The following is a 117,137-nucleotide window of genomic DNA, read 5'->3' as shown; positions in this document are numbered from 1 at the left end:
TTGGTAATTGTTGGCGGTTTCTGAAAACTTTTTATGAAATTAAAAATTTAGATTAAATATTACAGATGGAATTACTGACGGAATAATTAAAAAATATTAATATTTAATTATTCATCGGCAAATCCATTGCTAACGCGCCCCAATAAAAGCCTGAATCCTCTTCTTTCACAAGAGACAGACTCATTTCTTATTATTATTATTCTTCTTCTTCTTCACTATATCTAAAAAACATCAATATCTATTTCTTTCTCTTCTTTTCTCTCCTCATCTCCTTCTCTTTTCTTCCATGCTCGAGTATGTCTTCTTCTTCTTTCTTCTTTTATCCTCTTAGTTTTTTTTTAATTAATATACTTTACAAAAACAATTTCTCTCCTTAGCTTCACTTGTAACTACATTAAGGTAAGATTTTTCTTTTTTCTTCTTTTTTCATGATTTTATTTTATTTTTAATTGTTTTTGTTCTTAATAATTGTATACATGTTGTTATGAGATTTTTTTTTCATATGAGATCAATTTTTAGTTGATTTATTTATAGGATTTTTAAATTTTTAGCATTGCAACTTTATTTTTTTCATATGAATTTTTTTAGTTGAATTTATTTTTTTATTTTATTTATTTTTTACAAATTTATTTGAGTTGATTTTCTTATTCTTTTTTCCAAGCATTTTGAGTATATATTATAGAGTGTTGATTTATGTTAATTTAATTATTTTATAATTTTATAAAATGATTTTTTAAAAAATATTTTTAAAAAATTACCGACAGAATTACCGACGGAAATTCTGTCGGTAAATCCATTGGTAATAAAAAATATTATTACCGACGCGTCTGTTCCATCAGTAAATCCGTCGGTAATAAAAAAATTTTATTACCAACGGATTTACCAATGGACAAAAAATTACCGACGAAAGATACACTGATGCAGCATTTCCATCGATGATTTCGTTGGTAAATTAATTACCGATGGAATACGTCTTATGCCGACGAAAAAATCCCGTCGGTAAAACTGTTAAATCTTGTAGTGTTTATATTGTGTTCAGAATCTATCTGATGAAGGACTCTTGTATAGTTCCTTTAACAATGATGGGTATCTATGAAGCTGACACCATGTTTCAATGAGATGTCTCATATCCCCATAATGAAAGCACTATGGTCTACTTTGAAACGAACCTGCACGACGCTTGTCTTGATCATGGCATCGATTTTCATGTAGGCTGTTATAAGGATGGTCTGATCTCTCCATCCTTTTCGCTGTTGTAAATTGATTTGGTTTGTTATTGCTTCTTACAGTCATGGTCACACTCTCACTAAAATCGATGGTTATATGTGTAGCGAGAAGTCTCTTTTTTTCTTATTGGGAAATAGAGGAGTATGCTTGGCGTACAGAGGGAAAAGGATTCATTAAAAGAATTTGTTCACGAATAACACTGTAGGATTCATTTAAACCCATCAAGAACTGCATTAGTTTTAGTTGATCTTGTTGGGCTCCATAAGATGCATCACTATATGATGTTAGTTCATCCCATAAACCTTTTAATTTTGTGTAATAAGTAGAGACCGAGAGTTGTTTTTGTTGATGATAAGTAATTTTTCATTGAATTTTAAAGATACATGATGCATTACTTTAAGAGAACCATTCACGAAGATCTTCCAAAACTTCATAAGTTGTAGCATAATAAATCACACTATCTGAGATTTCTAGACTGAGGGTGTTGGTGATCCATGAGTGGACTATGTCATTGGTACGTGACCAAGTTGCATAACCATTAGGATCTGTTTCTTCTGATGGGGGTTTGATTGTGCCATTGACAAAACCTAACTTGTTTTTGGAATTCAAAACCATGGTCATGTGTGTGTGTGAGAGAGAGAATCAAGATTAAGTTTTATTATCAAACAATCTTAAGGATTATTAGACAAAAATACTTCTCTTAATAATCTGCAAAAAAATGCCTCTGTAATGTGTTACCTATAATAAGCTCAATAAGGGTCAACATGATCGTTTTAATATTTATGTCCTTTCTAGGTTCTTATCTCAGACAAAGCTTATAATTAGAAGTTATCAAGTCTACCTCAATATCTAAAACTTTTAGATCTATGTTGTGCCCAGAATCTATCTGATGAAGGACTCTTGTATAGCTCCTTTAACAATGATACATTAATTTCTTGTGTCTTTCTAACATGTGAAAAGGTTGTTTGTTTACGCGGTAATATTGTTTTAAAATGTACATTATTTATATATTTTTTTAAGCCAAACACGAGTTTAATCTTGTAAAAAAACATGGTGTTAAAGGAGTTTTACTTTTTTTAAATGCTGATTTCAAGATTCAAATTTAAGAAATCAAGAAAGAATGAAAACACTAAAACCACACAACTTTGAATATGGTTTTATCAAGGTACATGCATACAACGAACAAAACATATAAAATAAGAAAATATGAAGAAAACTTTTATTAGATATGAGACAAGAAAATTCACAAGTGTAAAAGAAATTAATGTGCTTATTATACATAAAGCTAAAGGGTGTGGGGACATCATTGTTCACCCACACCCATTTCACTGTGGATTATAATAGTAAATTAAATTATTTTTTTGCACTTTTCTTTAGCTCTTTTGTTTTTTTTCATTCACAGTGTATTACTTTTGTTTTTTTTTGTTTTTCCTACAATACTTTCCTCTTTTCCCTTTTTTTTTTTATTTTTTCCAAAAATTATCTTTGTCAATTGTATTTTTTTAATATTGAGCTGGTTAAAAATTTTGCTTTGTAATTTTTTTCTTTTAACATACTGTAGATTGCTACGGTGTTTTCCCATATGGTTTTTCTATTTGATTTTTTTATTTTTCAAAATTATATTTGTCAATTTTATTTTTTAATATTGAGCTGATTGAAAATTTAGTTTTGTATTTTTTTTCTTGAAAATATTGTTAATTGCTACAGTGTTTCTCCACATGGTTTTTTTTTTATAATTTTATCCAAAATTATCTTTTTCGATTTTATTTTTTAATATTGAGTTGGTTAAGAATTACAGTTACAATATGTGAGGAAAGTACTGTAGCTTTCCTCGCAAATTACTGTTGATTGCTACAATGTTTCTTCCCACATTGTTTTTTTGTCTTTTATGTTTTTTTTCTAAAATTATCTTTATCAATTTTATTTTTTAAATATTAAACTGGTTAAGAATTACAATTACAAGTAAATACAAGTAAGGCTAAATCATGTGGGGAAAACACTGTAACTTTCCTCACAAAACACTATGGATTGATACAGTTTTTCCTCACGTATTTTTTTTCCAGTTTCTTTTGTGTTTTTTTTTGTAATATTTTTTTCAAAATTATTTTGGTTGATTTTTTTTTAATATTGAGCTGGTTATAATTTAGCTTTATAATAAAGCTTAAACATGTGGGGAAAGCACTATAGCTTTCCTCACAAAACACTGTGGATTGCTACAATGTTTCTCTACATAGTTTTTTTTCTTATGATTTTTTTAAAATTTTCTTTGTCAATTTTCTTTTTTTTTAATATTAAGCTAGTTGAGAATTACAATTATAAGTCATTACAAATAAGGCTAAATCATGTGAGGAAGCATTGTAGCTTTTATCACAAAACACTATGAATTGCTACAGTGTTTTCAACATAGTTTTTTTCCCCTGTTTTTTTGTGTTATATTTTTTTTTCTAAAGTTATCTTTGTTGATTTTATTTTTTTAATATTGAACTGATTGAGAATTTAGCTTTGTAATTTTTTTCTTTAAAACACTGTGAATTGCTGCAGTGTTTTCCCACATGATTTTTTTTCAAAATTATCTTTATTAATTTTTTTTTAATATTGAGTTGGTTAAAAATTATAATTATAATAAAACTAAATCATATGGAAAAAGCATTGTTGTTTTCCTCATAAAACACTGTGGATTGCTACAGTATTTCTCTAAATTGTTTTTTTTTATAATTTTTTCTAAAATTGTCTTTGTCGATTTTATTGGGGAAAGCACTGTAGTTTTTCTCACAAAACATTGTCAATTGCTACAACGTTTTTTCTCATGGGTTTTTTTTCTTCTAAAATTATCGTTGTTAATTTTTTTTAATATTAAGTTGGTAGAGAATTTAGCTTTGTAATTTTTTTTCTTTTGATTAACGAAAAAGCTAAATCATGTGACGAAAGCATTGTATCTTTCCTCACAAAATACTGTGGATTGCTACAAATCATTTTGTTCAATCTTTAAGTTTTTTATCACCAACACAACTTTTTTTTCTGTCGTAAAATATTAGTTTCATCATACCTTTAATTTGTATTTATTATCTAACGTTAGTTCACAATTATAACATTATCAAGTACATTTGTTTTATAAGCTCATGACAGCACGTGGACATGCTATCTCGTTGATTATAAAGCATGGCAAAACCTTACATTACATGTTGGAATATGCTCATCAAGGATCAACATGATTGTTTTAATATTTATACCCTTACCAGACTCTTATCTCAAACAAAGCTATAGTTCCTTTAACAATGACACATTTCTTTTATTTTTTCTAGCATGTAAAGAGGTTGTTTGTTTATGTGGTAATATCATGTTTTAAATTGTATATTATTTTTATTTTATGTTTTTTTAAGCCAAACATAGGTTTAATCTTGTAAACAAACATGGTGTTGAAGGAGTTTTACTTCTTTTAAATGCTGATTTCAATATTAAAATTTAAAAAATCAAGAAGAAATGAAAACGCTAAAGCCACACAACTTTGAATATGGTTTCATCGAGGTACATGCATTACCAGGAACAAAACATATAAAATAAGAAAATGCCAAGAAAACTTTTAAATACGAGACATGAGAAAATTCACAAGAGAAAGAGAAATTAGCTACTTGTTGATTATAAAGCAGGGCAAAACCTTACATTAAATGTTGGAATATGAATGCAACCTTGAATATCAAACCAATAATTAATCCATACTGTAATAAAAAAAAATCTGCAGAATTCTCCCGTTCATACTAATTTAACTCTAGGAGTCAAGGAAAACAGATTTCGCAGAGATTTCCAAAGTCGAAAAAGTAAAGCACTCATGCATAATCATTGAAGGTGATGTACAATGAACTCATTACCCTGATTAAGCAGATTCGTTTGATGTGATCATAGAAACAGTAATTGTATCAAATCAAGATGTAAGCTGTAAAGTTTTTTCGGAAATTTAAAATATTTTTTATATAAAATTAATTTTAAAAAAAAATTAAAAAGAAATAATTTCTTTTGAAACGTTTTCACACAGAAAAAACAATCGGTGGTTTAACCCCACCACTCATTTATGTCCCTTTTTGTGGCTACTGGCTCGTGTTTCATGGCAAACCTACCCTCTCCGTGCATGGGCCGCCTGAATGTTGTGTTTCAAGCAACATTCGATATATATTTTATTTAGAGTATATTATGATTTGATAATTGATCGTACGTAGTAAAATAATTAGTCGAACTCTTTTTATTAAAAAAATAATATTGAGTCATACTGTACTTCTAATAACTTGATTAGTCTTCCGTTGATTCTTTATGACAATTTAATTATTTTTTTAAGATATCCTTTGTTGTAATCAGAATTCTCAATCTCGTAAAAAATTAATAATCAATTTATAAATTTTATTTTAGAGATTAATAACAGAACATCCATCATTTTCTTAAGTATATATACTTGTCTGGAATTAATTAAATATGTTTCGAAATTAAAATTAAATAGGAGCACCGACCATCCCTCATTAAATAAATAAATAGCCAGCACTTGATTTATTTATTGTAATTGAAATCCTCATGATAACATCAATTGAATTCGCAGCACATTCATGAACTGTTCGTGTAACATTAGCACCCACATGATTTGAATATTTTGTGTGAATGTTGGATTTCAATCCGACATAATCATGGTCAACGCATGCGTGTGCTCTTGGAGTTCTACATCTTCTTATACTAAATCTAAATCGAAGTGTGGGGGTATGTTCTTAAAATTTAATTTTAATTGATATGTAAACTTTTTAAAAACACTTTCTTGGTACATGAACTTTTTAAAAATATTTTCTCGATATATGATCTGGCACAAAACTCGAGTCATGAGCTAGATATGTTAATATAGATTGATATAGATTTATTAAAAGATTTTATTTATATATTTTTTTTAGAGCAAAAATAATATTGTTGTTTTTTAAAAAATAAAAATAAAAATAAAAATCAAATGCTTATTCTAAATCGAGGGGTGAGACAGGTAGGTTCAAGATCAACCCATCGCATCAAGCAGGGTTTAATAATTGTGATTCTTGTTCTAGAAAAATAGAGATTATTTGAGATTACAATATCTTTTCATTTGTAATTTATTGAAGACGATATCATTTGCCTTGATTATCCATGTCGGGAATAGATTTATTTTGATAGTAAATAATAACAAACCAGGGAATTTTTCTCTCACGCAATGATCATTGATTCTGTGAATGTGTACTTAAATCCATGAGCTTGATTCTTCAATATATATTAGAAAGCGACGAGTTATATTGGATTCTTTAAATCTTAAAACGATCATCGAATCTTCTCAGAATTGATGGATCGAGTCAAGGTCAACTAATTTCGTTGATTCACAATTTGAAAAATCACTCTAGAACGCATCATTTATAGTTTGATCCTTGAAAAAAGAAAAACTTAAAGTTTAAGAAAGAAAAAAGGCCTAGATTTTTTATTAAATATAACATGGGTATGACATTATTTAAAATTTAAACGATGAATTGAGCATATTAACTCGAGTCAATTAAAATAATATTATTTTATTTTAAAAAAATCAAATTGAATTTTAATCAAGTTTATAGAGTCATGGATTAACCTGTTAAGTCTTTTAATTTTAATTAAATCGGGCTAAGTTTAGCCAACAGAAGAAACCATTGTAATTTTATACATCAAATTGTGTTGAGTACGTTGATTACATTCAATGAACCTTGTCAAGCTTATTGTCTTTCTATTGATACAAACATGCAATACAACAAGCAAGAAACTATATAGTTTTTTTGGGCTTTGTTTCATGTATCATATTTTTTTACATGAATGTGCGGGCATTGCAAGTGCTTTCTATAAAAAAAAAAAAAAAAAGTGAAATTATGTAATGAAACATAAATGTGTTTCTCTACTAAAAGAAACAAAGAAGCATATGCGTAAAAAAATATATAGCTTTTTTAAAGTAATGTTATTTATCAAATCGATACTAAAGCCGATTTGATTTAATTTCACGGTGACATTTTTTTTTTTGTGATATTGAAAATAAGCTAACCCGGTTAATCAAATGTCTCTTTCTTTTTCATTTTCCTTCTTCGCTCCCATGATGGGCCTAAATTGGAGAGCTAAATTGAAGATTTATTAAAAAAAATAAGGACTGAATTAAATGTAGAGGACTTGGGCTTAGATAGAATGAAAATAGGAATCCAAATTGAAAAGCTATTATAGATTCAAGGACTAAATTACACAAATGGAGAAGAGAGAGGGCCGGCGCACGCACTACATATGCCAACATATGGGAGAAGCCACGACGTGAGGACGATGCTTGAGAGCTCCTCCAACGTCAAAATGTTGTCGCCCTTGATGCCATTGTAATCGTGGCGGAATAGTCTTTCCCTCAAGGCAGTGCATGTAACCTAGGAACCATGGCATGTCTTCGGCAACTATTTCCCCCCCTCTTTTCTTCTCTCCTTTCTTGACTTATGTGCCTATTTCTTCTTCGTTGTAGAAAAGGTTTTGGATTGATCTATCAAGCCATGAATTAGAGTTTAAATAGGGCCATGACCCGTACCGTGTTTTATAACTATGGTTAAAAATATTTGGAGAAAGTCCTTTTTTCATGATAAAAAATAACATAAGATGGGAATAGAGTTAGGGCTTTACGGCCCACATGAGATTTGTATGATTGTATCAACTTCAGGGCTTGGCGCCTTCCCGCGTGGCACAGTGAGAGAGAGAGCCCACACATGCACTCCTAGTTTGTACTTGCTTCCTTTGTCTCTCAAGGAGTGATTTTTGGTAATTAACTACCATTAATTTCTTACTCATTAATCTCTTGCATGTTTTGTTTTAATCACCAAAAAGAATAAAAAACATAATTTTCTGATTTTGTCTTTAGTACATTACTTGTTCCGGGTTTTAGGTGAGGTTTTAATTTTGTCATTTTTTCCCTGGATTTTTAGCTTTTTAGTTTTTTTTTTTGGGAATTTCATATGGTTTGGTAAGAGAAGTGTTTGATCTTTCAAGGATTTGGGTTAAGAATTTGGTATTTTGTGGTATTTTATGTGAATTTTAATTTGCTAATGCAAAGTGAATGCTCTTTTCTTGTGCTTGAATTTCAGGGTTTTTTTTTTTAGTATTTTTGTGCTTTGTTGGTGCATTCTTTATGGTATGTAAAGATAAAGTTTTGATTTTTGTTAATTTCTGTAATGAAAGTTGCTTGCTTTCAAGGTAGAGGTTGTTGAATTTAGAAAATCACTAAAAATCGCCATCTGGGCTTCTGATTTTATTACTTTTCTGTCTTAGTAATTTGATCTTTTAATGCATGTTGGTGCATTGCACGTTTGATTTCGTTCTTGTTTCACAGAAAGAAGAATGGGAAAAGAAAAGGAGCACAATAATGTTTAATCGTTGTTGAATTTGTCTGAATTGAGTGTTATTTCTGTTCTTGTACCACATGATCGAAAATCTGAGCTATTGTTATGGTTTTATTTGGTATTTCTTTTAAGGAGAACGAAGTTAAGGTTCATGGTTTGGTCTTTAAAAGCAGGTAGCTTTTTAGTGCCATGCAATTAAGGGGTTGATACTATGATGTTATGAAGTTTCTGGTATTTAGTATCTTTACAACATGTTGATGCTAAATGATCAAGAAAGATGTAGATGTTGGGATAGCTTTGTAGCTTCCATCTCTATTATATGTAGGCTTTTTCCTTGTTGTGATGAATCTTTGGAAGCTGAAGTTTTTGTTACATTGTTTTCTTTGTGCCTTTTGTGAGGATTTGAAGGGCGAGTTGTGCTCCAATGGCTTCAAAAGCCTTGGATGTAGCAGATGCATGTCCAACTGAGGATTTTATTGCTGCATTATTAGAATACCTGGTTGATCCAAAACTACAAGGAAAATCTTCTGCTAAGGGAGATATATCACAAATTGCCCAGGAATCAATCGCAAAACAGGTGCCGTTTCTTCTTTCTGGTGACTCTTCATTTATAGTTCACAAATCTTGTCTCTGAACCATGTGACTATCAGGTGAACATATTTTTTGTAGTAAATGAATTGTCAAATAAACATCTTTTCTTGGAGAGCAATATTTTTAGCATGAGAAATGCTACCATCACCTGTGAATGACGCTACCTCACCCATCCAACAGGCACAAGAAGTGCACCCAATCACATGAGTGGTGGGCCCTACTCGTGCCTCCATAAGGCATGGTTTCATCATTCATGAATGATGCCTACATTTCCCGTCCTGGTATCATATTGACTGTAACAATCTTGACATCTATTAAATAAACATAGTTATTGCAACTTCATCATTTTGTTTTCCTATGACTTGTGGTTCCTTCTGCATCTCTTGATTCATCTAAGCCAAAGTATTTCTAGGCTTTTTCTCAAAACAGTTATTGAAGATCTATACTTGTTTCTATGGTCCTTCCTTGAACTAATAAAATTCTGTATACTGTACTGAAAGGCAGAAAAATAAGGGCAAACAAACATAAGTTTACAAAAATATTTATCCTCCATGAGAAGCTAATTCTATCAAAGTAGACATGTCTCTTGCTCACCAGGCCTCTTAAAGCACCATGAAGGCTTTAATCTGAAGCAACCTGGGTGAATGGAGGAGCATTGAGGGTTGGTTTCACTTACACTAACCCTGCTCCATGTGCTATAATGCTATAAAGAAACCTACAAACCCTGCATCAAACTCTACAGAAACTTAAATTCTTGTTACTATTCGATGTACCATAACGATCAACATTTGGGGTAGTGTCAATCATCTTGAACTAAGGAAAAGTACAACCATCCTCCTTTTCCTTGCACTTTCTCTCATATGTTAGGATGCTTCATATCTTAGACTATATATTGATATTTGTCAAAGAACCATCTCAACCCAAAAGCTTAAGCTGTTAGGTGAGGTCCTAGGATATGATTTATATCTAACACACCCCCTCAAGTGAAAGCGCTTTGGACTTGAAACTTGCACAGGCTCACATTACCTTTGTGCTTAATTTTTATCAAATAAATGGGGATGGTGAGATTCGAACTCGAGACCATTTGGTCATTAAGGCTCTTATACCATGTCAAAGAACCATTTCAACCCAAAAGTTTAAGCTGTTAGGTGAGGTCCTAGGATATGATTTATATTATTCTCTAACAATATTATCATAGGGAAAGTTTATATAAAATGTTTCCACACAAACTTTGACTGTTGAATTTATGAGGGATATTTGAACTGCTAAATTATTGTAAGTTACGAGGAAAGAATGTTCAAGAAAGAAGAAGAAAAACATAAAAGGGAAACGAGGGAGGGAAAGTCTATATAAAATGTTACCACATGTACTTTGACTGTTGAATTTATGAGGGATATTGAAATTATTGTAAGTTACGAGGAAAGAATGTTCAAGGAATAAGAAGAAAGACATAAGAAGGAAACGAGGAGGGGGGGGGGGGGGCATATAAATATGCATTTATTTATTAATGTATGCCTTCATGCTGTTCTCCATTTTTCCAGAATCCTTCTTCTGGAATTATTTGTATCCTAATACATTCACTTATCCATCTCATATTGGCTCATTTGTGCTGGAAATCATACCCATATACTCTTGTTTAAATACGTATATGCAGACATCATTGCTCTCTCTCATCCCTTTGCCAACATCTTTTTAACTCCCCATTTGTTTTTTCCTCTAGGTTCATGCAGTTGTTTTACTATACAACTATTACCACAGGAAACAATATCCACAGCTTGAGTTTTTATGTTTTGAGAACTTCTGCAAGCTAGCTGTGGTTATCAAACCTGCTTTAATGGCACATATAAGACTCTTGCAAAGATCAAATGACACTGAGTCTCAACCATTTCCATTGATGGAGGAAAGTATTATGGAGGCATGTAGCATATCTATGAGCCTAGATGCATCAGAAGACGATCTAAACATTGATGGATGGCCAATTTCTAAGGTTGCAGTTTTTTTAGTAGACTCCAGGAAGGAGAATTGCTTTTTGCAGTTTGGCTCCATCACTGAGGGGGTCTGGTCAGTGATTGAGAAAGATGTGGATGTCTCTAATAACAGCTTGGAGGGTACCATGGATTCTGATCATGTAAACAAAAAGAAACGAATTATTAAAAAACCCTTGAAAGGTAAATCGAGCAGCAATGAAGGTCGCTTTCAGCAATTTGCATTTTCAGCTGTCAAGGAAGCAACAGGTATATTATGTTAGTATGTTAAAAGATTTTGTGCATGGATATTAGTTAAGTAGTTTTTGTTATTTGTGCATTTCCATTCAGCCAAGTTAAATTTTTAATCAAGCTCTGTGCATGATGAGTTTAGTGAACATATGCTGTTGTTAGCTTGTAATTTAAGCACCTAATCCTTTATTCTCTGACCTTTCCTGCAGCTGCTAGAGTGCTCTAGTTACTTATTCGTAAATGTACCGGATTGAATATGATTATTGCATGTGGAGAAAATTAGTAGTTTTTCTAGATGCACTATTTTATTTTTATCATGAATATTAATTTTTAATGGGATGTGTTGTATGGGAAACAGGTATTGATCAAAGCGACCTTGTGGTTTTGGAAAGCCATGTCACGTATTCTACAAGTAAAGAAAAGACGGCTGCTTATTTTTATATAATGCAACTCACCAAAGCAGACAACAGCATTGCTCTTCAAATCCCAATCAAGAATACTATCAATAGGTCTTTCTCCTTCTTTTCATTTTACCCTATAACCACCCAGCAATATATTTGGTATTTGTTTTTTTTTTTTGTTTAGTGTAAAGGCTGCATGTTAACTACCAGTTGAATGGGCCCTTCAATTTTCTTTGGATCCGCTGAAATGGTTTAATTGATTATCATATAGGCAATAATGGATTCCTAAAACACCCATTAATGCCCTCACATGATGTAATTACAGTTAGCACAAAAACGTGTTTGTTTGAAACCACTGAGAATTAGATTACTGTTTGGCCATTGTCGTAGTTCCCTTCCCTTCCCTCTTTTTTTTGTTTTTTTTTCTTGATTGGTGAGATGTATAAACATCAACCAAAGTATATCTTAAGATAAACCATTTAACATGATGAAGCGCCATAGTCTATCTTAAGATAATCATTTAATATGATAAAGTGTTGTAGTATGTATTCTGTTATGAATGTGGATCGTGACACTTTAACATTGGCTAACTGGCGGGAACATTATTTTATTGGTTTGTACTAATTTATCTTCAAATGTTGGCTGGTACAGAGTGTTGATGGATAACTATAATCACTTTTTTCTTCTCGATTAAAAAGGTGAGAATATTATATGGTGATATCTTTGGATGCATGATGCTTCCACCACAAAATAGAACCCACCAGCTGTTCAGATTATGTCAAATCAGGCATGCTAGAATAGGACTTTGTTTGATTAGAAATGTGCTAGATAATTGTAGAAGAAAAAAAAATCTCTGAAATCTCTAATGCAGCATCTTTTATTTGCCGTGTAGCTTGCAGGGCCCTCTGGCCATAAAGAGTTCAAGTTGGTGGACGCATACCTCAGTTGTTGAATACTTTCTTTTGCTTCCTTATGCTGAGGTTCTGTCAGACTGGTTTTTGAGGTGTGGAAAATTCTGGAATGCACTATTGTCTGTGAGCTCTGCTACGTGGAAATAACTTTGCATGCACCTGGACATCCCATCCATAGATTTAGTTAATAGGATATGTTTTGGATATTTCAATTTGTTTTCTTAATTTTTTACTATGTGGTATTGTGGTTTCCATGTCTTTGGATGAAAAAATTAATTGGCTGAACTAAATCTAATCTTATTGTTATTCTGTTACCTTACTGCAAGTGTCCTGGATATAAGACTTTACTTTAGTCACTAGTTTGTATATTTTCAAGGACCATTATTTGGTGCAATGATAAAAGACTTGCATTTAAAGCACAAGGTGTGTTTGAATTCACTTTCATGCAAAAATGTTGACCAGTATGACTATCTTCAAATTCTCTTCCAAGACATCGTTTTTGGGGAACCATGACTGGCTGTTGTCTTTTACTATATTGCATGCTTTCCTTATCAGTGCCTATGGATTTCCATTTCCCCCCTCATATGAGTATTGATTTCAAATCTAGTCCGGGCACCCATGACGAGCTAGTTTTCTTGGCTGATTAGGTTTCACCTTCAGTTATTTATCCATTTATCTTTTTGACGGGGAGGTTTCACCTCTGGTATGTCTTTCATGGAAATACCCATTTTAAAGCTAATATCCTGGCACAAGAGTGCCTTAACTTGGAATGCACGTGGCTGAATGTGAACTATTAGTTAATAATCTCAAATCATCTAGAACTCAAAATCATAAAGAAGTCCTTCAGCTATAACCCATGTGTTTTTGTTGCTTTCATTTTTATCTTAAAATCTCTGAACATTGTCATGTAGATTGCTGCAGAAATTGGTGGCTGCTCAAATAATGTCAGTTGGGGGGATTAACTTTATAGGCTTTTCCTCTTACCATTTTGAGTTTTACAACTATCTTCACTTATCATTTGGAGATGAATTTGTCTTCTAAACAGAGAAGGGCTTTCTGATGGTGTGCAAGTTCCAAGAGTGGGATTGGAAACCATAAATGTAAGCATTTCTGATAGGACTGAAGGACCTTGTGAAGCAGAAGTCCCAGAAAGATTTCATAATCATGTAAATGATAGTGCCGCAGAGCTTCTCGGCAGCGAGACCATTACCCAATCTTTGAAGCACAATGACAATAATGAATGTCTTGGCAGTGAGATGAATTCATCAAAGCAGAATGTCAATGACAGATGTTGTGTGGTTGATTTGTCTGGTGATTGTGATAGGCCTCAGAAGATGGATGTGGATGAATCTTATGTGGCTAATACCCAAAATAAATACAAAAGAAGAAATTTTTCTGGCAAAGACCAACCTCAAAATTGCCAGAAGAAGACAATTACTGCTGACAAGTGTTCAGAGGGCCTGGCAAGTAAGAAGATGGAAACTGTGGAGATGTGTTCAAAGGGCTCTGCAAGTGGTGATAAGGTTAAGGTTAGATTTGTAATACTTGCGACTATATGCACATGCCTTTTAGTTGGATCACGAGATGAATATTTTTAATGTTAATCTTGTAAAGCTTGTCTTCTATTGTTTATTTATTTGTATATAATCCAAATCTACCTCTGGGTATGCAGGTTGACATGGTTGACTGGACAATAAGTCAGAAAATTACTGGATGCATGGGTGCAGTTGTTGCCGATGGAAACAAAAACTGCAACAATATTGTTTCTGATCAAGATAGGATGCCTGCAACTGATAATGCTGTGGTTACTTGTCAATCCAACTCCAAAAATCTTGACAAATTACGCACCATCTTAGCTTCAAAGGAACTTTCAGATGCTGCATTGACAGTTGTTTTAAGCAAAAGGGATAGATTGGTACAACTTTTTTCCTTTAAGATTCTATATCCTTTTCTACATCAATCATGCCAGAAGAATAATCACATTCACAATCATCAAATTAGTGGTTAGTAACTTTATTTGACTGCCTTTAAGTTCACAGTCTGATGTGTTTGCTGAGGCAGTTATCTGGAACCTACTTATTGGCATTGTGACCATGATCCATGACATCTGCCCATTCTAGACCAGGACCAGTCAACACATACCCTTCTATGTATATAAATAATGTAGTCAATGTATTATTATTCTTGCCTCCACATGTCATGCATGCTACCTTGAAAGGTCAGGTCCTAATTTTGAAGCATCTTCCAACTTTGCCCCATTGGAAACTTCCATGACAGATCTTCATTTGTGTCTGCAGTCTCTTCAGCAACGAGACATTGAAGATCAGATTGCTCAGTGTGATAAAGACATTGAGACAATTTTAAAGGGTATTTTTTCCTTCGTGTCTTTTAGTTGATCCGGGTTTCTTTTCCTTTCTTAAACTAGTTTCATAGTTTTCCTTAGATTATAAATTCATGTATTTAAGATGAGATGTGAGTAAGAATCTAACTACGAACTTTATCATCTCTATGATCATTTCCAATTCTGGTCTTGTAGAATTGTTTGCTCTAAATGAGGAGTCGTGCTCATTTCTAGAAAAAGTTGTTAGCAAGCGTGATTGAGTTTTAAGGAAAGTAGAATGAAAGTGAACTTAAAGAAAAAGAAACATACTTGAAAAATACTTAATTGCACGGATGTTTATTTCCTACATTATCATCAACCTTGCTCTAATTGCACGGTTTGCATGAATTCACTGTCAGGTCTTTACATTACCATCAAACTGATTTGTGCTTTTGTGATGATAAGCATTTCTAGATGCCTTGTCTACGTGTTTACTTCTTGACTTTTGTTTCCAACATGTTTTATGTGATTGCTGATGGATCACGCTCACAATAGGAATTTCCCCCCTTGTTTCTAATAGTATAGAAGTGTACTTTCATTTAATGAGAATTCCAACCGTCCAGTTTCAATCAGGGTCCAACAGCTTGTCTAAATTTGTTGTTATTATTCTTATTATAATTTATTTTTTACTTCTTTTAATTCTGGTCCATTATAGGTGGTGAAGATAATTTGTCCCTGAAGATAGAATCCCTTATAGAAGGTTGTAATCTCGTATCCCTGAGAAGTGTTTCTCGGGAAAGGACTTACGAGGACCAATGCTCATCTCCATCTGTCAAGAGGAAGGGATTGCCAGACACTGTGCCCAATATGAAAAATTCATGCCAGGCAAGTTTGTACTAGAGAACTTTAATTTGTCTCATAACTCAATATGAAAATCCATGCTTAGCATAAACCGTACTAGAATATCCAAAAAGGTTAGTGGGTCTACTTATGGCATGATTTTGTCGGATGAGCCTCAATTTATCTTAAAAACGTAAAAATGCCTTGCAGTAATGAAAACTAATGTAGCTAGGACACAAGATAATGCCCATTTTATTGGAGCGGAGCACAATTGTGACAAGTATTGTACTCCTTGCCTTGCAATCCTGATATGGTGGCCATGCGTCATCTTTGTGTTATCATACTGTGCATCCTGTATAGTTTTCGACAGTGTCCTGGGAATTTGGTGCCCAAAGTATGCTGCAAGTGATAAAAACACTAACATGCATCACCGGAGTGATGGTATAATAGCATGTTAATTAGATTTCACGTAAAAAGGTACTTGTACAGTAGTGCCGGCTAGGGTTTTTTTTTTCCTCCTTTTTACATAGTAATTACCTTATTATTCATTTGACAGGACTTGGATGATGTATGTTACGAGAACAAATGGATTTTACCAACTTATCATGTGTCGTTACTAGATGGTAAGATCAAATTCAATGCAAATGGGGAGCAATATATTTTCCAGTTCTTCATCAATGTGCTGAACTATGGCTAATACAGGTTTGTTTTCCATTTTAAGGTGGATTCCAAGCTGATGTGACCGTGAAAGGAAAAGGTTTTGAGTGTTCGAGCGTAGGTGACTTGAGTCCTTGCCCTCGTGAAGCGAGGAAATCAGCTGCAAAACAGATGTTGGCCAAACTGCAAGACATGCCAAACATCTCTTGGTAGCTCTCAATAATTTTACCATCTAGTAGGCAAGCAAATGCATTTAGGCTTTTGAGAAAAGCTCTCCTGAGCTACTTCTGTCCCTGGGTAATTAGATGGCCGATAGCTTTTGCTAATTTTGTGCTCCTCGTAGCCTGAACTTCTGGGGCCACTTAGGAAACTCCCAGAACTGAACTGGCGTAACCGTAGTTAATGAAAACTAAAGCATCATATTTTGAGGGTTCTCTTGATCCACATGATAAGTTGCATTCAATTTGTTTCAAGTCCCGCTGCTGGGGGTGCCACTGGCCATCACAATTCCGGCTCAAGTCTCTGCAAATGCTTTTTTACAACTAATGGAAAAATGTGCCCGTCGTCTTGCAACGGTAAAAAAGTCAAGAGAGTGGGAGAGGGGGAGAGGAGAGATTGCTTTCACTCAATAATTTTTGAAAAGAAAATCCCGACTTTACAACAGCTACCTGCAAGATATTTTTTTCTTTTTGGTTCTTGTTTTTTTATCCTCTGTTTAAGTGAAAAAGGTATGGAGTTCAGAAATTTGCAGCGTCCTCTGCAAATTTCACCAAAAACCTCAAAATTGAGTATCTGGGGCCATCTTCGAAGCCTTTGTCCCTGGTTTCGAAGATGCCTTTCATAATACGAGTGTAGAGCCTTTCAAGCTGTGGGATGTCATAATTTTCAGTGCGCTCGACGAGAAGCCGCTTGATGTACTCTCCATGGCTTGATGCTTCGGCATCGGACATTGTAGCATCTTGGGATCCACTCCCTTCGATATGACCAGAAGCTTCTCCTCCTGAAGTTTCATGTTGAATGTCATCAGCCAAAGAGGACTCAGGTCTGTCAGGATTCATATCGTCCGCGTCATGTTCCTCTGGCAGCTTTGCCTGTACAGAATCCTGATGTCGTGATTTATCTTCTGCTGTTGAAGCTGATTTTCAAGAAAGTATACATGGTCAGAAAGCCATATCTGGAGGGATATCGAAAGAAAGATTAAAATTTAGATTTAACAAATCCAGGAAAATTAAGAGTTGAAAACTTCAAAAAAGGGCATCAGCTGAAGAGGATGTTGATTTGGATTGTGGGCAATAGCAAAATTTGGCTTTCTGGCTTCGAGCACATCCATTAACATAACTGAAATAGCTCCTCTCGTGGAGGTATACAGGAAATCAATGGCTGAGCTGGTAAACTTGCTATTGATCTATAATATCAGTATACTGCACCAGTAGTTCATGATGTAAAATAAGTGCCTTGCAATTTAACACTATTTCAAGATATCATTTACATCATTGGGAAAAACAAATGGCACCAGCAGAAAGAAAAAATAAAATTACCGATGTACATACCAGCATGAGTAGCATCAGCATTTTTCTTCTGCCTTTTCAAGGCCTCGTAGCTTTGATCCAGATTAACATCAGGCTGGACATTACGTAACCGGGCACTTGTTCTAGTTGTTCCCAGCTGCACAACTGGCGTTGATGGAAAAATAGATCCCCCTAAATCATCTGGTACTTGCACTGGACCCCCTTGGGCAGCAATCTTGTCACAGTATGTGACGAGCGCAGGGTCCATCTGTGACAACATTCCATGCACCTGTAAAAATATTACGAGAAAAGCTTCATCCATGATGCTTTAGGTGAACAGTAACAAAGGAGAGATGAAAATCATTTAGTACGTGAACTTACTGCATCCCGAAGCTCATAACTTCTACTGACAATCCTAGCACCATTATAATCATCTCCATTGTAAACCTACATTAAAAACATAAACCAAAGTTTTTTTGGTTACAAAATCATACACCGAAGTTAAGTATGAAAAATGCACTGGACAAAGGAATAGACGTGTTTAGAAACCAAACACACCTTTGCATTGGTCACGATGAGATCAATGTCTTGCAGGAATGCTGAGCAGGTGATATATTGACCAGAGTCAACACGCTGCAGCATAGTAGCCATGTCCATAGGGTTCTGTATTATAGTGCGGTAGTTTGGAGCATCCTCATCGGTGACAGGATAATGGAAGGCACTAAATCGTTTGTCATACAGTACCCTGCAGCAAAGTAGCCAGAAGGTTAAGAGTGTGAACGATGCAGGGAAGTACAAATACTGGACAAAGATAACTGGTTTGTATTTAACAAGTAGGGTGCACTGTAACCAGTTGAGTGGGTTCATCATTAAAGCAATCTAGCCCAGCGCCACCCCCCCCCCCCCCCCCCCCCCAAACACACACATGCATGTTCACACAGACATACAGTCTACCTGCCCTTTCTTGACTTCATTCCTCACTCATACCACTTTTCATTGCTCTCACTCACCTCAGGATCTTAATTGTTCGCTAAATCTCTCATTTAGCTACTTCCAACTCCTTTTGGTTTGTCACCACATACTTGATTCTCCTATCCTCATCATTTATTTTGACTTTTGATTCTCCAGTAAAATTTAGAGGTAATTTTTTCAAAAGATTAGAGATTGAGAAAAAAATCTGGATCATTGGCTAAAAGGATTATGGCTATGGCCTATGGGAATGGCCCATTTTTTTTGGAAATCTACATTTGGCTTAAATTAACTAGACGAATTGAATCTTGCTCCATGATATCTGCATTTTCTTTAGAACCAACATGCTGAATTACATTGAGACCATTTCAATATTCATGCATAGTGAAACTGCAACTCAAATCTAAAATTTCTTATTTAAGGAAGGTGTAAGTTCCATGTTGCATTGCTTTGATATAATATGCTCTATGATATCTGCATTTTGTTTAAATTATTAAATTTGAGATCATTTCAACGTGAAATAAACTACAACTGTAATCCTAACCTCAGATTTTTTATTGCATTAAGGCAGTAAATCACATTGTTTTGAGGTTACATGTGATTTGTGCAAAACCACAACTGTGATGTAAGAAATACCAATCTTCTAAGGACAAGACTAGAACTATGGCCAGCTTACCTGTTGCAAATATCTCTGAGGCACATACGCATTCGGCGTAGAGCATGCTGCTCAGCTTCTATCTTGGCTTTCAACTCTGATGCCTTTGGGCCACTTGCCACCTTTTGTGCCTTAGGAAGTTCAGGAAGAGGGGAAGATCCTTGGGAATTCTTGGCCACGTCCTCCAGGACAACTGATAAGGCAGCTTCAATTAAACGGTCAAAGAACAAAGATCTGTCTCCGATTGATGGTTTGCCCACTTGATAGCTGACAACATAAATAAAATACTGGCTTCAGCAAGAAAATACTGTGGTCATCATTATATTAAAATGGCGCATTAAGTAAGGTTACCCAGATATAACAGCAACAAGGAAACGACATCCTTGCAAGTACCAAGTACATGCCATGCATCTATTTAAAGGCGGAACAAAACAATTTCAAGGGTATACAAGCTTGCACTGAAAGCCTTTTGATGCCTAAAGATGACCTTCTTATCAGCTATGATGGTTTACAATAATTCCAGTATGTACTAAAATAAGTATAACAAGGATAAATAGTCCTTTTACGCTGGCAAACTTGATTGAAGAAAAAAAAAATCAACAGAATCTTATGTTAGCCTGACAAGAATAGACATAAAAAGTAGGATATTAAAATGATGTTTAAAGTAATATAGAAGGACTATAAATTTAAAGTAACAGTACCAGCAATTAAAATTAATCATCATGATTATTACAGCAGTACTGGAATTGCAACAGTTGCTTTCAAATAAGTAGAACGTACACTGAATGATCAGGAAATACCGATGATGCACCATCAATCTCGGCGGGTGGAGATGAAGAGCTTCCAAGTAATAGAATCGGTAAGTCAGATGGCAATTCTTCTAATAAAGTCAGAAGAACAGCCCTGAGCTGTTCATGTGCCTGCAACATCAAGCATGTAAAGCTCAGATAAAGGATGACGCGAGGGGATCATTGACTTTAAGGCACTTAACAAAAAAAATATCACTAAAAAATCATAAAATTTTATGCAAGCATGGTCAATTGTTTCAGATTAGATACAAGAATATGAATTCCTCAGGTTTGTAGAAAACATTAAGTGCGTATACTACCACAAAAAATGCTTATTGCATTTTCCTAAGGTTTGTAGAGGAAGGCATGTGCTTACATTATCCCACCAAAGATCAAAGTGAGACATGTAAAGGATGGACGGTGTGGCTCTCCGTGCTTCACCAAATATGTGCACCAAAGCTTCCTCTGGGGTCTTTGCACTGGGATCCGAAAGCAGAGACGGAAGTCCTAGAGAATGAACAGGAAATTTCTCCAGTTCATGTAACACGGCAGGCCCAAGATGATCCTGTTAAACTAAATCAGTAAGTACTCTTAGTTTGGCGTTTCCATAATGATCAATATTCCAAAGATCAAGAGGTTAAAAGATAATTACCAGACCAGAACCTTCACAACCACAAAGCAAAAGCCGTGGCCTATACACAAGAGGAATTGCAGATCCATAGGAAAGCATAGAAAGCTTAATAAACTCTGATGACACTGCAAGGGGTGAAAATATATCGGATAGGCAATTCATGGCTTTCTGGAGATGACTTTGCAGACATGGTGCAACTACTAAAGACAATGGCCTGGAGTGCACAACAGCACCTCTATGAGCTGCAGGGGTAATTGTGGACATGGCTTCGACAAAATGATACTTCTCAACCTTTACAGAATCAACATCTATCACAAACTTATCATCACTTGTGTAAACTTGAGGGTATTTTTCACGGAAAGCACGGATGGCAGCTTCAGTGCATAGTGCCTTTAAATCTGCACCACAATAGCCAACACAATTAGCTGCAAGTTCTGACTTCAGCTCCTTTGAAGGAGGATGCTTCCACTTGCGGGTGTGAATGTCTAATATTTCAGCACGGGCCTCACAACCAGGCAAAGGGAAGTTAAATTCTCGATCAAACCGACCAGGGCGACGCAAGGCTCCATCGATGGCATCAACTCTGTTGGTTGCTCCAATCAAAACAACTTGTCCGCGAGAATCCAGGCCATCCATCAAGGCGAGCAAAGTGGACACAATAGAATTGTGAATCTGCTCTTGTTTGCTAGATCTAACAGGAGCAAGTCCATCTATTTCATCAAAGAAGATAATGGAAGGCTGGTTCCTTTGTGCCTCCTCAAAGAGAAGTTTCAATTGCCTTTCAGCCTCACCAACCCATTTGCTGAGCACATCAGCACCCTTGCGCATGTAAAAACTAACCTTCTGGCCAGCTTTTGAAGCAGCACATGCTAATGCCCTGGCAATTAATGTTTTCCCAGTACCAGGAGGACCACATAACAAAACCCCTCTTGGCGGGGTAATATGATAGCTGGCAAAGAAATCTGGATATAACAAGGGAAAGAAAACCATCTCCTTCAGAGCATCAATATATCCTGAAAGCCCGCCTATGTCATCAAAACTTACAGTCTCGTCAACCTGTAAAGGTTGAATATCTGCCCCTCCTTTTGAGCTAGGGCCAGCAGTTTGCACACCAGATGTCAAGCTCGCTAAAGCATCACCTTGATGGCCCCAACCAGATGCAGCAACATTCAATCCCCAAGTTGTTGTCCCGTGCATCTCTAGTCCTCCAAGGAGCCAAGGTGGTCCGGATCTGCTCCCACCTCGAGCCCAAGGAATAGCAGGACCTTGGTCCAACTCATCCACAAGAAGGGAATCATCAGAATCCTCTGCTCTTGATAGACGATGACGCTTGTGAACCCTTGATCCCCCTTTCCTTACATCCCTATTGACCTTTGTCCCCATTCCTTGATGCAATACCCTTCGAGGAGATCGTGGTCTTTGCTTACCTTCCTCCATAGAAAGCCTACGGACTTCTGCACGGTTTCGGAGATCATATCTCCTCCTTCCATCCTGCTCTTCTTCCTCCTCTTCACCTTCATCGTCGTCGTCCTCGTCGTCGTCATCTTCTCCTTCATCCTCACCCTCACCCGCACCCTCCCCATCTCCCTCATCCTCGTCATCATTCTGACCATCATCTGCATCATTATCATCAATATCGTTCCCATTTTCAGTCTCATCTTGGACAGCCTTCTCCTCAGAAGTATCTTGCTCATCCCCAGACTCTAGAGCCAGTGGCTTTTTTATGATTGTTCTAGAACGACGGGGTCGCAGTCCTTCGCGTCGAGGCGTTGATTTTGTCTCCACATTTTTTTTACGCTTGGAAGATGATAACTCATCTTGACTCGCACTATTATGAATCCGGTTCCTCAATGGTCGAAATGCAGGTCTCTGAAAATAATGTTACCCAAAGCTTTACATGAAGTGAAAAGTGGAGAACAAATCATTTTTACCATCCCAAGCTTAAACCCATACAAGTTGAGAAAACATTGCTGTAACATGAATACACAAACTTAGGGCTTGCAAGAGTATAGATTCTAACCATCAAGTCTTCATCCTCTGATCCAGAACTATCTGTGTAATCTTCAAGATGTGCAGAAAGCCTCCTCTTTCTTGTCGAGCGTCGAAGATTGGTTGGAACTGACTGTGACAAAATCACAAACAGCATAAATCAGATTTTAGAATCCTTAATAAGAACAAGCATAGGAAATCATGGACTAATCTAATTAGCATTAACAGAAAGGAGAAACATTCTATAAACTCACCATACTTGCATGTTCAATGTCCATGAAAAAGTCCCAAAGACAGAATAAATAAAATGAGAAATGAAGTTACAGGAAATATGAGCACTTACATTAGCATTTGCAGCCCGCACTGCCCGGTTACCCAACATCTTGGCAATCCGAGAAGCTGCAGTCCTCGTCTTGGTTTTGCCTTTCCTGGGCCGAATAATGCCTGGAGTATAATACAAGTATGTCCGGCTAAACACTTTCGGCCTTCTCCTAAGCCTATCACTAGTCCGTACAGGCCTTGGACCTGGGCCATCTCCTTGACCAGAACGTTTTGAATACATATGCAAAGAAACAAGAATCTAACTCTGTCGACTACACTCTCCCATAAATCAAAAATACGAACCTAAAAAAAACACAAACAACAACAAAAAACTCAAGTTTCAGCCTCCAATCCCTACAATAAATAAGCATATACAAAATAAAATCCCAAATATTACACTCTCACACATAGAGCACTATTATTTTTAGTTCCAAATTCTGATAATCAATCCAACAAACTATATATGCATACATTCCCACACACTGTTCTCATTCTCACTTTCGTCCTCACGCCACCACCCAGCGGAAAATACACTCTATGCGTGAAAAATCAGTAACTAAAACACTCTAAGCAGCTCTCCTAAACATAAATTACTAAAAACCTAGCAACCGCAACATCTCTTTCATAAACGCCCTGAAATTGAAATATTACTCTCAAAATATACCATAGAAGCTAAAAACTGAAAGTCTTCGCTAGTTTATCTTCATTTAAAATGCCCTAAATCACTCTAACGGTCAAGAATCATCAAAAAAAGTTATAATAAACACCAACTAACACTAATCCGATCATTTTCAGTAATTTGCACACGAAAAAAAAAACAGAATGTACAAATTTTTATTTATTTCAGGAACTAAAAATTCCACAAAAAACAAATGCATGAAAGGAAAAGGAGAGCGAAAATAAACGGACGGTTGAGACTTACCTGATCAGAGAGATCTGTCTAGAGAGAGAAAGAACGATGGAGAGAGAAAGCTAAAACCTCAGGGACATGGTGTTTTTGTGAGTTTTGAGAGAGAGAGAGAGGGTGGGAGCGCGAGTTTTGTGTTATGATGACTCAGTGAGTGAGTTTAAAAACGGAGAGAGCGAGTTTGTAATACACGAACACGAGCTCTAATTTCTATGTATACGTGTGTGTGTGGGCCCTGCTTGTTTTTAGGTCCGGTCATCGAGTGCCACGTCTTTTAAGGTTTTGTTTGAAGGATCTTGTTATTAACGGGAAGAGTCCAGTAGGAGGCTGCCACGTGGTTACAAGAACCAGTTCGGATCCAACGGATCAATCCGGAGTTTGATATGGGCAAAGTCAGTAAAAAATCCTTTTATTAAAACAATCAAAAAGTTTGGTTAATCCAAGTTAATTTCCAATCCGTGATCTGTATCTTCAATTAATCGAGCCTTATTGCTACGACAAAAAAATAATTTGCCAAAGTTAATAAATATAAATTTATTAGAATAAATTATATCATTTTTCAAAATAAATGTTTTTTGATTTTGCAGATAAATTTAACCATGTTTGTTTTTACATGTTTTTTAAAAAAATTAAAAATAATTTATTTTTTTACTTCAAATTAATATTTTTTAATGTATTTAGATCAATTTGATACGTTAATATCAAAAATAATTTTGAAAAAATAAAAAATATTATTTTGATATATTTCCGAGTAAAAACCACTTTCAAAAGCAATCACAACCGCACTCACGAATATATGTCAATGACATAAAACCTTTCATTCATTTAAAAATACAATGACATAAAACCTGGTTCGAGTTGGGTTTGTAATTAAAACAAAACCACCATTTCTATTATTAAAACTAAACCAGCTGAAAAGCAAAAGAGAATTATTTTTATTTTATTTTTTACCCATGGATCAACCGAATAACATATTCAATGGCTCTCAAAAATAAATATAAATAGTGCAAGATTTTTTTTTCCTCAAATATAAATGGATGCTAGCAGATACCCACTGAATCAGCTTCTTCCATGTCAGTTTGCACAAGAGAATGTTCATTACATTAAAGATGCTTTCGTCCAATATTTTCATGAGTTTATTTAAACCGTGTAGGGCAAGGCACTAATCTCATCTCTTCTAGCATCTGGTGTGAAGATTATGAGACCCCTTTGAGGTGCCATTCCCTCAGCTTGTGACTCCATATTCCGTCTAATCTTCTTCTGAATCCTGCCATTTTTCAGTCAATGTCCACGTCCACAAGAAGTGTTCATAGGAGGAGGTTAGCCAAGTCAAAGCAATTTTCATTGCTCGTACGTAATCAAGCTTCTCAACCAATGCAGATGATCCTTGCCTTCTGGCACTTGAAGGTTTAATCAAAAGTTCATCACATTAAAGCAGGAATATCATAAATCGACCAGAAAAGAGAGAAGATTTTCCAGGAACGAAGTAATGTTTGCACACAAAAGGATAAAATAGTACAAATCAGAAAATGTCAAGAGAAACTTAGCAAGGTAGATGTCTATTATACAAATATATGTAGTATATGCACATAACAATCAACAAATTTAGTATGAACACTTGCTCCTGTCAAGATATTAACAAATCTTGCTATGGATATTGAAAACAATGTAGGAGTAGATGAAAACCACCCATTTTCCCCATACTAACTTCTCTCTTCTCCACATTAGTAATCAGACCGGCTAACATTTACATGTAAAGCTAAAAATGGCAAGCTTCCATGATAAAGAATTGCGGAAGAGGAAAAGGATAACTGCCTGATGAAAAGATAAATTAGACAAACATTGTAGTCATACGCAAGTATTGAACACTCTTCAACATCCAGCCGCCTTCAAAAATTTGTCATAAGGGCTTGAAGGTGGTAATCTGAAAGAATTTTGTCCGTACTCGAGTGAGCAGAGGGCGAGTTGATCAGGTGCTCTAATTTGATCCTTCGTAGCTAATGTTAGATCACATTGCGACAACTCCACTTTCTGAACAACAAATAATTTGCAAGTAACTTCATCAGTACATGAATTATGTTTTAATGAGATAGCCTATCTGCCGAGTAATAAAGGCTAAAGGTTCTGGGAACCTTCACCTCCAAAAGAAAAACATGAAGAAGGCGTTTGCATCACATGTATATCATACAGTGGTGCAGGAACATCCAAAAACCATCCAAGGCCTTGGAACAGGGAGATCCAAAACCAAAATGAAAGACAAAAGAGATCCAAACACAAACTTTCAGGAAACTCCTGAAGCTCAAACTTCAGGTATGATAATGACAGCAGTGATGGTGATGATCAAAACATCAAATTTTGACATCACTAATGTTTTTGTTCCTGGTGGTGTTATTGATAACAGTTTCAGTTATAATGTCACCACCAACAAACCCAAGGAATGATGCTCGAGTTATGTATTCGCGCAAAGGGACAAGACAGGACAAAATGTAATATATTTGAAAAGGCAATATATTCAATAAGCGTGGCCTGTGTCTGCAAAAGAAAACAAACTCACCACATCATGTACTGAGGTGTCCTTCTTTTCATCTGTGCTGGGGAAAACCTTGGCTTCCGGTTGATGCTTAAAACTTAGAATAGACATTTTCTGCTGTTTACCAGTAACGAGAGCTTCACACTGACTCTTCATTTGGTCATAAGGTACAGGTGTAGAGGACACCTGGGAGCTTGCAACTTGTCGAGCAGTTTCCAGGACCTGGATAGAGCACTGACAGATTTAATTTGCAAGGAAGTGTGAAGCTAAGACAGGTAGTCATCAAGAAAAAGTAAATCGTAAAGTATCATAAAAGGCTGATTTTATCCTCGACTAGAAATGGAAAAAACAAGACATTCCTGTTACAATTACCGTACTTTTCTCTCATACAACAATTGTACCAGATGTCTGGGAAAGAGACTATTTCTTGAGCAACCCCACCCCCCAAAAAAAATATAAATAAATAAATCCTATCCAGTACTTTTTTTCTTTTCTTTTTTTAAGTTTCCCAAACTTATAATTTTCAATACATTCCACAACAATTCAGCCCTTGTTCCTTACCAGGGATCACAGGTGTAAACAACCTAAAATAGGAAAGAAATGCAGCCAAGTAATGGCATTTCCATCTAATCAGTAAAAAAATAGATGAAACAAGACGTGCTCTTACTGATTCCAGAAGTTCATTGACACTTAGAATGTCAAGTGTATGGACAGATATTGATGTTTTGCGACCTGACTGGCTTCCATTAAGTTCCGTGAAGGTTTCATCATCCGTCAAGGCAGCTGCAGGCATAATCTGAGACAAACCCAATAAAATAAGTGAACTGGCATACAATTGCTAAATGTAAGACGGAAAACATTATCTTAATGATGTTACCTCTTCAAATGCCTGAAACTCCATTCGGGCAAGAGGGGAACATGGCCTAGGTGTATCCATAAACAGGGGAGCTCCTAAAGGATATACATCATCAGGTGAAAAATCCTGTAGAAGTTGCTGTTTTATGCCTGATAACTCATCCTGGAAAACAAAGAAAATGACAATTTTGAAATAAAGTACACCTCAAATGATGTACAACCCTTTTGAGACAGAATACACTGTCCTCGTTGGAACCTTGTCAAAGGAAACAACACAATTAACAGTGAAACATCTACCTACTACCTAGGGTCCTGGGAATAATATTCAAGATCTTCCAAAAACTCCTGAAGAGCATAATTATTCTAAAGCATGAGCAACTTATTATAGTAGATGAGAAAAATTTATGTGGTCTGTGTTTCTTAATACTTGTCTAATTGCAAAATGGTATTGACTTGGATTAAATTGATACAGATCCTCTTCCTATATTTTTTAAAAATACATTCCTTTCTTTTTCTTCGTATTTCTATGCAAGTGTGTTCATTTGGCACAATATTCACTCTATTTTTTAATGACATAAATGTGGCTAGTGCTATTCACCATGCAACTGTTGCTCACAGATATTCAGAGCTTGGACCTTCGGCCATTTGAAAAGTTTTATATCAGATCTAGAAAAGACAAATTCAGTAGTGATATTGTTAAGAAAATGCAAATCAGAACATCACCTCTGATAATTTGACAAATTTTGTCATAAATCGGGATATCAGGGTTTCCTTCAAATGACTATCATCTACTTCTACGCATGAGAGAGATTTTAAAGCAGCAACATCATCATCCTCTGAACCATATGCTATTTTCCCTTCATCAGATTCTACATAAATAGCTTGCAGCTTGATATCTTCAACCAATTCAAGATAAGGGTCAGCCTGCCAAAATAATGATAAATGGATGCAAATGTGTTAAAGGAAGCTCCAAGGGAAACATGTCTTAGCCATAGGAAAACATAAACAAAACATTATCTTCTAAATGGTAATGGAAAAGGAAACTAACTGTTTTTTCCGTTAGAGAGACTTTAACAAAAGGAATTAGCTCTGGGAGATTTCCTGCCCTTGCTGCAAAAATAAGCATGAACGATGCCAAGGTGAAGAGGGACCTTCTGCGAGATGGCTGCAGACCTGCTTAAAATTGGATGCAAGAGATACATATCAGAAGTAAATTTCACCAACATAACCAGTCTATCAATTTCAGAAAATAAACTTCACAAGCAATTCAGAAATCATAAATCAGGGATCTTTTAGTAAGAGAAAAGAAGGAATTAAAGATAAAATCTGGGTAGTCTGTCTCTCACATTATCACCATTCACTATATAACATACACCTGTGTGATTCAGCAAAAATCTTAGGCAAAACCATAGTTTTACATTAATGTTTCATTTTTATTGCATGATTAAAAGAAAATCAAGGCAAGATTGTGAGGAAAAGATGACCAGGAAAAGCAAGTTTGGGAACGCAGATAAAAGGTCCGTAAATGTGTATAACAGTGAGACTGGGAAGTGTTAGTGAAATTCTGATCTCACGAATGGCAACATCTTGCTACATTCACACATATACAGTGCCACATCGGAAACAACCATTCACCTCCAAATAAATGCTGTTAATCCTATGACCAAAATATTATCATTCACTAATAGATTCAACTTGCCTTCTTGATCCAGAGAGATGCTCCTAAGTGAGAATGCCAGCTGAAAACACCGAACTAGAGCCACGTGACTTGAGGTCTGTAATAACCAAAGTTCATCAACACACAGGCCAAGTATGGCCATCAATTTGAAAGCATTAGATTCTTCAGTTATCTAAAACTGGAAAATTTGAAAGAAATGGCAAAACATTGAACTTCTTTTCTGGCTATGCAGAAACCCCTCTCAGTAATTTTCTTCTCCAGATTCAATGTCAGTATCATTGCGAGGAGAAAAGAATCAACGGTGAACTGAGAAAAAAACTTGCTGGCTTGAAGCACCATTCTAAGTTTAAAAAATTCAGAAGGACCCCAGATATACTAAGCTAAGAAATTAGAGAGCTTGAAAGGAGATTGAAGTAAATGCACCATATGCTAGCACATTGTAAGCATGACTAACCTTAGATCGTGTGAAAAGCAAAGCAATGTTATAAGTATGGCCCATGGCCTCAAAATTTGCGGGCATATTCTCTGCAGATGTTGCCTGAACCCATATTGATGAAAGCAGAAGACTGACTTGATGGCTACTCAATCGAAGGGAAGTTAGCTGCAAGCAAGCATTCAACTGCATGAGACCATTTTTCCATCTTGGATGTGAAAAAAAAAAATCAAGTTGAAAACTAAATAAGCTCAAGTTCAGAATTTTGGAGCTCCATACTGTTTTTCCATCTAAGACCGCATGCTTGAAGCTGTTTGAACGATCATGAGAATCATGTTTTCCACTGTTATCTGATATTGGATTGCCTTCTTCCCATGATTTTCCATCCATGGAATCAACATTATCTTGGCTTTCATCCTGAAAGGAGAAACTTTTACTCCTCTTTTGTGATGCGGATGGACCAAAAAACCCAGAAACAGCTTCAGAGGTTTTCTTATTCTGGTCTGACCAAGGAGAAAGCAAGGATGGCATAAGCAAGATAGAGAAGACACTATGTGCTCCAACTCTAGTCTCATGGTCTGGGTGGGCCATTGCTACAAGCAATTGATGGAATAAAGCATCAGGAAAAGCCTGAAACAGATTACAAAGCATAACCTCATTACTTGAATGGTTTTAGAGATTAGAACGCAAAAAAAGTAAATGTACATTTATTTACCTTTTTGTGATATGATATGTTAGGGATGGAAGAGATAATCCGTGCAGTTTGGTGAACAGCCGAGATAGTTGTTCTAGCTACAACAGTAGTGGCTGAAATATTCTCTAAGAACACAGCTATCGTATCAAGTATGGGTCCCACATCCCCCACCTGTTGATTAAAAACAGCTTTTGTACATAAACTACATGGAGGAAATTTTTAAAAAAAAAAACAACAACAATTTATACATTATGATTCACTCCCAAACTTCTTTGCAGAAAGAATTTTACATGCATATTAAGATAAACCATGGTTTTAACGTTTCAGAAGCCACAGTTTCTGTGGCACTGCTAGTTCATTCCATAAATTAAATGAAGTGAAAACTAAAGGAACAACTGCAAACCTTATTTGAGAGCTGTGCAATACAGTTTTCCAAGGCAACCTGAAGATCAGCATTCGTTTCATCGCTACCATCCCTAGGGCTGGATGATTCAGAAGAATTTTGCAGGCACTTTCGTAAATGTTTCATCAAGTCAGATATTGCACCAATGATAGCAACTGTGGCTTGCTGCTTTGCACTTTGTCCAAGTCGTGCTGTGACATTAACAATGTCTACCAGTAAAAGTGGTTGTTTGGCGACACTCTTATGATCCAAGTGCTTGACCAGGATAGATAATAGCAAATGCGAGTTTTCTCCTGAAGTTAATATAAGCAATATCAGTTATGTATAAAAAAAGGTTATTTGAATTACAGTAGAGTATCTGAGACCACACACACGGCCTAAAAACACAGTGCATCAAGTTCCAAACATAACCTGATTCAACCAGAAGTGACTGCAAAAATGTCAGAACAGGATAGGCAACTCCTTTTTCTAGGGACCAGTGATTGTTAGCATCAAAGTTCTGGAATAGAGGTTCAAGAACACGTCGTATTGTTGTAGCTTCCTTCGCAAGTCTAGCCATGTTACATAAACATACCCTAGACCAGTAAGATGGACTCTTGGAAGTATCCCTGTTTTAGATGAAACGGAAGCAAACAATGTTACTTGAACAAAAGTTATTGCCTCTAAACACATAGCATCAAACCAATAAAATAGGCTTACATTGCAAGGTCCAATTCAGGCTTGGTTGTAAGGTCTGATAAGGAAACCTTCTTGCTTATGTCTGGGAAAGATGAGCCATTATCTTCTGTTTTAAGCACACCTTGAACCCATTGATCTTCCATTGTATCTGGATTCATTTGGAAATCAATGTAGTTCTCCAAAGTGACTGATATAATCTATCTCAGACCAAAAAAAAAAGTGTTCCAGTTAATACCAAAAGCCAACAATTGTCACATGTGTTTGCTAATGTCAAAGGCTTTGATAATAAGGGTACATAAGAAGGTCTACTCACACTGTCAAAATCCATCGAGATGTGAGCTTGCTCACCCATGAAACACACCTAGAACAAAATAAAATTAAGAATGCATCAATGGAGTGACAATCAATGCATCAAAGGAGTGACAATCAAGTGTGCTCACGAATAGAAAATATGAGAATCTTGGGCTACATACAATAACAAGAGAACGATAAAAGGCCATGTAAAGATGAAAAATTATGAGAAGTGAAATGTTAGATATAAGAACATAAAAATGCACAGAGAAAGTCACTGGAAAAAAGAGTCAGGTAAATTAATTTTCCTTCCCCTGGAACAAAACAGAACTCAGAAATTAATTTAACTGTCCCCAGGTTCTTGGGTTATCAACAAGTCAAATCAGTATCCTAGATAGATCCAAATCTGATCCCTTTAAAGTTCTACTATCAAATAGCAACTGGGTCATACATTTATCTAAACTACATGTGCTTCATCTTTAGAGGAAAAGCCAATCATCAGAAACAACAGCAATTCATATGATTGCTGAAACATAAAAAAATCACAAAAACACCCTTGGGTGGCAATTCCTTAACAAGAGACATTTGAACCGGCAAAAGAAACTGTACCATGGAGCCCAGCACTTGCAGCCCTGCTGAACGCAAACGTAGAGTTCTTTCGTTATTTCCAGCTTCTTGTGCTAATTGACAGAGCTTAGGAATGAGGCCTTCTAAGTTGAACATATATGTGCCATCCATCTATTTTTTTATTGAATAAGTTAGTATCATATGCATATGTGCCATTTTATATAGCTTTATGTCAACATTACTCTCACAACTCTAGCTTTATCCATTACAAACCTGGCAACTTATAAAATCAACAAGAACATCGCAAGCCAGAAGCCGTAAATCATCCTTCCCAGTTTGCTCCAAAAGAGTCCGAACAATGCTCAACAAACTACTGGCAAATAGAGGCCTGCATGTATTGAATAGCACCAGCAAATGTCATCAAACAAAAACAGCTACTGTTTGAAAAAAACAACAGGATCTTAATATCATTCCAAAGAATAATTTGTGACTGTCTATATTACTTTGTAGATGTTATTCTGACTGTATATACTAATCAATTGGCATCAATAACGTCCCAATTTACTTCTCTAACCATGTAGGTTTAATCACATGTACATTATCTTTTCATTTTACTCTCAATTATCAGTACAGTTTCTTTTTCTTTTTACAAATTCTAGTAAAATGCTTACAATTCTTTATTCATAAAAATTATTAGCAGCTTAAGGGGAAAAAATCCTAAATGTGGCATTAATTTGTGGAAGCAATTCAAAACTTAACAAGTACACATTAAAAAGGTAAGATTTCAAGGTTATATTCAACAACTTTCTAATTGAGTGGTTTTGGCAAATAGAGTCCAAGTCATTTCAAGTCTAAAATGCATAGACTTACATCTGCTCCTTACATGACGATAGCAATTTCCTATAAATGCACACCACAACCTTTACAGATCCAAAGTTCTCATGCCGCAACTCCTTGTAAAATCTTTGCTCCAGGGTATCAGTAATCTGAGGAGCAGAGAGTAAATGTAAAACTAATAGCCAATGAAAACCAAGTTATATAATTTGGCGGGTAGATGGAAACTACAAAGCTTGTTGAAGATAACTTTTTATTTGAAAATTGAACCCCATGAACACATCATCCTTGCAGAACACTGGCCAGTTTTTTGTTTTTTTTCCTATAAATTCTACAATATTTAGATAGGATATTGCAGTTCATTAAAAAATTCAATTATGACCAGAATCAGCTGTGAGACAAGATAAAAAGCTTGTGTTCACATCAAGACCAAATAATTACAGCAGGGAAAAATAACTAACTATTAGCACTTAAAATAAATATTAAATGAAGAGCATGCTAACAAGAAAGGGTAAAAAGGACAATCACGTGTAAATATAAACTTGCATTTTCCTTATCCTTTAAACTTGTTAAAGAAAATAACTGAACCGATGAAATGTTAAATCTTGATGAAATTTTTAAATGCATGAATCTGCCAGGTAATGGACTCTCAATGAATCAATAAACAGACCTTGGAAATTCCTAAAGGGGAATCAGTACACAGACCTTGGGAATTCGTAATGGGTTCTTTGAAGCATACTCGCAAAGCTTCCCGATTTTCCTATCATTTGGTTCAGCCTCCTGCAAAATGCCAGTTGCATTAACACAAAAGGAAAAGAACAAAAACAAAGTTCCACACCACTGTTTTTATCAAAATAACGTTCTCTTTTCCCTGTTGGATGGGTGGAGAGGGTGAGATGAGTCATAAGCCTTTGAGAGGCTTTAAGAAGGAACTGCCAAAGCTATAGATTCTTCTACTGGCAAGATGGTGAAATTCCTTAATTAGAAAATCACTGGCATTTGGACCAAGTTCACTAATAATACATTCATGATTCTTGACAATGATACCAATGATGGCCATGGCTATAAATGTAGCAATACAAATGGAGTTCACTTTGATTAGATGTGCATGATGAATCAAAGTACAAATAAAACCACATATACATCATCACATAAACTGCATTTCAACCACAAATGGTCCATTTAATCCACACTAGATTAACAGTACTGCCACGTTCAAAGCACAAGAAGAGAGTGCCAACTCAATTCAGTATCCTTCCAAATCATAGAAAACCCATAAAAATACTTGCAAAGACAAAGCAAGCTACCATGAAACACATAACAAATCACCTGATTACGCGGCAAGATATCAGCAAGCAACTTCTTGTATCGCTTAACGGGCTGTCTTGACCTTGCCCTCAGTGAAGGACAGAAGAAACACAGGCTACCACAGGCGGGCACAACCCGTCTTGACATAACCCCCATTTTGTCACCAAATGAAATTCAAACCCCCTCCTCTTCTACAAAATCAAACACCAGGAAAAAAAAAAAACCAAAATTCAGTTCACAGTAATTCAAATAAAATTCACTGTCAGCAATCTGCCAAAAACTCACTGACCCACGTAGCCAAAACAAATCAAATTCACGTTCTTGCGACACAATCAACAAAATTTTAAAAATCCAGATGAGGTTTTGGCCCGTAAAGGAAATAGAAATCAATAAAATGCCAAAAACCCAGGAAAAATAATCAAAATTCAAAGTCTATAAGCTACATAAATTAAATAGAAAAAACAACCCACCAATCGAAATATAAAAAATCACAGTTCTTCACATAACCAAAGCTAGTTTCATCACGATCTGAAATAGCCCGTAAGAAGCCAAAATGAAATGCAAAAATTACTAATAGCCAGAAAAAAAAGTAGATTAATTAATTATCAGTAAACAAATGTTAACAATAAAAATTGAATAAAAAACAATTTTGAAAAATAAATTGTCACCTTAGAAAACAAACAAAGAAAAAAGCCAATGATGGGGAAGAGGGAGGTTTGATATTTCTTCCCCAAGGCCTTTCTTTCTATCTCTCTCTCTTCTTCTTCTTCTCTGCCTTTTTTCTTTTGCAATTATTATTTTGGACAGCAATAATAAATAATAGTTATTATTTTAGAAATGGATTGTTATGCTAATGTGACAGGCTGGTATTTATAAAAAAAAAATCACTCTTTATTTAAGTATATGAATGGATTAATTTTGAGGTTATATTTGTAAAATCTGTTAATTCTTATTGGAATTTCCTTTTTATATATATAGTTATAAAATTGAGTCCGAAGGGTTAAAATAAAAATTATTAACATTAAAAAATTGAGTCCGATGAGTGTAGTTGACATTTTTTAGGTTTGATTTTGAATTTTGTGCACTAATGACTGTGGTAGTATAATAATAATTGTTTTTTAAATAATTTTTCATATTAAAATGAATGTTAATAATTTTTTTATTTTTTAAAAATTATTTTTAACATCAACTCATCAAAACGATCCAAAACATATAAATTATATTAAATTTTAATCAAAAATAAATTTATCTTTTTAGAAAAATGATTTGCATCATGATCGCAGGCAATTTCTAAATTATATTGCCATGTTTAAATTGAATACTTGAGATTATTTAAAATAGTATTTAAGCTTGGCTTTGTTGCCTTTCATCTAAACTCGAGCTTCTTTACAGACCAAACAAAATCAAATAAATATAAATATTAATATACTTATTTAAAAGAAACATGTTATTTACTTTAATTTAAATATTAAAAATCATTTAAAACTTTATCTTACGTGCATTTTTATAGTTAATTTCCACGCATTTTATAGTAAAATAGCTTATTTTAAGAATTTATTTTAATAACTATTTTCAAATATATTTCCAATCAAGTGGTAAATTGCCTGAGTTTGTTCATGAAAATAGCTTTAAAATTACGAATGAAGTTGGTTTGTATCCGTTTGGAAACGTGGTTTTTTTTAATTTTAATTTATTCTTGCTAAAACTTATTTTTTATGTTTTCAAATCGTTTTGATACGTTAATTTTAAAAATAAAAAATATTATTTTAATATATTTTAAAACAAAAAAATATTTTAAATTGCAATTATTACTATAATTTTAAATATACCATAAATAACAACTGAATGCTTTCGAAACTCGTTCAAATAGTGTGGTTTGTTTTGCAACCTACACATTATCTATAAAACTCAAACAGTTAGATCCTTTAAACAATCTAGAACAATTTCTTTTTGTTACTGTAAAAAAAATCAAAATCGAGATATATTTTAGAAAAAAATAGACATGAACATTGGTTGATTCACAAAACAATCAATGTTTCCCGATGAATATTCAATAATGTTCTATTATTTATTTTTCGAGACTTGCTTAAAAAAAGATAAAGAAAAAATAAAAATAATATCAATATTTTTATATGTAATTTCTCTTTTTGTTTTTATTTTTCAAAAAAATACATCTAGAAAAATAGCTAATAAAACATCATAAACAACCCTCCTTGCAACTTCTTTAGAGTCAAAGGAAAATATCCAAGACGAGGCTGAGTTGAACAAGTCATGGAGCAAACAAAGATAAAAAAATCGAAACACATGGTTCTTTGCTTCATAAATTAGATTCTTTGTTTAGGAAATAAAAATTATATAAATCACTCTATTATTTCTTATAATTTTCTTAATTTAGACCCATCATTGCAATCACCGACACAATAATATTATTTTGTTTCCCTAAACTGGATTATTTATAACAAATTTTAGGTATAATTATTAAACTAATGGGTTAATTCGAGAAATTCCTTGTAGATACAAAATCTAATTCAAGCTGGTTTATAGTTAAACTTTTTTAAGAAATTAACTCTGTGAAATTTAATTATTGTAATTGTATTTTTAATAACATAGCTTATCTAATCAAAATCATTCTAAATTGATCAAATTTAATAAAAAAATATTTGCTCAGTTGATATAGTTTATTTTTTTTATTTTAAAAGTATTTGTTTTAAAAAATAAATTTTATTACTTTTCTTTGCTTTAAATTAATAATTTTTTGATATTTTTAAATTATTTTAATAAATTGATATTAAAATTAATTTTTTAAAAATAAAAAATATATTATTTTAATATATTTTTAAATAAAAAATATTTTAAAAAACATTCACATGACAACGGCTAACAAGTGCGAGAGAAACACTTCAAGTTTTGTTTTTGAGTGGGGCTGTCAAGTGTCAACTATAATTTCGGCGACGTTAAACTTTTGTTTTTCAAAGAGATTGATGTTGATGTGACTGAAGCTGTGCTTTACATTGAATACCAATTGTTTTTTCGTTTTTTTAATTTATAAATTGTTTTATATATTTATAAATTGTTTTTATAGGTTGGTATTAAAAATAATTTTATAAAAATAAATAAAATATTTTAATACAAATTACAAATAAAAAATACTTTAAAATCATGTTTTAAAAAATTGCAGTAAATGGACGAGGGCAGCAAGTCCTGAATCCACTATGCGAGAAACGTGGAAAAGAATCCCAAGACCCAAGTAATGACAAAAACACTAGCGGTCCCGCGATTCATGAGAGTGTTTTTTATTGCAGGACAAAAGTGTCCCTACACTATTTCACTTTTGACAATTTGGTCACTTTTGAGGTTTCAACGCTATTGTTTTCTAAACGTTTGGTTGTTTACACAGTGTACCACGTGAATCAACCATATTTCACATTTGAAAATTATTGTAAATTGTGTTCTTTTTAAATTTAATTTTTTTTTATGTGTTTTGAATCGTTTTGATATGTTGATCTTAAAATAATTTTTTTAAAATAAAAAAATTATTTTGATATATTTTGGCACAAAAAAACACATTGAAAAACAACCGCAACCACACTCCCAAACATCATATATCACGGGATGTCTATCATAGTAGAGATTGTGGTTTAATGTGTTTTTTTCTAAAAAATATATTAAAATAATATAATTTTTTAAAAATTTATCTTTGATATTAGCATATTAAAACAATATAAAAACATAAAAAAATAATTTTAATTTTTTTTAATTTTTTAAAAAACATGGTTTCAACAACTTTTGCAAATTTATTATCCTTGCATTAATGAATCTTTTCTCTCAACAAAAGCAAGAGTGGCATGAATGCTATTATAGATCCTTAAAGACCATCTGTTTAGGGTTGAAATCATGTGTTTATCAATTTACATGCAACTAGATACAATTAAAGAAAAATGATGAACAAATCATTTAAATGTTAATTGTTCATGAAAACATAAAGAGTAGACTAAGATCATTTAAAAAGAAAACCCTAAGCAACAATGTTACAATTAAACCGGGCCAACAAGGCCGGGTTAGGTTAGGATAGAGCTAATAAAAAAATCATATTTTATTTTTATCAAAACGATATTATTTAATTTAAAAAATTAAACTTGAGTTGATTCATTAAAAAAAAAAAAAACACAATCCGAGTCTCGAGCCAAGTCAATGTCCTGTAGAGCCTTGTAGCCATGCTAGAAGAGGCAAGGAGAATAAAGTTATATGGGTTGTTAACCTCAAACAACTGCCTAAATTGACCGATCGATATTTTGGCAGCATAGAGACATGCTGGTGGTTGCTGTGGGAGGGGCCGGGCCATGAACACAGCTGGTCCCTTTCTCTTTTATGGATGTCAATTGATGGCCACGCACTTTTTGATGCCTTAGGAAACACGGCATTGGATTCTCCATCACACCACTACAAAGCAAAATCTGGCAATAACCAGGAGTTTTGTCCACCAAAAAGCAAACTAGGGCTCTCTAGCCATGGCGTTCATGGCAAGAATCTCTGGGTTCTTTTGTTATTTTCCCAGAGACTAGAGCACTCTAGTCCACAGCCTGTCGACGACGACTTGACAAGTTCAAGGAAAGTGGTGAAAGAAAAGGTCTCAATTTCTTCACGATGCGAAACTTCCATTTAAGTCTCAACACGTTCTCTATCTATCTAGCTAGCTTCCTCTTCATTCATTCATTCTAGATGTACAGATAGCTAAACATCATATTCCTTCATATATTTCCACTCCATGAAGCTGCAATGACATCTAAAGCTGTCTTTTAATGACGGCAGAAGAAATTGTTTGAAATTACGATGGTAATTATTATTTAAAATAGTTTTTATTCAGAAATATATTAAGATAATATTTTTTATTTTTAAAAAAATATTTTTAATATCAGTGTATTAAAACAATTCAAAAACACTAAAATAATATTAGTATTTTTTTAAGAAAAATTCATAATTTTTAAACATACAGATTAAACCGTATTCCTAATCATGCTCAAAAAGTCTTGTGTGAGGTCTCTGTGATGTTGAATCTGTGGCCTTCGAAGAAGATGAGAAGTTTGACTGGGGAGGGGAGAGATGATTGAAGGGAAAGGGCAAAGTGTGGGATATTGGACCATGAACACAGTATGTTTATAAAACTTGGCCGCTCGGTGATTTATAGCGTGTTTGACAGTGTGGTTGGGGGTGTTTTTTAAATAACTTTTCGTATTAAAATACATGTTAATTATATTTTTTTATTTTTTAAAAATTATTTTTGATATCAGCACATCAAAACGATCCAAAACGTACAAACCATATTAAATTTTAGCAAAAAAAAAAATTAAAAATTTTTTGGGAATGCAGCCGCAGCCGCGTTCCAAACGCTGCCTTAACGCTGATAAATACAATTCTATTTTTTTGTTTCATCTTATCCTTTTTCATCGAGAATAATAGAAGTTATTTTTTTGTTCGAAAATATATTTGTATTTTTGTTTTTTTAATTTTTTTTTTAATATTATTATATCAAAACAATTCAAAAACTTGAAAAAAATATTTAAAATTAAAAAGATATTCAAGAATTTTTAAAAACATAATGAGACCACATTCCCAAACATAATTTATTTTAATACAGTAACTAAGCCTTTCTAAATTATTTTGCTAATAATTAAAAAAAGCAGACAACAACCTCAATACATGCAAGTCCACCATTTGGTAATTGCTAGGAAAAGAAAACAGAAGGAGAAAAATTGTTTCAGTTTCTTCTTAGTGCGCGTTTAAAAGGATAATTATGATTATTTTTTATTAAAAAATATATTAAAATAATATATTTTTTATTTTTTTAAAATTATTTTTATCAACACATTAAAATTATCTAAAATTATAAAAAAATATTTTTCATTAAAAAATATATTAAAATAATATTTTTTTATTTTTTAAAAATTATTTTTATCAACACATTAAAATCATCTAAAATTATAAAAAAATATTAATTTAAAATAAAAAAATAAAAAAAATTATTTTTTTTTAAAATATTTTTAAAACACAAATATAAACCGTACTGAAATCATTTACCTATAAGGAGGCTATATCTACCATTTAAAAAGTAAAATGCGATGATCGCAGGGATGAAAAAAATAAAATAAAAATCCAGCTTCCTTTTCATCTCCACTTGCTAGTATTTATACACCTGTAAAGCATATAAAGGAGAAAAACCCTAGTGATCACTTTTGACTCTTCAGCTCACCTTACCTTTCTTTTTCTATCCTTTCCACATAGATGCTCTATGAGCAAGAACATGCAGTGATTAAGGATCACGAGTATTAATTATTTATTTATGCCCAGATACAGATACAGTGAATAACAGCTGGGCAAACCTGTATATTTGACATTTCGTGTTGATCTAGACTGTAGCATGCATGCTTGAGAGTTACATTGTTGAGAATTAATAGCTTGAAATGCAAACGCCTAACTGTTGTTTATTTTCTAAAACGAGCTTGACAAGGAATTTAACCCGAGTCGAGTTTCAATTTAAATTTAAAAAGATGATTACCTGACTAAACTCTTGTCACGAGATCAAGAGAAGAACCGCATCACCTTCAGGATCATAACGATCAGGATCTAGCTCTGATTCTCTTGATCATAGCGATAAGAGCAGTAATTGGCATGGGATTCAAATTGATCTGGGTCGGAGAGATTTGAGTGGCAATGCTAAATAACAACAATGCGACATTTGATCTTTCTTTTTTAGAATATGTTGATGGTCTAAAGAAGAAGAAGGAAGAGAGTTTTGAAGTGCTTGATGATATCACCTTCGCTGATAAGAAGCATTTCAGAAACCATCTGGCCAGTTCTTGGGCTATGCTGTTCTTCTCAAGAGTTGAATGGCCCTTCATTGCGATGTTCATCTGCTTTGCTACAGCACTCTCCGACTCCATTTTCCTCCTTGTGTGTCTTTCTTGATCTCTCCCTCTCTATCTCTCTTTCACATTTCTTAATTTCTCAGTCTCTTATGATTAACTTGAACTAAAGCAGTCTCCCCATCTCAATTTCTTGAAGTTTTTTTTTTAAAAAAAATTCTCTTTCTTTCTTCCTTTTCTTTTTTATTTTATGAAACAGGGTTTAAATGTAGCAAGATCATTAACGTTAATTTAATAAATTTCTATAATTTTTCCTCTTCTTTTCTATTATGGGCATAGATCATAATTAGTCCCCAAAATCAAGCTTAATGTCTAGCCTAAGAACTGAAATTCTAACTTGGGTCCCAAATCCAAACATCTTCTGCAATTCTAGTTATGATAAAAAAAAAAATCTAAACGTTTTTTTGTAGCTCAAGCTGTGCCCTAGCAAGTGTTACCAAAGGAAAAGAAAAGGGCACAATGGACCATACATGACTAAGTTCGGCAAATTTGACCCAAGTCTTGATCAAGCTTGGTTTTGTATGAACTCATTTTAGGGCTTCCCAACTAAGATTGAGCCCAATTTGCTCATCCCCGGATCTAAAAACTAATCCAGTACACATTCTATTTCTTTTGATTTTCTATAATGCATGCAAGAGCGTGAGTTGTCAAATTATTTTTTTTTAGTTTTTTTTATCGATTTGATATGTTAATATCAAAATTAATTTTTAAAAAATAATAAAAATATATGGTAATTTTTTTTCCGTGTGATATTTTGAAAAAAATTAAAAAAATAAAAAACCCCTCGGTCTCGAGGTGCATCAGTTGTCCTGATTGTGGGTGTTACTGGCATGGTAGGATTTAGCTTGGCAGAAGCACTTAAAAAGCCAAAAACTCCAAGCAGCCCGTGGAAAGGGTGTGGCGCAGCAAGGCATCGCTCTCCAAGTTGAGTTCCCTCTTCCTTGATCGACCGTTATGCCTTAGACCATACCGATACAACAAAAAAACTATTCCCAGTGGCCCATGAAATCACCCACGTCTTGTGGGTTTCCTTACAAATTCATGGAAATTGAAGCAGTAAACATTTCCATGAACTCCAGCATGCTAGTCAATGTGCTTAATGCACTAAAATCAGCGACTCCTTCACGACTCAAAACATGGGTCCAATATTTGATCTTTCACTTACAGGCAAGCTTGTCCATTACAAGCCACCTTTCAAAGAAGACCTAGACAGACTCCCTTACCCTAATTTCTATTATGCCTTACAAGACCTGGTTGCATCGTATTCTCATTCTATTACATACTCAATTCATCTCCGTCGATTATAATAGGAGCTTCTTAAAGAGGTCTGTACAGCATGTTGCTCACTTTATCTATCCATGCCACTATTAAGCTGATGCCAAGGTTTATCGTTTCGATATTCTGGGAACAAATAAACATCGGAGCACTTTAGTGACATGTCAGATGCAAGAGTACTAGCTGAGCAACATGTATAGGCAGCGGTGACTGATGGAGCAAAGAATCAAACCTTCTTCAATTGCACCAATGGTGATGTGTTTACATGAAAGAGTTTATGGAAGGTCTTGTGTGAGGTTTTTGATGTTGAATTTGTGGCCTTTGCGAAGATGAGTAATTTAATTGGATTGAGATGATAAAGGGCAAGGGCAAAGCGTGGGATGGGACTGTTGTAAAAAACGGGCTATTTGGGACTAAGATGGAGGATATTGCTTGTTTTGAAGCACTTAATGTGTGTGATTTTGCATATCAGGATCACTTAATGCGATTTTAATTTGACTCTAGTATGATTAAGAGTGGACAATTTGGGTTTCTAGGTTATGCTGATACACTCGAGCATTCAAATGTGGGTGGGAAGATTGAGATACATGAAAATCATACCTTGAAGACGACGTCGACTCCAGTCTAGACTTAGTTTGTTAATAAAAGGAGATGATATTCTCTCAATGTAAGAAAAATGATGCAAGACTGTAACTAATGATGCAATGGTATTCTTACTTCATCTCCACATCTTTCTTTACTTTTACAGTAACTTCTCTTATTCTTGCTCTCTTTTTTTCCCCATCTATTTCAACATCCTATGCATTTTTTCACCTGTTTAAGGATCACAAAGCTAACTTGTAAAGGATCCAATCGGATCAAGAATCTTAGTAATTCACCTAGCAGACACAAAACAACCAGCAAAGGATCATGGAGGAAAGCTACTAAGATATTTGAACTCTCAAAAGGCACGAGTAGCAAGCAAAACAGCACCATTTAGGTTTACTTTCAAACTCAATAGAGGAGTTTCCCAATGCTGAAGATCAAAAGATAAAATTTGACAACCACAGAATCATGATCTTGGCAAGAAAGGAAAGGGTCAACAAACAATACTTGAAATCCACTTGCAAAAGATAACATTTCTACACCCAGTATTACCTGATTCACATGCCCTCATGAAAGAAAAAAAAGCTCAGGGTTCGTGGCGCATTTGCAATCAGAATTGGATCATTAAAAAATGTTGATTAAGCATTTAAGGAGGGAATAACTTGAAAACTAGCAAACAATTTGAGCATTACGAAACCAACTTGCATTCAAACTAGATTCCAGAACTAGACTTACATTGTTCAAACAATCCAAAGCTTACTATTTTCTTTCGCATATAGATCAAAACAAACCGAGCAAATACACTCAATTTCACATGACCCCGCAAACCAGTAACACTAAGCCTACCCTTATCTTACCATGTATTCTCCGAAACATCACACCCTCTACCCATACCAATACTGCAAACCACAATGTACCTCAATTACCCAATACCCTTTATCCTCAATCAGCTACGGATCCATAGCATAACTCCTAAGAAGCCCTTCTCGAACTGAGCCAGCTATACAGTATCTCAAGATTCTAACTTTGGCAAATAATTTGATAAACATTAAACAAAATGATCACAAAATTGAAACAAAAACACTCAAAATCATCATTTTCATGTGATATTTATTTCATCATAATCTACAATTACCGAGATCAAATCAAATACAAGAAAATCAATTAAAAACAAAAAAAGAAGACAAGAAAAGTACCTCTCTTTATAAAAAATGTGTACTAAACAATCAAATCCTGACAATCCATCAAACAGGACCGATCTCTCCTAGCTTCTCAGCTCCATCAACTTCAATGCCGACGCGTTTCACCGAATCAAACAACGGCAACACACGCTTTCTATAATGAATCGGCCTTGACAACTCTTCGTTTAAATCAATATATATATTATTAACCCCGATTTCCTTTAATCTAAACCCTAATTTCTCCCCAACACGCGACGCCGTTTTTGAGTCCCAGGATTGGCGAGAGAAGATAGAGAGGGAAGTGTTGCGGTAGATAGAGAGGAATGATTCTTGTTCGGAGGAAGAAGCCATCGCGATTATTGTGGAAGTCTTCGGGTTTGATACCTGAGCTGTTATTTTTCGGCAAGACAGGACTAGCCGGAGAAGGTGCTGCTGATTTCTTGACATTTTTTTTCTTCGAGCCAAGGATGAAGTGATGGTGTCGTCGGGCTTGGGAAGTTTATATAAAATTTATTAAACTTCGCCTGCCTGTAATAAATTTGACGGCTTAACTTAATTTAATTGGATTAGTCAAATTACAAGTTAATCTGCTAAATAGTTTTCATCCCCAGTCCAAACTAAATTTTAGATTAGATTGGAACGGGTTTAATAACATTAATTTATATATAACTTTTCATTTAAACTTTGTATATGATAATATAAAAAATATAATTAAGTAGAATCGTATTAAAAAAATGAAGAACATTGAGAAAACACTGTAAATATAAACACATATCACTATTTATTGAAATAATATAATTATTGTTTTTCCCTTTTATTTTAAAAAAATTAACTTATTGTTAGGATAATTTGGTATTTTTAACAAGACTTCTTAGTCATTATGCTATTTGTCTTTTTACATTTTAAAATCACAATGTAAAGACCTTGATATCCTTAAAAAAAACTTTCAACCAGGAGCATTTGTGTATTTTCAATATAGTACTTTTGCAATTAACATGTTGGATCATGGCAATTTGGTCTTCTCAATAATTAAGATATTAATTAAAAAAATTTGGTCCTGGTATGCATGCGCCAATGAATAAGCAATGTCCATATTCTTTAAACAGCGCGTGTAGTGTCACCTTATATCCAAGTATTGCTTTTTAAGACAGCGTTTGAAGTGACTTGACGTGATATTTCCACCAATATCGCTTAAGTAGACCATATAGGAATGGTTAGACTCTAGTGATCAGTTTTCTTCCTCTTCTCTCTCTTTTTCATCTTTTCTTTGTGCAAAAATTTAAGGATGTCCTTTTATTTATTTCTTATGTCGCTTAAGTAGACCATATAGGAACGACTAGGCTCTAGTGATCAGTTTTTTTTTAATCTTTTTTTAATGATCCTTTTCTTCAAATTTTTCCATTATTATTTGATTTCATTTAAATTTTATATCAAATACAGTCCTTATTCTTTTGATTAATGTTTGTTTTTTTTCTAATTAAATTTTGCTTTTAATTTGTCTATTAGCATTTGATTTTAAATTAATTTTACATCAATTTTAGTATCATTTTTGTATTGCTATTTTAAATCTTTTATTGTATTTTTTTAAATTTTACTCACATTTTATTGATTTATAACCTTGCTTCTTTATTTTCCAGGGTTTGCTTTTTACAGAACTGGATCCCGGGCTCATAATTAGGATCACGAGTTTTGAAAGTTGGCATGGGTTCACCTTGGTTTTTTCTTCAAGTTTTTTTTTAATTTTATTATTCAACATTTAATTTATTACGAATTGGTCCTTTATTAAAAATTAATTTTTGTATTTTTTTTTTCTATGTGATTATATTGATTGTATACCATGTTTGTAGACATGTACAAAGACAAATATTTTTCTTTTATTATTGTTATTTTTTTAAAATAATTTTGATGAAGCAAAACCCCATTTCTACTTGAGCTTTTAAAATTTCACAAGGAGTAATCCAGTAGCCCAAACAAGATGTCCAAATAAGAACATCCATGCCCAGACCGATAAACTATTCATCCCAAAGGGGTTATACCCATTGATAAGTTGTGAAGAGTTTAACCATAAATAATCTCTTAACCATCCCAATCAAATAGTAGAGAGGCAGACGAAGGTACTGGAAGGCAGGCCTCCTCGTTGCACTAAAAGTAAACAACAATAGTTTTCTCCATTCTTTCGATTTGGGCATATTTATATTTAATATTTGTTCACTGAAAAGGCCAAAATAAACAGAAGCATGAAAATAAAGAAAAATAAATAAAAAAGAAAGCAGTCGATCAACAACTTTCATTACATGTATGTAAAAAAAAAAACAACCCAAATCCCATCTTTTGTTGTGTTCAAATTTCGTACTCAGAAGCTGTAATCTGTTTTAAATACTCTGTTGCTTAATGGAGGCTTTGAGCTATCCCTCAATCCCTTAAGCCCTCCATTTTCATTGCTTTCAACCTTATCTTCCTCCACTTCTCCATCTACCTCAAAAGCAGGATGGCTAAGAATGTTGTTGAGCAACTGTATGCCTCTAAGTGCGTTTGTCAGAGGCAAGTGACCTTCAGGAGTATCATCATTGAGCTCCCAAATGAACTCATTAGGAAAAGACCTATAGTTGTATTGCTCAACCTCGGTATCAAGCTTCTTCATCCACCCAACTTTGATGAAAAATTTGGTGAAGTCCTTGTTACCCTTTTGTCGCCATATTCTCTTTTGAACACTGTATCCAAATTTGTTGTTGCTGTACTTTTTCCACAGTTCATCAATGTCTTTAAGGTCTTGTTCTGGTATGAACTGGACTTCAGAGAAGAAGACATAGCCACGTTTCTGTGCTGCCTCACCAGCTAGAACTATGAGCAGCCTGCGGGTTTCCTCATCGGCTTCGCGGAAGTTTTGGTCGGAGAGGTGTTGCTGGAGGAGGTTGAGGGAGAAGGTCTTGGAAGTGGAGGGAGCAGTGGAGGTGGCGGGGGAGATGGAGTAGGCAGTGGTGGTTGTTGAAATAGAGAGGGAGCGAGAAATGTTAGTGGCAGTGGAGATGGAGGTGGTGGGCTTGAGGAAGAGGGAGGAGGGCGGGGAGGTGTCCGAGGGGAGGAACTTGAGGAGGGAGTGATGGTGATGGAGGGACTGTAGAGAGTTGGTGGCCGCCATTTGGGAGAGAAGGAAGAGCAAGGGATCAAGGGTATGCGAGAGCTATGGGATCATTAATGGTAGCAAAGAGGAATGTGAAGGCTTTGTTGGAGATGAAGGAAGGGTTGGATTCTTGGTGGGAGATAAGGAATCTGTGAAGAAAGAAGAGTAGATGTCATCAAGAGCAATACAAGGATGGATTTTGATTGGATAGATGTGGGTGAGGCTATATCCTCTCCCTCTCCCTCTCTTTCTCTTTCTCTTTCCTATTCACAAATAAAGATAGGAAACTATATCTCTATCACCATTAAAAACAAAGGACAAGAAAACAAAAGAATCATGGTGCCATCATGGCCTTTGCCTTTCCACAAGCAAGTTTGTGGAGGTAACACACGGTGGACTGGAGGCATTAGGAAAAGTTCGCCAAGGTTTTACCTCTCCGCTACCACTTACAAAAACAAGGTAAATTCTAGTCTGGTTTCAGTTCATCTGCTCATTTGAGAGCACATTAAAGAGGAGGAGGCCATGGAAACACATCAATGCTAGACCAATTTGCTACGTACACTTCCATTAAACCCGACCTGATCTTGCTAGCTGATTTGAAAAATTCATAACTCGGTAGGATTTAAGCCAAGTTTCAAGTTGAAAAAAAAATATTAACAAGATAAAACTATTGATTTAATCAAGTTTTTAGTGATTTGATTGATCTCACAAGATTTAATTCAAATATAGTTGAATCATCTTCCAAAGAATTTTAAAAATAAAATAGCATCGTTTAAATAAAAATATAGGCTTTAATTATACTAATGACTCGATGGTTGATCTTGGGAGTTAATCCAGGGTTACGTGGACTCTTTTTTAGATCATTTTCCTACGCACACTTATGCTCGATGCTTTCTGCGGGCAGGATTGATCCATCTCCCGAAAGCTTTTTCAAGGCCTTTGAAGTCTCACCCGTGTCCACAAAGCCCCAATAAGGGCTCTCAATCAACTGGTAACAGCAAAGCAACTTCAGTTATGAGCAACAAACACCACTAAAGAGCACTCTCCAAAGAAAAAAACAGTAGCCATGGAGCAGTAATTCTTTGAGAAGGTACTCAAAGAGCTTGAACCCATCACTCAGACCAATCAGTTTAGAAAGGAAGATGATCTTACTATATAAAGCACAGTCAAAAGATGAAGTTCATAAAGCTACATCTGTTTCAATTACCTTTTTCTCAAATACTTGATTACATTAATCCAAAACTAGCAGACTGCTTGGATTTCTACACTCATGGTGTCTAGAAGAAAGGCCTAAGCAGCTCGATCATCAAGCACGCATGCAATGCACACTGAGAAACAGAAATCTTATCACAGTGAGGCCCTCATCGAAGCAATTCGACCATACATCTCTTATGTTCTGTACGTAGCATCTCTACTGATTGCTAGTAGACATGACATTATCTATTATGCAGAGCTTATAATTTGCTCTGAGGGCTTCTTCTTGCAGCTTGGCAAGCTTCTCTTCTTCGCCCACGTCTGGTGCTGCAAGTGAGAATGGCAATTCAGAAGAACATAACCACTTCAAAATCATGGTCTTTTGGGTCCATTAACCAACAGCACTGTATCCTTCTACCAGGCTTGATTGGACGATCATCAAACACCTCTCTTTTGCAGGAAAGGCTCTAACAGGCCTAGGCATCCCAGACGTCATGAAGGGGAACTGAGAGTGATCTCTAAAACAATGGCTTGGGCTTGCTTACTACTCTCCATCTCCACCAGGGCACAACATGGGATGCATTTTGCTATATTGAATCAGCTCAATGCCATGCAAAATCCCTTCTTCAAAACTTCACATTGCCCATACGAGCATGCGATGCATTCTAGGCGAGGAGCAATTCAGTTGCTAGACAAATTTGAAGTACCCTTGGGCCTTGCCTGTACCGTAGGCCCATTTAGGTTCAATGATGAGCCCAGTTTTCACTTTGGGCCTTTGAAGACTTAATTATTTTGTTGAAATATTATATATAAAAGTTTATTGAACTCCATGGCTTAGACGAGGTACATTGAGAAAAGGCTGTTTAGATACTCGTTTAGTTTCTGTTTTTTTCCCTAGTTTTACATTTTCATATCTTAATTTTATATAAATTAAAACAATTATTTAACTAAATATTTTATACCTCGAGAATAATTTAATTTTCATAAAAACCACTCTAGAAAAAAAAAACTTTTAAACAAACAGGGTTTTAGTTATGGTGGAGCCTATAATAACATGAAAATATCTCCTTGATGTAAAACATTAACTTATAGTGAAGTTGATATAAAAAATACTTATTTAATATTAATTTTTAATATATAAGGTAGTTTTATGTGGTGTTGTTAAATTCACATATTCTATGTTAACTTTTATGTCAAGCAGAGTGAAGATTAACTAGTTAAGTTAGTTAGATCTAATAATTAACTTATAACCTAGTTGAAATTCGGATAAAATATAATTTGATTTTTTTAAATAATAAAATTTAAAATTTTTTTAAACAATAAAATAAAAATATATAATTACAAATTAACTGGTTAAACTTAAAATATAAGATAGTTTTTTTTTAACTACGGTTTTTAAAATAAATTTTTAAGAGAAAGAATGGAAAATAACCTCGTATTTTAGCATACAACAAGTTTGGTAATTTAGTACCATTTCATACGAATATGATTATTTTTCAAAGTGTTTTTAGTTTATAAATATATTAAAGTAATATTTTAAATTTTTTTAAAATTATTTTTGATATCAGCACATTCAAATAATTTAAAAATACTAAAAAAAATTAATTTAAAATAAAAAATTAAAAAATTATTTTTTTTTAAAAGTACTTTTAAAATATAAAAATAAACAATCTCCATCAAAATAAAAAAAATATTAATGAGGTGATGGGCAATAAAGATAAGGTTGAGTAGTCAAAACTCAAAAAATACTAAAATAAGTCTTGTTGAACAAGAACATAGACCAAAGTCGTCATGCAAGGAACGCATTTTTTTCCACACTTGATCTTATCTATAATGCTTGCTCTCCCACACTTGAAGCTTCAACAATGTCTATGTCTATGATTCAAATCACCATCACGACACATATAGCTGTAGAATTACTCATAATGTTAACGTTGATTTCGTGATTATAGACCATAAAATAACGTCTTGTTATTGTCTTGAAATAGAAAATACAAAAACAATAAGAACATGACTTCTTGTATTTTATGTTTCTAAAATATAAAAAATTATTATATAAACATATCTATTTAATAATTTCATCTTTATTTATTCAATTAAATATATTTATTTTTTTTAATTTTTTTATGCTCTAAAACACTAACCAATGAAAATCGTAGCCACAAATTTAGTGTAAAGATGCCATGATACTAGTGTTAACATAACAAGGACCTTTCAACATGGAAGAAATACTCTTGGAGATCAATTCTTGGTTGTAAGAAAATTTATTCCCCATTTCATTATTTAAAGTTGGAATCAATCTTGGGTGTAAAAATTGATTTGAGAATATTTTCACCATTAAGAAAAAGCCACCATGGATTTCTTGTCATGTTTTGAAAGGATAGCAGTGTTATCATAGCTCAAAATCCACACCCATAATGTTTTTATCTTATCCAAAAAAATAAATAGAATTCATGCTATCCAAGATAAAAGCTCATCCAATCTAATATCAAAATGTTACAAAAATAATTAAAATTATTAAACAGAGATTAATCAATAAATAAATAAATAAATAAAATATGGGAATATAACAAACATGCATACTGCTGTCTAAAAATGAATAAGCAAATAAATAAATAAAATATGAGAATCCAACAAATCAAATTCTAGTGCCTAGAAAAACCAGCCTCCAAGCTCCCACCAATACAGCTGTAACGTATATAAATCAAACTTCAATTCTTTATATCACCCCAAAATACCACTTTTCTCATAGCACAAATTAATTTAAGCAATCTCTTTTGATTTCAAACAAATTATATATATATTTTTACTTTAAAAAGGAGGAAACTTTGGTGGCTTCATGGGTTTTTGATGACAGAAAAAAACAGGTCTATTTTTAGAGATTTTAAGGCATTTTGGTTTCTGGGTTTATGAAAATTCATTGATTTCTTTACATTTTTGGTTGGAAGATTGAATCTTTCTGAGTACAAGGTGAAAAGGGTTTGTGGGATTTTGAAGAATGGGTCATAGTTCAAAGAAGAAGAAGAAAGGAGGAGGAGGGAGTGGAAGGAGAAGCAAAGGAAGGTCTCAATCAAAAGATCATTCCTTTAATGCATTAGATGATAATGAGCTTCTTGCTGAAGAGATTACTGCCTTGTAAGTGGTTTTTGTCTGGATTTTTGAATGGAATTGTTTAGTGATATATTCGTTTCTACTAGATCACTGTTTTTTCTAATTCATATTTTGATTTTGGAAGCCAAAGGAAGATGCTTTGGTGTACTTGGTGGTTTGGTTCAAAAGTTTGAATTTCAGCATGTTGTTTTTGGAATAGAAGGGTGTAAGGCTTCAAGTTGGTGATCTTCACTGCCTTAAAAATATTTGAAATTTAGACTTGGTTTCTAATGGGATTTACCATATATATGGGCTCAGACGACAAATAATAATATATTTTGCTGACGAATTTGAATAGGTTTTGGAATCGGATATTCACTTGAGGATCATTACAATTGTAATTGAGATGGTTTTGGACCTTTGGTGCATTGAAATTGTTAGTGTTTGGATTTAAAGAGTATCCGAGGACAGATTCTACTTATTCATTCATATTTTTCGGGATGCTTTTAATTCAAATAATACCTTTTGATGATGGCCTATGGCATTCTTTGCAAATGGAAGAAAAGCTTTAACCTTTAAACTTTTCCTATATTTAAAGTATTACTTTGAAGGCCATAATACGATCAGAATTTTGTCCAGCTTGTGCCCACTTTTGCTTTCATTTTATATAAGGATTTACTTTTCACACTTGTGTCTTTGTGTTTTATTCTAATCTTGTATGCATTTAGGAATGCAATATTTCAAGAAGATTGCCAGATCATTTCAGACTCGCCTCCACAAATCACCATAAAGCTCAGGTTCATTTTATCTCATTACTTTTTCTAACTTTTACATGAAATATGATTTGTCTTGATTGTGTTTTGCTATGTTTGAATTTGAGCAGGCCTTACTCAAAAGATATGGGCTATGAGGATCTAGATGTTTCAGCTCTGCTTTCAGTCAGGTTGGTGATCCACTGGTTACTGTTATTTTTGTTTAATGTTAACACATGTCTTCTCATACCTTTTTACTTTAACTTATTAATCAGGTGCTTGCCTGGATACCCAGACAAGTGTCCAAGGTTGCAGATTACTCCTGAAAAAGGTTTGACAAAATGTGATGCAGATAATCTTCTCTCTCTCCTAAATGACCAGGTAAAGGATGACTAATTTGAGCTTGATTGGCAATATACTATCATGCACATAATCTGCAATCCTGAATGCATCTTTTTTGTTGCCGTCACGTTTATTTTCTAAAGATAGTAAAGCCAATCCTTCACTTCACCGAATAGCTTGTGGATCAAGGGGTTCTTTCACAGGGTATGATAGCCTCTTTGACCTAGTGGTTAGGATTTCAAATCCTCAAACCCTCTTCATTTATTTACTTATTATTCAACACAATGGGGTGGTAGGCCTTTGCCTAGTCAACATTTTATGGTTAATGTGCTTCAGCATGAGGCATGCTAAAGATATTAAAGCCTACCTCTGATCTTCACCTTACAACATAAGTTTTTGGGTTGTGTGATTCTTTGATATTTCAGCAAAGGGTTATCTAATGACTTTGTTAACTTAAACTTGAAATTCAAATTTATGTTTTTGCTTCCAACACTTCAATTTTTTACTTAAATAAATTCAAATTTATTTAAGTAACTATTCTAAATTTCGCATACATATACATGCATTATCATGTACTTAATTTTATTGCTATAAATACACATTTATGTTTTTGCTTCCAACATTTCACTTTATTGGGTTGAATTGAATTGCCTTTCTCTTACTGCAAATCTCTTTCGATTAAGGCAAATTCTAATGCCCGAGAAGGACGAGTAATGATTTTCAATCTGGTGGAGGCTGCTCAAGAGTTCCTCACAGAAATAGCCCCATCGGTTCCAGCACCTGAACCTGTAAGCTATGACATGGAATTGCCTCTTGTCTTCCCAATTTTTTTAATCAATATGCCATATATTTATTATCAATTCATTAGTTTGCTTCCATGCTTTCACTTTCAAAGCCATACATTTCAGTTTTTGATTTGTTTTAGTTTTGGCTCTTCTTGTGTCATGATTATTCCATGAATCAATGTCTGTTTATCAGCATTTTCTGGTTGGTGTTTTCTTAATCTGTCATGATCGGAGACTTGGGGAATTGATATTATTTACCATATGGCTGTCCTATATTTCTTATGTTTTCAGATTAGAAAATTTTGTTTTTAATTTCTAGGTCTTCATTTTATGTAAAGAGTTGAGGAGTGTTCCTTTTGGGTGGAACTATAGCATAGAGTGAAGATTAGAAAGCAACACTTAATAACAAAGTGTTAATAACAAAGTCAAACACAATGGTGATTTAAGGGGAAGGGGTGGGATGAAGGTTCAAAAGAAAAAAAGTGTCATAGCAGTGTCATATATCCTGTAATTTTTTATGTTATTGTTCATTCTTTATGTTCTCTATTTGTTTACATGTGCTCTAATTTATTCATTTCTTCTGTAGGTTTTGTGCTCATCCATCAATAGCAGCATTCAGTTGTTTCAGAAGGACATTGCAGTTTCTAGTAACAAGAGTGGCTCATCCAGGGGACCTTTTGTTTATGGTTTCATAGACCTCTTCAGTGGCTGTGGAGAGTCATGGCATTGGGGTCTTGCTGTGGATGAATTAAAATCCCACGTGTTAGACGATTCAGAAGTTGGATATGAGGTACAGGATAAGAAACTTGATAATATTACAAAGCCATTGACAGTCCAAGAGGCAAAGCAAGGTCTGTTGGTTTCCCCTATTGCCAAGTTGGATACCCTTGAAGAAGAAAGTGAATATGAAAATAAGGGCCTATCTACTTCTAATTCAAGTAGATCTCTAGTGGAGGAATTGGCAGGAATTGACATGAAAGGGGAGAAGCAGGTGAATAATATTGAACATGTTTTTTTTTCCCCTTCCTTTTGAGTGTTAACTTCTTGATTTTTTAAGTTTGTGTTGCCTGTGATTCCATTGTTCTTCATATAAACTCGATATTTCCATCCTTTTAATGCTCTTCTTTGGATATATCATTTCTAAATGTGTATAATAACCAACACCAAATTGTTAAAACAATGAGGTGGTTAAGGAAGTGCTGTCAATTTTCTTAGCTTTCAGATATTCACTGGGCTCGTCATTATAGTTATTATTGATTGTGCATGGGTCAAAATCAGAGAGTATATGCGCTGCTCTCCTTTTATTTTTTGTGCAGCTTTAATGCTTTGTGAATGGGTGGGTGGCACCTCCTTTGTTGCCATTCCAATAGATTGCTTATGAAAAGACTTTAATTATAAAGGAGTTAAACCATCCTTGATGGACAGGTTTTGTAAAATAAGCACTGAAAATATAAAAATCCTAGGTTACCAAGACACAACTTCTGAAATTCTGGGCAAAAAGTACAATTTAGCTTTTGATTGCTTCTTGAAAATGGAGATGAGCTTGATGAAAATAGAAAAGTTAATTGTTTGTGCATTTCATAAATATGCCTGAATAAACCATGGATTTGCTCAAAGTAGTTCAATTGTTGTGCTGTAATAAAGAATGTATGACAAACAGACCACCAATTTTGAAGAAATAGTAACTACCATTATTTGTCATCATTCTTCAAATTCAAGGTCAAATTTGTATTGTAATATTCACTGACAAAGATACTGCATACTTTTATAGGGTATTTTTCTCGAGGAGCATGGCTATGGGTTAGAAGACGATGATGACCAGGACGATGGTAACAATAGCAATGATGATGAAGATTTTGAAAGTGAGCCTTGGGAATCACTGTCATCGATTTCCTTAGGGTTTAATCAAGCATCTCAAACTGTTGAAAAGGATCTTATAATGGTACTTCATTTATTATTGGGATAAGAATCATACTCTTCATATTTTCTCCTTACCTTTTCTGTTTGAAGAGTCTGGACTGGTTATTCCTTTCCACTTCAATTATGGACTGATATTGCTTCTTCGTTAGGTTCATCTTCTTCGTCTTGCTTGTGCCTCAAAAGGAGAATTGGTTGATTCTCTGCCTCAAATAACCACTGAACTCTGCAACTTAGGTGTATGTAATCTTGATATGTCTTCCTGTCTTGCACAAAGAAACGAAGTCTTTTTTGTTGTCTGGGAAAAGTCAAAGTTTTCTTAAATATGTTCTCTGATGATGGATAACCTGGTGCAGATAATTCCTGAGTCAGTACGGGAATTAGCTTCTAAACCATCCTCAACGTTTAACAAGACATTTGATCATGTGTTCCATCAACATACGGTTCGCCACTCTCTCTGTCTTTGTTTTTTTGACAACTGGAAACTGATTTCAAATTGTTCTTCACATTGTTGTCTGTTCTATTAATTTTATCTAGGTCTCATCTAGAGTATCTCAATTTTGGAAACCTACTTCTGATTTAGGAGGGGCTAGTGCATCTCTCCCAAGCTCTCGATATCTGAATGACTTTGAAGAGCTGCAACCCCTTGGTATTATAATCCTCCATATCTGCGTGTGTGCAAGTGTTTCTATGAGTTTATTTAGATACTGATTGAATTCTTTGTGGATATATATACATATGTCTATGTGAGATCATAGAAAGGTGGAATGTTAGGTGCTGACATATAGGTACTTTATGAAGATGCTTGCTTATAAATGTGTTTTTACTATTTGACCAAGACTTTTATGTACTTGAAAATTTAATTACTGATTTACTAGATGCTTCTTTATGAAACTTCATGTTTTAGTCTTCATGGCATTGTTGTGACTGAATACTTTGACATTACATTTGTGACACAGGAGGTTATTAAGTAAAATTATTTTTATTATTTCCTTTTTAGTTTAGGAAATTAAATAATATGCTTAATAACTTTATTTTTCTTAGTTTGTTTAAGACTTTTATGACTTTTCCTTTATTTTTAGGTTTACTGGTTTGTTTAGGTTGGTTTTTGGGTTTATTTAAGGAGTTGAATAAAGTTTTGAATTAGGGTTTTTGTGTGATCCCTTTTCGGCAAAATTCTGTCTTTCTTTGTGCTTGCTGTCCTTGTGTTACTCATGTCTGCATCAATTCGTCTACAAACTTTTTTGACATTACAAAACTGCAATATGCCTTTTTTGTGGCCATAAGTTCAGTGTTCAGTTGATACCATATTTATGCTTTACTTAGAGTTTCCTTTATGAACGGTAACAGGTCATGGTGGTTTTGGCCATGTTGTATTGTGCAAAAATAAGCTTGATGGAAGGCAGTATGCAGTGAAGAAAATTCGCCTCAAGGACAAAACCCTGCCTGTTAATGACCGAATCTTGAGGTAAATTTATTTTAGATTATGCAGTGGAAGTCAGTGCTCAAGGTTTATTGAATGCCAACATGTCTTCTTTTCTTTTGACTCCCTAGAAACATCATTCTCTTTTGGTGCAATAGAACTCCCTCTGTTTTTTTTTCCAAATTAAAAATGGAGTGGAAACTTGATTTTGTGTTCTGATCATGTAAAATTTGCTTGAAGTTTGCAGTACAATTTTTTTTTTTTATGTTTGATTTTATTTTAAGATTTGTGCCAACCATCGCGAGGTACTTAGGGAAGTAGCCACCCTTTCACGTTTGCAGCATCAGCATGTTGTCCGATATTATCAGGTATAACTTTCTTTTCTGCTTGTTCTGTGGATTATTGAGTAGGAAAGAATCACAATCATGTCTTTGTTGGTTAAGTGTAGCATGTCAAGATATTCATACATGTAAAATGTATAAGACAGTCACTGGTCACTTGTAGAATGATACGAGATTGTTATGAGTTTTTCTGAAATTTATAGGATGTGTTAATTCAGCATGCTGCTTATATTTTCTATGGCAAAGAGGTTATACAGCTTCTGAAAGCGACATACTTCTAGTTTTGGCTATAGAAATATAAGGTTCAGGAAAAAATGCTGTTATATTTTTCAGGCCTGTATGATGATTGTGATATTTGTGAAACTTCCCAGGCATGGTTTGAAACAGGAGTTGTTGGTATTTTTGGTGACTCCACTTGGGGTTCTGCTACTGCAGCAAGCTCCACATTCAGCCACAAGGGTGCAAGCTATGCTGGTGTTGGGCAAGAGAATAAGCTTGAATCAACGTATCTGTACATTCAAATGGAATTTTGCCCCAGGTATCGTGTTTTCTTCACTTCAATTTTTTCATGCCTTGTTTTGTATCCTTTATAGTATTCTTTAGATGATTTTTCATCATTCATTTTTGCAGTTTAGTTTCTCCTTTGTTTTAAATGAGAAGAACAAAATAAACTTTCATGAATTTGCAGTGAAAAAATTGCATGAAATGCAAAAATGTCTTTGAGCATATGATTATTTTATCCCTTTTATCCATTTAATGAATATAAAAGGAAGTCTATAATTCATACAGACTTTCCATAAATTTACTTATTTTTCATCTTGAAGTGCTTATAGTTGTTAATCTTTTGTTGTAACTTCTTCTTCTTGTTTTTGTTTATGCAGTTTGAATAGCAAATCACTTTCTTCAAGTTATCAACTGCTTTTGAGTTCTGATTTTTCTTTTTGCCATAATTGTCAGGAATACTATTGCTTTATTCTTCTTATCCTATAAATTTATGAAACTAAAGAGCTTTTGCATGTTTTATTCCTGTTCACTTATTTTATTGACCTTGCTGCTTTTTTTTCTTTTTTTTCATTGCTTTCGATTTTGGAAGGACTCTCCGCCAGGTTTTTGAATCATATAATCATTTTGACAAAGACTTAGCATGGCATCTATGTCGGCAAATTGTGGAAGGCTTGGCACACATACATGCACAAGGAATCATTCATCGAGACTTGACCCCTAATAACATATTTTTTGATGCTCGGAATGATATTAAAATTGGAGATTTTGGTCTCGGTAAGATCCAGGAGCAATTCTCTTTCTCTGCAAGTACTATTGTCTATTTAATTAATTATGTTGGTTGCAATTTTGAGTATTTCTCTTCAATATATGATGTGCCAAAAAGATGAAATGAATTGCAAAGAAGCTAATTGGATTGCACCAATCGACAATTTTGGATTATGTTATAAAATGGCTACAAAGTTACCAAGAACTACTTAGTGCTAGAAAGTTGAAGAGAATTCTAATTACATTTTTTTTTAATAAAGTAAAAATTTCTTCAGACTCATATTTAGTTTAAATACTCAAAATTGGTCAATCAAGACCCGGATTTTTATCGCAAGTGTTTATAATGTACAATTAACACCAGAAAATTCTAATATTTCATGTTATAACTTTGATTCTAGGAGGGAAATGTTTTTGTCTTTTACATTGGTAATGGCTTTTCAGTTTGGCAATAAATCCTCCAGTGAAAAAACAGTAAAACAAATAAAAAAAGATGTCCAAGGAGACGATGTTAACACTCCAAAAAGTTTTACCACACTCCCACTATCCCATATTTTCATACAAAATAAGAAACAAAGTTGACATATTGGGATTCTGGTTAAACATTTTTAGAGTGTTATTATCATCCCCCAAAGTCTCGTTGGACATGATAAGAAAGGAGGTGCTTTTTGAAGCTCTTAACCTGACCATGATGTGCGCATGTGCAAGCACTCATAATTGAAGCTTTTACCACAGGTGCCTTTTGAAGTTCTTAACCTGAACATGATGTGCACATGTGTAAGCACTCATAATTGGAGCTTTCACCACATCCAACTAAGAATTTGGTTCCCTTATACCGATGAGGGCATGCATTTATTCATGATCAAGCAATATCTCAATTCCATTATAAAATAAAAAGGAATATCTCTGTTCATTTTCTAACAGACTTTTGATCTGTGGTTTCAGCCAAGTTCTTGGAATTGGAGCAGCTGGATCATGATGCAGCTTTGCCTACAGATACAGCTGGAGTTTCAATGGACGGCACTGGTCAAGTTGGAACCTACTTTTATACTGCTCCTGAAATTGAGCAAGGATGGCCAAAGATTGATGAAAAGGTAAACTTTTGGTGGCAGCTTCTTCAACTTAATCTTCAGCATTAGTCATCATGCTAGTTAAGCTCCAATTTTGCAGTCATGTAATACATTTTGTTCAGATATTATTTGCAAGATTGCTAACCCATCTACATTTCAGGCTGACATGTACAGCTTAGGAATTGTGTTTTTTGAGGTTTGGCACCCTTTTGGGACAGCCATGGAGAGACATGTTATTCTATCTGATCTGAAACAAAAGGGAGAGCTTCCTCCCTCATGGGTTGCTCAATTTCCAGAGCAAGCATCCTTGTTGCGGCGCTTAATGTCTCCAAGTCCATCAGATCGTCCATCTGCCACAGATCTTCTAAAGCACGCATTTCCTCCAAGAATGGAATCCGAGTTGTTAGATAGTGAGTATTTTTTTTTTCGTATTCTTGTGTGTATGTATTCATTTGCTCGTTTGTGTCTTTGAAAATTACATACAATATTATTGTGATGGACAAGTAGGATTTATTGTCTTAACAGATGAAGAAAGGGAAACTTGGAGATCATGGTAAAGGATGATAAAATTTGGACTTGCATTTCTCAGCTTATTTCTAATTTTTTTTTGTACCTTTTGACTTTCATAAGAATTGAATGTTAGAATTTGTAAAAATAACAGAAACTGAGGAATTTCAAGAATGTATTTAGATATATGGAATTGTATTATCAGAAAAAGAAGAATGTACTGCGATAGAGGATACTCAATTCTCAGGAATTTAAAATCTGTGGTCACAATTCCATCAAATGAATGGGGCACAAAAGACTTGTATAACTCTTAAAAGTGGTGCGCTAACACCAGAATTTTTTTCTTACAAGTTCAAATAACTAGTATGATTACTGCTAGGGAGCGATCTCTGTGAAATTACAAGCACTTTAGAATCTATAATGAATTTTTATGGACCACTTTTTTTAACATATTTTTTTATTTTTGGACAAATATGGAATTTTATGTCTTCTGAAGTGATCATGTAGCTTTTTATTAATCAGTTCAACTTATTGCCCTTTTGCCTTATGTTTTCAGATATGCTAAGAACAATGCAAACTTCTGAGGACAGAAGTGTGTATGATAAAGTTGTGAATGCTATCTTTGATGAAGAGATGTTACGCATGAAAAACCAACATCAACGTGCTGGTAGATTGAGGATTGCCAGAGATGATACTTCCTGTATCCAGCTTGAAGATTTAGACACTGAGCTCCGTGATTGTGTTATTGAAATCGTTAGAGAAGTGTTCAAACTACATTGTGCAAAGCATCTGGAAATAATACCCGTGCGCTTATTGGATGATTCCCCACAATTTAACAGGTTAGTTCTACCCAAATAAACAGGTTAGTTCTACCCAAATATTTCTGTCATCGTTTTTGTCTAGTGTTAGAGCTGGTTCTAACTTATGGTTTTGCATGAGAAGGAACACTGTAAAACTTTTGACCCATGGGGGAGAGTTGCTCGAACTTTGTCATGAGCTGCGTCTGCCTTTTGTTAGATGGCTTATTGCAAACCAGGTACCAAACTCCATACTGTTTGACATTGATTTCTTGCCATATATATGATAATTGTAAATTGGCATACGAGTTTAAGGAGGGAGTTGCTTATCTTCTCATGGTTTGATTAGACTATCCCCCTTTTCTTTTTCAATTGTAGTTTTTTTTCTGTTTTCTTCGTTCTCTCAACTTTCCTCGTTAGCTGCACACTGTTCTGAACCATGACTTACCTAGAGGGAGTTGGCATCACCAGGGTTTAGCAATCTAGGTCAAAATCAGGGAGTACTTTTTTATTTAATTTAAAATATGCAAAGTGGAAATGATATTGGTTTTGAAAAATTCCAATTCATTTATGGTTCCTAATAAACATATTGCAAAGGGCTTCTTTCTTTATTGAATGAAAGTTTTCCTTAATTTGGGAAATTTGACTTGCAAAGCATCTGAAATGAACAGACTTGAAAAGTTTGCTGCACAAAATAAACATGGCACTTAGATCTGGAGACTCATCTGATGGATGATAGTCAAAAAACCTTAGGGGTTTTGTTTGACATGTTAACTCTTCTCACTCATTATTACAAGTTTCTACCAATCAGTGGGAGGAAATCTGAATTGAATAATTGAATAGTAGAGGGGCACGCAAATTTTTTTATAATTGTTTGGGAAGAAAGATTACGAAATAATTACCAGCAAGGATTTATTTTGTTTTTACATGTATGCATTGTTAAAGGAGTAGTAGTACTGAAAACTAAACGTTTACATGGATTTTATACTGAATGAAAGAAGTTATCTTAATATGGTCAGGAAAAGGTTACTTTCAAATTATTTTAGCATCATCCCTTACCTTTTTGTCATTTTTGAGTGAGATCAGGATGGGGCCTATTAGGGATAAACTTGGATAAAAATATGCACGCTGTCGACTTGTTATCATGAGCTTAAAATAAATGTAAAATTGCCAACTGTTATTTCTACAAACAAAATCTGGGATGTAGATGTAGATGTAGAATGAAGTTCTGTTCAAGAACATGTTGACATTGTGTGCAGACAAGTTCTCAAAAGTTAGGATGTATCACTGAAGATGAACTGTGCAAGATCCAATCCCAGCAAAGCATCACCATACACATGCTTCTCTTTGTTACCTCAGCATAATTGTTCAATTAATATATTGTTAATCATCTAAAAGAACTCAATGTGGAATGAGTGAACCATTCTTGTACTTTATCTCTTACAGAAATCATCTTTCAAACGTTATGAAATATCATCTGTTTTTAGACGAGCAATTGGTCATTCACCACCAAATCGCTATCTCCAGGTATGGATTTTAATATTTGTCCAGCGAGTCATCTGCAATATCTATGATCAAATGTTTTTGCATCCACTTGCTTGTCAGAACTCTGAATATTATGCATTTTTTTATGTAATAGGGAGATTTTGACATTATTGGAGGTGCATCAGCTCTGACAGAGGCCGAGGCTATTAAGGTACTGTTCTCTTTATCTTTTGGTTTTTTCCAGGATAATCTTTAGATATTTGTGAAACTACTCAACTTGTCTTTATGGAGGTAATGATGAGATTTTACTAAAGCATCTGCCAAGGTCCCTGATATGGGACTCCAGAAAAATTTCCGTAGCCTATTTGAACTTATGGAAATAGGGTTTCCAATCGAAGAAATTGATAGAGAGATTTTGAGTATAAAAGGGAGATTGATGAGGCAAGGTTAAGTATACATTAAATAAAATGACACCTTCGAAGAATTTTTGCTTTCTATTTCATTCTCTCTGAATAAATAAATGTTTGATGAAGTTCATATAGGATGGAGATGGATTAAAGACAATTAAAAAATTTAGCTTGCTAGTTAAAAAGATTAGCTGAAGAGGCTGGATGTGTGTCGGGTGGTGGGTTGACAGTTAAATTTTGTATCTTTTCAAGACCCATTTTTTTATTTTGCAAGTTCTCATCTCTTGTTAGTCCACAGTAGAACTGAATGAAGCTATAGCTGAGTTGAGTTATATGTCGTTTTAATTCTTCTCTATTCTGTTCACTTGTCTTCTGAGAATTGGGGGGGGGGGGGGTATCTGTTTTCAAAAACATGTTGAAAGGAGCTGATGTAAAAATGTGAAAATTTTTAATATCAATTATTGATGACAACTATTCATCCTTTACAACTGTGACTAGGATAATAGGATTCATCCAAATGTAAAGTTATTCTGTGTATGATAAAAAGTTGACTTGTTTTGATCTTATAGTAACAGCACTACCGCCTTTGGGGAAAGGTTTACGTCATATTTTGAAACCTATGGAGAGTGAAACTGAGATGCTCTGAAACTATCTAATAAAAGCTATGTAATTTAGATCGAGAGAATACTTTATGCAATCATGCAAGGTTTCAAATTCTGCTATTCTGCATTTTTGTATTTTTAATACTTGTAAATTTCCCACTTAATGAAGATAAGTGTAATCTAGTTTCCTCTCTAAATAATATTTTTCTGAGGTTACTATCTTTTTGAGTTAAACAAAACACAAAGTTTCTGTATAGTTTCATAAGACTTGGCAATGTCTTTTCAATAATACCCCTCCATGGACCATTTCTAACACAGGATAAAATGATTGTTGAAAACTGGTTGCGTCAAGGTATACTGTTATAAAGAACTAGTAGTTTTTTAGGATTTTTACAATCCTGGTATACTGTTGCAAGAAGTTGCATCAAATAAAGGTTTATATAAAAAGAATAAGTCACAACTATCAATGTCATGGAGTGACTGATAAAAGTTACATGCAATAGATCTTTCATTAACTAGTCTCTTCACCGTATTTACAATTTTTAGAATGCTTAATTATTGAATTCGTTGAATTCTTTGTTTATTTCTCAGGTGACAATGGACATTGTAACTCGCTTCTTTTTCCCAGATTCTTGTGATATTCATCTAAATCATGGGGACCTACTGGATGCTATCTGGTCTTGGGTAGGAATCAAGCCAGAGCATAGACAGAAAGTAGCAGAGGTATTCTGTTGATTTATATATGAGATGCATTATTGGGTTTGTCAAATATGACCTCACAGATGCTTCTTTTCAAATGAAGCTTCTTTCTCTGATGGGTTCTTTGCGCCCCCAATCCTCTGAACGGAAGTTGAAATGGGCAGTTATTAGGCGTCAGCTTTTGCAGGTTTGATAAATGTCACAAATCAACTTAAAACATTTATTACCCTCCATCATTTATCAATGCCAGTATCACTTTTATCCTCCTTTGGTCTGTGTGATTGTCCTGTGGGAATTTTGGTTTTGTTCTTTTTATCTTTGATTTGTACATTGTTAAGAACGCTTTTAGGGAAAATAGCATCTGCTTGCTTATTGGTAGAAGAATACCAAAGTTTGGGCTCCCTCCAGAAGTTGTATCTTGAGTTTATTAATGTTCATTTTGTATCAAGTTATTTAGGTAAATAGAGAATGGAAGGATGGAAATCTTTGTTTTTGAACCCAAGAGATTTTGGAAAGTCTAAGTTAAACTCGGGGATACTGCTAGCTCATGGAGAACTAATGCTGAAAGGAAAAACTAAAAGTTTGCTACGGAGAAACTGGAGCAGTTCTCTAGTACTCCAGGGTACTCTGTCATGGACAATACAGCAGCGCTATTCAAGCAACTGTAGCATTCTTTTCTAGAAGCTCTTATGCCTATTTGTATCTTTTTGCTAGGCCATTTGAAATTAGTTATTTAAGGCACATGACTTTGTTTAAGTTCTATTCAAGCAACTGTAGCATTCTTTTCTAGAAGCTCTTATGCCTATTTGTATCTTTTTGCTAGGCCATTTGAAATTAGTTATTTAAGGCACATGACTTTGTTTAAGTTCTAGTTTTTCATTCCTCTTAAATAGTCGCTGCAGCCATTTTGCGCTCCTGACTTTTTATTATTAATATAATTCAGCTGTTTGATTTTTATGCTTACTGAAAATGTCGGGTTTACATGATGTAGCACCATGAAAAGTGTTTCTTCCTTTTTCTCTAAGAAACTTAGATCTGAATGGAAAATAATTATTGGTCCTTCCTTGTCACACTGCTGACCGAGTAAACATATAATTTCAAAGTTTCCTTGTATGCTTAATCATCTTCTGATGCTTTCAGTGTCTTCGTATTATTTTGTACTGTGTTATAAGCTAGGTCCATCTGTCCTCGTTTGGGCGTCATATCTTCTTGCTGACTTCTGTTCATTCTCATTCTATCCTGCTGTGGTATTGCAATTTGCATCCCTTTCCTTTTTGTTTGCTCACTTGAATGTCATATCTTCTTGCTGACTTCTGTTCATTCTCATTCTATCCTGCTGTGGTATTGCAATTTGCATCCCTTTCCTTTTTGTTTGCTCACTTGAATGTGCTTGGTACATTGATAGGCTCATGACACGCAGAATATTCATCTTCAGTGGCAAAGCCATGTTTTTTAATATTGCAGTTCATATTCTACAATATTACAATTCAAAACGATTTAACTGCCCTCCCCGGCCCCCCCGCCGCCAACCCCAATCTTTCAGGAATTAAATTTAGCAGAAGCTGTTGTGAATAGGTTGCAGACTGTTGGTTTGAGGTTTTGTGGAGCAGCAGACCAGGCCCTTCCTCGGTTAAGGGGAGCTCTGCCAGCTGGTACAAAGCGTGTTTCTGCTTTGCTCATCTGATATCTAATATAACTTTTACTTAGCTCTGATATATCTGCAGATAATCGTATCCGGAAGGCACTTGATGAGCTATCAGACCTCTTTATCCATTTGAGGGTTTGGAAGATAGAGAACCATGTGTACATAAATGCTCTGATGCCACCAACTGAAAATTATCATAGAGATTTGTTTTTTCAGGTAAATTAGCTGCAGTCATACGTGTATACTAGTATAATATTTTATATGCTCATACAGAATACTTATTTACTACTGCTTTCTAATGCTTGTTGGTCATAGTTATCTTGTGTTTCTGTCTCTGAGATAGTGACTATTAGCCTAGTGATTGTGTGGAATCTTTCATCATTCCAGATGATATATAGCTCAACCTAGATACATGCAGATTCCTTTTGGCCCAAGTATGATCGCACCATATTTTTTAGTTCAATTATGCTCCACATAATCTATGGTATCTCTTAATTCCAATTGGCTAGTTGAACGATCTATTCTGCAAGCTAATTCCAATGGCCTAATTGTGAAAAGGCATATAATCATTTTGGTGGAGAGTTGTTAAAGGATACGCGGAGCTGCTCTAGGCCTGGGCATAGCTCCTGACTCACTCTCTTTGTTTGATTTCTCTATATCTACTTGATAACTATATGCACATATTTTTTTTTGGCTGATAGTTTTGATAACCAGTTGTTATTTCCTTGCCCAGATATATTTAACTAAGGAGAACAATCCTGGATCAGTTAATGAAGGCGCATTGCTTGCTGTTGGTGGTCGGTATGACTATTTGCTGCATCAAATGTGGGATAATGAATATGTATGTCATTCTCCTTATTTCTTCCCCTCTTTCTCATCTTTCCATTCAGTTCTGTGCATTTACTGATATCTATCATGTGTGGGTAGTTCAGCCATCTGTTTTTGATAAGACAACTTGATATTGTCCAGTGTGGCATAGATTATAGTTTTGAAGCATAATTCTTATGTGAAGTGTGCATTTTTGTTAATGTTTCTGTCTTCTTTTATTCAGAGAGCAAGTCCTCCTGGTGCTGTTGGCACCAGCCTTGCATTAGAGACAATTATTCAGTATTCTCCTGGAGAGTTCAAGCCTGTTAGGTGCAGTTTCCTTCATTTGCTCCTCTTTTTCTTTCCAATCCACTGTTTTAATAGTTAACTATATTCGCAAGAGTGGATATTGTCTTGCCATTTGTTACTGCAGAAATGAAGCTGCCACTGCTGTTCTTGTTTGTTCAAGAGGAGGAGGAGGTTTATTGGTTGAGCGCATGGAATTAGTTTCTGAATTATGGGAAGAGAATATTAAGGTTGACAATTAAATACTTTGCCTTCAAATGTCTTAGTTGCACTGTACTAATTGGTTTGTTTGTCTATGATCACCAGGCTGAGTTTGTCCCACAACCTGATCCAAGCCTTACAGAGCAGTATGAATATGCAAGTGAGCATGATATAAGATGCCTTGTCATCATAACAGATGCAGGGGTATCACGAACAGATGTTGTCAAGGTAATAATGATCAAAACCTGTTCTGAACTTTGCTGCATTTTGTATGGGGGAATGCTCTAATACTGCAACGTTCCATATAAATTACTTGAACACTGTAAGTTACGCATACCTCACCTACCTTGGCTAGCATAAGCTGTCAACTTTGACCAAAGTCTTTGGGGGAACCCTCAAGCGTTTTTTCTCCTTTCCTTTTCCAGTTTTGAGCTGTTTAAGTAATCTTGATGCAGTGAAGATGAACTGTTAATTCATGGACTGATATTTCCAGGTTCGTCATATCGAACTTAAGAAGGAGAAGGAGGTTGCAAGAGAAAAGCTTGTCAGGTTTCTGTTGGATGCAATGGCAACACTGTTTAGAAACCCCTCAGTTTGGAATTAGGCGCTCATCAAAGGCAATTTTTATCTAGTTTTTGTTAGCTGTTTTCTGATCCATCACAACTTTCTAAGAATCGAGAAAGATTCAAGATGCTGGAGATGAACTTCCATATATCCCAAGAGAAAGATCATGAAGTTTATCTTACACAACACAACAGAATTTACAGTTAGTACATTACAGACAAATTTTTCTTCTTCAACAATCTGCTCAGGAGAAAGTTTTGCAGATGTAGATTTTTCTCACTGGAGGACTTCAATAGTACAATTTTGAAGTTTCATAATCAAAAGATCGATGTACATTATAAATATGTAAATATATATGGTATTCCAACATAGTAATTCCTCTTGGAGTAGGAACTAGGAAGGCATCAACAAGCATTGTGAATGCACAAGAAAACTTGATATGTGAAGTAAAAGATAATTTATTTATGAAAATATGAGAAAAGGCACATGTTTATGTTTTGTTATTAAATCTAGCCTAGCGGGTTGATATAATAACCTTCAGACCCAGGACGAGTTTCATTTTGAAATATTTTAGACATTGATTCGGCCCAGCAGACTTATTCTTCCTGTTTTTCTAGAGTAGCAGAGAGAGCTTAAGATCAATGGTCAAAGATGTCTAGTTTTCAACTGCGCAGTGCTTGGAAATCAAATCTCTCAGTGGCTGCATGTTGAAAATATCAAAGCATATGATCTGACTTTTGATCCATGCATTAAAGCAGTACTGTACTGAAGTGTCATAGAAAAACTACAGGAAATACAGGTAAATGAGTTATGAAGATCATACTGATAGAAAAGATTCATCCAGTTTTTTCTTTACCTAAATTGCTGAAGAATCACTTGGCATTATTTGGTAGAGGGATTAAATAGGAACTAAATTGTTTACTATGTAACACCACCTTAACTTTTGGGTTGCCATAGCAACCGCTTCCCTAGCGGCCACTGCCATCATAGTCGTAGTTTTCCTTGTTGTCACCACCAGGTCCACCACCGCCGGCATGGTTGTTGTGATCTCAACTGGGTCAATAACATACTCTACTAGTACAGAACTTCCATGGCCAGAGTTTATAGCATTAAATGCATTACTATAAATAAACATCTGCATTTTTTACACCTTTAATAAGAAGCCACCCGGTTAACGCTCCTTTTTAATCTGATGATTAGTAAATATAGTTTTACAACCTGTACCCGAAAAGCCCCTATAGCTCAGTGGTAGAGCGTCAGTCTTGTAAACTGAAGGTCCGTAGTTCGATCCTGCGTGGGGGCATTTTTGGTTTTTAGTTTTTTCATATATATATATATTTTTTATTATTTTTTTTCTTCTTCTTAGCTTCTTTTCATTTCACTATCCGATGTCAACAACAAGAATTAAAAAAAAAAAACTAATTTTTTTAATAAAAATAATTAATTTGAGTTGACATAATAACTCAAACTCCTTTTCAAGTCAATTTTCAAACCCAATGTAACAATTATATTTTTATAATTTCTGATTGGTCAACATCAAATTAGAAAAATAATACAGACTAATGGAAATCATGGGTCCAAATTTATGAAGGGAACTACCTCATTGCTAGAATTGAATGCATAGATTGCCAGCTGAAAGTTACACAACAAAGTGATCGCCCCATGCTAGTATCAATTGCTGTGTTGAGCATTGCATAACTTTTATGATTATGATTTAAAAAATAAATTAAAAAAAAAACTATAAATTTATGATTTTTTCTTAAATAAATTTATAATTGATTATCAAACACTTTTAAATATCTTTTAAATCTATTGTTGTGATAGAATATAGTAATGCTAATGGTGGCACTACTATTACAGATGTTAGAACTCTTTTCTTTTTTTTATTTTTTTTTGTTAACACATTTTCATTCAACAAGAAGCCAGATGCAAACCCAACAAATCACAACCAAGAATTCAAAATGTTTCAGAAGTTATGCTGCAAGAACAATCTTTCTTGAGGTGAGGCAGGTCCAATCTCTTCCTCCAAACTCCTCAGCGCATCCCCTCCACTTGCAACATAGCCTAAATTTCTTGCTGAGGATTTACCATCGACATCTGCATCCGAGGCTGATGACTTTCTCCCTTGCGAGGAAGTAACGCTTGGAAAAGTTATCCATGAAGGTGCACGAAACTCGATCCTTTGGTCTTCGCCTTCGACGACATCAGTTTCTGAGACTGCTGATTGGTTTGAAGACCTCTGAGAGGATTTCTTGTGCATTCTACTGCTTCCAAGAACAACTTCGGTCGGCAATATTGGTTGGTCATTGCATGGGCTGCCCATCAACTGTGCAAGGGCACGTTCTAAAGCTGTTGTTACTTTATCCATGGATGGCCTTTCCTTCCCCCTCATTCTAACACACTTGCAAGCTACATTTGCAATCCTTTTCAAAGCTTCGGGATCGGATGGAGGCTTCAAAGCTGGGTCCAATATGGCTGATATATCTCCTGCTTTGATCAGAGGAACTGCCCATTCAACTATATTTCCTTCTTCGTATTGCATATCTATGGCCTTTCTGCTACTGAGGATTTCTAAGAGCAACACGCCAAAGCTATAAACATCGGATTTGGTTGTGAGGTAGTGAAGCCTGTAGTACTCAGGATCAAGATAGCCAAGAGTTCCTGCAGGAAGCTCAGCCAACGGCGAACTACTATCAGCTGGTCCCAACAAAGAAAGGCCAAAATCAGACACCCTGGCATTGTGTTCTTCATCAATGAGAATGTTTGAAGATTTGATGTCTCGATGGATTACAGGTGGACAGGCATAACCATGCAAGTATTCGATTCCCCTAGCTGCTTGGACTGCAATGGTAACCCTTCGAACCCAATCCAATTGCTCTATTAAGGCAGGGTTCTTCCCATGAAGATGCTGGTACAAGGATCCATGAGCCATGAATTCGTAAACCAGAAGCCTTTCTCCACCCTCTTCACAATAGCCAAGCAGGTTGAGTAAATGAGCATGGTTTAACCTTGATAGCAGATCAAGCTCAGTGTGGAATTCTTTGGAGTTTTTCTGCTTATCAGAACGCACAATAGCCTTTTTAACCGCAACAACTGTCCCATTCTTTAATACCCCCTTATAAACACATGAGAAACTTCCCTTTCCCACTATGGATTCTTCCTTGAATCCGCTGGTGGCCCCCTCAAGTTCCTCATAAGTGAACATCCTTGCCCTCCTTAACTTAATCTCATCCATGTCAGTACGGATCTTCCCGTTATCTTTAGAAACTGAAGTACCGCCGCCGTTGCTTTTCTTGGGCTTCAATTGTTTTGCCGAGCATTGACAGTTCCTCAGCCTATAGTGAACATACAAAATAGCAGTTGTTGTTACAACAATCACCAAGAACACAGCAAGGCCAATCTCTGCAATAACAACCGGCAATTCCAATGACCATAACCTGTTCTTTCCTTTAGCATTATTGGAATATAAGGAAGAACAGTTTGAGAAGCATTCTGCTGAATAGCAACTTGAACAATTATAATCACACTGACGATCTAATTTCAAAGTACATTCCATTTTCTGGTACATTTCAGCAGGGCAACCATTACTGCAAGGCAAACAAGCATGAGAGTCTGGAGACTTGCAAGGTGGATTAGCATCGAAAAATTCATAGGAACCAGGAGGACAAGGAGTAGCTTCACAGAGTCCAGGCGAAACAGCTAGGGGAAGAGAGCTAGGGAACTCAAGACCCCAACAAACAGGTAAGAGGGATTTCTCGGCGAGAATTCCACAAGTGAAGTAATTTCCAGCAGCGATTTCATAGACCTTAATGGCAGTCGGGGTTGGAGTGCTTCGCTTTACAATATAGCCCCAACAAATCACCTCGCGGTCATAGCTCTTGATTCCACAGGCATGGAACTTTCCTCCCACGACAGACAACATAGGATCACTAGGAGGAAAATCAACATTTCCTTGGTTCAAATATGCTGCTGATATGACAGAAATCTCTTCTTCTAGGCCCAGGCTCCTTCCCCAACAGAAGGCTCTTGAATTCACCCCCTCTAAAATCCCACAAACATGATATCCACCAGCGGCAATCTTTTGAAACCTCATTTCTTGAGGAATCAAGCTGATTACACGACTATTAGCCTCATCACCCCAACAGAAAACAGTCCTATTCTCCGAAAACAATCCACAGTTGAACTCAGAACCAGCTGAGATTGATTGAATCTGCCCATCAAACACATGGTTCCTTGTCATGTTGTAACCCCAACAATCAATAAGGGAAAGGTTTCTACTCCTGCCTGTTGAAGGCTTTCTCAAACCACATAAATGGTAATCGCCAGCACTGATTTCTACATACTCGGCCTCTTCCATCATAGGCCGAGGCACACCTGGTCGAAGATAGCCACTACTTCCCCAACAATACGGTTGGTTAGATTCCAACAGAAGCCCACAAACAAAGCCATCTCCAGCAGTTAGACCAATAAAAGGGAAATGAGCTGGAGTTCCATAGATTATAGCTGAATTTGAACCATAACAATTCACAAGATGAGACCCATCTGATTTTAGACCACAAAAGACAGGACCATTCTCACCATAAGAAATGGCAATGGAAGACATGGAGCCTAAACCTGAGACTAGCCACCATAAATCTGATAGAACCACAAATTGAACCAAATATCCACCATTCCATTTGCCGATCATCAAGACCCTGATAAAAAAATCTCTAACAGAATAGCTCGAATTCCTCATCAAACAAGCCACACCCCAAGATACAAAGATATGAAATGGCACCTACTTTATGTTTTGATGGTTAACCACCTGCACTATAGGTAAACGAGGACTTCACCTTGATTATGACTTGCATGTTAGCCTCTTAAAACATGATGTGAAATTCTGATATCTGTCAGTGTTCAACAGTAACCAGCATGAAGTGAAAAAACCTGTCAAGAACGACACCTAAACACCATATTTTGCATCCAAAGACCACAACACACAACCCTCATCCATAAGCAACAAAGGAGAAGAAAATGTGACGAACATTGCAAACATACTCGAAGCTACTGATGTTCAACCAAAACCCAGATTAAAAAACCTGCTATCATGAAACAACTACAATCTCATAAACACAACACCTTATACTGAAAATCCAAGAACTTGAGCAGCTTTTGATCTTTACACCTTCCTGCTTCAAAAAATAACTTACCCTTTAACTGGAAGACAGACTTTTGCATGTTTCAGATCAACAAACTTGCATTAGATCACATTTAGAGCCAACACTCAGCTTCTTTCAAGTATAACTTCAACCCCACCTCATTTTGGTTAAAAAAAAAAAGTCTCTCTTTTGCATGTGGCCTACTGAAAAAAGTTAGTAATGCTTGAAGAGAAAACTTTAAGTGGGGTGAGTCTGTTGATGGTGGTAGCAGGAGTGTTGTTTCAGGTAAGAGAAGAGAGGGAGGGAGGGGGAGGGAGTCATAAATGTCCATAAAACTGTAGCTTCTCAGTATGGGCAGGTGTAGGTGAAGACAATAAATGAAGCATTTAATGCTAATTGATCCTTTTCATGCCTTGTTCACTACACTCTTACAGTTCTTTCAAGCTTTCCTTTTCTTCTTCTTTTTTAGCCCTTTTTTACTCTTTCTAGCTTATCGAGTGAAACTGTCTTTTGTTTGTTCTCATGCATGTCTTTGGTCTGCCATAAATATACTGAGTTGCAAAATTTATTTGTAAGAGAATTCACTATAATTAGCATCCTCCAAAAGATTTTCCATAAATGCTATTAATGGCTGCTTAAACTCTTTTTTGTTTTAATGACTAGTTTAATTAGGGGTGAAGTTGATAATTCTCACCTGAAGTTTCAAGTTCATATATATTCCATATGCTTACCATGATAGAGTGTCGACGTACTAATTAATTTCTTATTGTATAGCAATAAAGTTGATTAAAACTAAGTTTAGAAAAAGTTGGTCGAGAAAGTCCCATTAATGACTATCATCGTTAAACCCGGCCCCTGCAGTGACCTAGAGTCTTGTTCAACCCGTATTTGTAGTTGAGTTGGTTTAGATATTAGTTCGATAAAATTTAATTTAGTTTTTAATGATTTAATTGGCTCAACTTAGTCAATATAAATAAATAAAAAAACAGCATTGGTTTAGTAAAAATAGTTGGCTTAATGACCTGGAAATTGACTCGGCAACTAAACCATTTTCTAGATCAATTTTTAGATTCGATCTAACATCTTTGTTGTATTTGAAATTATAGTAAATGATATTTTTTACTTGAAAATATATTAAAATAATATTTTTTTTAATATCAATATATCAAGACGATAGAAAAATACTAAAAAATATTTATTTAAAATTTTAAAAAATAAAAATAAAAATAGAAAAATAAGGTACAACCACAGCACCAAAAGTGCCATGATATAAATGTGTAGTTGTTACATACTAGTTTAGATCATCACATAAAGTTTAGAGATTATTACACCACCTCAAAATATAGAAAAATATAGTTTCATATAATTTTCACCATACATTAAACTTTTCTTGTTCTACCACCCCATGATTAGACCATAAAAAAGTATCTCTTCCATTTAAAAAATTTTATTCTTAATTATGTTGAAGCTGTGGTCTCTTTCGAAATTTGAATTTGTGCACATATATATTAATTGACACAATTTAATCAATGTTGATTATTATTATTTTTTATTGGAATGATTGGCGGGTATCCACGAACTGGTTTGTTTGTCTCATGGAGATTAAAGACCCGAGAAGAAATTAATTTCTAAGTTTTTTTTTTTTCCATGGTGTAGAATATTTCTCTTAATTCTAAGTACTGAATTTGATTATTTTTTCTTCTTTCAAACCCCGTAGTCAAAACACTTTGAAGTCTTAGGGATTTAGGGTTCATGATGACTTTCCTTTGTTGCCTAAATTAGGAAGGTTAGGTGAACCCAAGGGAAGGTGAACCTTGGTTTATTATTTTTTTAAAAAAATACAATATTATTTTAAATATTAAAAAAACAAAATAAGTTTGTATTTATTAAAAATAAAAAAAAAAACATGTTGACCGAGTCTCATTCAAGTACTAAATTACATGTTAACCCATTAAATTACTTAGATTTGACTACGTCAACTTCCAAACAATTCAATATAAAACCCTAAAAAGAGTAAAGTCTCAGCTAGATAGGCATCAGGTAAAGGTAAACTTGCTGAGCCGAGATAACTATATGTTTGAAAGTGCTCACTCGGTGATGTTCAAATTAAATTAGCATATAAGACAAATCCATAATAACCAACGTAAAAATAAGTCCCGATTTCAAGGGATATGCAAGGAGCGTAACATGGGGATTTGGCATGATACCATCAAATCAAGGTAGGAGGGGCCTGCCAATTTTTGCAATTCCATGAAAATAAAAATGAACACCTAATAACTCGTATCTTTGCTCTAATTCTTGTCTTATTTTGGTGGTTTAAGCTTTTCTGCTTTGATTTTGAGTTTGATGTCCAGGAAGATTCAAGGTTTCCACATGACAATTAAGGATTAAAATAAAAACCCATTTTCTATTAAAATACAAATCTTTTTTTTTTAGATTCATTAAAAGACAAACTTAACCACATTCAATTAAGTATAAAATAAATAAATAAATATCCAAAAAAATAAAAGTTTAGCTCCAATTTTACCATGGTTACCTGATAGCTTAATACAAAACCTTGTTGATTCAAGATCTAAGCCAAGTTGGTTTCACAATAAATAAGGGAAAGTCTCGATTTACTTGCAATCCAGTTAAAAATATGTTGATTTTTTCTTAATTTTCTTTTTTAAATTTATATTATTTTGACTTTTTAACTTATTTTTTTTTTATTAATCCATTGAATCTGTAACTTGAACCTTGAATTTGTAACTCAAATCTTACCTTGGTCAAACTTCGCCGGGTTTAGTAATTTTAATAAATGCTTCTCTTTTGTCTCCATGCTTCCTCTATTTTTGTGTATCTCAATATATTTCTCAAGCAGTTATGATTATTTCATATTAGAATATTTAATCTTGTTGGGTGGATCAAATAACATAAGCCAGAATCCAGCAAACTTTAAGTAAATCCTAGCTGGCTAGGATATCAGGAATCCAAGTGCAAGAATGAGTTATCTAGATAAACAAAATCACCATGAAAAAAAATTAAAGAAGTAGGCAGTCCAAGAAGAAAGAAAGAAAACAACACATGTTTACGATTTTCAAACAGATATACAGATCTATACGTCTTTTCTTTTTCATTGTTTGTTAGAATCTTTATAATTTTCTGTCATGAATCATTAATATGATAAAAAAAAACGTAGTCGGTAGTCACACTAGCTAAGAAACTTCAGGTCATCATCTATATCTAGTCTTCAAAAGTTCCCATTTTTTGCCTTTTCTATTTTGATTCCTGTATATCAATATTTAAATGCAAGGAAGAAGAAATGTACAACTCCATGCATAAATAAAGTAGGTGCTGAAAAAAATTATGTACGTTTGTTTTGCAAAATATTTTACATTAAAAATTTTAGTAAGTAACCACTTAAAAAATATAAAATGATGATGAATTATGGTGGTAGAAAGGTGAAAGTGGTGATGGCGTTGATATATAATAATAATAATCATATCCTTATGATAGTTGAAATATTTGTATGATATTATAAGTGAATTATTATATATATGAAATATTTTATGTATAATTTAAATTTATAAACTGACCATAAAATATTTTATGTTGATTAGTTATATAAAATATTTTACAAAAAATAAAAATAGATAAATTAGATTTAAAAAAATATTTTCTTGCAAAATAAACACATATATTAGCTAGTCTATAAAGTACCAGCCATTCTCAATTAGATCTTTAAAATAATTTTTATTTAATTTGTCCTCTCACCAGCCACCCATTAGAAAATTAATTGTCTCCCCTCCTTTTTGTCTAAAACTTGTGTTTATGTAATTTTTATTCGAAAATATTTCAGGTTATCTAAGACTAAATCTCTCTCTAGATGATCTTAAATGTGTGACCTAACATTGACTTGGTATATTCATATAAATTTAATAAATTTCCATGAATACTAGCTCTAAGGTTTGGATCTAGAAAGTTAAAGAAAGAAGTGAACCTTCTTAACCTGACTTGAAGTTGTATTTAGGCAATTAACAACATTATTTTGAAGAGAACTTGACATGTTAAAAATTTGTGATGCTTTTAGATAGGAGAATCGAATTGAATAGCTTTGAAAGATGGGATACCTAATTGTCGATAGTTAGGGCACAAAGCTACTAGCTTGTCGCAGAACACGATGACAATAAACACGGGACAACTGTCTCAATTAGTTTTTGGGGTTTGGAAGCTTAATTCCCCTATGTTTTGTACTCCATAGACAATCTTTTTTTCCCCTTGACAATCCATTATTAAAATATTTAGACAACATTTAATGAGAATCTAAGGATCTGGTGGAACTGATTCTAATAGACAATAATTTTAGATAAGAGAAAGTCAAGTACTCAGAGGAGCTAACTTTCAACTTGAGAAATCTCAAAAACTTTACCTTTGTTGAGCGTCATGTTCTTTCTATAGCAAAGCCCATTGGATCTTCAGGGTAGCCCCAACCTGGAAAATCCAAGTTGAAAGTTCTACCTTCAAACCCGTGCTTCAACTGGCAGCTTGAACAACCTGCCTTAACCAACTACGTTTGCAAATGGTCATCATGCAGAAGAAGTAATATTTAAGCAGAATGATTTTTTCTCTCCAATAATAAGTATCTTCGAGCCAATTTGCACGTTAACGAAAACGACCTTAAAAATTCAACTCCAATATTAGCTAGGTGCATCCTAAGAAATAAATTCGATTCGAATTCTGAAAGTTAAAGAGGAAAAAACCTTTTTAACAAACAAAAAATATCCCTTGAGATTGCAGAATAGTAATTGCAGCATGGCAGAGTGTCTGGATGAAAATGGGGAGGGTTTTCAGCGGCTGACGCTACATAAGTAGGAAGAGAAGGGAGTTGAGTCTGAGGGAGTGAGAGGGCCATCGTGGTTTTGTCTATCTGCAGCGAGTATTGTAACACTGCAACTAGTTTCAGTTCAAACAAGATAGCATTACTCGAACATGATGCGTGAATTATTGGCTGTTAACTGGATATTTTGTGACTTTCTATTAGATGCTCCGCTTGCATCGGATCAATTCTTTGGTAAGACGCAATACACATGGATTTACAACACTTAAAAATCAAGGCAAAGATGAATAATATTCCAAGAATATTTTGTTTAAGAAATTCATAAAAGAATCAGAAGTTAGAAAATTCCAAAAATATACAAATCCATTCAGTAAAAAAAAAATATGGTACAGATAATTTATGATAAAAAAACAACAATTTGATATCTACCGAATTACCATGAAATTCCGTAATCAGATTGCTTTTGTGACTGCTGTGTGGCAGAAGAAAAATTATAAGGCTTTAACTACCTTGAAGAATGCGTTGTAGTTTTCTTTCGTGTATGAACTGATCTCCAAAAAATGTAGAATCTGCAACTTAATGAAAGTAAGATGGGCATTAAGACAGTTATAAAGTCAATTATCGCCATACATATCTGCATGTATGGATGGCAGGTGCGTATGTATTGAATGAATAAAGCCAACCATCATAGCCAGTTATATAGCGTATATTATGACTCCCTTTTATAACTCTAAACGTGATTCTATCTAAAGACTGCTTAACAATAGTCAATAGAGACATGCATCATTTTAACATCACACAGAAAGTAAAGGGGGAGTCGGTATGTTTCACGCCCAAGGAAAGTAGTAGTTAAACGGGTGTTGTACTTACCATAAACTGTACCCTAAATTTGGAAACAGCCAGACAATAATATCAATCCAATTGTTCTGATGCAGGCAGCATGTAGAACGTGAAATCACTGAAACCAAAAGAAAGAAAACAAGAAAAGCAAGGATTCACAGATATGTCAAGGGAAATGAAAAGGCAAAAGGTTAGAACATAAGATGTGAAAACTAGCCGCTCTGATGCCAATACAGGTCATGGTCGACCAGGTAGTTGTATGGCCTAAGTCAAGATTAGTTATCCACTTCAACGAGGTGTCCATCTGTGATAATTAGTAGTATGGCCAAAGTAATGCATTGAGAGAGAACCTTAGAGACTAGCCTCATGGATCTTCTAGGAAGGACTTTTCCAGCAGAACGCCTTGTGCTTCTCAAAATTACCGTGTCGCTTTTGCGACGGCCATTCTGACCCACTCTGTATATATGTGGCCTCTTTCTAAGGAGTTCTTCACTTGATTTGATAACACCAGACTTTAAAGAAGTCTTATCAAATGAGTCATCAACCTGCGAGCATCTGAAAGAGGCAGATTTGCATAAAATCAGATAACAGCATAAATAAAAAGTAGAAAATTAGACTTTACAAAAATAATAAATTACACTGAACTCTCCCTGCCATTGATAGCATTGCTCCATTCCTGCAAAAGGTTGAATGTGGTTCTAACACATTAGGTTCACTAGGTATACTTGGCAGAAACCAAAAATAGATGTGGATATCTTACCACAAAAGTTTTAGAATCAGATAAGAATAATTAGAATTTTGCATTTTAACAAACAAAAATGTTTCAATAAGCTTCCATATAGCAGTCAACTTGTGGAATCCTTCTTTTGCATGCTGTTGCAGCACATAAGATGAATGCATGATAGGGACAGGAAGATTTTTGCCCAAGTAATCAACTTATACAAAGAGACCAGCCATGAGAGAGTTAGAGTAGTCGATATACAAACTGTCTTCTGTTTAAAATTTGTGAATCTCACGATATAAATCAAAGGATAATTGCTAATTGACAGTTCAAAACTTGCAGTTCTGTCAACAAAACAGGGGGCAATTTGCATCGCAGAACACATAAAACTACCTCTAATTCAGTTCTCCAAGCAACAAACACCAACAAAATTAAAGCAAAAACATGTCAGATAGAAGCAACAAATCATCTGAACCATGATCTCAGGGGAAAATGCTAATATTTAGCTGATATAGAGCACCCCACAATTAGGATTACAATGAATGAACTGTCCATCAAAATAGTAGATGTGGACAACTCGTATAGCAGAAGTCAGAACTAAAGCCATTCTACAGAATAGCTTTGGAACATTCACTGACATATTTGAATTAGTTAGAACTTAACCCAAGGATCATCTAAGATCATCAAAATCACAGGATGAGATATTGCAAAACTTTTTTATTTTGGTAGATAGAGGGGCTGCAAAACCATTTTGGTAGATAGAGTGACAGCATTATTTTAGTTTAGATAACGGGGCAAGATGAAACTCTCACCCGTAAATTTTTGATAATTTGGAATAACTTCAGCCTAGTACATTGCCTCGTGATTTACCTTGGATCTCCATGGTCTAATATGAGGAAAGTGGGAAGACATTCAGGACACAGGACACAGCCAGATGCCACACTTTAAAATCTACATGTAGAAGAATAGAAAAACCATGCAAATGCAACAAAGTATGTTCGAGTAAAGTAGAGGAGAAAAGGTGTGACCTGCTCTTCGGAGCATGTGGGCACCTGGTTCTTGCAATGATCATTCTCACTTGAGTTGGCTAATCCATCTTGCTCAGATCCTCTATTATGCTTTGAATCATATGGATCCAAGAATTCGCCATTTTTATGAGGTAAACATGATGCATCTTTGTGATAATTCCCAGTTTCTGATAACTGCATCTCCATAAAGCACCCAGGAAATGCAACACTAGCATTCTCAAGATTACAACTGTTCTGCTGGGTTGAATTCTCACAGACTTCATCATCCCACTTTGAACTCTGATGCATCAATGCAATATGATCTACGGAACCATTGGATATGGAGTTGACAGCAAAATTGCAGGCTGTCTTTTCTAATGGAGTATCAGTAATATCTGAGTCAAGGGCAGCTATGCACTCCTTTTCGCTACAGGATTCAGTGTTCAAATTTTTGTGATTCTGCCCGTCAGAACTGGGTTTGGCTGAGGCAAGTCCTGGATCCTCCTTTAAGTACAAGGAAACATCGACAGCTACACTGCATGGTATTACAGGTGATGAGATTAGGGAATTATTACCTCCATCTGGATGACCATTCCTCACATGACTATTTTTTTCTCCAACTGAACTCGGAGAAGGTTCAGCTTGCACAGAGTCATCCCTATTTTTGTCAGAATCAATATTTTGAAGTACAGAACTTTTCAGTTTTTTATTACTCTCTCCAATACACCCAAGCTCTTCATAAAGACTTCGAGACTTTGTATTAACCACATTGTCGCAGAACGAAACCTGATTTTTATATTTCTTAATCCACTCTAATGGGCTTGAATTCAAATCAACACAAAGTTTGATCCCCTCTTCTGAACTGACATGAAATTCAAAAGATGCCGGAACATTTGCAGTAGTTATAATAGAAGGAAGGGCAATCTCTTTAGAACAGGCTACAGTATTTATGTCTCTACCATGAAATTGGGGTGAATCTTCTACCCTGCCACCAAGGCTTAATGGCTTCTTAAAGTTGATATGACTCCCAGCGTATTGAGAAAAAAACTGAGATGGAGATACCTCTTGGAAATTACTAATTAAGCCACCAAAGCTTTCCTGTAGATACATAGTGAAAATAAAATTAACATGTAGGAGTTCGGATGTTGCAGCACCTATAATGCGGATAAAAGGTATAAAAATCAACAGATTCCTTTAATATCACCCTCTAACAACTCTCGTGTTGACTAACACAAGCAGCTTTTAAGACATTCTGAATCAATAAAAAAGGAGGTATATGCATCATGCAAGGTCTATTTGGAAGCATTTCAATCATTCAAATCTTCATAAACACATTCACCCAAAAACAATACATCGATAAAAAGAAACAAACCTTATTATAAGCTCCAGGGCCAATAAAACTTTCCAAATTATTGCATTTGAAATTTCTATTTCCTTTGTAAATCTCCTCTCCAGGACGAGATGTGAGTTCAAAGCTATCTGCAACAGACATAATGATCAATTTTCATCAGAATCTATACCAATTCGGTACAAAGTCAATTCACAGCCAAGAATATAATCCTAAATTCACAGAAATTAGAATCAGATTTTGGTGGTTTGCAAAGGCACAAACCTTTTATAGAATTTAATGCAGGCTTAGGCTGCATTGGTGGCATCAAAGATGTGTGAAGTAAAGCATCTTGAACCCCATCTATGCTTGTGCCTGAAGATACCAAATTCAAACCCTTCCTCTGCAAATATGTCAAACATCAGTTTTCAATGTACTTATTACAGGCAAATGCATTTTAACTAATCTCAAAAGAAAAGTGGAACTCAAAACTTGTCTGGGAAAAGAGAAAAAAATAATCAAACCTCATAGCCACTAGCATAACAAGCAAAACAATTCTAAAACTTGTCTAACTTTCACAACAACCTCCTCAAGTACATTTAAAACACACAGATAAGGTTGAAAGTAACACAACATTTTTTAGCATATTCAAAAAAAATGATAGCTTCTTCGAGAATGAACCACAATCAATCAAATCAATTCCAAAATTCATTATTTAACAAAAACTAGTGATTACTTCAAAGTTTCTCCTTGAAGAGCTCATAGCAATCAGCATACCAAGAATCCATAAAACACACTGATAATTTTGAATAATAACAACACTACAAATTTGGCATATAAAACACATGGATAAGTTCAAAAATATTGGAAAGCATTTTCTAAGCATACTAACAAAAAATTTGACAATTTCTTCAAGAATGAAACAGATTCTACCAAAATGAACTTCCCTCACACAAACAAAACTAGTAATTATTTCAAACTTTCTTCCTAAAGAACTCATATCAATTAGCACACCAAATATTCATAAAACACACAAATAATCTCAACAACAACACTACAAAATTGACGCAGGACGTGTATCAAATGTCCAATCCAAGAAGAAGTGAGGACGAGTCAAACAAGATCTCTGACAAAAACAGACATAACTTTTAATACAGCAATTGAATCTAGCTGAAATATTGTGAGCGCGTTCTACAAGCCTGTTCCCTATAGGATTGGCCAGCTAGGGCAATCCGAGATCAAGATCACGATGAAATTAGGCCCAAAAGATGTTTCAGAATTCTCATTATTTTCCTAATTATTTTTGTATTCTTTTCTTAGGTTTCAGAATTTTATTTGGTTTATGTTACATTAACTAGGTCGGTTTTAGCTCCTATTTAATCAGTTTTGTATGTTATTTAGAGTTAGGAATTATTTACAGTTTATAAAACCAGAGTTATCTCTACAGTTTAGAGCTATAATTTGAGGGCTTGTTTCTTTCTTTTGTTATACGCTGCGTCAAAATTTGGCATGTAATTAACAGAAATTAAGTTAAGAAAAAATTAGGCATGTAATTAACAGAAATTAAGTTAAGAAAAAGCACGCTGATAATTTAACCCCAAAAAAAATAATTGCCTAATTTCCTAATTACATCCTCAACAACTACAGCAAATAATTAACAGACATTGAAATTTCTCATAAAATTATTACCATAAAGTAAAAAGCAAGTGATTCGACCATTTCAGAGCTTGATTTTCTAGCAGGCAAGCTACATTGCTTACACAAACTTTGAAGTTCTTTTCTCGAAAGTTTGCGAAAATACTCCTTTCCTCCATCACCTTCCTTATTTAACATCTACAACTAGAAGAAAAAAAAGGTGTCAATTACAAAATAACAAAATATTTTAACAAAATTACGAAGCTAAAGTGCTGAAACTAAGAAGAAATCACTCAAATATAAATTTTAATTCCGAATAAAGAAGGAAAACAGCGCGAGCTGAAGTCTCTAAGCAGAGTGTTTTGGTGACAAATTTACCTGATCGGAGATTTTCCGGGAAAGATGGCGAGAAAGTGAAGAAAAAATCGAGAGAAACTTCTTCTGTGTTAGCTTAGCTATTTGAGAAGTGGGAAGACTGAAGAATCGGCTGATGCCGTGTTTCATGGGTTTTCTAAATCTTGGTTTTTTTTTATTAATAATAAACCAATAAATCAAGGAAATATTATTTTTTTAGTGATTTTGAGTATTTTAGAAAATCCGAGAAACAATACTGCGTGTGCTGGAATACATTAAATAATATGGACGGGGATTGTGATTGCGTGTGGCCTTTCTCGGGATTGAGGAATGTAGTTCGGCCAATAGAATTTGTGGTTTTGAGAGACCACATGGTTGTTTCATGGGAGAGAGGAGTATCTGATTGTAATCTAGTTAAAGTTCAAAAAGAAATTGAGGCGCTGAGGTATATTGCTTGTCAGATTCAAATAAAAAAGCTTAAAATTTTGTAGGATTTGAAAGGAAAAGGAATATATTAAACCACTTTTTTTTCTTTCTTCTTCTTTAATTTCTCTTTTCTATAAAATATTTTATTTACTTGTAAATTACCAACCACAGAATCTTTTATCCAACGACTAGAGCTAATATAAATATTTTTTGAAAAATGGCTAACTCTTCTTCTTTCTAACAAGACCTTGATTTGAAAGAGAAATCAGAAATCATTTCATTTGTAAAGTATTTTGTTTTATAAATTTTATCTTTATTCTAAATTTACTAATTTAATATTATATAAATATTAAAAATAAATTAAATTTTTATTAATAATAAATATATATTTACATAAATATAATAATACCACTAACTTGTTTGACATTATTAGATATTATTTGATTGATATAATATCTAACTATTAATAATTAATATGTGTATTCATCAAAAACATTTCTAAAAGTTCATGATAAAATAAAAACTCAATCACTTTATTTGTATATGTTTTAAAAAACCTAAAATGACCTGATAATTAATTTGAGATTTAATTAATTTTGATCTAAATTAATTGAGAATGAATAAAAGAATAATAGATCTAATTAAAAATTTGAGTTTATTTGGTGATCTAGTCAAAACTTCATTATCAACTCTTTAACTTTTAATTTTTTAGTTAAAATAACATTATTTTTGTTTTTTAAAATAAAATTATTATTTTTTGGAGTTAACCCTAATTAAATTTTAAAATTATGCGTGTATGTAGCCTTCTCTTCTTGTCGTTGGACAATTATTTTAGAAAGAAAAGGACCAATTTTTAAAGTTTTTCATCAAACAATGTTAATATGCAAAATAAAATTATTATTTTAAAAAATAATCTAATTAAAAATTTAAATGGCTGTGTTTAATAAAAGGCTATTATATACTGTAATTAATAACAATGTGAAGAGACATTATAAATTCAGATTCATAGTAAAAGGGGAAAAGGATATACACAAGATGGGGATTAGGAAAAAAAACCCATAAACTCCGAATGGAGTAAAAAAAAACCCTGATATAGAATCAGTAACTTTGAAGCTTTTACAAGGTACTGTTTGACAGTACATTATTTTTGTTATTATAGTATCAAACATTATTTTTTACAATACAATATTACAATATACCGCAGTAAAAACATTATTTTTTATGTTTTTATTGGCGAAACATGAAGGCAATCATTATTGGAGCATGTAATATCAAGCGGGCACTAAAGATTCTGTGGGCTACTACAAGCGAGCGGGTTATTTGTTTGTTTTATATATATATATATAAAAAAGGAAATGTTTGTTTTTTTTATTTTTAAAATAATTTAATTTTTTTATATTTTAAATTTATATTTTTTATATTTTCATATCATTTTTATATGTTGACGTCAAAAATAATTTTTTTTAAAAAAAATATTATTTTGATGCATTTTCAAACGAATAATATTTTGAAAAGCAACCGCTAACACACTTTTAAACACTCCCTTAAAATAATAATAATAATATTATTATTATTATTATTGGCTACCGTAACTAATTAATGACAAGATAAACATGTAATAAATCTAAAAAATATGTAGTATCTATTAATTAATATCTATGTCGATTTTTAAGGATAGCAATTCGAGTTCGGTGGATATGAAAGACTTAACCCTAGTGCGATGTGTTAGAGAATAATATAAATCATATCTTGAAACATCACCTAATAGCTTAAGCTATTGGATTGAAATGATTAATTGACATGATATCATAGCCTTAATGACCAAACGATCATGAATTTGAATATTGTCAACCCCATTTATTTGATAAAAATTAAGCACGGTGTAATATGAGTTTGCATAAATTTTAAGTCTAAAAAATTTTCACTTGAGAGAATGTGTTAAAAAATAATATAAATTATATCTTAGAATCCCATCTAATAACTCGAACTACTGAGTTGAGATAATTCTTTAACATGATGAAGATATTTATATCACCAATTTAGTATCAAATTAGTAGGATGAGGATTCCATGCCCTTGTCATTTGACTTGAGTTGTACAATGATGGATGGTGCTTGATGATTTCTTGTTACTATTAGTTATTGTGTTTGTAGCATAATCTTACAATGCTTGGTGGTTTGTTACCACTACCGTAGTTATTCGATTTGATTTCGTTTTGATGGGTTAATATAGTGACTTGGTGGTATAACATTTAATTTAAGTAAAGTTTCATTCTATTTTATTTTTGACATAATTAAACTTAGATTATTTTATGAGTTGACTTATGATCTAATTAATTTAACAAACTTAATTCAAACTTTGTTGAGTTAGTACTAAAAATTTTTAAAAAATAACTTAAATAACTATCATCTTAAATAAAAACAGTAGACTTGGTTGACCGATAACTTGTAGGTTGACCAACAATCCAATAACTTGGGTCCTAAATTGAGTGACACCTCAAACCAGGTCTGACATTTATAATTGCCACCATTTATTGTGTTAATGTCCGCTATGTTATTGATGTTGTTTATTTTTTTTTCGCTTTGCTTAAGTGAATTTGTGTCATTTCTCTATGATCGAACTCCTGGGAGGTGAATAGAGAAAAATATGGAGTTGTTGATAGATTTCTTGGTGATATATGAGATTTTTTTCAGAAAGTGAGAAAACCTTTTAGAACATATGAATTCAGGTTGATTCTTATAATTCAAATCATTAGATGCATGTTGAAAAATGGATCACTAAAGGATAATAGGAGTAGAGGCTCTTTTCAAGGATGAAAGAGACTATAGTAGTAATTGTTTTTCAAAGTATTTTTTACTTAAAAATATATTAAATTAAATTTTTTTTATTTTTAAAAATTATTTTTAATATTAACACATCAAAATAATCTAAAAATAAAAAAAACATTAATTTGAAAAAAAAATAAAATAAAAAATTAATTTTTTAAAAATATATTTTTAAAACACAAAAATAAAAAAATCCAAAACTAGAAAGATTGGCGAGGAGTGTGTTGGTTCTCCTCTTGAAATGCGTGGAAAGAATGAGAGGATTGGATGATGTATTGAGTGGATAATTGCATTGCGAGAACCACAAAGATCCTAATAATTATATTTAAAAGTTTTAAGGTTTTGTATGGATGGGCTTATCCAGAATAATGGAGCCCATCATTACCAGTTTGAAAAGTTTGCTGGTGACAGGCTACATAAAGTCTTGGTCATCAGAGCAATGCGACCCAGCAAATTTTTTCATTGATGGAAGAAATTTTGTAGTGTTTAAGTTATAATTACTAATATTTATAATATGATATATATATATATATATATATATATATATATATATATTATATATATATATATATATATATAAAGAGGGAACCATGAGAAAGGAAATTTTAAAAATTAATTTTGAGAAGAGAAAATGCTTTTATGAGTCCAAACATGATTTTTTTTTTCTCTTGCTTATATTTTTCCTATACGTGTGTTTGTTTATATGATATATCACACGGACTATTTTATAAATAAACATAAACTTAAAATGACTTTGAACCCGTGCGCTGCATCTTGTAAGATGCTGTTTGGAATTATGTTCCTCACAATGTTTTACTAAAATTTAAATTATTTTTTATTTAAAATTTATTTTTTATATTTTTTTTGATCGTTTTGATATGTTAATATTAAAAATTATTTTTAAAAAATAAAAAATATATTATTTTGATATATTTTCAAGAATAAAACACTTTAAAAAATAACCGTTATTAGGCTCTCAAATGCTATCTACATAAATGCAGCCAATCGTAGTTGTTTGGGGTTTTGGCCACCCCGTGTTTCATGATTTTAATTTTTTTTGTTTAAAAATAGTTTTTTTTATATTTTCGAGTTGTTTTGATATGATGATATTATAAAAAATTTATTTTGATGTATTTTAAAGAAAAAACACTTGAAAAATAATTGTTATCACACTTTAAGATACTCCTTTTGAACGGCTCCCCCGCATCCTTGTCAGTGTCAAAATTCAAAGACTATTTGGGAATACAATTAAAACCGCATTTTCTTAAATTTTAAAATTTGTTTTTTTACTAATTTGTTTTATATATATATATATATAAATATTATTTTAATGTGCTAATTTAAAAAATAAACTTTGATGGCTCCCAACCTGGAATTTGGATGAATCTTTTCCTCACAATCTTGTCACTCTGCAGCTTCCGATGCCCTATTTTATCACTTGCTAGGCTCCCTACGGCATGTCTTCTGCTGTCTTGACATGACCTCTTACATCGGTTGCATGTGCGGTTTCGACTTTCGAGTGTATTTACGAGTGGATACAGTTAATTTTTTAAATATTTTTATTTAAAAATATATTAAAAAATATATTTTTATTTTTAAAAAATTATTTTTAATATTAACATATAAAAATAATTAAAAAAATAAAAAATTATTAATTTGAAATAAAAACAAATAAAAAAATTATATTTTTTTAAAAACACTTTTAAAATATAAAAAAAAAAGTCGTTAATCTTGCTGCATATTTTTTTTTTTGCTAGCTCGGCACTGCTTTTATCTGTCACTTCTGAGTTATCGGTCAAAAGAGAGCATGGAAGCTAGCTGGAGGTTGACATATTTCTCGCCTCTTTGATGCGTGGGAAAGTGAAGCCGGCCAGCTCATTAAGAGATGGAGACAGGTATGTCTCCAATGTCTCTGGCTACTTGCAATTAAAATTCTTACAATGACTACAGTTGTCCCTTCTCTCTGGAGCATCTTAGTAGCTTAGTCAACTACTCTATGTTAATGATTAGATTCTAAATTGATCAGGAAACGACAGGATCTATTCACAAGTTGCACACATGACGACACCACTCTTCAGTCTTAATTAACATTATATTTTGTTAATCCATAAATAAAAAAAATTAATTTTTTTTAAAATACTTTTAAAATATAAAATGAAGCTAGGCGTCTAAACAAGCAAACCCTTTTCTTGGACTTAATTCAAGGGCAAGTTTCAGATCTTGACATCGAAAATCATGGGAAATGACACGTGAAGTTATTGATTATATCCATGTTTCCAGTTCATTTTGCTTGCTTAATGTCAAACAAGTTATGCTTTTCCTAACTACACGACAGATAATAATGCCCAGAATTCATTTTTAGTCACCATCTCAAAGGTTACTGGCTACCGATATAATGAAAAAATAAAAAAAATTCAGTTGGGGGGGATTAAAAAAAATCTTTCTAGAGGGACTAAGATATAAATTTTACTACTTTTAAGGTTAAAATTATAAATTATTAAAAAAAAAGGCCGGAAAAAAGAATTCTGCATAGGCCGGGGTCCCTGCCAGCCCCTGTCTCTGTCTCCACCCACTGAGTTGAAGGGCACAACTCGTGAAAAAAACTCGGTCCCGAATAATAAAATAGTTGGTGTCCTTGGACATGAGAGTGCTACTACTCTTGAAAGCGAGAAAAAAGAAATCCCTGCCGTCTAAGATATTCAAATATTAATTAATAAAACAATTAATTAAATATTTCTTATCAAGCAAATGACCATCATTATGTTTTGTTTTCAATTAATTATTTTATGATCTTATTAATTAAAATTTCAATAATGGTGATGCTAAGCTGCCTTGTCAGCTGTCGAGCCGCGGTGGCTCATGTCCCACAAGGAGGATTTGGCATGGAATTAGACCTAAAATGATGATGGTCTTGTGACGTGTGTTGCCATCACATATAATGGCATACCTAATCTTGTATTAGGTGATGGGTTATTCTAAACCAAACTTTGGTAGATTGGGTTGACATGTTAAGAGTTAGTTTTTTTTTTTTATAATTTTACGAGATCCAAAACCGATAATTCACAAACAAGCAATGGTTTTTTTTTATATATATATAAAAAAATAATCTAATACTTGATTAACAAGTTATGCCTTAATTAAGAGCACGTTCTAGATTTTCCCCACAAATTATTATTCTTGAAATGTTTCTAACCAAATACTCTCCTAAATCATTTAAATCCAGAAATACTTAGATAATAGAACATATTGTTGAAACTTGAAAGTGGGACTAGTTTGAATTTTGATGGTTAAGATTCTCAAGCCACATGATCCATGGGCATGAAACATGATCAAAGTAAATAATTTTAGAGCAAAAATCAAATATAAAATAGACAAAAATATATTTAATTGTAGAAATCAAAATGCAAACATAAAATAAATTAGTTTTTCAGACAATTTTAGAGCAAGGTTTTGTCATTAAAAAAATATATTTTTTGTATATGCCATTTTTATCTCTTTGTTACGAGAAAGAAATAGTAGTTCAATATTATACAATTTGCAAGTTGAGATAGTTTAGCATCCTTGTCCCACATAAAGGAATCACTATATACATATATATTCCAAGAAGAAAATGTTTAATGGTCTGTTCCATGACATGTTTGTTCTTGTATTGAAAACGTTGTTTTTATTAAAAAAATTGAGACTGTTTTTTATTTATTTTAAAATTATTTTGATATATTGATATCGAAAATAAAATTAAAAATTATTTTAATATATTTTTAAAAATATATTTTACCACATACGACACTAATATTATAAGAGGTTACTTCCACCAAGAACGTCAAGTTGCAGGCTCCACTCAAATCTACAAATCATTTCTCAATGACTAGGACATTATACTCAACTTCAATTCTTATTTTTTTTACTTCATTTTATATAAGAGATGGCTAAATTAACCTTCTTTCATAATTTGTGATTAAGATTGGTTTTTCATTTCTTCTTGTATTAATTTTTTTTATAATTTAACAATCTAATAAGTATCAAATGGTAAAAACTTGAGATCAAAGGGTTTACTCTTCTTATGGTTTCAGGTTTGAGTCTTGTGAGTTGCTAATATGATGACAATTGAAGGTTTATATGATCGTTAACTTTAAGGTTCGTGAGATTAGTCGAGGTGCGCGCATGCTAACCTGACAACTACGTTAATAATAATAATAAAAAATTCTTATAATTTTACATTAAAAATCTCACAAAATAATCACTCGAGAAACACAGTCTCTAATCATAACATATCATATAACTCACTAATATATTGGAGAATTTATCAAGAAAAGTCATGAATAAATAAATTGCACGCGAATTATGAACGCATGAATGATAAGATTTTATAGTATTAATTTATATAAATAATTATGATCGACAATCACGTGTAATCGCAATTATCTTGACATAGCATAGCATCGCTTGTCCAAACGATTTAAATAATGTCCTAATTTCATCAAGTAGGTTTTTACAAGAAGATTAATTGTCTCTTTCAAGGCCGTCCACGTCCAAATCACAAGACCAAACTCGATAAAATAACTGGGCAAAACCGGCCTCGCTCCTTAATGTTGCCAGGTGTCACCACCCCCACCAATCACGCGTTAATAGCCGTTTATTTATTACAGTATCTAACGGTCACTATTAAATCTACCGTGTCCGTTGGCGCGTTCCTCTCTTAAACGTCTCTCCCTTTTTTATAACGTTCCCTTCTCTTTAATTTTTAGATCCGTCATCAACGGTCATATTTCTCAACGAACTTTTAAATAAAGAAAAATAAAGTACAAATTAACCCTCTTCCATGCAAGTTTGTTCATAGTTGTGATCTCAAAATCTGTTATTAACCGAGTTTTATTTCAAGCTATTTTGAATATTAATTCTGTTTAATTACTCTAATAACTCACATATTAATCTAAAAATTAATAATTTAAACTGTAAATCAAGTCCATCGAGTATGATATATTCTCATTTGAGAAATTATTTTGAGTAAACTAATTAATAGTTCCTCTATTTATAGCCAAATAATGGTTAATATTTTTGGTTTAATAAATTCCATATTAATTGTTTGCATTTTTATTCATTTATAGCTTAATCCCTTTGTTAATTATACATTATGATTCACTCTTTTTTCTTTTTTAAATCTAAAATAGTACCCTTCTTGTCTTGTAAACATTTCTAATTTTACTCGTTACAAACAAAGTTGGAAAGCATTTGAAAAGCAACAATTTGGATATTTAGAAAAGAGTTAAGGGTGAACTCTGATGGATGATTTTCATAATAAAAACAATAAAAAATATTGATTGCTGTGTCTGTCATTGTACAAACAAGCAAGCAAGGAGGCAAGCAAAAGATTTTCCAATAGATTAGTACTATTCTACCAAGAGACACAAACCTACAAGAACAGCAATAATAATGGCAACGCGTCTTTGACAAAAGGTTAATTATTCTATATAATTAGTTAATACGCGTATAGCATGATCAAGAAGAGAGGCCAGCTCTAAAGTGACCTAACCTTTTTTTTTTATATAAAAAAAATACTCTCATGAGTTCAACAATTTTTGCTCTGATTTCCTTTATATAAGGACTCGAATTTAGTCTCGTGTATATCTTGTCAGGCAGTAAAACCAAGGCAAAGCATCTCCCACCAAACATTTTCTCTACACTTTTGCTTTCAATGCGAGCTATCTTGCTTAGGATTTTCCTTCTTTACAATCTTCTGAACTCTTTCCTCCTCTCCTTGGTCCCCAAGAAACTTAGGTTTCTCCTCCCCACTTCTTGGTACCACCATCCCCTCCAAGCCATTACCAACACCAAGAAACCCTCTTCTTTGTTGCCATCATCGTCTAATTTTGTTTTGAAAAGAATGGACCAAGCTGAGTTGAAGAGAGTTTTTCAGATGTTTGATAGGAATGGAGATGGGAGGATCACGCAGAAGGAGTTGAATGATTCCTTAGAGAATATTGGTATCTTTATCCCTGATAAAGAGCTGACTCAAATGATTGAAAAGATTGATGTCAATGGTGATGGTTGTGTGGATATTGATGAGTTTGGTGAATTGTATCAGTCACTCATGGATGAGAAAGATGAGGAGGAGGACATGAGGGAGGCTTTTAATGTTTTTGATCAAAATGGTGATGGTTTTATTACTGTTGATGAGTTGAGGTCTGTTTTAGCCTCACTTGGTCTTAAACAAGGGAGGACTTTTGAGGATTGTAAGAGGATGATAATGAAGGTGGATGTTGATGGTGATGGAATGGTGGATTACAGGGAGTTTAAGAAGATGATGAAGGGTGGTGGTTTTAGTGCTGTGGGTTAATCATATGCTCGAAGTCCACTAATCTTTATTATGAAGTGTAAATATTCTGGACATCAAGAAACAGCGGGGATCATCACACAGGATCAGCTTTGCCAAGTGTTTATGCTTGCCATTGGTTGAATCAATTGTACAGGCGTACCGTGTTGATCCAGTTATTCCATGGTTACAGTCAGTCGATCGTTGACACGTGTCAGCGGCGGGCAAAGCAAAATCACCGGAGTGACTGGTTATCAACTCGGGGGTAGGAGGTTGCCTGATGGGGGGGTTTGGAACTCTAGAGTGGGTAATTTGTATTGGGCATTAAGTTCTTCAATTTTTTCCGATTGGTTTGCTGGGGGGGCTTCCTTTGTTTCTTCGTATCATTGTTTTATGTTGTGTTATTTTTGTAGCTCACTGCTATTTGACTGTTGCAAACTAGAATTTTCATGTAGAGTTTCTCCAAAAAAAACTTATATTTTCTCTTCTGATAATCAATGAGCTTTGCAGCACATCTTCAACTTGAGTTAAGTTTCCTATGCAGACAATTGCTCATCTTGAGGATTATTTGCAGTAAAATGAGTAAATGCGCTGCAGGTTTGCTTCCAATTTGGTTACCTGAAAATTAGATGTTGTCTGAGTCAAAGATCTTTAATGGCAAACCCCAAAAATGACGAGCTATATTTGCCACTGCAGTCAAAGAAGCCAACTAAACATCGACTTTCCCAAAATCAGGTGAAAAAGCAACATAAAACCCAAAGAAACTGTTCAACAACTACTAAAATTATGGTAATGTCTAGGCGTGTTTGGAATTACACTTTGTGCCCAAAAGGCTCAACTGGCAAATGGAAAAGAAAAGCATGTTTCATGTTTGAAAGTTGTAACAAAATCCAAGAACAATTAACTGGTCTTGCAAAGAAAATTTCAAATCTGAGTAAGGAAAGATGAAGCATCTGTGGTCCCCTTGCAAGTCCACTAGCTGTTGCATGTCAGATCAGAGGAAAGCTCAGAATGTCATTTCCAAAATGAAGAAGTTAAGACATCACATTCTCCACTTAGATTATGAACTACAGTCATTGCATATACACCAAAGAAATTAATGCTTATATACATTCTATTCAGTGTTCTCTAGAAAAGTTTCATGTCAATGGTAGTATGGTACTGATATTCAGCCTCGAGTGGAAATCCAGATAAGTGAGCTCGATGTTCTAGTTTGGCATCCGTTGAAAAATTGCAGTTTATCGACGTTCAAAACTATAAAACACCAAGTTCAATTTCTTTCAAAGTCTTAATTATATCTTCAACTCTTAAAGACACGAATTCCTCGTGTTCCTTGAGATCTTTGAGAATCATGCATAGCTGTTGTTGGAATGCTGCAGATCGTTCTCTTTCGCGCTGAAGCTCACCATACAAGTCCTGGATCTTCTTATCCTTTTCTTCCTGCAAACATGGTTGAGCATATCAAGGTTGTGCGAATGAAAAGAAGGAAGATCTTGGAAGTATTAGAAATGTTGGAAGAATCCAGTACTGGAATCTCATCATAAATACAATTTCACAATCAAAGATATTTCACAGCCTATGCAACAAGGGTTTAGCCTTTTCCTTTGGTATTACTTCAGAATGACACAAGCTATCATTTCCTGTACGGCATGCTAAAATGTCACACTGTTCATTCTTGGAGCCTTCAAGATGAGGAATTGTGCTATATGTCTCATTTCAGTAGGTTTAACGCACTTTCCTTGCAACATATCTTTAAGTTTCAGCCATAGGGTAGGCATCCTCCCTACCTATGACTTGGGCTCAAATCATAGACCTGCCATTTGCAAAGCAGAGAAGTACCACTCTAGCCACTAACTTGGCAGAAGGCATGGATTTTAAACTATATGTTTCAAAAGGCAGGCAACTGGTTTTTCAACAATGCAATGTTAGTACCTTAGCTGTTATCCTAACTTGAGTATGAGTATGCAACGGACACAGAATAGCTGAAAACATGGCAAAATGTGACCAAGAACATCTCAGGACTTGAGTGTATTGGTTACAAAAACAACAAATCAGGCAATAGCCATGGAACACAAGTGTCACAATAATGCACTCATTTTCCCATCCAAGTATGGATGGCTTACTGATGTAATTACTTTCAGATCATAATTATGAAATTCTAAAGCTGCATCAATTTAGGGATTTAACCAGAGAAGACATTGGATTTGATTCAGGGTACTGACAAGAGAGAGATGAGGTTTCAGGAACAAATATTCCGATTGAGAAATCCAATGACAGATTCAAACATCCACAAATCCATGGTATTGTAAGCAAACAGTGCTGGTGGAGGGTGTGATATTAGAAATTTTGCTAAGAGAATTTTCAAAGGAACCTGAGAAACAATGATGAGTGCGCATATAAAGGCTGTTAAAAATGAAAGTCAAATTTAGACACCTTAAAAGCCTGTAATGTTGTACATCAAGACACGGGTCGATAGCTAAATAAGGATATTCTAATTTCTTACAATTGCTACTTTGATCTATAATAACAGCAATGTAAATTGCAAGTGATATCTCAGACATACCTCGCTAAGTATATTTATAGTTGGCAATTCTCCAAGAAATTTACAGTGAGTCATTAGCTTGTGATTGTGCTCTTGCACAAATTTGGTAACTACCCATTTCCCTCCATCCCTTGCTGCCAGTCTTATCATGGCTTTGCAACCTTCTCTTGTAACTGGACGTGGAGGAAGAACTCTGTCTTTTCTCAGCGAGTGCTTTGCAGCACGAAAGCCTTCTCTTGAACAAACAAAGTCACGTCCTATAACTGCCATGCTCTTTAGTGAATGTCTGATCCGATTTGTTCGAATGGTGAAACCTGTTCGCTTGGCATATTCATAATAGAAATCTCTTGCATCATCTAAAGATGGAAAAGTCATCCCAGTATACGGTTCTAAACCATCCACACTTATATTTTCCATAGATGATTCTGTCAAAATCATGCCATTATCCACAACACGCTGTGAAATGCATTGCTGCAACAACCCATCTTGTGAAGCTTCATGTTCACCAAAACTTTCAAACATTTCCTCATCTGAACCTTCATCAATATCCAGAAAACTGCGCCGATCAGTAGTGCTAGTCATTATGTTCCCAGCATGAGAATTCTATCCAATGACCCCTAATGAAATGAGATCCAGTGCTACTCCTGACCTCGAGATATTGATTTAGGTGCTATGCATATTGATCGCTTCATTGCAGTGACAAAGCCAGCACAATAAGATTTCAGGCTGACAAACACATTCACAAGAACACAGAAGACTTAAGTATTCATATTTTTCAGTTACATCGGCAGGCACTTCAAGTAACACATTTTCAGGCAACCCATTTTCATCTTGAATATTAAAAGCAAATGAATTAGGAAATTGAAAACGACGCTCTCAGTTCTTCCACAATAGCTAGGTAATACTCTCATTCTCAAACGAAGCCAAAACAAAACAACAAAACATTGATAGAAAACTATTCCAATCTCACTTTCCTAAACAACCAAACAAATAAATCAATGGACTCATTTACAACTTTCTTTTCCAAGTAAAAAATTTTGAATTAAAGAAAGGGAAGTCTTTACCTTTCAAGAATCATTAGTAAGAGCTGACACAAAGTTTTCCCATTTTCTTAAAAATCAAGCATATCACCATACCACATAACTAACACTACACACAAAACTTTCTTTTCCAAACTCTTTCCCTCACTTTCTCAGCAACCGAACAATCTAAAACATAATAAAAAAAGAACTTATCCTACGAAGACTATAAAAGTCAAACATTTTGCTTCGTCTTCATTCCTTTTACACCAAGTTTGACATCAATTCTTCGCTTTCTCGACAATTTAAAGCAAACCCATTTCACAATATAAAACATTTAAAGCAATATGCATAGACAGATATTATTAATAAAAATAAAATGAAAAGTTTAAGTGAAAAGGAGCTTACTTTTCTAACTCCTGTTTCTCTTGCAAGACTTTGAGACAAGTTAAGTTCACTGGGCGCTGTGTCTTGTTAGAAACTAGAAAGAGAGATCAACTGTGGATTTCAAGGCTAATTAAATCTAACGGTCAGTAATCAGGGACAGAGAAGCACATGGTGATTTAATTAATTTATTTTTTTGCTTGGGATTGGTTCAATGAGTTGAAGTGATCACTTTTCTGGTGACTTTGTTAAGAAAATCGAAGCATATTTATACTCATTTCTCGCAATCCAAATTTGTTATGGAATTATTTTCCCCCCTTAAAGTGGATGAAGTCAAGTCACCAACGACTTGAAGCCGTGGAGAGGAGAGAGGTCTTTCTTTTCGACATCACAAATATAACCTCTTTTTTTTTTTTTTATTGCTACCAAATTAAAACTTTAAAATAAAAAAACAAAAGTATATTTTCTTAAAACTCTTTGAAGGACTGAAAATAATAATCTCTTTGGTTTTTTTTTTTGTGAGTTTCTATTATTCCAGAAAAATTGTTGCCACCAATTTAGGCTATATAAATTGTTATAAATAAGTCAAAATCTATGATATTGTTATTTGATGCTCTTTTCTTTTCTTTTTTTATTAAATAAAATTATTATTTGATGCTTTGATGTTGGAAATGACTTATTTTTTCTTTGATCCTTGTTTATCTTAACCTATCTTCATGTTTAACTCCTAGACCTTTTTGTGTTACCCCCTCCAACGAATATATATCCTAACTCTGGTGCTTCTTGGGGTAGAACAAAGGGATTTTTTTGTTCTTTTCTTTATTTTTCTTTTAAAAAATCATGTTGACCTGACTAATTTGACCGAATCAACTGGATTTTATCGTGGTTAATATCTTGTTCAATTCAACTAGAAATATAAACATAACCTGGAGCTTGCTCTATATCCTAGGTTTTTCATGTCAGACCGCTGAGCCCAGCCTGGTTTAACTGCAAAAGAGCAATAACATTATCACACTTTGAAAAATAACAGATCAATGAGTAATATCATGGCAAAAAATTCTCCAATCTTATTGCTAAGCCAGCAATTAACCTCCAAAAGGAAAATTACACAATGTCCCTGACATATTTATCAAAGAAACTAAAATTTTGAATCTGATATTCAAACAACAATTGCATAAACTTAATGAGAAAAAAGAAAAGAAAAAAAAATGGCAATATGTTACACCAAGCTAAATCGAGAGAGCAGCCATTGATATTCTAAGAAAAAAGATAATTGACCTAATCAATCACAAAGTTATCAATCTTAATGATTATCCAAACAAACTGTTTATGTGATAAGTTGGCATTTGACTCCTAAAAATCATCCATCCTCATAAACACAGGAAATGAGAGGTTAAATCATGAATGACTTCATTCGCTGTTGGAGTCATCTGAATGTTCCTCCTCAATTTCTCTAATGCTCTTGACAACATCATCAACTTTCTTAGAGACATGTTCTGTATGTTTTTCCAAATCTTGTAGAATCATATTTAACTGTTCTTCATATACAGCACACCTTCGTTTACATTTTTGTCTCTCATTATACAACTCGAGTGATAGTTCACGGATTCTTTTATCCTTCTCATCCTGCAAAAAAAATTGAATATTAAGGAAATCACAATAACTTCATGACAATTGATTTAGAGCATGAAATAGAAGGGAAACTGTGAACAATGGAGGTACCGTATTTACAGCACTCAATCTAGATTATATGGTCAATATTCTCTGCTTATGGCTACGGCAATGTTCATAAGGCATCTAGCGGGAAAGTTGAGCTTCCCGGCTCCTTCCCTATAATGCAGTGACCAACTACAGCCAACTTTATTACTTGGGGAAAAGTCAAGTTTATGGTAGTAAATAAGTATAAAATATTCAGATCCATATCAACTAGACCATTAACAAGACATTCATGCTACTAGGCTGTCAATGTAGTGCATATAGGAACTAGTGGTTAAAGCTTGGCAGGATCTGGTTTAACAGTCCCAGCAATCATTGTCTAGTGATAATCCCACAACGCTAAAAAAAGAAGGATCAGTTCATCCAGTGAATTAATGTGTGAACTTTTAGAAAGCCATTTTAAACCTCAAACATACCTCACTGATTAATTGCTTCCCAGATCCTCGCCATGGAACTTTACTGGGACTCATTAGTGTATGAGTGTGCTCCTTGACAAATTTGGTGACAACCCACTTTTCTCCTTTCAAGGCTAACCTTATCATTGCTCCACAGCCCTCCCGAGTGATTGGTGGTGGGGGAAGAATTCTGTCTTTCCTATGTACATACTTTTTGGCTCGAAATCCTTCTTTGGAACAAACAAAATCTTGACCAATAACCTGATTGTTAACCCGAGAGCGTCGATTATGGTGTATACGTACAGTAAAACCAGTGCATCTGCCATAGGAAATGTAAAATTCTCTGGCCTCATCTCTTGAGTTGAACTCCATACCTTCACATGGTTCTAAACCTTCAGCGTTTACAGCTAGTTCAATACATTGCACAGATGTCTTGTCATCTTCATCTACACAGAAATCCAAGTTATTTTGAAGCTCATCTTCTATCCTTCCACATTCATAGGCTTCACCATGCAAATCCAGGTCACTGTCATTGGAATCAAACCCATGAACAGATTGTTTATCCATTATATACTCCTACAGAAAAAAACTTCAAAATTAGTTTCACTGCATCATGAAGACACTCCAACAAGGAAAAAAGTAGGATCACAATTAAAAAACAGATCCGATAAAAAACTCACTAAAGATAGGAAATCAAGTCAAAATAAGAATTTGAAATACAGCCCCAAGAAAATCCAAATAGAGACATGTCTCTCTTAACAATTAAGTCTTTTTTACTGTAAAAGAAGCTTCAGAATTCAACAACAACAACAACAAAAAAATGGAGCCCCTTGTAACATTATTTGCCCCCAGAATGGCATTGTGTCAATGCCTTCAAGAACATGGTTTGACAAAAAAAACTTAATCTTCCATAAATTTCCTCCACCATTGAACAAAATTATCCAAAAAAAGGAAGGAAAAAAGAAGCTACAACTGGAAAGTTAACACAAGCCCAATATAACATTTACCAAATCACCTTATTACATCAACATCTTTATCTTTCAAGAAGTATTAAGTAATATAACTTTCTTTCTTTCTTTCTAATGAATTTAACAGATAGAGGCAATCATGTTAGACAGCCAACAATACCACATATCATACAGCCAAGAAAGTATATTTCTTCATTGAATTTTTCCTAGACTAATATGAACAGCATTAGCAGTGATAAAATAACCAAATTCAAACAAAATTAGACTAAGAGATCACAAAAGAAATGATAATGATATGCACTGAAGGGAAGGAAACAAAAGAGTGAAAAAGAAGAAATTTTGATGAACTCACCGGTGAAATGAAGCGTTACATAGCAATAGAAGCCTTTTGGGATTGGAAATAGAAGTGGAAGCCCTAGATTTGAAGACTGGATTCTGGTAAAGTAAAGGGTTTTAGTTGGTTTTTAGAGTTTTTGATTTGAAAGCGAGGAGAGATGTTGCTGGCTGACAGGCTGAGATGAAAGTGAAGTGAAGTTGGTGGGACAAAGCACCAAGAAAAAGGGCTGATGTGGGGAATGTCCATGTGTCTTTTTTTAGGTAAAGCCCAGTCGGCTAAGATATTATAGGCAGTAAGACTTTACTTGTAATACCCCACTCGAGCAACAACCTGGCTCGAGACCTGGGTTGTCGATCACAGAGTTTAACCTGGATTAATCCAGGTTTTTTGAAAAAAGATAACTCGAAAATAAGGTTGTTTTGAAGAGAAAAAAAACTCAGTTTTTCCATCAACTTAGCCCTGGTCAGCAAGTCATCGGTTAACCATACAAGTTTTATAACCGAGAGTAAAACCTTCCGTGTACAACTGGTGCATTTAAGGAAAAGTTTGAAACCAAGATAATTATCCCATGCTGAATCTCAAGGGTTTGGTTAATTCTGCTTTCCCTATCAGCCTACTCCTACCAAGTTCTGCATTTTAAAGGGGAGGACTTGACCTCAATTTGAAACTTCTTGGTGAAGCATATTGAAAATGTGTGGACCATTCATAGGTTAATTTGTTCTGGATTTCTTATGACAAGATTCTTAGCATATTTGGATTTTAAAATTTCTTCCCCTTTTCCACTGACCTAAAATTAACAGTGTCAGGTGTTATACAGTTCTAACTAGTAAAACACTTGGTTAAATCTCCCTGGAGAGAGAAACATTTGCTTAAATTCTCCTGCTCATATATCATAATCAGAATCACATCTTGGACCCAAGATAGATGATAGCAATGGAAACTCATAGTCCAAAGTTGAATTTTGACTTCTGGATCAGTGATCTGCTTAGAATTTATACACGGTTCCCCTAAATCATTCAAAGCTGTTACAAATTTGTCATGTTTGAGCTTGTAATCTCAATACAGTAGTTCCTAAAACCACCCTTTCTTTACGAATCCTATCGAACCTTGCAGCTGTTAACTTATATTTCGGTTACAAAGTTCAGATGGGATGGAGAATCTTGCACGTAGCAACAGTTATCTTTGTGAATGCAAAGTTCTAAAATGAGTTTATCCGTTTGTATTTTGTCAAGCAAAACCAGAATTAGTTGACTACAGATGCTAACAGAAAATCTTCAGCTATACTCTTAGTCAGAATCTGGATCTTCTGGCTCTTCAGACTCAAGTTCTTTCACTTTGTTAGCCACAACTTCAGCCTTAAGTGATAAACGTTGTGTGTGCTCCTCGATATATGTTAAAACCATCTGTAGCTGCTTTTGATAAGCAGCAGATTTCTTTTTCTCTCGATGCAGCTCAGTGGATAGCTCTCGGATTTTGAGATCTTTCTCATCCTGCAAGAAGAGAACAGTTATTTCATGTCATGCAAATACAAGCTTTTGGAAGAGATGACAGGAACAGTTAAAATAATGAAGATCTAAAATTGAAATGGGCGTGATAACAACCATACCATACAAAACTAATCCTGAAACATACCTCACTAAATGCAATCCTGTGTGAGCGGCGAGGTGGTATTTTACTAGGATTAAGATCATGATTGTGTTCTTTTATGAAACCATAAATAACCCATTTCCCTCCATCCTTTACAGCTATCCTCAACATTGCATTGCATCCCTCCCTTGTGATTGGCCGTGATTGAAAAACTCTGTTTTCTCCCTTCGGACTCTTTCCTCCACGAAAGCCTTCTTTTGAGCAAACAAACTCTCGACCAATTATTGAGTTATCTTTGAGTGACCTACGTGTACGATTGTTACGTATGGTAAAGCCCATTCGCCTGCCATACAACTCATAAAATTCCCTAGCATCCTCTGCTGATTCAAACTCCATTCCGATAAATGGTTCAAATGGCTCCAAACTTACTGGAAAATCTTGAATAGATTGCTGAATTATGTTATCATTTCCATCAAGATTACCAGCTAATTCATCATCTGCTGTTTCTTGGTCATCAAAAGTTTCAGCCAGCCAACATCTATAATTTCTGTTAGAATTAAATTGTTCACCAGAGGTGCTTGCCATCATGAACCTGTCATAAATTTAGATGTCAAAACCCGAAAGCATTGAAGAAGCGAAAGCAGGTATTATATTAAACGTTTTTTCTGCACCCCCAAGTCTAGATTTCCCCCATAGTTTCAAGTGCAAAACAATGCCTGACCATGACGATCATGCAAGGCACACTCGCATGGCATATTTCTCTGCTCAGACTACTCAAGTCAATAAATAAGTGGGTTAGACCTTGGTGATTTCAGTTGGATCTATATGTATACAAGTCTCTATTGAGACACAGCCATCTACTACTATTCTAAGGACAAAAAGAAGAAGGGATCATCATCAAATTTCCCATTCAGGCAAGAAACAAGAAGAGTACAGCACATGGAGACCACGAGAAGGTGACTCAACAGTGTCAGGATAGCGAAAGAGAAGTATATAGACTAGGAAGCCAATAAAGAAAACAAGTATGGTTGAAACAGAAAACAAGCAATGCTCAGCTCCATTTCAAAGAAATCTTGACCAAAATCTAGGTTGATGAACTAGGGTCTACAAAATCTTGACCAGGGTCCTAAATTTTAAGCTCATGGGGTTTCATTGTTTCATATATTCAATTCAATTTGATTAACAACATGGCATTCTCATTTACCAGGTTTAGATCACCAAAAGAAACAAACTTCATTGCATTAGCAAAATCTTCGCAGTCAAATGAGCTCCATTTCAAAGAAAAGAATTTGAAAAGCATTTCAGCTTCTTCCACTTCCTCAATCCATCTCCAACAGTTCAACACAATAAACAAACAAAAAAAAGGAAGACAAGAAACAAAACCCATCAAGAAATTTAAAAAAGATTACACCTTTCGCGCGTCATTGTATGTATAGTTATCAAGTGTATGTCAGAGAGAGAGAGTGCGAAAAAAACTAACCTTTGGTTTTATCAAAGAATCCCAACCCAAAACTCTCCAACCTTTGGTTGTATGCCAGAGGACTTTCTCAGCTCATTTTCTCTTCCCTCTCTTATCTGGAAGCCAGTCAACAGTTTCAAGCTGTGGTGAAAGAAGCATGGCACAGAAGGAAATAGAGAGGAAAGTTCAGTTTCAGGAAACGACATGTAGTCTAGTTGACAGCTGCTGGTTGGAAAGTGGGAACTCTTGTTTTCTAATTCTATAAAATGCATGTGACATGTCGTCTTTTGGAAGAACTAGTCCTTGGTCCCCTTGCAGCAACGGAAATGTTGCTATTTGTAATTTTATTTTGTTGCGGTATTTATCTTTTCTTTGTAAAAAAATATTTATTTTTCGGTAGATAATATTTTATTTGCTTGCATATCCATTTTAATATTGGCTCACTTACTTTTTTATAGATATCATTTCTTTAGATCATATTTATGGTATAAAATTTAATACCAAACTCCTTTCGAGGCTTGAATTGTGGATTAAGGGGTTAATTCAAATCTATTTTAAAATAATATTATTGTATTTTTTTTAAAAATCTCGAATAACATCAATTTGAATAAAATTAAAACAATATTATTTTAGTATATATAAAAAAACCTCAGAGTTAACCTAGTTGGGTTTCAATGGAGTCACGGATTGATATGCTAAATCATTAAAATTTAACCAAGTTAATTTTCAACAAGGTTTAAAGAAAAACATAACTTGACCAACTTCTAAATCGGTGAACTATTAAGTTGATATGTTAAGACAAATTAAATTTAATAACTATATTTTCAATACTTGAGCTTTTATAAAAAAATTTATTAGTAAAGCTTTTACGACTCAAAGTCATTCCCACTAGTTACATGCCCCGCGCGATGCCGCGTGTCAATTATTTTTTGCATTTTAAAAATAGTTAAGATCTAAAAGTGTTAGGTTTTTTTTTGCAAAGTTATACCCAAGAGTCTTAGGTTTGGTTACAACGCCTGATCCAAGAGTAATGTTTATAATATTAATAATAACATTAAACTTTGGTTAACCCTTAGTATAAAAGTGTCTGGACTGCAACACCAAACCTAATAGCATTCGACGTGGGTCTAGCTGCAAGGTTGTGTCATAAAAGTGTGATAATTTAATAGATTAGTTAAAAAAAACCAAGATGAAGAAAAAAACTAATGAAAAAAAAGAAAAAAAATATGAATTAATTGGGTTAACTCTTCAAACCAGGTTAACCCGTCATACCTTAAATTTGCATCGTGAAAGTTTGATAATTAAAAAGAAAAAAAAATTAATGGGTTAACCTAGAATTAACTGGGCTAACTCGTCAAACCAGGTTAACCTGTCAAACCCGGAATTCATGTAATGAAAGTTTGATAATTAAATAGAAAAAAATTTAACATTAACAATTTAAATTAAACAAAAAAAATTAATTAAAAAGAAAAAAAAAGTATCAGCCTTTTCACTGTGGACTGCACTGTGCAGTTCACAATCAAAGGCATAAAAAAAAACTAAAGGCATCAGTCGAGAACTACTTAGAAAAAAATTTAATATTAATAAACTAAATTAATTAAATAAAATTAATTAAAAAGAAAAAAAACCTCTAAGAAGAAAAAAAACTAAATAGAAAGAAATTTAACATTAACAAACTAAACTAAACGAAAAAAATAATTAAAAAGAAAAAAAGCAAAAAATAAAATAAAATTCAGGTTAACTAGTCAAACCAAGTTAACCCGTTAAACTCAGGATCCGTGTCATGAATGTCTGGTAACTAAATAAAAAAAAGTGAATATTAAGAAACTGAACTAAACAAAAAATATTAATTAAAAAGAAAAAAAATTTGGGTTAACTCGTCAAACCATGTTAACCTATTAAACCCAGTATTTATGTCATGAAAGTCTGATAATTAAATAAAAAAAAATTTAACATTAACAAACTAAATTAAAAAAAATATTTATGAAAATAATAATAATAAAAAATTGACGGGTCAACCCGGAATTAACTGGGTTCACCCGTGAAACCAGGTTAACCCGTGAAACTCGGGATATGTGTCATGAAAATCTAATAACTAAATAGAAAGAAATTTAACATTAACAAACTAAACTAAACGAAAAAAATTAATTAAAAACAACAAAGAAAGAAGCAAAAAAATAATCCCAAAAAGCATAAAAAACAGCTAAAAAAACTTAGAAACTTAAAAAAAAAAGCCCTAAGAAAGAAATTAGTGTTTTACTGTGGACTGCACTATGCAGTCCACAGTAAAACACCAATTTCTTTTAGCTATATATAATTGTCGAAAAAAAATTTCTATCACTTCATTTTATTTTGTAATATTATTTAATAATAAATTTTAATTTATATAAAGACTTTCAATTAATATATTTTTGTAAAATGTTGTAAAAAAAACCTCTATCTTGTTATATGATTAAAGGAATAGCACAAAAGTGTAGCAAAGAACAAGGAGATGAAAAAAAAAATTAATTTAAGAAAGTATTAACTATATTAATATAGAAAATCCTTTGCTAGTAAAACTAGCAAAAGAGTTTAGTGCATTATACTTTAGTTAATGAAGATATAAAAACTAATGTTCCTATTATTAAAATAAAATAAAATGAAGGTGATGAATCTCTTTCAAATTGAATAAAGAAGTTTATTCTGGATGGTTGTGTAGGTTACAACTATGTGATTGTGTTAAACTTTTTTCTATTTTTATTGTTTCAATTCCTTATTATTTTATCTTCACCATGTTTTTGACCTAATCATGATTAATATAAGAAGATTGGTGTTTGTTTTTTTTAGAAAATTAGATATGAAATACCAAAAAAACAAAAGTAAAGTATAAAAATCCACTTAATTTTGCACAATTCCATTGAATAATACTATAGTATTAATCAATCCATATTATTAATCTATTAATTTCCTCCAATAACTCAATTATTATCTAATAAAAATAAAATAAAGATAATACCGTGGAAGGTGGGAAAGGATATTAGATAATACATTTAACATCTAAACATAAATTAATGCAATACTCAACAAAAAATATGCTATCAACCTCTCACGAGAATTTTGTGATGGTTAGGCAATTGGAATTTTCACAAGAATTGTGTGAATTAATTGTTCTAAAAGTAAAAATACCCTTAACCCCAATCTCAAAATTTTCTTGGTACTCTTTCAAGTCCTTGATTGTTGCATTCACAATTGGTGTGGGACTGCAAGGGAGCAAAGGGTATCCATGGTTGCAAGTAAAGCTAGCTGTAATCTACGGTAATATGGCTTCTGCTACTTGATCAACGCAGCCGAATATTATACATGAAATATAATTAGTTTACTTACAAAACTGAGATTAGGTCAAGCGGTTGATTACAAGGCCTCGAAACAATTTGCAACAGAATTATACAGCTGGAAGGAATTTTGATGAAATTTCACCTACTAACAAGAGTTGAAATTTGTACAAGATTTACAACGTAATGCCAGGTCTTATGACTAACCTAGGAGCAGCTTCTGGTTTCAGATTCAACTTCTCTAATGTTTTGAACAACACCTTCGAGTGTTCTTAACATGCACATAGTGTGTTCCTCAATGCAAATCATAAATGTTAATTTGCAGCTGTTCTCGGCATGCTGCTAACTGTCGGTTCCTATGATGCAACTGGGAGGATAGCTCTCGAATTCTCTCATCCTTTTCATCCTGACAAGATAACAAAAATTGGTTTAGAACTTATATAGTGACAACTACCAGCAATACCAATACAATCCATGAACAACTATTGCTGATAAGACAATGCGTATAAGAATAAATGAGAGGTATATTGGACTTATAGCTTAGCATTACTCTGATACACAATGTATCAGCACTTGATGTTAAGAAGCATCTTGTTAAAATAAACAGCATGGAAGTGCAAACTTTTCTACAGTAAGCTTTATTAAAATCATGCTAAACTGACTTTTTTTTAAAAGGGGTCAAAACATGAAACCCTCTGATTTATTCATGGTTTGATGTCAGCTAAATGAACATAGCTCCTTAAAGCAATTTTAGAGTCAATAACTACGTACGCCAATCTTTAGAATATATATAGCGTTTATTCGGCAACGCTTCAAGGTTTAAGGACAACCACTGCCGATTTCTATTGGCCACCACAAGTACAAATATGTACAAGGGTAGTGAGGGTGTGTGCATCACAAGGTATGCAAGAAACACAGACGACACTGTTGTTGGTCGGCCTTTTTTTGATGATATTACTAGTGGATGATTATGCTCCCTCATAAACTGTCACCACCCATTTCCCTAGCTTTTCTCTCTTCACCAATATCATTGCCATAAAACCCTCCCGTTTGCTTTCTCTTTTTCTAATTTTAACTTGCCCTGTCTTTTGGCTGCTGAGATTAAACCCTTCTTTATTACAAGCAAGTCGGCGAGATATAATTGTTCCATCATGCTCAGACTTACGGGATGATACAATACGTGTAAGAAATCCTTCCCGTTTAGCATATTCATCATAGAAAACTCTGGCAGCATTTTCCGATTCAAATACCATACCTTCATATGGTTCTTGGCTTGTGTCGACTTCACAAACACCAGTTTCACCTCCCACAATACTTTCTGTTGTCACAATTTTGTCTTCCACGAGGGTCTCAATCTCCACTGCAAGTCAATGTCACCAGTTACAATTTATGTTTAACATCACGAGAGGAAAACCTATAAGCTGAAAACTGTAATAACTGCATAAAGGAGATAGCACAGGCAGCAAACTGGCAAGTAGTCTCAAGATGTGCATACCATAAATCAATATTCATAATCACCTAAAACAAATTGTTTAGGCACCACGAGCATACTAAATCTTCATGGAAACATATTTGATACTCAATTCCAGTCACAAATAAGCAGGAACTTGGAGGTGGGGTGGGGGTTCCAATAAAGTCCCAACCACCCTTTAGAACATCCTGGGCTATGCTCATGCAGCCTAGAATTCTAGCCATTCAGGCGAATCATGTACAGTCTGCCACCAAATCACCGCATGCATAATTCACACGCACACATGGCTACGACCCAAGACTGCATGCAGCTGCAGCTGCAGCTGGCCTAAGTTAAATCCTATACTGAATTGGCGATTTTAATTACTCCAAATCTAGCACCTGTAGTTGACTTACAAAACATTCAGTTTGCACCAAAAAATGGCACCTGACTTGACAATCTCATCTCCCTGTATCTTTCATATTATGACAACAAACGAAACCCTGAACATGGCCTACAAGATCAACCAAAGGGCTACTTCCCATATCGATATAAGCTACTGATGAATTACTGTATGCGAAATGCACTAAAGAACAAAGAAATTAACTTACACAATCCAAATTGACGACACTGAAAAGAGAGAACAAAACAATAGAAACTTGCATCTTCACAATTGGGTTCACAGTAAATATAGAATAAATTATCAACGACAGCACAAAGTTCACAACTTTAAGTTCAATTCACACAGAAAGACCAAAAAATACACAAATTTAATCTCTAGTTTAACAGGCTTAGCACTTAAATGGAGCTCAACAGATATAAAGTTCATAGCTTTATATACTAAACAGAAGAGAAAAGGGCTTTCTTTGCTTAATTTTCCCAGGGACCAAACAGAAAAGTGTAAAGAGATATAAATTTACTTGATTTTTAAGCTGGGTTTTTGTTGTTGTGACTGTGTGCTGCTTTGTCTGTTAGGATTTAGGAAGATATAATAATAATAATTTAAGTTTTTATTTTTTAAGAATGTCTTATTTTGTTCTTTTTCCGAAATAAAATAAAAAGAAAAGGAATGACATGTCGTCAAATAAATTTATGTTGTCTGGTGGCATCAAAACACTTAGTTTCACAATCATCTCTCACTAGACCCTGATCCATCTATCCCTACTCTCCAAAACCCAAAAATACCCCTTAAAACTCTTCAAAATTACCTTCTAATGCTCTCTCTTAATTCCGGGTCTCTCTGATCTTTGCCGCATCAAGTAAGTTACAATCTTCCTCTATCTGTGTCTGTTTTAATTTACTCTTATTCATTCCATCATTCAAAAAGTTTGGATTTTTTATTGCAAGGTATAGTTCACTTTTATTGCTTAATGCTATAAAGCTGCCATCTATTTTATTTTTTTTCATTTTGTTAGTGGGTTTTGATTTGAGAAGAGAAAGTTTGAATTTTGTGGCTTCTTGATGTTGTTTTGATATATGGTCTGATTGGTTTCTGAGAAATGAGAGGAAAGTGAAAGACAGAGAAAACAAGAGGAAATGAAGCAGTTGTTGTTAATGTTGTTTGTTGTTTTGTTTACTGTTGAATTATGTTCTTGACATGAAAAGTTGGGTTTTGTTGGGTGGGAAGTTTAGTTTACTCTTAACTTGGTTTTAGCTGCTACAGAGAAGAGTGAGCTATGCTATTTTTGGTTTGTTCTCGTCAACTTTTGAGCTTAATTTTAATAGATGAACAAGTGTTTAAAAGGTAATGGTGAATGCTGTTGTTGTGTGGCAGTGGATATAGATGAGGGAATTGAAATAGTAGAGAGCTCTGTTGGCAAAGAAATGGTTGAAAACGTTGGAAAAGATACGGTTGTAGAACCACATAAGGGCATGGAGTTTGAGTCAGAATATGCCCGGCAGATAGGGTTTGTAATGCGAGTAATGTCTTGTCGTCATTCTGAAACAGATGGGAGGATTTTTTTTTTTTTTTGATTATTGTGAGATGTCCAGGCCAGCTTGCGTGCACCACGACTATTCCCTACGGCTCACTGAACATCCTACAAGCTCAGTAAACAAATAAGGTATCACGGGAATGACAGGCATGCACATAAAAAATCAAACTTGGAATAAAAATAAAACAAGTCACACAATTGATCACTGAACCATACCTTCAAGTCAAGTGCAAGATGGGAGGATTCTTGCCAGGCGACTTGGGTGTAATAAGGAGGGTTATTGCGTGAGCATTCGAGGGAAATTTGGAAATGTTCGGAAGCCACGCATGAGTGCTACTAAAGGTTGCAAGGAATGGTTCTTGTTAATCTTGTATTGTGTTTTAAAAGCAATAAATGTAGCTACGTAATGTGACACTGTTTTTTATTTTTAAAGTGTTTTTTATTTTAAAATATATTAAAATAATATATTTTTTTAAAATTATTTTTAAAATTAACGTATTAAAATAATTTAAAATATATATAAAAAATTAATTTTGAACCAAAAGAAAATTAAAATTTTAAAAAACCCGTGTTTCCAAATGCTTATATTTTATATCTCAGTAGAGGTTATAAATGAACAATAATAATACGTAAATAGCCCAATTAAACTTATATATATATATAGACAAATATTGCATGTGGAAATTCAATTAATGATACAAATTTTATAACTCGCAACGCTTTTATATAACATCTAGTTATTATCTGGAGAAGATAATAATAATAAAAAATTTAATTCACTTCAAAATTTATTTAGACATCTTTCTGTTTTTTTTATATCTATTTTTTTTTATATCTATAAGCACTAATTAATCAAATACGATATTAGGGTTTCCGGAAATAATCAAAATGCAAGTCACCAAAGAATTCACCACTTTATTTAAAAAAGAAATTGTTTTAATTATTTTGCTTGCCTTAGGCATGCATGCGACAGGATGAAAACCTTGCTTTCCTCCTCACAACTTTTCTTGCAATCAAACTTGTATTCCAACGTAACAGCAGCTTACCACCAAGTCCTTTCTCTATTCCAGTTATAGGCCGGCCATCTCCACATTCTGTCGAAACCACCATTGCAAAAAGTCATTACAGATTCTCTCACGGCAGTACGGTCCAATTGTGTTTCTCTTAAATTGGGCTCCAGGACTCCTGTTATTGTATCTTCTGTATCAGCTTCCGAAGAATGTTTCATCAAGAATGAAAGCATATTTAGCCAACAGGCCTGAGAGCCATCATTGGAGCTACAACTATACTGCCTTTTTTTATGGGGCTCCATATGGCCCTCTCTGGCGTACCCTCCGGCGCTTCTCAACCGTTATCTCGAGGCTGCCTGGATAGATCTCTCCTGCCATCACCGAAGAAATCCGCGACCTTTTCTCCGCCTAATTCTGTCTGAAGTCTCTGGTGGCGGAGACAGAAGGTGGACTTGAATTATTTCTTCACAATTACCTCTCTCAATATTATAGTTACGAAGATGAAGGCTGGAAAGAAGAGGGTAGAGGACGAGCAGGCTGCTTCTATAGATTCAGACAAGCAGTTCAGATTCGATCAACTAGAATAATATTTAACCATCACTTATCAACAATATATATGATTTTGATTCTTCTCTTGCTCGTGATTGATTAATTAGTTCAAGTCTCTTGTATTCATTGATATTTTGTTTTGGTTTGCTAGGATTCAAATCTTTTTACTTGAAGATAATTTTCGCAAGCCAAGCAATTAATAATAACATTGTATCAAACTCTATATTTTAATATTAAAAAAGCTTATTTAATTATACATGAAAGTTCAGATGAGATAAATTAACAAAGTAGTTAACATCACATGAGTGAACTAAATTTAATCAAGTGAAAATCAAAATAAGATATATAGATTAATAAAGAAGTTAATATATTCCATAAATGAGCTGAAGTTATAAAATATTTATGTATGAATTAATAAGTTTAATAGGTTATATATAAATATATCCCAGAAATATTGTAGGATTCTGCAATTTGATTTTAGATTTTACAATTTGTGATTAAATGAGCAAGAAAACATAACATCATGGGCTAGTGGGATAACAGGAAGGTTATCGCAGTTGCAAATTTCTATCATCATTCCATCTGGGTCATGGAAAAACAATTGATCAACCTCCATTCCATCTTCCTCTACTCTTGTCTTTACGTACTTTATCTCCATCTCCTCCAGTTTCTTCTCCACCATTGCCATGCTCTCACACTGTAGCCAAAAGGGAAAAAAATCTTAATTCAGCCTAGTAAAAGATCATTAATGCATAAATATGTTCTTTGTTTTTTCTTCCGAGATAGTAATTAAACGCTATATATATTGATTAAATATCTCGAATCATCTGTTCGAAGAAAGGAAAACACCGATTGGAGAAGGCATGCAATACACTTTAATTCTAAATCCAATGTATTTGTACATGTATTCATGTACGTGCAGAGAGAGGGAGAGAGCTACAGAGAGATACTTGGAAAGAGAAGTGGTTGTCCTTGGGATTAATCTCGGTGATCTTGGGCATGATTTCAGGGTCTTCAGATTGCAACAGATGTATGCCAATGCCGTAACAGCTGAACAACCTGAGTAAGTGCACATCAAATCAAGAAAAGGAAATGATTTGATCAGTACTATACTGTATATATGGAGGCCAAATTAAAACAAAGAAAGAAAGAGAACTCAAGAACGTATACTACAATGTATATGTACCATGCACCATCAAAGTTCAATGAGCTAGGTCTCCTTACAGGAAAGAACCCAAGAACGTTTTGGTAGAAATCAAGAGATTTCTCTAGTGATCGACAAACAATCGAGATGTGATTTATTGACTTCAGCTGCAAAGGATTTCTGTTGTTTTCCTTGACCATCCTCTCACTTCCTTCACCTTTCTACACAATATATGGGGTCAGGTTTTACAAGGTTTGGGAAGGAAATAGACATGAAACAAGAAGAAAAAGTATTGATTAGATTTAAATGTGGATTCAGAGGCAGAAGAGAGGTCAGAGAGAGATGATGCTGATGCTGCACGTCCAAGGTACTTGCTGTTTCATACAGTCAAGGATTTTTTTTCCCAGACTTAATTTGAATGGTTGCTTTTTTCCCCCTTAGAATCTTGAGATATTGATGCCTATGATCAATATGCTTGTGAAATATGTACTTGTTTTCCCTCTTGTTTTTAATTTTGGTTACAATGTGCTCGTGAAACAAAGAAACTGAAATCGTAGGGCTAAGGGTTTTGCATGGTGGCCAAAACCCAACTTTTGTTTTCAATCAATTTAGCCCCTATCCCATATAATTCAGCAAGAAATCGAGAGTCTAAATAGCTTGAAGGGCTGCGTTTTGTCTCTCTTACATGGACACCTTTTAAAGAACAAAACTCCTAAAGGTGCAAGATTTTAAGGAGGGACGATATGATGTCTTCCATCTAATGAATTTGGGCTATCATCATGCACAAATTGTTGTAACATTTTAATAGGGAAAAAGAAATCAAATTAATGAGGTGAAAAATATTTAATTAATAAAGAAGTTAAAATTCAATAAATGAACTAGTAATTAAGGTTATGTTTATATATGATTTAATGAACTCTTAAGTTTTTTTTGGTTAAATGAACTCATGAGTTACACATATATATATATATATATATATATATATATATATATATATATATATATATTTCATTAATTGCATTTTCAAACGCTAAATTAAATCATCCCCTTGCATTAGTTAAATACACAAAGAGCTTAAATCATTGTTATTAAAAACTCGGTTTAACTTAACATGTAAATCTAGTGACTCGAATTTAACTTAAGCCGATTTTGTTGATAGTTTTTATTTTTTTTATAATAATTAATTAATTAATTAACAAAACATGCAGCCATTTAAATAATGATTTTTATTTAATTAAAAATCACTTGGTGGTAGTGATTTTACAAGGAATGAAGATGATGCCAATTAAGTTGAGGGGTTTTTTTTCATGTTTTTCAATTATGTAGGAAAAATAATATAGGAAACATAGTATATATATTGAAAGCTTATTGTTTTGGAATTTATTTTATTTTCGTCGTTATTTTTTAAAATCTTTTCTAGTTAGGTTAAAAATTTATTTAATTTTAATTAACTAGATTGGTTTAGTTCAATCGTTAGCTGTTGCTGGAGATCTTTTAACGTTCAGAATTTAGGATTTTTCTTGCATAATTAAACTTACTCAGATTTTAAAGATTAACTGAAGAGATAAGCAAAACATTAAGCTGAGAGCATTCCACAAATTTATTTCATAATAAGAAAAACCAACGTACGTAGCAGCTTCCCTATATTATTCTCCTCAGCCAAATTCTTGAGACAGAAGCTATATTTCAGCTTCTTGGACGACAAATTCAGTACTTAATGAGGAAAGCCTCAACATCAAATTGTGAAGGGACCACAGTGAAGAGAAGATCAAGAAGGTAAAGAAGCAGTTGTTCAGCATCACCTGCAGCCCCACACTGTATTGCGAGGAGAAGATCACGTAGGCAACGAAGCATTTGTTCAGCATCAGCATCACCATCACCTGAAGCATCACGCTTTCCTGGATTTTCTTTTCCAGCTTCTTTTCCTGAAGAGGAACCAGCAGGGTTAAAAGGGAAACGAAAAAGATCACCTGCAGCCGCACACTTTCCTTCCAAGAGAGGATCACGTAGGCAACGAAGCAGTTTTTCAGCATCAGCATCACCTGGAGCCGCACGCATTCCTTCCAAGAGAGGATCAAGTAGGCTACGAAGCAGTTTTTCAGCATCAGCATCACCTGGAGCATCACGCTTTCCTGGATTTTCTTTTCCTGCTGTACGGGACTTAGAAAAAAGGAAACTGAGAATAAAAGCTCCAATCTTGTCTTTCACCCATCCAAGTGCTTCACCTACTTTCTTTAAGGCTGAAGCTATGATCCCCATGAAGGAGATGGGATAATAAGTCTTGAATTAAGATTTTGGTTTTCGGCAGGCAGGAAATCACTCACGTACGTATGGAAGATTTATACAGGGATTGATGTATTCAATTAGGACTTGGGAGTCCTCTTGAAATACGAAAGGGCGGCCTTAATTAGTCCCAAAAAACAAAGTTCCAAGTTCTTTCCCCTTCGAAATTTCTTGATAAGGTGCATGCATGGTACGAGTAAACTTATTAATTAAGTGCTTTAAATCTCTAGAGAAACTCATAAGCCCAAGATACCTATTAATTTTCTTCCAAATGGATATGTAGAGATGAAAAAAAAAGGTGAATTTTAGACAGTATTTAATTCTCCAAGTAATTATCAACCCAGCAGAGAAGACTTCACCTTGCTCTCATTTTAATTAGCTTTTGAATTGTCAAAATAAAGATGAAATTTCAAAAATAAGAATCAGTGTGTTAATTTGGTTTCAATTGTCTCGTTACATTACAATTACATTACAAAATATAAATGGGTGAAAGGCCTAAGCATTTCACTAAAAAATTCATAATAACTCATAATTAAGTCTTTTTCCACACTTTGTCATCAATTTTTGTTTTTTCAATTGTAGCTTGTGTGACCAATTTCTTAAAAATTTTAAAGAAAGAAAGATTCTAACAACAGGGGTTCAAAATGTAAAATAAAGAAAAATTTCATGGACAATCTCAATTTCACATGAAAAAAATAGTTTTTAGTCCATTTATTTTCTTTCAACTTCTTTTCTTGTTCTTTATAGTTTTTGAAATTTTAGTTTTAATTTGAAAAATTATTTTATTTATTTTTTAGTTATTAAATATAAAAGAGAGGAGAAAATGTAACGAGGTTATGGTAAAAGAGAAAACATCACAATTGACCACATCCTAAAGATAAAAAAACAAAAAGAAATATCAATTGATATTTGTGTCAACAAGTTTCATTAGATGGGAGTCCTATTAAGCTGTTTTTGAATTTTTCTCTTGCCTAAAAAAATAAATTAGGGTTAAGAGAAAATAAATTTTATGGTTTGATTTTGTTTTTTTAAATTTTTTTTGGGTTGATAAATAATTTTTTATGTTCTAAAGATGTTTCTTTTTTATGTATTTTTAGGTGGAAAATAGATAGAAAAATAGATTATTATGCTAAAAAAGCAGTCCCCTAATTTTTAAGTCATCACAATGGTGGTCAGAATTCGAGTAAGCAGACGATACATCATCTTCTCCAACCCTTAAAAAAAATAAAAAAGCCCTGACACGCTGGGCTATCTAGGCTTGTACCTTTAGCCCTTTTTTTTTCAATTTAGATATTTATTGAGTTTGTTTTGTTAGTTTTTTATTTTCTAATTTTATCTTTTAATATTTAGTTGATTTTGAATCAAGTCTTTATAATTTGTTTCACTTTGTTTTTTATAAGGTTATTGCAGTCTCAGAAAAACATCTCGGTATTTGTTTGGTGCTCAATTTTGCGAGCATCTGTTTTTTATATCATATAATTAAATAAAAAAATAGTTTTAAAAATGAAGTTATTAAAAAATAGTGGAGTCCATGACTCAAATCACAGACTTGTCGAGTTAATCTATGAAATTCGGGTCAATCCAAAAAATTATGATCTCAATATTCTTTTTAAAGAAAAAAAGATATCATCTTAAATTTTATTTTCTAAGACAAACCACAATTTTTTCATTCATCTAGATTGTTTTTTGGACCATTAAGTCGGTTAAATGATCAAGTCAAAATAATTTTCACATAATTTAATTTAAAATTCAAGTTACATAATAAGTTGGGACGAACAATTACAAAATTAACCT

The 117,137-nt window shown here is 33.9% G+C and overlaps 12 protein-coding genes, 1 long non-coding RNA gene, 1 other non-coding gene and 1 pseudogene across 28 annotated transcripts; 5 read left to right on the top strand and 10 right to left on the bottom strand.

The window, feature by feature from the left end:
* Positions 1-7,513: 7,513 nt before the first annotated feature.
* On the top strand, positions 7,514-16,970 carry LOC133673458 (uncharacterized). 4 transcript variants are annotated; one of them, XM_062094279.1, is made up of 11 exons: positions 7,514-8,022; positions 9,009-9,177; positions 10,912-11,425; positions 11,766-11,916; positions 12,701-12,811; positions 13,765-14,248; positions 14,392-14,634; positions 15,017-15,086; positions 15,755-15,924; positions 16,436-16,502; positions 16,601-16,970. In XM_062094279.1, exons 2-11 carry the CDS (start codon positions 9,025-9,027, stop codon positions 16,747-16,749), a joined length of 2,112 nt encoding a protein of 703 aa, XP_061950263.1. In that variant the 5' UTR covers positions 7,514-8,022; positions 9,009-9,024; the 3' UTR covers positions 16,750-16,970. The 4 variants fall into 4 exon arrangements, with proteins under 4 accessions (XP_061950263.1, XP_061950262.1, XP_061950265.1 ...); XM_062094278.1 differs by having other exon boundaries at positions 7,515-8,022; positions 9,000-9,177; XM_062094281.1 differs by lacking the exon at positions 7,514-8,022 and adding an exon at positions 8,029-8,146.
* Positions 16,971-17,151: 181 nt separating this feature from the next.
* Positions 17,152-24,477, bottom strand: LOC133673457 (ATPase family AAA domain-containing protein At1g05910-like). Its single transcript, XM_062094277.1, has 11 exons — positions 24,320-24,477; positions 23,420-23,700; positions 23,108-23,209; positions 21,109-22,956; positions 20,833-21,021; positions 20,449-20,588; positions 19,690-19,935; positions 18,603-18,789; positions 18,426-18,491; positions 18,087-18,333; positions 17,152-17,671 (listed from the first exon to the last, which is right to left on the bottom strand). Exons 2-11 carry the CDS (start codon positions 23,636-23,638, stop codon positions 17,274-17,276), a joined length of 3,642 nt encoding a protein of 1,213 aa, XP_061950261.1. The 5' UTR covers positions 23,639-23,700; positions 24,320-24,477; the 3' UTR covers positions 17,152-17,273.
* A 1,357-nt stretch (positions 24,478-25,834) lies between these two features.
* On the bottom strand, positions 25,835-35,403 carry LOC133673049 (protein SEMI-ROLLED LEAF 2). Of its 4 annotated transcripts, none has more exons than XM_062093663.1 (21): positions 35,244-35,400; positions 35,046-35,103; positions 34,597-34,766; positions 33,973-34,047; positions 33,304-33,419; positions 32,707-32,821; positions 32,476-32,604; positions 31,889-31,936; positions 31,597-31,772; positions 31,309-31,505; positions 30,898-31,190; positions 30,516-30,665; positions 30,080-30,430; positions 29,822-29,968; positions 29,389-29,464; positions 28,738-28,865; positions 28,413-28,613; positions 27,712-27,852; positions 27,502-27,630; positions 26,859-27,056; positions 25,835-26,335 (listed from the first exon to the last, which is right to left on the bottom strand). In XM_062093663.1, the coding sequence occupies exons 3-21, from the start codon at positions 34,729-34,731 to the stop codon at positions 26,177-26,179; spliced, it is 2,964 nt and encodes a 987-aa protein (XP_061949647.1). In that variant the 5' UTR covers positions 34,732-34,766; positions 35,046-35,103; positions 35,244-35,400; the 3' UTR covers positions 25,835-26,176. The 4 variants fall into 4 exon arrangements, with proteins under 4 accessions (XP_061949647.1, XP_061949650.1, XP_061949649.1 ...); XM_062093666.1 differs by having other exon boundaries at positions 28,738-28,862; XM_062093665.1 differs by having other exon boundaries at positions 35,046-35,145; positions 35,244-35,384.
* A 5,880-nt stretch (positions 35,404-41,283) lies between these two features.
* Positions 41,284-43,484, top strand: LOC133673261 ((S)-8-oxocitronellyl enol synthase CYC2-like; annotated as a pseudogene).
* A 3,242-nt stretch (positions 43,485-46,726) lies between these two features.
* LOC133672508 (tetrapyrrole-binding protein, chloroplastic) lies at positions 46,727-47,839 on the bottom strand. The gene has a single exon (XM_062092945.1). The coding sequence runs from the start codon at positions 47,673-47,675 to the stop codon at positions 46,890-46,892; it is 786 nt and encodes a 261-aa protein (XP_061948929.1). The 5' UTR covers positions 47,676-47,839; the 3' UTR covers positions 46,727-46,889.
* Positions 47,840-51,473: 3,634 nt separating this feature from the next.
* LOC133673361 (eIF-2-alpha kinase GCN2) lies at positions 51,474-68,337 on the top strand. Of its 2 annotated transcripts, XM_062094106.1 has the most exons (29): positions 51,474-51,986; positions 52,670-52,738; positions 52,825-52,884; positions 52,969-53,074; positions 53,719-53,823; positions 54,407-54,811; positions 55,592-55,762; positions 55,890-55,976; positions 56,094-56,180; positions 56,275-56,386; positions 57,088-57,205; positions 57,474-57,528; positions 57,873-58,039; positions 58,595-58,779; positions 59,713-59,861; positions 59,998-60,247; positions 60,901-61,183; positions 61,287-61,380; positions 62,588-62,668; positions 62,781-62,837; positions 64,227-64,358; positions 64,438-64,521; positions 65,878-65,986; positions 66,059-66,195; positions 66,713-66,820; positions 67,031-67,116; positions 67,220-67,322; positions 67,399-67,521; positions 67,787-68,337. In XM_062094106.1, exons 1-29 carry the CDS (start codon positions 51,850-51,852, stop codon positions 67,895-67,897), a joined length of 3,771 nt encoding a protein of 1,256 aa, XP_061950090.1. In that variant the 5' UTR covers positions 51,474-51,849; the 3' UTR covers positions 67,898-68,337. The 2 variants fall into 2 exon arrangements, with proteins under 2 accessions (XP_061950090.1, XP_061950091.1); XM_062094107.1 differs by lacking the exons at positions 55,890-55,976; positions 56,094-56,180; positions 56,275-56,386 and having other exon boundaries at positions 51,475-51,986; positions 55,592-55,682.
* A 751-nt stretch (positions 68,338-69,088) lies between these two features.
* On the top strand, positions 69,089-69,160 carry TRNAT-UGU (transfer RNA threonine (anticodon UGU)). The gene has a single exon. It is a non-coding gene; the product is annotated as a tRNA-Thr (tRNA).
* Positions 69,161-69,636: 476 nt separating this feature from the next.
* On the bottom strand, positions 69,637-73,290 carry LOC133672907 (serine/threonine-protein kinase-like protein ACR4). Its single transcript, XM_062093465.1, has one exon. It carries the CDS (start codon positions 72,590-72,592, stop codon positions 69,824-69,826), a length of 2,769 nt encoding a protein of 922 aa, XP_061949449.1. The 5' UTR covers positions 72,593-73,290; the 3' UTR covers positions 69,637-69,823.
* A 4,793-nt stretch (positions 73,291-78,083) lies between these two features.
* On the bottom strand, positions 78,084-83,878 carry LOC133673504 (uncharacterized). 7 transcript variants are annotated; one of them, XR_009834997.1, is made up of 9 exons: positions 83,720-83,878; positions 83,396-83,545; positions 81,992-82,109; positions 81,752-81,858; positions 80,401-81,477; positions 79,290-79,327; positions 79,002-79,206; positions 78,682-78,769; positions 78,084-78,386 (listed from the first exon to the last, which is right to left on the bottom strand). XR_009834997.1 is itself a non-coding variant. In XM_062094358.1 (9 exons), exons 2-8 carry the CDS (start codon positions 83,537-83,539, stop codon positions 78,724-78,726), a joined length of 1,722 nt encoding a protein of 573 aa, XP_061950342.1. In that variant the 5' UTR covers positions 83,540-83,545; positions 83,720-83,878; the 3' UTR covers positions 78,084-78,386; positions 78,682-78,723. The 7 variants fall into 7 exon arrangements, 4 of the variants coding, with proteins under 4 accessions (XP_061950342.1, XP_061950343.1, XP_061950341.1 ...); XR_009834998.1 differs by having other exon boundaries at positions 78,084-78,380; XM_062094358.1 differs by having other exon boundaries at positions 79,015-79,206.
* Positions 83,879-92,515: 8,637 nt separating this feature from the next.
* Positions 92,516-93,781, top strand: LOC133673415 (calmodulin-like protein 3). The gene has a single exon (XM_062094199.1). The coding sequence runs from the start codon at positions 92,638-92,640 to the stop codon at positions 93,277-93,279; it is 642 nt and encodes a 213-aa protein (XP_061950183.1). The 5' UTR covers positions 92,516-92,637; the 3' UTR covers positions 93,280-93,781.
* A 468-nt stretch (positions 93,782-94,249) lies between these two features.
* On the bottom strand, positions 94,250-97,571 carry LOC133673414 (protein FAR1-RELATED SEQUENCE 5-like). The gene is made up of 3 exons (XM_062094198.1): positions 97,225-97,571; positions 95,819-96,523; positions 94,250-94,695 (listed from the first exon to the last, which is right to left on the bottom strand). The coding sequence occupies exons 2-3, from the start codon at positions 96,377-96,379 to the stop codon at positions 94,510-94,512; spliced, it is 747 nt and encodes a 248-aa protein (XP_061950182.1). The 5' UTR covers positions 96,380-96,523; positions 97,225-97,571; the 3' UTR covers positions 94,250-94,509.
* Positions 97,572-98,247: 676 nt separating this feature from the next.
* On the bottom strand, positions 98,248-100,861 carry LOC133672859 (protein FAR1-RELATED SEQUENCE 5-like). Its single transcript, XM_062093404.1, has 3 exons — positions 100,632-100,861; positions 99,333-99,887; positions 98,248-98,826 (listed from the first exon to the last, which is right to left on the bottom strand). Exons 2-3 carry the CDS (start codon positions 99,876-99,878, stop codon positions 98,611-98,613), a joined length of 762 nt encoding a protein of 253 aa, XP_061949388.1. The 5' UTR covers positions 99,879-99,887; positions 100,632-100,861; the 3' UTR covers positions 98,248-98,610.
* Positions 100,862-101,544: 683 nt separating this feature from the next.
* LOC133672979 (protein FAR1-RELATED SEQUENCE 5-like) lies at positions 101,545-103,901 on the bottom strand. Of its 2 annotated transcripts, none has more exons than XM_062093558.1 (3): positions 103,684-103,901; positions 102,249-102,795; positions 101,545-102,106 (listed from the first exon to the last, which is right to left on the bottom strand). In XM_062093558.1, the coding sequence occupies exons 2-3, from the start codon at positions 102,789-102,791 to the stop codon at positions 101,903-101,905; spliced, it is 747 nt and encodes a 248-aa protein (XP_061949542.1). In that variant the 5' UTR covers positions 102,792-102,795; positions 103,684-103,901; the 3' UTR covers positions 101,545-101,902. The 2 variants fall into 2 exon arrangements, with proteins under 2 accessions (XP_061949542.1, XP_061949543.1); XM_062093559.1 differs by lacking the exon at positions 103,684-103,901 and adding an exon at positions 103,408-103,660.
* A 3,074-nt stretch (positions 103,902-106,975) lies between these two features.
* Positions 106,976-109,591, bottom strand: LOC133672804 (uncharacterized). Its single transcript, XR_009834902.1, has 2 exons — positions 107,899-109,591; positions 106,976-107,379 (listed from the first exon to the last, which is right to left on the bottom strand). It is a non-coding gene; the product is annotated as an uncharacterized LOC133672804 (long non-coding RNA).
* Positions 109,592-112,400: 2,809 nt separating this feature from the next.
* On the bottom strand, positions 112,401-113,260 carry LOC133673260 (glyoxylase I 4-like). The gene is made up of 3 exons (XM_062094005.1): positions 113,103-113,260; positions 112,867-112,975; positions 112,401-112,613 (listed from the first exon to the last, which is right to left on the bottom strand). Exons 1-3 carry the CDS (start codon positions 113,258-113,260, stop codon positions 112,401-112,403), a joined length of 480 nt encoding a protein of 159 aa, XP_061949989.1.
* Between the last annotated feature and the right edge of the window lie 3,877 nt (positions 113,261-117,137).

This window comes from Populus nigra, chromosome 14, assembly GCF_951802175.1.
Source record: "Populus nigra chromosome 14, ddPopNigr1.1, whole genome shotgun sequence".
Classification (NCBI taxonomy): Eukaryota; Viridiplantae; Streptophyta; class Magnoliopsida; order Malpighiales; family Salicaceae; genus Populus; species Populus nigra.
This window is presented reverse-complemented; position numbering and strand designations above follow the sequence as displayed.

Coding starts and splice junctions, on each gene's coding strand:
- LOC133672859 (XM_062093404.1), bottom strand. CDS start 99,878: ATGGATAAACAATCTGTTCATGGGTTTGATTCCAATGACAGTGACCTG. Junction 98,827..99,332: donor GGAAGCAATTAATCAGTGAG/GTATGTTTGAGG, acceptor TTTTTTTTGCAG/GATGAGAAGGATAAAAGAAT.
- LOC133673361 (XM_062094106.1), top strand. CDS start 51,850: ATGGGTCATAGTTCAAAGAAGAAGAAGAAAGGAGGAGGAGGGAGTGGA. Junction 53,075..53,718: donor TCTCTCTCCTAAATGACCAG/GTAAAGGATGAC, acceptor CTTTCGATTAAG/GCAAATTCTAATGCCCGAGA. Junction 55,763..55,889: donor TTGAAAAGGATCTTATAATG/GTACTTCATTTA, acceptor CTTCTTCGTTAG/GTTCATCTTCTTCGTCTTGC.
- LOC133673458 (XM_062094279.1), top strand. CDS start 9,025: ATGGCTTCAAAAGCCTTGGATGTAGCAGATGCATGTCCAACTGAGGAT. Junction 11,426..11,765: donor AGCTGTCAAGGAAGCAACAG/GTATATTATGTT, acceptor TATGGGAAACAG/GTATTGATCAAAGCGACCTT. Junction 14,249..14,391: donor CAAGTGGTGATAAGGTTAAG/GTTAGATTTGTA, acceptor CTGGGTATGCAG/GTTGACATGGTTGACTGGAC.
- LOC133673457 (XM_062094277.1), bottom strand. CDS start 23,638: ATGTATTCAAAACGTTCTGGTCAAGGAGATGGCCCAGGTCCAAGGCCT. Junction 23,210..23,419: donor TGCGGGCTGCAAATGCTAAT/GTAAGTGCTCAT, acceptor ATTTTGTCACAG/TCAGTTCCAACCAATCTTCG. Junction 21,022..21,108: donor GTTGTGAAGGTTCTGGTCTG/GTAATTATCTTT, acceptor TTAGTTTAACAG/GATCATCTTGGGCCTGCCGT.
- LOC133673260 (XM_062094005.1), bottom strand. CDS start 113,260: ATGGTCAAGGAAAACAACAGAAATCCTTTGCAGCTGAAGTCAATAAAT. Junction 112,976..113,102: donor TTGAACTTTGATGGTGCATG/GTACATATACAT, acceptor GCACTTACTCAG/GTTGTTCAGCTGTTACGGCA. Junction 112,614..112,866: donor ACAACCACTTCTCTTTCCAA/GTATCTCTCTGT, acceptor TTTTGGCTACAG/TGTGAGAGCATGGCAATGGT.
- LOC133673414 (XM_062094198.1), bottom strand. CDS start 96,379: ATGACTAGCACTACTGATCGGCGCAGTTTTCTGGATATTGATGAAGGT. Junction 94,696..95,818: donor CTATAAATATACTTAGCGAG/GTATGTCTGAGA, acceptor CCATGTTTGCAG/GAAGAAAAGGATAAGAAGAT.
- LOC133673504 (XM_062094357.1), bottom strand. CDS start 83,539: ATGTTAAATAAGGAAGGTGATGGAGGAAAGGAGTATTTTCGCAAACTT. Junction 81,478..81,751: donor GCCCTGGAGCTTATAATAAG/GTTTGTTTCTTT, acceptor ATGTATCTACAG/GAAAGCTTTGGTGGCTTAAT. Junction 79,328..80,400: donor CCACATGCTCCGAAGAGCAG/GTCACACCTTTT, acceptor AACCTTTTGCAG/GAATGGAGCAATGCTATCAA.
- LOC133672979 (XM_062093558.1), bottom strand. CDS start 102,791: ATGATGGCAAGCACCTCTGGTGAACAATTTAATTCTAACAGAAATTAT. Junction 102,107..102,248: donor ACAGGATTGCATTTAGTGAG/GTATGTTTCAGG, acceptor CTCTTCTTGCAG/GATGAGAAAGATCTCAAAAT.
- LOC133673415 (XM_062094199.1), top strand. CDS start 92,638: ATGCGAGCTATCTTGCTTAGGATTTTCCTTCTTTACAATCTTCTGAAC.
- LOC133672508 (XM_062092945.1), bottom strand. CDS start 47,675: ATGGCGGCCACCAACTCTCTACAGTCCCTCCATCACCATCACTCCCTC.
- LOC133672907 (XM_062093465.1), bottom strand. CDS start 72,592: ATGAGGAATTCGAGCTATTCTGTTAGAGATTTTTTTATCAGGGTCTTG.
- LOC133673049 (XM_062093664.1), bottom strand. CDS start 34,731: ATGGGGGTTATGTCAAGACGGGTTGTGCCCGCCTGTGGTAGCCTGTGT. Junction 31,506..31,596: donor CCTGAATTGGACCTTGCAAT/GTAAGCCTATTT, acceptor CATCTAAAACAG/GGATACTTCCAAGAGTCCAT. Junction 27,631..27,711: donor AGTTTCAGGCATTTGAAGAG/GTAACATCATTA, acceptor GGTTTGTCTCAG/ATTATGCCTGCAGCTGCCTT.